The sequence below is a fragment of the Pristiophorus japonicus genome, chromosome 2 (genome assembly GCF_044704955.1).
Source record: "Pristiophorus japonicus isolate sPriJap1 chromosome 2, sPriJap1.hap1, whole genome shotgun sequence".
In the NCBI taxonomy this organism is placed as follows: Eukaryota; Metazoa; Chordata; class Chondrichthyes; family Pristiophoridae; genus Pristiophorus; species Pristiophorus japonicus.
Window position 1 is genome coordinate 228,445,327 of NC_091978.1, and position 121,896 is coordinate 228,567,222.

A 121,896-nucleotide genomic window follows, 5' to 3' on the forward strand; every position below is an offset into this window, starting at 1 on the left:
AGATCTTGTCCGCACTCACTGACTGGGATCCCCCCCCACGCAACTGTTGATGAAAAGGACTTTAAAAACAAGCCTCTCATTAATCCTCCCAGACATGCACAAAATTGTTGAGACAAAGCGCCATAAGCTGACTGAGTACCATGACAGAAATTCGAGGGGGAGATGGAATGAGATAGGGGCAAAGTGTTTGTACTAAACTATGGAAGGGGTCCCAAATGGCTTGCAGGGACAGTAACGGGCAAGGAAGGAAACAGGCTACTGGTAGTACAAATGGACAATGGCAAAACCTGCCGGAGGCATGTAGACCAAGTCAAAAGCAGATTTACCAACAACACTGCGGAACCAGAGGCAGACTACAATGTGGAACTCGCACCACACCTGGTGGACAGACAGAGGGAACAACCTGAGGAAAGGGCAATCCCAACAGACAGCCCAGGCGAGTCAACAGCAATCACACCAATCAAAACAGACAGCCTAGGCAAGATACCAACAACCACACCCAAAGAAAAACAGACACCAAGGCAAACAACTGAACCAGAACTCAGACGCTCCATGCGAGAGCGTAGACCACCTGAGAGACTGAACCTATAAAGACAATAAGACCTTGGGGGAGGGTGATGTCATGTATCTTACATTATTATATATAACTGTATCCTAACATGCTATACATGACTGTAATAAGATATGACCTGTAACCACCAGCATACCTTACCACCAGGGGTGCACTTGCAAGAGACAGGTATATAAGGACAGGTCTCAGGCAAGTGCAGCATTCCAGAGCTGTGAAATAAAGGTGCAGGTCCAGAGTGACCTTGACTTCACTACATGTCTCGTGTGAATCTGTACTGAGGGGACAGGGCTTTACAGTTAATGTCAGGATGAGGCAAAGATTGAAATGGAACTGCATACCAGGACAGCTGAGAGATAGTGTGAGTTGGTGCTGCTGGAGAGAAAGGTTGAGAGTGTGCATGTGGTGGTGCATGGATCTCAGGACATGGTGAGAGCTGTGTTTCGAGGAATACTCAATATCCTGAAGATATCGGTGATCATGGGTGGATCCGAAACATGAAAGGTGGAATTTCAGTTGGAATCCATGTGGAATAAGTTGGAACTATGACAGTTGCTGAGGGAAGAGATGTGGCTATGAAAGTAAGTTTTGGTAGATACCTGATCAAACACGAGAAGTGAAACAGAAAGCAATGAAGATGACAAGGTAAAAGAAGACAATCAGAAAACCCATTGGAGAGAAGAGCAGAACCTCTTTAAGGTGAGAATTCCTGGAAATGAAGTGGCAGTGAATTAAACACTAAGACAGAAGCAAAATACTGTGGATGTTGGAAATCCAAAATAAAAACAGAAAATACTGGAAATATTCAGCAAGTTGGGCAGCATCTGTGGAGAGAGGAACACAATGTGGTTGGCTGATATTTAATTCTGTCACCAGGTAGCTGGCAGGACCCCATCTATCCATCTCTGACAGCCACACTCGCAGAGACTCTGCTGATCTCCAGCGCATCCACCTTTGTAGATGTCAATTGAGAGATGGCTGGTGAGCCGCCTCTGGTTCTCTGCCTCTCCCTGGTGTTCTGTGCTCTCTTCTCCTGCAAGGAGGGAAAGATGAGATATATAAGTGAGAGTAATGGCATGTGTCTACCCGACAGATGGCGAACATTTGTTGAGGCTGACTATGAGGGATAAGCATGACATTGCATAAGGGTGTGTGAGTGCCAGTGGTGGATGGATAGATGGGGATGTGAGTAGGTGCATAGACAGAGGGATGGGTGCACCTACAAAGTAAGTTGGTGTGAGGAGTGATGTGCTAGAGTAGGCTTGAGAAGGCAGAGTGAGGGGGTTAGGGTGACATGCACATCAGGTGAAGATGGCACTGTACTCACCTTTCCTTCCCTTGTTGGGTCATTAAACTGCTTTCTGCATTTATCAGCATGCTCCTGCTGCTGACCTCCTGGGCAACCTCCAACCATACCTTCTTTGTGTCACCTGCAGGCTTCTTCCTCCCATCACTAGGGAAGAATATCTCCCTCTGGACCCTTGAAGCCCCCAACAGCACATCCAATGTGGCGTCATTGAAGCGGGCCGCAGCCTTTACCCATCTGGATTCCATGCCAACAGGTCTGTGGCTCTCCATCCAAACTCCTTCAACTTGGATGTTTGGAGTGTCCCTTTAAATACTGAAGTTGAAATTGCATCAAGCACATCGTTATCACACCCACTGATGCTAATTGGACACTAAACCCAGAAGTAAAATGAAAATGAGGTGGCTCAGTTAAAAAGCCACTGACAGACATGCAGCATTTACCTCCGGGTTCCCCACTCGCTATCAGCTGGTCCCCGCCCCGCCTCTCCCAGCGGGTCTGCGCTTTATAATCCAGCTGTATGTCTCTGTTTATAAAGCCAAGGATACCGTATGGCTTTTTAATACTTGTCCTGCCACCTTCAAAGATTTGTATACATATAACCCCAGGTCTCTCTGTTTCTGCACTACCTTTAAAATTGTACCATTTAGTTTATATTCCTACCAAAATGTCTCACTTCACACTTCTCTGTGTTACATCGATCTGCCACGTGTCTGCCCATTTCACTAGTCTGTCTACATCCTCCTGAAGTCTAATTATCTTATGATCTTACTAAATGGCCAAATGGCCTCCTCCCGCTTAATTCCTTATGTTCTAATGTTCTTAATTAATATCCTCCTCTCTGTTTACTATATTTCTGAATTCTGTGACACCTGAAAACTTTTAAATTATGGCCAGTAAACCAAAGTTCAGGTCATTAATATATATCAAAAAGAGAAAAAATTGTCTGATAAATTTCTTATTTGAAATTATTGAATAATGTGATTTTAGTTTTAGTGATTTGAATTGCCAGATGTATATTGTACTGACATAAACACTAGGAACTTGCAAGGACATCTAAATAATATAATTCAGGATAATATTACTAAAGTTAACTGCAAACGGGTGGACACCAGTACAAAACGCAACCAAAAATTTGGATAGCGTGTGAAAGCAAGCATAATGGATACGTGCCATTTAACTCAGTTACACCCTCCTTATACTCATTAAATCAGGGGCATTACTGAGGGAGTACTGCACTGTCGGAGGGTCAATACTGAGGGAAAGCCGCACTGTTTTGTTTTAGAGTTACTCTGCAGTGCACTGTTCCAGTCCTCAAGAGGTTAATAGTTGTACAAAACACGTCAGATTTACTCAGCCCAATACCAACACACATTCCAGTTTTACGAAGAAACTCTGCCTGGGGTGTTTCTATATAAAACATGAAACCATTAGAACACAGGATTACAATCGGCTGCAGAAATCCAGTGTAAGTTGTAAAAGTAAAAATGGAAAATTTCACAAACAGTCAAAAACTTCTCAGCAATACTACAACCAACAATGAAGAGTTCAATCAAAATAACTCGACCATTGATGAAGTCTTTAATCAGCTTGTGATGAACATTATACGTGTACCACTTTATGTAACACTCCTGTTGATCATGTTTTCCATGGGCTGCGCTATTGACCTGACGAAGCTGTGGGCTCACTTGAAGAGACCTTGGGGGCTAGCTGTGGGCATGGTTTGTCAGTTTGGATTTATGCCACTCATTGCATTTATCCTTGCAGTTTCTTTTAAGTTAAAACCCGCTCCAGCAATTGCTGTACTTGTTATGGGCACATGTCCTGGAGGGATTATTTCAAATGTACTGAGTTACTGGACTGATGGAGATATGGATCTCAGGTGAGTGCTTATGGTTTCCTCTCCACCTTTCACTTATCAAGTTACGCATATTCTTTTCTCCTCTCTGCACATCCTTTTTGCATAATAACAATTTCATTGCCTATAATAAATGGAGAAAATGTTCTCTTTACGTTGTCAGTATCTTACTTTAATTTCTTAACAATTTGAAAATGTCCTGGATTTACTTTAATATCACCTACTTAAAATGCTTTGCATGACACTTTCCCAAGCTTGACCAACACTATCTATGTATGTGGTGACAACATCAAGTTGACAATGAAGTTATCCATTTTTCTATATGTAGACCATCTAAATCCCTCCATTCGGGGATGGGCTGCAAGCATAAAATCAAAGAATCATACAGCACTGAAAGAAACCATTTCGCCTATCGTGTCTGTGCTGGCTCTTTGAAAGATCTACCAATTAGACCGACTCCCCTGCTCTTTCCCAATAGCCCTGCAAATTTATCCTTTAACAGTGCACCTTTTACAAATGAACACATGTCGATCAAAGAGCAGGATTGAATATTATAAGCTGATCAGAAATATGGAGGAATATACTTCAAATGTACCCATTTCTGAATATTTTTTGTTTTAAAGCTTCTAAAGAAAATGTTTTTCTATTTTGCCATTAAAATCTTAAAAGGACAGACTTAGCAAACATTAAATAACATAATCCAAAGTTTTCCTTGTAGTCTCAGCTGCTTTCAGTTCATTGTGTTCATTGCTCACTCAAAGTGAAACTGGATGTCACTTGACAGGATTAACTATTGCTTTTCTATTATTTGCATTTAATTGTATCTTCTATTGTTGGCAACAAAAGAGAGTTGTTCGTAACTCAATAATCATCCTCTCATAGGCAGTCCCTCGAAATCAAGGAAGACTTGCTTCCACTCTAAAAGTTAGTTCTCAGGTGGCTGTACAGTCCAATACGGGAATTACAGTTTCTGTCACAGGTGAAGCAAAGGGTGGATGGGGAGTCTGGTTTTCCACACGCTCCTTCCGCTTGTTTTCTGCATGCTCTCGGTGACGAAACTCGGTGTTCAGCGCCCTCCCGGATGCTCTTCCTCTAATGGTCAGCCACTGGGTTGTGCAACTCCTTCAAAATGGAGCTGAATTAGGTACAGAACAATGAGAACGCTCCTCTGTATGATACTGCTGCATTCAGTGGATCTGCCACCACTTAAGTGTTCTGGCATCATGCCTTCTTAATCCTCAGCCATCCCAGGCAAAAAGAACCTCCATCTTCACCTCATCTGTTGTAGCGTTATGTCAACAGATTCATCCTCCATCCTTGTAAACCTTGGAGCTGAAATTGCCCCTTCCAATAAGGCCTTTGGCCACCTGAAAGTGATGGCCACGAGGTGAAGCAGAATGGCTGCCGAGTCTCCTCAGAGGGGCCACCATTTTGGAAATTACCCTTCCTGAGTTTTGGAGCAGTATTCAGGACCGCTCTGTCCGTTTTCCCGCCAACCCCTTGCCGACTGGTGGCGACTGCTTCACAAAATGCCCCTCGAGAAATTGCCCCTTTCCCAGAATTGCCCCGTGGGAGCAACCCCACCGCAAGGTGGGTGCCACTGACAGCTTTTGCTGTCGGTATGTGGCATAGCGGCCCGGTCGCCCTTAAAGAGGAGGGCACACTGCCGCAGCCATCATGTTATTTTGTTTGTCGTCCAGTTCTTGCTGCATGCGGGCACGGACTGCTTCATTATCTGAGGAGTTGCAAATGGCATTGAACACTGTTGGTGAAGTCTTGATAAGCTGTCTGAGAAAGTCAGCCAATGTATTTCAGTGGTCCACTGCACAGCTCCAGCAGCAACTGAATGTGAAATGGTGAGTATCTCTTTAAGTAGCGCTTGAAATCCACATCAACTCTTTTAGGGAGTACAAAACAAACATTAGATTGAGTGCCCCCCGATCTGGGGGACACTCCAGACACTTATACCTGCCCTCTTTTTTTTTTGACTTTTTTTTTGTTTTGTTTTTTTTTGTGATTTTTTTTGGGCAATAAAATCATAAAGTTTACAAGTGCCCCCTATAAAAGGGGAGGGGAACACTAAAAATCCCAGCAGTTAAAACAAATTAAACTTTAAATCATAAAATCAAATTAAAATTTGGTTGCCGGGCGTGATGATGCACTCCAGTCCCTCCGGCGCCCACCTCTCGCGGAAGGCCACGAGCGTACCGGTGGACACCGCGTGCTCCATCTCCAGGGACACCCTGGCCCGGATGTAGGCGCGGAAGAGAGGCAGGCAGTCAGGCTGAACGACCCCCTCGACCGCCCGCTGCTTGGACCGGCTGATGGCACCCTTGGCCGTGCCCAGGAGCAGTCCTACGAGGAGGCCCTCGGACCTACCCGCTCCCCTCCTCACAGGGTGCCCAAAGATCAGGAGTGTGGGACTGAAGTGCAACCAGAAATTGAGGAGCAGCCCCTTTAAATAATGGAACAGGGGCTGCAACCTCGCACACTCCATAAAAACATGGAACACGGACTCTTCCAGACCGCAGAAATTGCAGGCAGCCTGGGAGCACGTGAACCGGCTTAATAATTTGTTGCACGGGACTGCTCCGTGCACCACCCTCCAGGCCAAGTCCCCGATAAATAGTGGGAGGACTCCCACGTAGAGTGCACTCCATCGGGGACACCCGCCTCCTCCGAACAGCAAGATGGTGCGCCATGGCGTGTCCGGATGGCAGACGAGGATGGCAAAGTTGAGAATGTGCAGGAGCAGCCCGTACAGGAAACCCCTCCGCGCAGAACTGAAAGGCACGGAGGGGATTTCCCCGAGGCGGCTCAAGTTGTGAGGCGCCGGCTCCCAAGGGAGGTTCCGGGGTTTGGCACCGATGAGGAATTCCGTCCGGACGGGGGTTAGTTCGGATGGGATCTCCCCACATGCTTGAGCCTCCTCGACACACCTAACGGAGTCAGGGCCCAGAGCTGTTTTTAGCGATTCGATGGCATCGGCCGCGCGGCGGACGTCGGCCGAATTTAGGCGCCGCACCAGCGTGTCTGGCGCCATCCAGCCCGCTCCTCTACCATCGAGCAGGTCCCTGACCTTGGTCACCTCACCAGCCACAGCCCTCTCGTCCGACTGCCACCTAAAACCTCGGTCGCCGCCACTCCAGCCGGTGGAGAGCTGCGCTTGGTGGAGACTTTGTTCCAGACCCTGGTGAGTTCCTTGTAAAAGACAGGCAGCTCCTGGACGGCGGTCCTGACGCCCGCCAAGCTCACAAACAGGAGCTGCGTGTCGTAGTTGAGGCCGTGCTGCTGGCGGAAGAAATACATCGCCAGTGCACGCCACCTAGGAGGGGGCTCAACGTAAAGGTATCTCTGCAGAGTCTGAAGACGGAAAGTCGCTAGCTGGGTGCTGACGCACACCAACGACTGACCGCCCTCCCTAAGCGGGAGACTCAAGACCGCGGCAGAGACCCAGTGCTTCCTGTTGTTGCAGAAGAAGTCCACCAGCTTCTTCTGTATCCTGGCGACAAACGCAGGGGGAGGGGTCAAAGTGACCAGCCGGTACCACAACATAGCGGCCACCAGCTGGTTTATGACGAGCGCTCGACCCCTGTAGGGCAGCACTCGGAGCAGTCCTGTCCAGCGCCCTAGGCGAGCGGCGACCTTGGCCTCCAGCTCTTGCCAGTTCGCCGTCCAGACTTCCTCGTCGGAGCTAAGGTAAACTCCCAGATAGAGGAGATGGGTCGTGCTCCAGGCAAAAGGCCTGAGCTCCTCCGGCAGGGAATCCACCCGCCACTGACCCACCAGGAGTCCGGAACATTTCTCCCAGTTGATGAAATCCACATCAACTCTTTTTAGGGTAAACAAAATGAAACATTAAATCAAGTGCCCCCCGATCTGGGGGACGCTCCAGACACTTTTAACTGCCCTCTTTTTTGTTTTTTTGGGAGTTTTTTTTGTATTTTTTTGTAGGTTTTTTTTTGTGATTTTTTTTTTGGGGCATTAAAATCATATAATTTACAAGTGCCCCCTATAAAAGGGGAGGGGGACACTAAAACCCGGCATTAAAACAAATTAAACTTTAAAACATAAAATCAAATTAAAATTTGGTTGCCGGGGTTGATGATGCAGTCCAGTCCCTCCGGCGCCCACTTCTCACGGAAGGCCGCGAGCGTACCAGTGGACACCGCGTGCTCCATCTCCAAGGACACCTTGGCGCGGATGTAAGAGCGGAAGAGAGGAAGGCAGTCAGTCTGAACGACCCCCTCGACCGCCCGCTGCCTGGACCGGCTGATGGCCCCCTTGGCTGTGCCCAGGAGCAGTCCTACGAGGAGGCCCTCGAACCTACCCGCTCCCCTCCTCACAGGGTGCCCAAAGATCAGGAGTGTGGGACTGAAGTGCAGCCAGAAATTGAGCAGCAGCCCCTTTAAATAATGAAACAGGGGCTGCAACCTCGCACACTCCATAAAAACATGGAACACGGACTCTTCCAGACCGCAGAAATTGTAAGCGGCCTGGGAGCCCGTGAACCGACTTAAAAATCTACTGCACGAGACTGCTCCGTGCACCACCCTCCAGGCCAAGTCCCCGATAAATAGTGGGAGGACTCCCGCGTAGAGTGCACTCCATCGGGGACACCCGCCTCCTCCGGACGGCAAGATGGTACGCCATGTCGTGTCCGGACGGCAGATGAGGATGGCAAGGTTGAGAGTGTGCAGGAGCAGCCCGTACAGGAAAACCCACCGCGCAGAACTGAAAGGCACGGAGGGGATTTCCCCGAGGCGGCTCAAGTTGTGAGGCGCCGGCTCCCAAGGGAGGTTCCGGGGTTTGGCACCGATGAGGATTTCCGTCCGGACGGGGGTTAGTTCGGATGGGATCTCCCCACGTGCTTGAGCCTCCTCGACACACCTAACGGAGTCAGGGCCCATAGCTGTTTTTAGCGATTCGATGGCATCGGCCGCGCGGCGGACGTCGGCCGAATTTAGGCGCCGCACCAGCGTGTCGGGCGCCATCCAGCCCGCTCCTCCACCATCGAGCAGGTCCCTGACCTTGGTCACCTCACCAGCCACGGCCCTCTCGTCCGACTGCCACCTAAAACCTCGGTCGCCGCCACTCCAGCCGGTGGAGAGCTGCGCTTGGTGGAGACTTTGTTCCAGACCCTGGTGAGTTCCTTGTAAAAGACAGGCAGCTCCTGGACGGCGGTCCTGACGCCCGCCAAGCTCACAAACAGGAGCTGCGTGTCGTAGTTGAGGCCGTGCTGCTGGCGGAAGAAATACGTCGCCAGAGCACGCCACCTAGGAGGGGGCTCGACGTAAAGGTATCTCTGCAGGGTCTGAAGACGGAAAGTCGCGAGCTGGGCGCTGACGCACACCAACTACTGACCGCCCTCCCTAAGCGGGAGACTCAAGACCGCGGCAGAGACCCAGTGCTTCCTGTTGTTGCAGAAGAAGTCCACCAGCTTCTTCTGTATCCTGGCGACAAACGCAGGGGGAGGGGTCAAAGTGACCAGCCGGTACCACAACATAGCGGCCACCAGCTGGTTTATGACGAGCACTCGACCCCTGTAGGGCAGCACTCGGAGCAGTCCTGTCCAGCGCCCTAGGCGAGCGGCGACCTTGGCCTCCAGCTCTTGCCAGTTCGCCAGCCAGGCTTCCTCGTCGGGGCTAAGGTGGACTCCCAGATAGAGGAGATGGGTCGTGCTCCAGGCAAAAGGCCCGAGCTCCTCCGGCAGGGAGTCCACCCGCCACTGACCCACCAGGACTCCGGAACATTTCTCCCAGTTGATGAAATCCACATCAATGCTGTGTTTACTCGCAAACAGCTGGTTGCTGTTAGCAGGGGGCATTCGGACAAATGCTCGCTACCAAATTTCTGTGCAACCTCCTTAATGAGCACTAGCAGGCATTTTAAGTGGCAATCAGTCCGTTAACAAGCCTCCAAGTGGCCGTTCCTAGCACAGGCTTCAACTCTTTAAACATCAGTATTTTCCTATTTTAAATAATAACCATTTTATGCTTTGCAGTGTTTCCATGACTGTCAGCTCCACAATTCTGGCCATTGGTTTCATGCCATTGTGTCTTTCTATTTACTCAACTACTTTGACACAAGACTTCAACAATTCCAGCATCTCGACACAAGCAAGTCACATTGAAGTACCTTATATACAGATAGGTGATCAAAATTATATTTATTTGTTTTTCTTCATAGAATTTTAAGAGGGTGGGAACAAGTTCAGATGCTCTTATTTATTTATTGCATAATAGTTGAGATAAAAACAAGGAGCAGCTGGCTACAGGCGTCTCGGTGGCTGCTGGTGATTGGAGATTCTGTCAGGTTTTCTAAACATCTGGGCTTGTGCTGCTCAGTGTTGGGAAGGTTAAACATCAAGCGGGGTGGGTAAAATGAAATACCAGTATGTGTATCCATAATTTTATTTTGTTTTTAATTCCATTATGAATGTAATTAGTTTTGATTAATTTCTTAACTTCTTCCATTGGATTCAAACAGGGTTTGACCTATGAATGCTTACAATTCATCCTGTGTAAGTCAGCATTAACCAATTGATTTTGTTGTGCCAAATCAGTGCCACTTTCTCTGCTATCAGTAGTTTGGAAAGAAGTTTGACTCCACATGATGTTGGCTAAATGCCTGGGGAAGTCCATGAGATAAACTATTTCATATTTCATTGTTTCATAAAATCTTTGTGATGTGATTAGAAATTTAATACTGCTTGCTTCTGAAGAGCAGCCAGAATTCTTAATGTTTCTGAGAAGTACAGGAAGCTTAGAATAACAGTATGAGGTTTCTCCTCTTTAGCCTTTGCTCTCGGTGCTCTATGATGTCTGTGACTTGGACCCTCAGCCAGATTGGTTAAGTTCAGCATACGCCTTACTTATTCATTAAGTAATATAAATGGAGGGAGTGGGGAAGAAGGTACTCTACGCAATTAAATCCAGATTCTGTGCCTAGATTTCAAGCTGACTCCACTCTATCTACAAGTCAACTCAATCCCACCACAGGACCTCTGTCTTTCATATTGTCTCCTCCCTCTCCTTTGATTACAGCAGGACATGCCTCTCTTCATGTTTGCTGGGCCTATGTGACCTGAATTTCTTCTGTGTCTATTCACGTGCACATTTTGGCTGCTGCTCTGGACTCAAGCCCATTACTTCTGTCTTTGGCTCTTTTCTCCTAACTCCTCCCCTTCCTCTTACCCAGTCATGCCACCTTTCATTTCTCTCCTCTCAGCTATTTTGACCCCCCAAATTCCCACCCCAACCCTTCACTATTCCTTCACTATTCCTTCACTATTCCTCCACTTTCCTACCCTTGTGCCGCCATCCCAGGCTTGAATTTTCTTGGATAAGCCCACAGCTACCATCTGTGTCTCTCTCAGCATTCTCTGAAGGGCCCATTGAAGCACCCGTTGCTAACTTCTTATGAGCAACAAGCCAAACTGCCCTATCCTCCTCTTTCACTGACCTTTCCACCCAGTGCAACCTCTGGGGGCTAATCTCACTAACTTCCTTCCTGTCCTGCTCACCCTTTCCACCGCTGATCTGTGGACTCTGCCAACAGAGAACAATCATTGCCCTTTTCTGCATCTCCATCCAGAATGTCTATTCACTTACGAACAAGGCCATTGCCATCCACAACATTATTGTGAATGGTAGTATTGATAGCATGGTTTTGACAGATACTTGGCTCATGGGTGACACCACTGTTCCCTTACTGAAGGCTTCCTGCCTGGCTATAATTTCCACTACCTGCCAAGCCAAAACTTCTGCATTAGCAGTGAAGCCCTTATCACCAAATCTCTGTAATCTCCTCCGGCTCTAACCTCCCTAACTCTCGGTTTTTCTGATTCTGATTTCTTGTCCATCCCCCTTGTCATGTATGTAACCACAATGTAACACCAATGTATTACTGTATGCACTCAAGCTAGATGCACACCTTGACCACAAGGGGTGAACTTGTGGGAGACACTCCCTACCTGATCACACAGGTATAAAAAGGGAGGTCCCACGCAAGGTCATTGTCTTTGGAGTACTGTGAATAAAGAGTTAAGGTCACAGAGTGACCTTGTCCCCAGAATGTGCCTCGTGTGGTTTCATACTCTGGAGTAAGGACTTTACATTGGCGACGAGAAACGGGAATTCACGACCCACAAGAATGGCCACCGGTAGCACAGAGGAACGGTACTGTGTTGGGGGAAGACTGGGACGATTTTGTCGAGAGGCTTCAGCAAAGCTTCGTTATGAAAGAATGGCTGGGGGATGCAGCGGCCGACAAGCGAAGGGCTCATCTTTTGACCAGCTGCGGACCAAAGACTTACGTGCTCATGAAGGACACTTCCGGTGTCCCTGACGATTACGTGTGCGGGAAGTGTATCCGCCTCCAGCTCCTGACAGACCCCGTTGCGGAGTTGGAGCTGAGGGTGGATTCACTCTGGAGCATCCACGATGCTGAGAATGACGTGAGTATCACGTGTAGCGAGTTGGTCGTACCGCAGGGAAAGGGTCCACAGCCAGATAGGAAATGGAAGACCAACAGAAAGAGCAGTGCAAGGAAGGTAGTGCAGGAGTCCCCTGTGGTCAACCCCCTACAAAACAGATACACTGCTGTGGGTACTGTTGAGGGGGATGACTTATCAGGGGAGGGCAGCAGCAGCCAAGTTCATGGCACCGTGGCTGGCTCTGCTGCACAGGAGGGCAGGAAAAAGAGTGGGAGAGCAATAGTGATTGGGGATTCAATGGTGAGGGGAATAGATAGGCATTTCTGCGGCCGCAACCGAGACTCCAGGATGGTATGTTGCCTCCCTGGTGCAAGGGTCAAGGATGTCTCGGAGCGGGTGCAGGACATTCTAAAAAGGGAGGGAGAACAGCCAGTTGTCGTGGTGCACATTGGTACCAACGACATAGGTAAAAAAAGGGATGAGGTCCTACGAAACGAATTTAAGGAGCTAGGAGCTAAATTAAAAAGTAGGACCTCAAAAGTAGTAATCTCGGGATTGCTACCAGTGCCACGTGATAGTCAGAGTAGGAATCGCAGGATAGCGCAGATGAATACGTGGCTTGAGCAGTGGTGCAACAGGGAGGGATTCAAATTCCTGGGGCATTGGAACCGGTTCTGGGGGAGGTGGGACCAGTACAAACCGGACGGTCTGCACCTGGGCAGGACCGGAACCAATGTCCTAGGGGGAGTGTTTGCTAGTGCTGTTGGGGAGGATTTAAACTGATATGGCAGGGGGATGGGAACCAATGCAGGGAGACAGAGGGAAACAAAAAGGAGGCAAAAGCAAAAGACAGAAAGGAGATGAGGAAAAGTGGAGGGCAGAGAAACCAAGGCAAAGAACAAAAAGGGCCACTGTACAGCAAAATTCTAAAAGGACAAAGGGTGTTAAAAGAACAAGCCTGAAGGCTTTGTGTCTTAATGCAAGGAGTATCCGCAATAAAGTGGATGAATTAACTGTGCAAATAGATGTTAACAAATATGATGTGATTGGGATTACGGAGACGTGGCTCCAGGATGATCAGGGCTGGGAACTCAACATCCAGGGGTATTCAACATTCAGGAAAGATAGAATAAAAAGAAAAGGAGGTGGGGTAGCATTGCTGGTTAAGGAGCAAATTAAGGCAATAGTTCGGAAGGACATTAGCTTGGATGATGTGGAATCTATATGGATAGAGCTGCGGAATACCAAAGGACAAAAAACGTTAGTGGGAGTTGTGTACAGACCTCCAAACAGTAGTAGTGATGTTGGGGAGGGCATCAAACATGAAATTAGGGGTGCATGCAATAAAGGTGCAGCAGTTATAATGGGTGACTTTAATATGCACATAGATTGGGTTAACCAAACTAGAAGCAATACGGTAGAGGAGGATTTCCTGGAGTGCATAAGGGATGGTTTTTTAGACCAATATGTCGAGGAACCAACTAGGGGGGAGGCCATCTTAGACTGGGTGTTGTGTAATGAGAGAGGATTAATTAGCAATCTCGTTGTGCGAGGCCCCTTGGGGAAGAGTAACCATAATATGGTGGAATTCTGCATTAGGATGGAGAATGAAACAGTTAATTCAGAGACCATGGTCCAGAACTTAAAGAAGGGTAACTTTGAAGGTATGAGGCGTGAATTGGCTAGGATAGATTGGCGAATGATACTGAAGGGGTTGACTGTGGATGGGCAATGGCAGACATTTAGAGACCGCATGGATGAACTATAACAATTGTACATTCCTGTCTGTCGTAAAAATAAAAAAGGGAAGGTGGCTCAACCGTGGCTATCAAGGGAAATCAGGGATAGCATTAAAGCCAAGGAAGTGGCATACAAATTGGCCAGAAATAGCAGAGAACCCGGGGATTGGGAGAAATTTAGAACTCAGCAGAGGAGGACAAAGGGTTTGATTAGGGCAGGGAAAATGGAGTACGAGAAGAAGCTTGCAGGGAACATTAAGACGGATTGCAAAAGTTTCTATAGATATGTAAAGAGAAAAAGGTTAGTAAAGACAAACGTAGGTCCCCTGCGGTCAGAATCAGGGGAAGTCATAACGGGGAACAAAGAAATGGCGGACCAATTGAACAAGTACTTTGGTTCAGTATTCACTGAGGAGGACACAAACAACCTTCCGGATATAAAAGGGGTCGGAGGGTCTAGTAAGGAGGAGGAACTGAGGGAAATCCTTATTAGTCGGGAAATTGTGTTGGGGAAATTGATGGGATTGAAGGCCAATAAATCCCCAGGGCCTGATGGACTGCATCCCAGAGTACTTAAGGAGGTGGCCTTGGAAATAGTGGATGCATTGACAGTCATTTTCCAACATTCCATTGACTCTGGATCAGTTCCTATGGAGTGGAGGGTAGCCAATGTAACCCCACTTTTTAAAAAAGGAGGGAGAGAGAAAACAGGGAATTACAGACCGGTCAGCCTGACACCGGTAGTGGGTAAAATGATGGAATCAATTATTAAGGATGTCATCGCAGTGCATTTGGAAAGAGGTAATATGATAGGTCCAAGTCAGCATGGATTTGTGAAAGGGAAATCATGCTTGACAAATCTTCTGGAATTTTTTGAGGATGTTTCCAGTAGAGTGGACAAGGGAGAACCAGTTGATGTGGTATATTTGGACTTTCAGAAGGCTTTCGACAAGGTCCCACACAAGAGATTAATGTGCAAAGTTAAAGCACATGGGATTGGGGGTAGTGTGCTGACATGGATTGAGAACTGGTTGTCAGACAGGAAGCAAAGAGTAGGAGTAAATGGGGACTTTTCAGAATGGCAGGCAGTGACTAGTGGGGTACCGCAAGGTTCTGTGCTGGGGCCCCAGCTGTTTACACTGTACATTAATGATTTAGACGAGGGGATTAAATGTAGTATCTCCAAATTTGCGGATGACACTAAGTTGGGTGGCAGTGTGAGATGCAAGGAGGATTCTATGAGGCTGCAGAGCGACTTGGATAGGTTAGGTGAGTGGGCAAATGCATGGCAGATGAAGTATAATGTGGATAAATGTGAGGTTATCCACTTTGGTGGTAAAAACAGAGAGACAGACTATTATCTGAATGGTGACAGATTAGGAAAAGGGCAGGTGCAAAGAGACCTGGGTGTCATGGTACATCAGTCATTGAAGGTTGGCATGCAGGTACAGCAGGCGGTTAAGAAAGCAAATGGCATGTTGGCCTTCAAAGCGAGGGGATTTGAGTACAAGGGCAGGGAGGTGTTGCTACAATTGTACAGGGCCTTGGTGAGGCCACACCTGGAGTATTGTGTACAGTTTTGGTCTCCTAACCTGAGGAAGGACATTCTTGCTATTGAGGGAGTGCAACGAAGGTTCACCAGACTGATTCCTGGGATGGCGGGACTGACCTATCAAGAAAGACTGGATCAACTGGGCTTGTATTCACTGGAGTTCAGAAGAATGAGAGGGGACCTCATAGAAACGTTTAAAATTCTGACGGGGTTAGACAGGTTAGATGCAGGAAGAATGTTCCCAATGTTGGGGAAGTCCAGAACCAGGGGTCACAGTCTGAGGATAAGGGGGAAGCCATTTAGGACCGAGATAAGGAGGAATTTCTTCACCCAGAGAGTGGTGAACCTGTGGAATTCTCTACCACAGAAAGTTGTTGAGGCCAATTCACTAAATATATTCAAAAAGGAGTTAGATGAAGTCCTTACTACTAGGGGAATCAAGGGGTATGGTGAGAAAGCAGGAATGGGGTACTGAAGTTGCATGTTCAGCCATGAACTCATTGAATGGCGGTGCAGGCTAGAAGGGCCGAATGGCTTACTCCTGCACCTATTTTCTATGTTTCTATGTTTCTATGTTTCTAAAAGCCGGTGGACAAAACCTTTGAAGAACTTAGCAAATTGATTGGGGAGCACCTCAAACCAGCAAGTAGCATACATATGGCCCGACACAGGTTCTATACCCACCGACGTCAAGAAGGACAGAGCATACCAGACTTCGTAACGGACCTCCGGCTTTTGGCCAGACTCTGTAAGTTCACAGACACCTGCAGGGGGGAGATGCTAAGGAACTTCTTTATAGAGGGCATCGGTCATGCGGGAATTTTCCGCAAATTAATTGAGACCAAGGATTTGACCTTGGAAGCGGCGGCGTTGATAGCTCAAACTTTCATGGCGGGGGAGGAAGAGAGGAAAATAATATACGTACGCAATTCTGCCTCTAATACGGCGATGGATCAGGGAGTCAACATCATCAATGCGACTCAGAGCCCCACAGGCAGGCAGGAGCAGTCCGATACTCCCCAGGCAGCAATAGACCCCAGAGTAGGACTTCAACAGAGACAATGGCAGGCTGAGTGGATATTCACGCCATCACAGTGGACAATGCGGCCTGGGATGGAGCCATTGACACCCACTAATAGGGTACTTAAGAGCAGTCAAAGGGACAGTCAGCGCGGAATGCCTGGCCATAGTCCTTTTGTTCCCAACAATGGAAAATTTAACTCATGCTGGAGGTGTGGGGGAAAACACTCAGCTAGATCGTGCAGATTTCAACAGTTTGTCTGCAGGAACTGCAATCTCAGCGGCCACTTAGCTCGAATGTGCAGGAAGCCTGCAACCAGACCAATAAATGAGGCAGGTGGACCAGAAGAGGGTTCTTTGAGGCAGGATGACTTTTGGTGCAAATTGATGGACGCCGAGGTTCAGTGGGTCCAAATGGCGAATATTCACAGTTCATACACTAAAACGCCATCAATGATGATGAGGGTTTTATTAAACGGTATCACTGTACGCATGGAGCTGGACACTGGGGCCAGCCAGTCACTCATGGGCGTTCAGCAATTTGAGAAGCTATGGCCATTTAAAGCCAGTAGACCCAAATTAGCACGTATTGAAGCACAATTACGGACTTACACTAAAGAAATCATTCCGGTGCTGGGCAGTGCAATGTTGGCTGTCACACACAATGGGTTAGCGAATCGGCTGCCGCTCTGGATTGTCCCTGACAATAGTTCCGCACTGTTGGGGAGGAGCTGGTTAGCTGAGATGGACTGGAAATGGGGGGATGTTCATGCAATGTCATCTGTGGAGCGAAGTTCGTGCTCCCAAGTCCTACAACAATTCAATTCACTATTCCAACCTGGCGTCGGGACTTTCAAAGGCACTAAAGTAGTGATACACATCACCCCGGATGCCAGGCCAGTGCACCACAAAGCCAGAGCGGTGCCGTATGTGATGCGGGAAAAGATCGAGAGCGAATTGGACCGGCTGTTGAGAGAGAGCATCATCTCGCCTGTTGAATTTAGCGACTGGACAAGCCCCATTGTTCCCGTCCTAAAAGCGAATGGCTCTGTCAGGATCTGTGGCAACTACAAGGCCACCATTAATCAGGTGTCCCTACAAGATCAATACCCGCTCCCGAGAGCCATGCTGGCAGACGGCAAGCTGTTCACCAAGTTGGACCTCACTTCAGCCTATATGACCCAGGAACTGGCCGACGAATCTAAACTACTGACCACCATCACCACGCACAAGGGACTGTTTGTTTATAACAGATGCCCGTTTGGCATTCGATCAGTGGCCGCGATTTTTCAACGAAACATGGAAAGCCTGCTTAAATCCATTCCTGGAACCATCGTATTCCAGGACAACATCCTCATCACGGGTTGAGACACCGACGAACACCTCCACAACCTGGAGGAGGTGCTACACAGACTAGGCCTGTGACTCAAGAAGTCTAAATGTGTGTTCTTAGCTCCTGAGGTTGAGTTTCTGGACAGGAGGGTTGCTGCAGGTGGGATTTGGCCCACCGAATCCAAAACAGAGGCGATTCAACGAGCACCCAGGTCCTGCAACACATCGGAGTTACATTCATTCCTGGGACTGTTGAACTATTTCGGGAACTTTCTGCCGAACTTGAGCACGTTGTTGGAGCCGCTACATGTGCTCCTGCGTAAGGGTTGCGATTGGTTTTGGGGGAACTGTCAGGAACAAGCTTTTGATCGGGCGCAAAACCTACTTTGTTCAAACAAGCTGTTGACCCTGTACGACCCCTGTAAAAAATTGGTTCTGACATGTGATGCATCGTCCTATGGGGTTGGTTGCGTGTTGCAGCAGGGCAATGCTGAGGGTCAACTACAACCCGTGGCTTATGCCTCCAGGTCGCGTTCTCAAGCTGAACGGGGATATGGGACGGTCGAGAAGAAAGCGCTTGCACGTGTCTATGGTGTAATAAAAATGCATCAGTACCTCTTTGGTAGGAAGTTTGAATTAGAGACGGACCACAAGCCACTAACATCCCTGTTGTCAGACAGCAAGGCTATCAATGCCAACGCATCAGCTCGCATACAGCGATGGGCTCTCACGCTGGCTGCTTATTACTACTCCATCCGGCACCGGCCCGGCACTGAAAATTGCGCTGACGCGCACAGCAGGCTTCCACTGGCCACCACTGAGGGGACAGCAGAGCAAAGCACCGAGATGGTCATGGCTGTCGATGCCTTTGACAGCGCAGGCTCCCCCATCACAGCCCGCCAGATCAGAATCTGGATAAACAGAGATCCCCTCCTATCCCTGATTAAGAAATGTGTCCTGACTGGGAATTGGGCGCCCGCACACGGAGCATGCCCTGAGGAGGTCAGACCGTTCCACAGACGGATGGATGAGCTCTCCATCCAAACCGACTGCCTACTATGGGGCAGCCGGGTAATTATGCCCCAGAAACGCAGGGAGGCATTCATCAGGGAACGCCACAGCGAGCACCCAGGCATTGTGCTTATGAATGCCATTGCCCGGTCACACGTTTGGTGGCCTGGAATTGATTCAGACCTGTAACACTGTGTTTGCAGATGCACGACGTGTGCCCAGTTGGGTAATGCCCCCAGGGAGGCCCCGCTCAGCCCGTGGCCCTGACCCACCAGGCCATGGTCACGCATTCATGTTAACTGCGCAGGCCCGTTCATGGGTAAGATCTTCCTTATTGTGGTAGATGCGTACTCGAAATGAATCGAGTGCATCATTCTGAATTCATGCACGTCATCCACCACCGTGGAAAGCCTACGTGCGATCTTTGCAACCCATGGCTTGCCGGACATCCTGGTTAGTGATAATGGCCCATGTTTCACAAGCTACGAATTCCGAGAGTTTATGTCGGGTAATGGCATCAACCACGCCAGGACTGCGCCGTTCAAGCCGGCCTCCAATGGCCAGGTGGAACATGCGGTCCAAAGCATTAAGCAAGGTATGCTCAGGATTCAAGGACCCTCCCTACAATGCCGCCTATCGCATCTCCTGCTGGCCTATAGATCCTGACCGCACTCGCTCACCGGGGCTCTGCCCGCAGAGCTACTAATGAAACAGACACTCAAAACTCGGTTGTCCCTCATTCACCCAGTCCTGACCGACATAGTTCAGGGCAAGCACAAGTCACAAAACGAGTACCATGACCGTAATGCGAGGGGGCGATGTATAGAAATAAATGATCCTGTATTCATCCTGAATCACGCCATGGGGCCCAAATGGCTTGAGGGCACTGTAATTGACAAAGAGGGGAATAGGGTTATCGTGGTAAAACTCAACAATGGTCAGATATGTCGTAAGCATCTGGACCAAGTAAAAAAAAGGTTCAGCATCGACACGGAGGAACCTGAAGAAGACCATGAGATGGAGCTCACAACACCGCCAGTGAACGAGCAACAAGAGCAATCAGAAGAATGCACAGTCCCTGCGGTCAGCCGGGACAGGCCGGAATCACCACAGGTGACAGACACTCACGTCAGTGTTCAACAACCAGAGCCCCAACTGCGGCGCTCCACGAGGGATTGTAGACCACCTGAAAGACTAAACCCATGATCCCAATAAGACTTTGGGGGCGGGGGGGGGGGTGATGTCATGTATGTAACCACAATGTAATACTACTGTATACTCAACCTAGATGCACACCTTGATCACAAGGGGTGAACTTGTGGGAGACACTCCCTACCTGATCACACAGGTATAAAAAGGGAGGTCCCACGCAGGGTCATCGTCTTTCGAGTCCCGTGAATAAAGAATTAAGGTCACAGAGTGACCTTGTCCCCAGAATGTGCCTCTTATGGTTTCATACTGTAGAGTAAGGAGTTTACATGCCTTTGTCCCAGCATTGACATCTGTGCCTTTAGTCACCTAGACCCGAAGCTCTGGAATACCCTCCCTAAACTTCCCCACCTCCTTCTCTTTATTTAAGACCCTCCTTAAAACCCATCTCTTTGACCAAGTTTGTAGTCAGCTTAGACAGCTGAAGGCACAACAGCCAATGGTGGAGCGAAGGGAGTGGGGGTGGCTGACCCCAATTGTGCAGCATGTAGTTGAGGAAGAGGAGGGGGGCCAAAGATAGATCCTTGGGGGATTCTGGAGGTGATGGTGGGAAGAGAAGCCATTGATGCTCTAGTGAATTATGGCTGCAACAATGCAGTGCTGTATGATTGTGTGAAGGCTTGGAGTGGGCGAGCAGTAAATGTGGAGCAGGTTGGCAGGCTACACCTTGTGCCAGGCATACTTGGGCCATAGGCCTGGTAAAAGTAATGGTTATGTAGTCTTACGTGGCAGATTGCTTAAGATGTGTTCTCTTCCACACCTGTTCCCAGGCCGTGCAGGTACTGTATTGAGCCTGGTTGCCAACCTCCTGCCGGGCATGCTGTACTGCTGCCCTCTATGGAGGATGCCCTGGAGTGTCAAACATCCTCACACCCATCTCATGCAGCATCACCTCCATTTCTCCAGCCACTAAACAGAGAGGTCAGGTGCTTTGCTGTTTAATCACTTGCCCACAGACTCGGTGTCCTACCTCCACCTTTGTTTTGCCTTTTTTTGTTTTGTTCCAGATGCTTCTCCCCAAAAAAACAAATTTGAATTTACACTGGAATTCCCCACTATGCAAAGACTGAAAAAAAAATTTGGCTCCAAAATCCAGCCACTTATTCACATCTATTGTTGAAACATGCAATTTTCTGCTTCATTCCTTTGGAAAATTGCCAGCATTAGGGCGAGTCGAGGCCAGGAACTTGATTTGCACAGATAACTCACGCCAACCTCAAGCAATCCCACAAGACCAGCCCAGCAAGATATCAGCTAGCACTAAGATTCCTGCGAGCTGGCCATGCCACTTTAGGGCTGAAACCCTACAATGTTTGAATCATGTTCGTCCAATCTTTCTTCCCTAAGTTACATACTTGAGATTCTATTTTATATGGAATCCATCAATTTTTATTTTTGTGTGCAGAAAATTTGAAGTCCAGGTGTGCTATTTTCCCCTGGATACTTTAGGCACTAAAGAATCTCCAAGGTGGCTTGAGCTACAATGCCAGATCAGCCAACCTTTAGTGCAAGACACCATCTTGGTAAAGGAGTTTAAGTGCATTAGGAGTGTCCATCTCGAGGATGATTAAGGCTGTGATGAACCATTAGCTCCTAACACTCATTAAGGAGGCTGCACACCATTTTGCTGGCTGGCGCTGCAATTAATGACCTCTCCTAACAGTGATCAGCTGATGGTGAGGATTGTAAGTGTTACTTACAGCCATGCTCAGCTTTCACTGTGTCAAGTCATTACATTTTTTGTGGCACTGGAACCATGTCCTGTGGGTAGCGCTCCTGGCTGTGTCCTCCTTGACGATCAATTTGCGCATCTGCTGCATTAATTGCTTCTCAAAAAGAAAAAGAAAAAAGGCTTGCATTTTTAAAATGGCTTTCATGATCATAGGACATCCCAAAGCCCTTTACAGTTAATGAAGTACTTTTTGAAGTGTAATCGCTGTTGTAATGTAGGAAAAATGTAATATAGGTATAATGTGGCCTCCTTTGCCCCTGTGGGTACTGGACATCCCTCCTCCGCTGTACCTCATCCACTCGGACATCCAGTGCTACATCTGTGAACCTGTGGGCCCTCTCCCCGGGCCCCTGAGCCATTCTGATACATGCCATTATCTGTCAGCCAGCACCCTCCACACCTTCAGTGGAAGTGCATGCGGAGAGGCTACAGATTCGACTTCACAAAAATTGCTCCTAATCAGTGGTTGAGTGCTAAATGTGCAGGCTCCGTTTTAGCACCTCCAGGCACGTTTAAATCATGGTAATCAGCAAGTGTCATAAAGCAGACAATGGGTATGTTGAAGATGCGCTTCAGATGCCTCGACAGATCTGGAGGAGCCCTTCAGTACGCACCAGTGAGTGTCTCCAGAATCATCATGGTCTGCTGCGCCCTGCACAACATAGTGCAACAGCGAGGATTAGCACTGCATGAGGAGCAAGGTTCTGAGCGCACAGCCTCTTCAGAGGAGGAGGAGGAGGAGGAGGCACATCAGCCGGAAGACGAGGCAGAGGAGGAGCAGGAGGAATCTACGGACCAGATCCCACTAGCACCTGAGCACATTGCTGCCTGGGAGTCCAGGGATGGGCTCATCATGGCCAGATTTACTTAACTTTACACATTACACCCATATGGCTGCCACATGCTGTGCCAGGGTGGCACCACCCTACAACATCACCATAAAGCATCCCTAGAATGGCCAAGCCATTCCTTTCATACTGACCATCATTGCTGGAGGTAACATTATGTCTTTTTTATCTGTGACATCACAGTAACGGAAACTTTACAGAAACATTTAATAAAACACCCAAGTGGCTATCCTTGTGAATCTACTTACATAGAAACATAAAAACATAGAAAATAGGTGCAGGAGTAGGCCATTCGGCCCTTTGAGCCTGCACCGCCATTCAATGAGTTCATAGCTGAACATGCAACTTCAGTACCCCATTCCTGCTTTCTCGCCATATCCCTTCATCCCCCGAGTAGTAAGCACTACATCTAATTCCTTTTTGAATATATTTAGTGAATTCGCCTCAGCAACTTTCTGTGGTAGAGAATTCCACAGGTTCACCACTCTCTGGTGAAGTTTCTCCTCATCTCGGTCCTAAATGGCTTACCCCTTATCCTTAGACTGTGACCCCTGGTTCTGGACTTCCCCAACATTGGGAACATTCTTCCTGCATCTAAACTGTCTAAATCGTCAGAATTTTAAACGTTTCTATGAGATCCCCTCTCATTCTTCTGAACTCCAGTGAATACAAGCCCAGTTGATCCAGTCTTTCTTGATATGTCAGTCCCGCCATCCCGGGAATCAGTCTGGTGAACCTTCGCTGCACTCCCTCAATAGCAAGAATGTCCTTCCTCGAGTTAGGAGACCAAAACTGTACACAATACTTGTGTCTCATCTTTCTCTTACGCGTGCTTCTACAAGGTACTATTCCTGTGCCTTCAGTGGAGTTAGAGGAAGGCTGCTTACTTACCTGCTGCGGCTGCACAGATGCTTTTGGCAGATGTCCTCTGGGTTTTGGGGCCTGTGATGGCCCCGCCAAAGTCTGCTCCTCCTGCGACTGTGCAGGGACAGACTTGGCCATCGCTGTCCGAGGACACTGCTCGGGTTGAGGTACGATAATTCCTCTCGGAAAATCTTAGGTGGATAAGTCCTCCTGCTGAGAGCCTTTCTCCCCCTCCGCCTTCACTCTCTGTGAGCAGCTTGTCCTCTTCTTTGCTGCCTCTGCTCAAGGTCACGCTGCAGGCCAAGGGGGACACTGGTGGTGCCGGAGGACTGGAGGATTACTAACGTTGTACCGTTGTTCAAAAAGGGAGAAAGAGATAGACCGAGTAAGTACAGGTCAGTCAGCCTAACCTTGGTGGTGGGAAAATTGTTGGAAAATATTGTCACTTAGAAAGGCATGGATTAAACAAAGATAGCCAGCATGAATTTGTTAAGGGAAGGTCGTGTCTGACTAACTTGATTACATTTTTTGAGGAGGTAACAAAGAGGGTTGATGTAGTCTACATGGAATTTAGCAAGGCTTTTGACATGGCAGACTGGTCAGAAAAGTAAAAGTCCATGGGCTCCAAGGAAAAGTGACAAGTTGGAACCAAAATTGGCTCAGTGGCAGGAAACAAACGGTAATGGTCGACAGATGTTTTGGTGACTGGAAAGCTGTTTCCAGTGGGGTTTTGCAGGACTCAGTACCAGCTCCCTTGCTTTTGTGGTATATATCAATGATTTAAACTTCAATGTGGGGAGCATGATTAAGAAGTTTGCAGATGATACAAAAATTGGCCTTGCGGTTGATAGTGAGGAAGAAAGCTGTGGATTGCAGGACGATATCAATGGACTGGCCAGGTGGGCAGAAAAGTGGTAAATGGAATTCAATCAGAAGTGTGAGGTAATGAATTTGGGGAGGGCTAACAAGGCAAGTGAATAGACAGTAAATGGTAGGATACTGAGACGTGTAGAGGGATAGAGGGGCCTTGGAGTGCATGTTCACAGATCCCTGAAGGTAGCAGGCCAGATAGATAAGGTGGCTAAGAAGGCATATGGAATACTTGCCTTTATAAGTCGAGGCATGGAATACAAGAGCAAGAAGGTTATGCTTGAACTATATAAAACACTGGTTCGGCCGCAGCTGGAGTACTGTGTGCAGTTCTGGTCACCACATTACAGGAAAGATGTGATTGCACTGGAAAGAGTGCAGAGGAGATTTACAAGAATGTTGCCTGGACTGGAGAATTTTGGCTATGAGGAGAGATTGGAGATGCTGGGTCTGTTTTCTTTGGAACAGAGGAGGCTGAGGGGAGACCTGTGAGGTATATAAAATTATGAGGGGGCTGGATAGAGTGGATAGGAAGGAACTGTTTCCCTTGGCAGAGGGGTCAACAAACAGGGGGCATAGATTTAAATTGGGGGGAGGCATAGAGGAGCTACGAGGGGAAATTTCTTTATCCAGATAATGGTGGGGGTCTGGATCTCACTGCCTGAAAGGGTGGTAGAGGCAGAAAGCCTCACCACATTTAAAAAATACTTGGATGTGCACCTAAAGTGCTGTAACCTACAGGGTATGGACCATGAGCTGGAAAGTGAGATTAGGAAGGATAGCTCTGATACAATGGGCCGAAATGGCTTCCTCCGTGCTGTAAATTTCTATGAAGCCAGAGGTCCCACCAGACCCCGGTAGAATTAAAATGACAGCCTAAACTGGATACATCAATAGAGTTCCAAAAATGCTTTAGTATTGCAGAATTAGATTAAAATATAAATACCCAGGTGAGGAGTATGAGACAGATAAGAAAGAACACTGAACAAAGTCCGTTAACAAGGTCCACGACATGGTAATAAGGGAATAAATGTGAAAACAAATTTAAGGAATGCTTTTAGTTAACTAGTTACTTTAAAATGTTATTTTTATTTCTGAAACAGGTTTTACATTGGTTGCTTTGATCATCCCAATATCATTTGGAATTTTGGTGACAAGGAAGTGCCCAAAACAATCAAAAATCATTCTAAAAGTAAGTTAGTATTTTTCTTCTGTTTGTACCATGCAACAATGCTGTATAAAACAATGGTTCTCAAACTTTTTGGGTTGAAGGACCCCTTTTCAAATGGATTAGTAATCACACTCCCCCATCTAAACTTTAGAACTGTATATTATAGTAATATTAACATACTCACTCTTGTAAATTCACTCATGGAATTACAAAATCATAATATACATATACAATATCTGCACCAATGATTTATTTTTATACAATTCAGTTGGACAGCAATTGTAACAAGTACTGTCTTGACCAGTGTTTTTCCACTCAAATGGCACATGTATACCAAGGACATTCCAAAGACATATAGGGCTAGACTTTCCACTCATGATCACCCATCCATCGCCCATATAAGCAGGCTATCGCCCATTTTTGCTCAAAAGTGAAAAGTAGGGCCGAAACATCGCCCATTAATCGGCGGCCCAACTTTCGGCACACATGAATGTGCTGCATCGCCTGGCCTAAGGCTATCGCCCAGATGATCGCCAACCGCAGCTTTCACCATATCACACGCAATTCGCCGAGCTGATCGCTCGGTGAAAAATTCGCTGGAGAAAAGCTGCACTCACCTGACCTTAAGTTGGCAGTGCTCGGCACTATGGACGCCACTTTGAACTGAAAGGCTGCTTCAAGTGCTTATAAGGAGAATCAATCTGTGAGTGATTTTAAGGGCCTTTTTGACTCTTGCCAATCATCTAATCACATTTGTATCTGTTGAGGACAAATTTAGGGCATTTGTAGTGATTTATAGTGATGGGGTCTGTAATTTCTCTACCAGTATTGGTCACTAATCACATGTTGCAGACTGGAGATGGGAGAAGGTATATTGAAGAGCATTATGTGCCCAATCAAAGACATGGCAGACTGCTGCAGAGGAGGACCTTACACCCAACGCATTTACAGGGAAAAGTGATCATACCTGAACTTGTCTGATAACACGTGCCTTAGGAGGCTGCGCTTCCGAAAGGAGGTCATCGGTGAGATATGCCAGCTAATTAAGGGAGATCTGCAGCCTACCAACATCATCCGTTGAGGCACTTTCCTTCTATGAATCAGGCTCCTTTCACGCCTCAGCTGGCGACATTTGCGGTATCTCTCAGCACGTCACACATTGCTGCATTCGACAGGTGACTGAAGCCCTTTACGCATGCAGGATGGACTTTATAAGCTTCCCTGTGACCAGTGAGGCACAGACTGAGAGTGCTTTGGGTTTCTTGCGAATAGCAAACTTCCCCAAGGTGCAGGGAGCAATAGACTGTCCACACATCGTCCTGCGAGCACCTTTACAGGATGTGGAGGTGTTTCGGAACCGAAAGGGATTCCACGCCCTGAATGTGCAGCTCGTTGTCGACCACAACCAAATAATCATGGCAGTAAATGCAAATTTTCCAGGCAGCATCCATGATGTGCACATCGTGCGTGAGAGCACTGCCTCTGACCTGTTTAAGCATCAGCCACAAGGTCATGGTTGGATGCTGGGGGATAAAAGATATGGCCTTGCCAGCTAGCTCATGAACCCCCTGCGTAATCCCCAGATGGAAGCCGAGAACTGCTACAATGAAAGCCCTATAGCTACATGCAATATCGTGGAAAAGACAAAAGCAGCGCCTCCGATGCCTAGATCACTCAGGAGCCAACCTACAATACCCCTCTGAGCAAGTCGCTGAGTTTATTGTGGTCCACTGCATGTTGCATAACCTAGCTATGAAGAGAGGACAACAATTGCCAGGAGAGAGGGGAGGAGGAAGACGAGGAGGAGGATGTCGAAGACCTCGGGGAGGACAATCAGCCTGGCGATGAACCCATGCCCCCATGCACCCTCCCGCAACACTGGAAAAGCCCCGTGGTAGCTACGTAGCTGCAAAACTTTTGCGTCAGCAGCTCAGAAATGAACGCTTTACGTGAACTTACATTGGTGACAGTTATAGTTGCGTTACGTTTCATCATTGCCTTGCCTGGCCTGGCCATGGCCATTGTTTCCAACCATTTTATTCATGCTTTTCCTTACGTTATTAGAAGACACTCCAGGACAATTGTAAAGTTAAATAAAAGAATGTAATAATGACAGAGAAATTTTAAACTTTTTAGAACAAACATACATAACCCCCCACCCCCAGACTTCTTTGCAAAAAAAAACACTCGCATGCGCAGAACGGCCGTTGCAATGGACAACCTTCCGCATCGCTAAGGCCAATTTCACATCGCTAAGGCCCATTCTATATCGCTAAGGCTATTGCCCAAAATAAAAAGCCGAAAGTAGTGATCAAAAAAATTGGCGATCTTCCAGCGATTCTAAAAAATCAATAATCGCTAAGGCCGGAACATTGCCCAATTTTTGGGCGATAGCGATCTGAGTGGAAAGTCTAGCCCATAAACACTTTTCCAAATGTTGGGCTGTAATCATCCAGCACAGGCCTAGTCCTTGCCAGGTACTTCACAAACAACATTCACAAAAATAAACATTTTACAAACAAAGACAAGGGGCTAGAATTTCCATCGGAATCACCAGATTACTGCCCACTTACCGCCCAGTTTCCACCAGTTTTTGCCAAAAAAGGCAAATTACAGCCCTGTACTGCCTGTTTGACGCCCGTTTGAGTCCCGGTTATCATCGGCGGTAATTTCGGCCTACGATTGCCACCAGCATGGCTGCACATCACCCGCCCACGTTTCCCACCCAAAAATCGAAGAAAATTCCCCAGCGCCTCTAATTTCATTTTCACCACCTGCTACCGCCCGCTATCGCTCAGGATCGGTACCGCCCATTTTTTAGATACTTACCCAGCGTTATGGCTCCATTTTGTTCTTTTTTCTCTGTGGGGAGAAAAGGCTCTGTAAAGTTGCCAGCAATAATGTTTTTTTTTGTGATTTTCATTAACTTTGAGTGATTTCTTGAGTAGTTATTAAAGGATTTTGAATATATTGTGGATAATTGTGTGAACATCTGAACATACTTGTGTGCTTTAAAACAAATGGAGCCTGTAGTTTCACTGCCAATATTGCTGACCTTTACAATGATTGCTACTCATAATTCCCCAGAAGTGAGTGAGACACAGTACAAGAATGGTTTAGTTGAATAAATGTTTTAAATAAAAGTTGTAATTTCTATTAAACTTTAATAATGTAATAAGATAAAATAATTCTCAATGAAAATTTTACAAAAAAAGTCATAGGCAGTCCCTCGGAATCGAGGAAGACTTGCTTCCACTCCTGAAGTGAGTTCTTTGGTGGCTGAACTCTGCCACAGGCGGGACAGACAGTGGTTGAAGGAAAGGGTGGGTGGGACTGGTTTGCCGCATGCTCTTTCTGCTGTCTGCACTTGATGTCTGCATGCTCTCGGCGACGAGACTCGAGGTGCTCAGCGCCCTCCCAGATGCACTTTGATCGGTCTTTGGCCAGGGACTCCCAGGTGTCAGTGGGGATGTTGCACTTTATCAGGGAGGCTTTGAGGGTGTCCTTGAAGCATTTCCGCTGCCCACCTTTGGCTCGTTTGCCGTGAAGGAGCTCCGAGTAGAACACTTGCTTTGGGAGTCTCGTGTCTGGCATGCGAACAATGTGGCCTGCCCAGCGGAGCTGATCGAGTGTGGTCAGTGCTTCAATGCTGGGGATGTTAGCCTGGACGAGGATGCTGATGTTGGTGCGCCTGTACTCCCAGGGGATTTGTAGGATCTTGCGGAGACATCGTTGGTGATATTTCTCCAGCAACTTGAGGTGTCTACTGTACATGATCCATGTCTCTGAGCCATACAGGAGGGCAGGTGTTACTATAGCCCTGTAGACCATGAGCTTGGTGGTAGTTTTAAGGACCAGGTCTTCAAACACTCTTTTCCTCAGGCGGCCGAAGGCTGCACTGGCGCACTGGAGGCGGTGTTGTCGATGCCTGCTCTTGTTGATAGAACAAAACAAAACATTATCAACAACAACAACACTCAAACCATCCCTGCACCCCCCCACGATTCTACCTGCGGCCACCTTTCCCAACGCCTTTCCTCCCCAATCCCCCCGACCTTTGGCCCTGCCCCCCTCCTCCTCTCACTATCAATACCCCTGGCCCTGCCCACGTCGGGACCACTACATTGTGCAGCAGAGCACCTCGAGCGTGACTACTGAGGGGGGCTGATAATGGCAGCGCTATGTGTGGGGGCTCTGGAGAAGATGGGGCGCTGAGGACCAAAGTCGGAAGAAAGTACTTCCTCCCGACGATCAGGTGCTATTGGTGGTATTGCACCTTGGGTTGCAGTGCCATATCCCACAACCATCGATTGCTACATAGCATTGGCATTGACGGTGTGGGTATTCTCCCTCACCGCTGTAATCAGCTCCACCATGTCCTCCGATTGACGGGATGCTAAAGCCACGATGTTTGCGGACAACCCAGTGTGATATATTGACAGAGCACAGCACACACAGCTTCTAACATGGCAGACAGCTCTGTCGGAAGCCTCCGGAATATGCCTGGTTCTGTTTATTATTAACTCCGTAGTTGCAGTACACAATACGTCCACATCCATAGTGTGGAGCTACAAACATTACAAGCTTACAGACATTACACTTCTCCCTCCTTAATGAAGAAGTTATTATAACAAAAATCATACATAATTTGCATGTTTATACATAACACAGGATATAGACTTATTTTTTTTCCATATTTACAAATTTAACTTAACCACTTGTTTTCTGTTTCGAAGAGGATACCTGCGCTCTCGAACAGAACCTTCCAAACATGGTGTTGAATCTAAACTCCTTCGAGGCTCATCCTGAGGAACGTTTTCCTCCACGGAATTTCCTTGATTTTTATTTGAACTCATTCTAACTTCAGGCTATTTGTGTTTCTGACTTGGACTCAGACATACATTCTGATTCTTTTTTCGATTTGTTTCCAGTACACTAGATGTAGGATTTGCTACTGGTGTATCAAAACTATCTGATGAGTCAGAAATAATTGAATCATTCCCACCTTCAACTCCTTCCATGTCTATAGGTAAAATATGATCAATATGAACAAACCTAACCTGTCCATTATCAAACATCTTGACCAAATATGTGCGAGGACCACATATATTTACTACTCTTCCTAGTAACCACTTTAACCATTTATGGTGATGGTTCTTCACTCTCACCTTCTGGTTTAATTTCACACTTCTCTCTTTTACTCGTGCTATGCTCTGTGAATATATCACATTTGGCGGCAAGATGAGATTTTTCGGATGATTTAAAGCTGAAATTTTGTTGGTGACGGATTCAGCCAGCCGACAGAGACTTTGGAAGCTTCTGCCTTTGGAAAAAGCTACAAAATCTGAGGTAAAATACAGAACACTGTGTGAACAGCTAGAAATTAAAATGGCAGCACCCGCAGGTGTAGTGGGACATTTGGGTGAATATAGACACGACCAGGAACATTTTAAAGCGTATATGGATCAGTTAGAAATGTATTTCACTGCAAATAACATAATCGAAGTTCCAGACAATGCAGTTCAGAATCAGGCAATATTGGAATGTAAGAGAGCAATTTTCTTATCAGAAGCTGGACCGGTATTGTATGAAACACTGATGAGCCAAAGGATACAATGCTTAAAGAGATTTTAACGAAGCTGGAGCAGCACTATAAACCCTAACTGTTAGAAATTGCTGAAAGCTATCATTTCGGGATACAGAATCAAAAGACTGATGAAAGTATCAGTGATTACACTGTAGCATTAAAAAAGCTATATCTCGACAAATTGCGGGATTTCCCATTGGAGAAAGCCAAGATAGAGCTGCGAGGCTACTCTGGAGAGAAAATTCCTGTGGTACGTCATATCACCGTACCAGTAAAATATAAGGATCAATTTCAGAACTTGCCTCTAGTAGTAGTGAAAGGAGACAAGCCTGCCTTACTAGGAAGAAATTGGGTGAGCTCACGGAAGCGGGATTGGAGTGAGATTTTCCGTGTGGAAACGAAATTTGCATCAACGGATGATGTTATTAAGAAGTATCCGAAGGTGTTGTGTGAAATGGGCAGTCCGATCCAAGGCTTCAAGGTAAGTGTCAGGGTACAGAAGGATGCTAGATCGGTTTATTACAAGCCACATTCTGTACCATATGCACTCAAGGAGAAAGTTGAGCAAGAACTCAAAAGACTAGAGACTGAGAACATTATTTGTAAGATGGATCGATGTAATTGGGCTTCACTCATTGTTGTTTTACCTACGTCCGATGGTAAGGTAAGATTGTGTGGCGATTATAAAGTAATCGTAAACCAGATTCTAGAGGGTAATGTCTCCAATACATTGCCGAATATAGAAGATTTGTTCACAACACTGACAGGTGGTCAGATCTTCTCAAAACTGGATCTTACGAATGCCTACTTACAGCTTGAACTAGATGAGGATTCCAAGTCATGTTTGACTATAAATACTCATCCAGGCCTATTTCAATTTAATAGGCTACTGTTTGGAGTATCTTCCGCCCCTGCCATATTCCAAGGGGTGATGAACCAGATTTTGCAAGGTATTGAAGGGGTAGTATGTTATTTGGATGACCTATTAATTTCAGCACCAAATAGGCAAATTTATAATAACATATTGAATGAAGTCCTCAAATGGCAAGAGAAGCACAGAGTACGAGTGTCTGCTCGTAAGTGTGAGTTATTTAAAAACTCAGTGGAGTACTTAGGGTACAGAGTAGACAAAGATGGTTTACATCCAACATGGGATGCAATCAGAAATGCACCCACTCCCAAGAATATCACTGAACTTCATTCATTTTTGGGTCTTTTGAACTATTATGGGAAGTTCCTACCAAATTTGGCTACAGTATTACATCCACTGAATGAAATCTTGAAAAAGCAGTTCCATTGGAAGTGGTCAAAAGAATGCGATACAGCATTCAAGAAGTGTAAAAGCAAATTGGTAGAGAGCACCATGTTAGTTCACTATGACATATCTAAGGAGATTAAGCAAGCATGTGATGCCTCTCGTAAGGAGTTAGGGCAGTGATCTCTCATGTATCATGTAGTGGGGAGGAGAGACCAATTGCTTTTGCTTCACGCACTCTCAGTGCCAGTGAGAGTAATTATGCGCAAATTGAAAGGGAAGCTTTGGCATTAATTTTTGGGGTCAAGAAGTTCCACAAATACTTGTATGGTCGTAAGTTTATCATCGTTACGGACCATAAGCCCCTAACAGCAATCCTCCATCCAAAGTCCCCAGTTCCAACATTAGCTGCAGCCCGAATGCAGAGATGGGCTTTGATTTTGTCAGCATATACATGTGATATTGACTATAGACGATCAGCTGATCACAGTAATGCTGATGCACTGTCTAGATTGCCTTCCCCATCACAAGTTACACCCAATAGGGAAGAAGTTTTTTTTTTCATACATTGATGAACTGCCAGTCACAGCTGAAGAGATTGGTAGAGCAACCAAACGTGACCCAGTTATGTCAAAGGTGTATGATTATATTACAAATGGATGGCCAAACCATGTAACAGACAAACATATTCATCCATAATTCATTCCTACGAATGAAGAATCAGTCAGTAAAGATTGTATCATGTGGGGTGCAAGAGCAGTTATACCAAATAAATTCAAGTCCAAATTATTAGCAGACCTCCATGACCAGCAGTTCGGAATGTGCTTGATCAATAGTTTTGCACGCAGTTATTTATGGTGGCCAGGTCTTGATAAAGATATAGAGTACATCGTGAGTCAGTGTACGACATGTCAATCGGTAAGCAAGCAACCACCATCAGTAACATTACAGCCATAGAAATGACCTCCCAGGGTGTGGCAAAGGCTACATATTGATTTTGCTGAGTTAAAAGGACAACAATTGTTCATTGTGATTGATAGCCATTCGAAGTGGGTTGAGGTGTTCCCAATGTGGAAAATAACAACAAATAAAACAATAAAACATTGGACATTTTACTAAGATTATTTTTTTCATTTGGCCTCCCTGAAGAAATTGTTTTGGATAATGGACCACAATTTCGTTCAGAAGAATTTGCACAATTCACGAGCAAAAATGGTGTGAAACATACCAAGGTTCCACTATACCACCCTGCCTCGAATGGTGCAGCAGAGCACACTGTACAAATTGTAAAACGTGTCCTTATAAAACAAATGTTAGATCCAAATCCAAAGAAATGACAGTTGTCATTGGATCACAAATTGGCTAATTTTTTGATTACATATTGTAATACTCCTCATACAACTATTGGTAGAACACCAGCAGAGTTGTTTCTCAAACGACCGCCACAAACCAGATTCTCGTTGTTAAAACAAAATTTGGCACAGTCCGTAGAAGAGACACAATTAAGACAGAAAGAGAATCATGAGAGAGTGTGATATATTCACAGAGCACAGCACACACAGCTTCTAACATGGCAGGCAGCTTTGTCGGAAGCCTCCGGAACATATCTGGTTCTGTTTATTATTAACTCTGTAGTTGCAGTACACAATACGTCCATATCCACAGTGTGGCGCTATCAACATTACAAACTTACAGACATTACACCCAGCAATGGCCTGGAAGAGCTCTCGACTCAAGTTGATGCTCATCCTAGACAATCCCACCATGTCCAGGTTCACCTCTGCCTATCTCGCAACATTCCCACCTTGCCGGATTAGTCACCGTGGATTCAGCATGGGAGTCGGTGTGCACCACTGCTTGCCGCTTGGTCCCGCTTCCTCAGCCTAGAATCCAGGAAAGTTGGATTCCGACGAGGAATCGATAGCTGCAGGTAGAAAGAACCCTTCAAATCCCACAATCCCTCCCTTCTCCTCTACCACCACCGTCACAAAGTTTTGAGGAGTGTTGTCCTCCTGTTCCTCAACCACCTGTTGCAACACCATCTCTTCCATCACTGTCTCTTCATTCCTCATTCCCTCCAATGACTCCTCTCTGGGAGGGGCAGGCGGCTGCTCCTGTGCAACTGTAAAAACATAACATTAATGGTTGTTGACAGGGGAGGGGAAGGGAGGGAGGGGAGAGGAGGGAGGAAAGGCCACAGAGGTAACATGAGAGCAATTCACTTTGCATAGGCTTATGTGGAGAACAAACATATATTACTGATAATCATTACATGAAACTATCATAAGCAAATTAGATAGAAACTAAATGACATAACAAAACTTGAGTCCCAAACAGTATGTTGCTTTCCAAGTGGCAGAGCGTGATCAACCAAAAATTCATGTTATAACTAACAACATTTCGTGCCTCCGGCATTACATTACATTCTACATTATATTGATGTAACATTGAATTACATGACTGCAGTACAGCCCAGGGATTATGCAGACTTGCCCTCTGCGCGAACCGGTTCAGCACCAACACACGTGGCGGTGCGATCATATGTTCCTGTCAGGGCTGCAGCGCGTTGTTCAAGGTCCATCAATTCAACAGTCTTCGGCGGACCTCCGCCCATTTTATGGAGCTCCGCATTATTGCCAGCTAATTTTTTCTGCAAAGGTGACAAAAATATGTGTAAACTAATTTCACAGCTACTATTATGGAACACACACATACATACACATATACATATATAGGTAGACAATTAACCATCCCCAGTCCTTTCGTCAACGAGTGCACCATTTCAGTTCTGTTAGCACGCAAGTGTTGCATGATGAACACATGAAAATGCAGACGAACACAATGAGATCGATGATGGGAAATAAAAAATGTCACCAAGCTTTACAACATAATAAAATGTGGCACTACTTAAGAGTAATTAGTCAGTGCATGATGAAAGTTATTACTTACTCTTGCCGACCCAACGATGTCATACCACCGTTTGAGGCACTGGTTCGGCCCCCGCATCACGGGCACGACGAACGACACTGCCTCAGCAATCTCTCGCCATATGCTCTGGTACACGTTTGGTGCAGGTTTTCCTCACCCACCCCGTGTTAATTGCTCTCAGCGAGCCTCCACTTCATGCACCAATGATTCCTGGGCTTCTTCACAGAAACAAATGGCCCTCCTCCTCCCACCTACCTCCCTCTCCACTTCCACATCTTGTTTTTGCATCTTATTTATACTGATTTTAATATTTGAATTATTATTTATTATTTTTTTTAATGTACTATTATTATTATATATTATGTTATATTATCAATTATTACTGAAAATAATCATCCAAAATCATTTTATCAACAGATCTATATAACTCTTCTCTCTCACAATCAATCTCCACCTCTGTACTCTAGTGACCAACCCTCTCTCATTGTTCTCTGAGCATGTGCAGGGTCACCTTTGACCCCGAAATCACAGGAGAATGCCCGCGCATGCGCAGAGAACAAAAAAAGCGCGTTTCTAGGGGGGGCTAATTGCCTTTAGTAAGGCAAGCAGATTGCCGACTTTTAGGCACATCGCCACTGCCCGCTCCGGCCCGCTACCGCTACACACCGCCACCGCCGAGAATCGACCATCGAAAATCGCGGGAGCGCGCAGCAGCTGTATTCCAGCGGTTCAAAAGATGGAACTGCCGGAATACCGCTACAAGTCGGGCGGGAACCATCCCGATGGAAATTCTAGCCCAAGATTTGTTAGCTGCTGCTTAACTGATAATGCACCACCAAGGGGATGGTTTGCAAATAGGAAATTAGCGTTTAACATAGAAAAGATACATATAAAATTAAATGACTAGGTTCCAGTTTATATTACCACATAGCTCCGTGTGCAGAATGAGATTTTATCTTCCTTCTCACGCAGTCCCTCGGAGTTGAGGATGACTTGCTTCCACATTAATATGAGTTCTAAGGTGACTCATGAGTCCAATGCGGGATCTACAGACTCTGTCACAGGTGGGGCAGGTGGTGGTTGAAGGGACGAGTGGGCGGGGTGCTTGGTTTGTCGTACGCTCCTTCCGCTGTTTGTACTTGGCTTCCGCGTGCTCCCGGCGGAGAAATTCAAAGAATTCAGCGCATTCCCGAATGCTTCTCCTCCACTTTGAGTGGTCTTGGGCCAGGGATTCCCAAGAGTCGATGGAGATGTTACATTTTTTCAAGGAGGCTTTGAGGGTGTCCTTGAAGCATTTTCTCTGTCCTCCTGGGCCTTGCTTGCCGTGATGGAGCTCGGAGCTGATTGAGTGTGATCAATGCCTCGATGCTGGGGATGTTTCCCTGAGCGAGCACGCTGACGTTGGTGTGCCTATCCTGCCAATGGATTTGCAGGATTTTGCGGAAGCAGCTTTGGTGGTACTTCTCCAGTGCTTTGAGGTGCCTGCTTTACATGGTCCATGTCTCTGAAGCATATAGGAGGGCGGGTATCTTACATAAGAACATAAGAACTAGGAGGAGGAGTAGGTCATTTGGCCCCTCGAGCCTGCTCCGCCATTTAAGATCATGGCTGATCTGATCATGGACTCAGCTCCACTTCCCTGTCCGCTCCCCATAGCCCTTTATTCCCTTATCGATCAAAAATCTGTCTATCACCGCCTTAAATATATTCAATGCCACAGATCTCTGGGGCAGAGAATTCCATAATTTATAACCCTCTGAGAGAAGAAATTCCTCCTCATATCAGTTTTAAATGGGTGGCCTCTTATTCTTAGACTATGTCCCCAAGTTTTAGTTTCCCCTATGAGTGGAAATATCCTCTCTGCATCCACCTTGTCGAGCCCCCTAATTATCTTATATGTTTCGATAAGATAACCTCTCATTCTTCTGAACTCCAATGAGTATAGGCCCAACCTACTCAACCTATCTTCATACCTTCAACCTATCGCTACTGCTCTGTAGACCATGAGCTTGGTGCCAGGTTTGAGATCTTGGTCTTCAAACTCTCTTTTCCTCAGGCAACCGAAGATTGCGCTGGCACACTGAAGGTGGTGTTGAATTTCGTCATCGAAGTCTGGCCTTGCTGACAGAAGGCTCCTTAGGTATGGAAAGTGGTCCATGCTGTCTATGGTCTCGACATGGATCTTGATAATCAGGGGGTAGTACTGTGTGGCTGGAGCAGTTTGGTAGAGGACCTTTGTCTAATGGATGTTTAGTGTAAGGCCCAGTCTCTCATATGCTTCAGTGAAGGTGTCAACAATGGTTTGAAGTTCGACCTCTGAGTGTGCACAAACATAAGTGTTGTCTGCATACTGTAATTCAATGACAGAGGTTGGAACAACCTTGATTCTGGACTGGAGATGACAGAGATTGAACAAATTGCCATAGATCCTGTAGATTAGCTCCACTCCAGCAGGAAGCTTGTTAAAGGCGAGATGAAGTATTGCAGCGAGAAAGATTGAGAAGAGCTTTGGTGCAATAACACAGCCTTGCTTGACCCTGGTCTATACTTGTATTGGGTCTGTGCTGGATCCGTTGGTAAGGACCACGGCTTGCATTTCATCATGAAGCAGGCAGAGGATGGTGACAAATATGAGGACAGATGAATTTGAGAAGGACGCTCCATGATCCCTCTCGGTTGACAAAGTTGCAGGCCTTTCTGAGGTCAAAAAAGTCCATGTACAGGGGTTGGTGAAAATCATGTCGGTTGTGTCTTTAGTGGACGGAAAGTGCATTTTGCTCTGGGAGGAGCTCTTCAGCCACTGGGAGGAGACACTTGAGGATTCTTGCGATAACGTTCCCTGTGGCAGACAGCAGGGAGATTCCTCTGTAATTACTGCAATCGGACTTGTCTCCTTTCTTGAAGATGGTCACGAATACGGTGTGTCAGAGATCTCCTGGCATGCTCTCCTCCTTCCAGATAAGCGAAATGAGGTCATGGATTCGCACCAAGAATACTTCTCCACCATGCTTTAGTACTTTGGCGGGGATTCCATCTGCTCCTGAGGCCTTGTTGTTTTTCAGCTGTCAGATGGCCTTTTCAACCTTATGCCGGGCTGGGATTGTGCCAAGATAGTGGTGGGTAGCATGCTGTGGGATGGAGTCAAGGACACTCACGTCAAAGCCAGAGTCTTGGTTAAGGAGATCTTTGAAGTGCTCCTTCCAGTGGGCACTGACTGCCTCGCTGTCCTTCATGAGTACCTCCCCGTTCTTAGCTCTCCGTGGGCTAGGTTTTTGAATGCTAGAGTTGTAGGTGGACTTGACTGCACTAAAAAATCCACACAAGTCATGATTGTTGGCTAGTTGCTGGATCTCCTGCATTCTTTCCACCCACCATCTGTTCTTTAGGTCATGAGTTTTTTGTTGTGATGTGATATAACAATAATAAATACACCACAAGAAGTCCATGAAAAGTCAAAGAGTAGTTTATTTACTTGCAAGGGAGATACGGATATCTCATCAGCAATTCACTAAAATCCAATCTCATAAAATTCACTGAAGTGCATAGCAGTTATACAGAACGCAAGTAAGCGTGTACATTCATTGTCCATCTACATGACCTTTTTCGGACAAAGATACAGTCATTAGTCAAATCATACAGTTTGGACAAATTGGGGACTTTACATTTTCTGTTCAGAAGCAACAGCCTAGGCTTCCTACTATTCAACACCTCGCTTAACCACAAGAACTGAATATAGATTTGATGACGGTGTTGCCATGGCCAATTTTAAAACTACTAATGCAGGCTGTTGGCTAAAGCAGGCCCATTTCCTGCTTCAATTCCCCCTTTTGGTCCTTGACTACCCAGCTCAAGGTAACCAACCCATCTAAATTCTACACTGCCTTAGGGCCCCCGCCCCGGTTGCGGTGATCAGCTGCTAGGTTTGGGGGGCCTAGAGCACATGGAGCTATATATGGCTCCCTCATCTAAACTCTCTCTCAATAGCTTAATCTGCTCCTTTACTATAGCTTTAGCTTTCTTTTATTATTTCGTTTCGAGCAAGCAGCGCATGTCATTCCCAACCAGCATAGAGCCAGAACCAGTTGTACTGCGACCACTGTATGTGAGAGAATGCGAATCCAAAGGTGGATGTCCACATTCAAGCCCTAATTCCAGGCCTGTTCACACCAGGGAATTTTATGGAGTTTGGTCTCGATCTCCTTGTCTAGCTTGTTTAATTTCTGTTTCAGGATTGTTTTTCGTGCGTGAATGTACGGCATTCGTGCACGTCCGATGGTTACGGGTGAGCTGGGGGTAAAGCAAAAATTGGGATTAGTGATGTTGCATATTAGTGTGCCATAATTATCCATTGGGTAGTCACCACACAGTATTCACCTCTCCCCCGGTATGCTGAGTGAGTTGGTTCCGACTTCGCCTTGGCAAAACCAACGTCATGCCCAGCGTATTCTGGGCACATTGCTTGCGGCTCTAGCTGAGTTTCCGCCCCTTTTTCCTCTTTTGCTCTTCAGCCTGATAAGAGCCTCGGGCTCCCACACCCCCACAGGGTGGCAGTTTGATTTTATGTTGATAAAGTGCGACAGGTGCCACTGTTCCACCTCTACACATGTTGGCCACCCCGAATATTTAAAAGTCTCTGTCCCCGAGATTTGGGATGTGTCGATGTCGGGACAAAGCAGTGAGTGGATGTCCCACCCCACCGTACTTCCTTCTCTTAAAATGGTCCATGGAATTTCAGACTCATTGGGGGTAATTTTACTTTTGGTGATAGTGTAAAAAGCTGTGATTTTCATTTGACCCAAAGTCAAAATTACTCCCATTGTGTTTAAATTAAAAAATAAAATTGATAGAAAGATACAGCATCGGTAAAGAGAAAAGATAGGATATTATGCGTCTCATGTGTACATTTCATCTGAAATTCTGGGGGATCACTTCACCGGTGCAACTGCGGCGGGACAGATCCAATACCCGACCTAGCCCTTGGCCATAGATGCCATCCCAAATGCCTCACTTGGAACAGACAGGGCTCACTCTCATGGGTTAACACCTTCTCCCACCCCGCAAAGAAGTTCCTGCCCTCACCCCCCAAGTTCCTGACCTCCTTCTTTCTGGCCCAAGTGCCTGATCACCTCTCTTTCTCATATACTTTCTCCTGTCCCAGTCACTCTCTCCTGTCTCAGTCACTCTCTCTCTCTCTCTCTCTCTCTCTTTCTCCTGTCCCAGTCTCTCTCTCTTTTTCTCTCTCTTTCTCCTGTCCCAGTCTCTCTCTCTCTCTCTCTCTCTCCCTCTCTCTCTCTCTCTCTTCCCCCCCCCCCCATTCTCTCTCTCTCTTCCATTCTCTCTCTCTCTCTCTCCTCCCCATTCTCTCTCTCTCTCTCTCTCTCTCGCTCTCTCTCTCCCCCCATTCTCTCTCTCTCTCTCCCCCACTTTCTCAACACTCCAAAAGCACTTCATTGGCTGTAAAGCGCTTTGAGACATTCGGTGGTCATGAAAGGTGCTACACAAATATCCTTCCTTCCTTCTTTCCTTCCTTCCTTCCCCCCGCTCCCTCCCAAATGAGACTGCACACAGGGAGGTTAAAGTAACAGTGACCTCAGTATTTATTAAGACTCTCCAGAATGAGGAACAGGCCTTAGGGGCCGGCTGATATACAGTGCTCCCAAGAGATGCTGGGATCCCTTGGGACTTCAGGGGACGCGCTCCCTGGTGGCAGAACATGGGAGTGCATGCTTTACAGATACACAACTCTTTCTTTCTTTCTCTCCTCTTTCTCTCTTTCTTTCTCTTTCTCCCTTTCTCTCTTTCTCTTTCTCCTGTCCCAGTCTCGCTCTCTCTCTCTCTTTCTCTCTTTCTCTCCCATTCTCTCTCTCTCTCTCTCTCCCACTTTCTCAACACTCCAAAAGCACTTCATTGGCTGTAAAGCGCTTTGAGACATTCGGTGGTCATGAAAGGTGCTATACAAATACAGGTCTTTCTTTCTCTTTCTTTCGTTCTTTCTTTCTCTCTTTCTCTCTTTCTTTCCCTCTTTCTCTCTTTCTTTCCCTCTTAATTTCTCTCTCTTTCTTTCTTTCTCTCTCTTTCTCTATTTTTCTCTCTTTTTTTTCTCTCCTCTTTCTCTCTTTCTTTCTTTCTCTCTTTCTTTCTTTCTATCTTTCTCTCCTTTCTCTCTCTCTTTTTCTTTCTCTCCCCCACTCTCAGAAAGCAGTGAAAATGTTCAAGTAAATAATTACAGCGATATTCTAGGCCAAAGTCCTGGAGGCTCCTTTAGTATAGTCATTAATTTTCGAAAGATAACCCAAAAGTCCTAGTAGAAAGCTCAGACTCGAGCTCGAGGCTCGGTAACATGTTTCAGCCCCACTTCCGGCTTCCTCATATATCGTACAGAGCACGCATGACTGGATCGAACGTGCATTCGCAAAAAGGGGCGGAGTCCACCAAGCACAAGCGCAGAAGGACACAAAAATGTTTGTGCAGATAACCACTTCAATCAATATGGTTCGGCGCATGGATCTTGCCCCGCACTGCCGGTGGAAATTCGGAGCAGCACCGTGTCGCTTGTATGACGGAGTGGAAATCCTGAAGAACTATCTCTTGTTCCGCTTTCAGTGGAGAAAACCGGCCTCTGCAGGAAGATAATCAATCCCGTCTGATCAATTACCTTTCTTTAGTATTGGTTTAGGACCTTTTCACAGGCTTCACTGAGACTCAGGCTAGCTCTGAGCTGGCATGAGCTCCGCTTAGGCCTAAATAGGGTGTAAAGAGCGCAATTCCCCGGAAGCCGAATGTAAAGTCCTTACTCTACAGTATGAAACCACACAAGCACATTCTGGGGACAAGGTCACTCTGTGACCTGAACTCTTTATTCACAGGACTCCAAAGACGATACCCCTGCATGGGACCTCCCTTTTTATACCTGTGTGAACAGGTAAGGAGTGCCTCCCACAAGTTCACCCCTTGTGGTCAAGGTGCGCATCTCGGTTGAGTGCATAGAGTAATACAGTGGTGTTACATTGTGGTTACATACATGACATCACCTCCCGCCCGCCCCCCCAAGTCTTATTGGGATCATAGGTTTAGTTTTTCAGGTGGTCTACGCTCCCTCGTTGAGCACCGCAGTTGGAGCTCTGGTTGTTGGACACTGACGTGAGTGTCTGTCACCTGTGGTGATTCCGGCCTGTCCGGGCTGACCGCAGGGACTGTGCATTCTTCTGATTGCTCTTGTTGCTCGTTCACTGGTGGTGTTGTGAGCTCCATCTCATGGTCTTCTTCAGGCTCCTCCGTGTTGATGCTGAACCTTTTTTTTACTTGGTCCAGATGCTTACGACATATCTGGCCATTGTTGAGTTTTACCACGATGACCCTATTCCCCTCTTTATCAATTACAGTGCCCTCCAAGCCATTTGGACCCCATGGCGTGATTGAGGACGAATACAGGATCTTTTATTTCTATATATCTCTCCCTCGCATTACGGTCATGGTACTCGTTTTGTGACTTGCGCTTGCCCTCAACTATGTCGGTCAGGACTGGGTGAATGAGGGACAATCGAGCTTTGAGTGTCCATTTCATTAGTAGCTCTGCGGGCAGGACCCCCGTGAGCGAGTGCAGTCGGGATCTATAGGCCAGCAGGAGATGCGATAGGCGGCATTGTAGGGAAGGTCCTTGAATCCTGAGCACACTTTGCTTAATGATTTGCACCACACGTTCCGCCTGGCCATTGGAGGCCGGCTTGAACGGTGCAGTCCTGACGTGGTTGATGCCATTACCAGACATAAACTCACGGAATTCGTAGCTTGTGAAACATGGGCCATTATCACTAACCAGGATGTCCGGGAGCAAGCCATGGGTTGCAAAGATCGCACGTAGGCTTTCCATTTCCACGTGCATGAATTCAGAATGATGCACTCGATCCATTTCGAGTACGCATCTACCACAATAAGGAACATCTTACCCATGCGTAGTAAACATGAATGCGTGACCATGGCCTGGTGGGCCAGGGCCACGGGCTGAGAGGGGCCTCCCTGGAGCATTACCCAGCTGGGCACACGTTGTGCACCTGCGAACAGTGTTCCAGGTCTGAATCAATTCCAGGCCACCAAACGTGTGACCGGGTAATGGCCTTCATCAGCACAATGCCTGGGTGTTCACTGTGGAGTTCCCTGATGAATGCCTCCCTGCCCTTCTGGGGCATAACTACCCGGCTGCCCCATAGTAGGCAGTCGGCTTGGATGGAGAGCTCATCCATCCATCTGTGGAACGGTCTGACCGCCTCAGGGCATGCTCCGTGTGCGAGCGCCCAATCCCCAGTCAGGACACATTTCTTAATCAGGGATAGGAGGGGATTTCTGTTTGTCCAGATTTTGATCTGGCAAGCTGTGATGGGGGAGCCTGCGCTGTCAAAGGCATCGACAGCCATGATCATTTCGGCGCTTTGCTCCGCTGCCCCCCCAGTGGTGGTCAGTGGAAGCCTGCTGTGCGCGTCAGCGCAATTTTCAGTGCTGTGCCGGTGTCGGATGGAGTAGTCATAAGCAGCCAGCGTGAGAGCCCATCGCTGTATGCGAGCTGATGCATTGGCATTGATAGCCTTGCTGTCTGGCAACAGGGATGTTAATGGCTTGTGGTCCGTCTCTAATTCAAACTTCCTACCAAAGAGGTACTGATGCGCTTTTTTTTACACCATAGACACATGCAAGCGCTTCCTTCTCGATCATCCCATATCCCCTTTTTCATTGAGAGAGCGACCTGGAGGCATAAGCCACAGGTTGTAGTTGACCCTCAGCATTGCCCTGCTGCAACACGCACCAACCCCATAGCGTGATGCATCATATGGCAGAACCAATTTTTTACAGGGGTCGTACAGGGTCAACAACTTGTTTGAACAAAGTAGGTTTCGCGCCCGATCAAAAGCCCGTTCCTGACAGTCCCCCCAAAATCAATCGCAACCCTTACGCAGGAGCACGTGTAGTGGCTCCAACCATGTGCTCAAATTCGGCAGAAAGATCCCGAAATAGTTCAACGGTCCCAGGAATGAACGCAACTCCGATGTGTTGCAGGCCTGGGTGCTCGTCGAATCGCCTCTGTTTTGGATTCGGTGGGCCGAATCCCATCTGCAGCAACCCTCCTGCCCAGAAACTCAACCTCAGGAGCTAAGAACACACATTTAGACTTCTTGAGTCGCAGGCCTACCCGCTCCAGTCAGCGAAGCACCTCCTCCAGGTTGTGGAGGTGTTCCTCGGTGTCTCGACCCGTGATGAGGATGTCGTCCTGGAATACGATGGTTCCAGGAATGGATTTAAGCAGGCTTTCCATGTTTCGTTGAAAAATCGCGGCCGCTGATCGAATGCCAAACGGGCACCTGTTATAAACAAACAGTCCCTTGTGCGTGGTGATGGTGGTCAGTAGTTTAGATTCGTCGGCCAGTTCCAGAGTCATATAGGCTGAAGTGAGGTCCAACTTGGTGAACAGCTTGCCGCCTGCCAGCGTGGCGAAGAAGTCCTCCGCTCTCGGGAATGGGTATTGATCTTATGGGGACACCCGATTGATGGTGGCCTTGTAGTTGCCACAGATCATGACAGAGCCATCCGCTTTTACGACGGGAACGATGGGGCTCGTCCAGTCGCTGCATTCAACAGGCGAGATGATGCCCTCTCTCAGAAGCCGGTCCAATTCGCTCTCGATCTTTTCCCACATCACAACGGCACCACTCTGGCTTTGTGGTGCACTGGTCTGGCATCCGGGGTGATGTGTATCACTACTTTAGTGCCTTTGAAAGTCCCGACGCCAGGTTGTAATAGTGAATCGAACTGTTGTAGGACTTGTGAGCACGAACTTCGCACCACAGATGACATTGCATGAACATTCCCCCCATTTCCAGTTCATCTCGGCTAACCAGTTCCTCCCCAACTGTACGGGACCATTGCCCGGGACAATCCAGAGTGGCAGCCAATTCACTAATCCATTGTGAGTGACAGCCAACATTGCACTGCCCAGCATTGGAATGATTTCTTTCGTGTAAGTCCGTAATTGTGTCTCAATATGTGCTAATTTGGGTCTACTGGCTTTAAATGGCCATAGCTTTTCAAATTGCTGAACGCCTATGAGTGACTGGCTGGCCCCAGTGTCCAGCTCCATGAGTACAGGGATACCGTTTAATAAAACCCTCATCATCATTGGTGGCATTCTGGTGTATGAACTGTGAATATTCGCAACATGGACCTGCTGAACCTCGGCGTCCATTGATTTGCCCCAAAAGTCATCCTGCCTCAGAGAACCCTCTTCTGGTCCATCCGCCTCATATATTAGTCTGGTTGCAGATTTTCTGTACATTCGAGCTAAGCAGCCACTGAGATTTCAATTCCTGCAGACAAACTGTTCAAATCTGCAAGATCTAGCTGAGTGTTTTCCCCCACGCCTCCAGCAGGAGTTAAAGTTTCCATTGTTGGGAACAAAGGGATTATGGCCAGGCATTCCACGCTGACTGTCCCTTTGACTGCTCTTAAGTACCCTATTAGTGGATGTCAATGGCCCCATCCCGGGCCGCATTGTCCACTGTGATGGTGTGAATGTCCGTTCAGCCTGCCATTGTCTCTGTTAAAGTCCTAATCTGGGTCTATTGATGCCTGGGGGTGGGGGGTGTTGGACTGCCCCTACCTGCCTGCGGGGCTCTGAGTCGCATTGATGATGTTGCCTCCCTGATCCATCGCTGCGCTAGAGGCAGAATTGAGCGCATGTATTATTTTCGTCTCTTCCTCCCCCGCCATGAAAGTTTGAGCTATCAACGCCGCCTTTTCCAAGGTCAAATCATTGGTCTCAATTAATTTGCGGAAAATTCCCGCGTGACCGATGCCCTCGATAAAGAAGTCCCTTAGCATCTCCCCCCTGCAGGCGTCTGTGAATTTACAGAGGCTGGCCAAACGACGGCGGTCCGCTATGAAGTCTGGTATGCTCTGTCCTTCACGACGTCGGTGGGTGTAGATTCTATGGCAGGCCATATGTATGCTACTTGCCTGTTTGAGGTGCTCCCCGATCAATTTGCTAAGTTCTTCAAAGGTTTTGTCCGCCGGCTTTTCGGGTGCTAATAAGTCCTTCATGAGCGTATAAGTCTTTGGTCCGCAGCTGGTCAAAAGATGAGCCCTTCGCTTGTCGGCCGCTGCATCCCCCAGCCATTCTTTCATAACAAAGCTTTGCTAAAGCCTCTCGACAAAATCGTCCCAGTCTTCCCCAACACAGTACCATTCCTCTGTGCTACCGGTGGCCATTCTCGTGGGTCATGAATTCCCGTTTCTCGTCACCAATGTAAAGTCCTTACTCTATAGTCCTTACTCTGTAACCTTAATTCTTTATTCACAGGACTCCAAAGACGATGACCCTGCATGGGACCTCCCTTTTTATACTTGTGTGAACAGGTAAGGAGTGTCTCCCACAAGTTCACCCCTTGTGGTCAAGAAGTGCATCTCGGTTGAGTGTATACAGTAATACAGTGGTGTTACATTGTGGTTACATACATCACACCGAGGAACTCCCCAGACACACCCTATTGATGTGGTGGTGGGGGGAGAAAGATCCACTCATACCCCCTCAGAAAATAATAGGATGAAAAGCATAGGTTGGGATGGCAGCAGAACTGCTGCCAGTATGTTTGCTAGTTTCTGAATGTTAAGAGAAAACTGCCTTTTTTATTTTATTTTCAAAACTGTTCTTGTCTTTTGTTCCCTGCCCTTTCTATCTCTCCCCTATCCCTTTCTTCTTGAAGTCTGTTCCCCCCATACACCTTCCCCTGCTGTGAGTAATTGACTGAAGACTTGTTCCCAGACCTCCACCAATACTCCTCTACTGCCAAGAGGTTTGCAAAAGGCACTCAGTGTGCCTGGCCCCCTTTCTCCACCTATGCGGATAAGTACTTCAGCTCTTCTCAGTGACTCCCCACACACATTAAATCACAGGCGTGAACCTCCATTCCTACTACTCCTTCCCATTCGTCATATGATTGGTGATGCAGCACACTCTGTGCTCCCTTCAGAGAACTCCTACCTTAAATTGTTTCCCGCCTTAAGTAATCAATGGCTGTGTTTCTCCACAGGTTGGAACTGGCGCAGGTGCAACCATATTAATTGTCTTAGCAGTGGCAACTTCACTGCTGTACAAAGGGCCGTGGAATGCAGATTTACCATTGTTAATTATCGGAATCATCAACCCACTGATTGGTTATACGATTGGTTTTGTTTTCGCTGTGATCGTGCAGCAATCATGGAAGAGGTAAATTAACAGACCTACTCTATACCTTTCGGGCCACATGGTCCTCATGCCCCAGACGCACCACGTTAGATCATAGGACTTCTCTTCCCAGTGGTGTTCTTGTATTGTGCAGGTTTCTCTTAATGCATTGTACTATATGAGGCAAATAAATTATTGTTATCTTTATATTTGTTCTCAGGATGTAGATCATGCTGGCTAGACTGCAGTTATTACTCATCCCTAATTGCCCTGATAATGGTGCTTCTGATAATGGTGCTCCCACAATGGTGTCACAATATGTATAAATGATTTGGATGAATGAACTGGTACACTCATAATAAAGGATGAAACTGAGTACTGTGTACAATGAGCAAGTGTGACCTTAGCTCCTTTAATAAGACTCCAGAGTGCAGGTACCTTGTGGGTGGCCTACTTATATACTGTGCTCCCAAGGGATGCTGGGATCCCTTGAGACTCCAACAGGTGGGCCCTCTGGTGGTCAGGTGTCATGCAGGTTACACAGGGTTAAATATATTACATCACTCCCCTATGAAGTCAACAGTACACTTATTTACAAGGTGAGATGATCTGGGGCTTTACGCTCCCTTGTCGATCATCTCAGTACAAATGCGGGTCTGGATGGGTTGGTCAGTTCTTCACTGGGCTGTTGGGCAGCCGGCCTTGTTGGGCTGCGGGGATGATGAGTTCGGCATCGTGGTCAACCATGATGTCAGTTGCCACGTGTGTGTGTGTGTGTGTGTGTGTGTGTGTGTGTGTGTTGGAGGGTCAAAGCTGGTGGTGTCCTCCGGGTTGTTCGTAGCTGTTGGTGAATCGCAATTTGATTTGGTCCAAATGTTTTTGTGCGTTTGTCCATTGGCCAATTTGATCTGAAACACCCTACTCCCTTCTTTGGCTGTGACCATGCCAGCGAGCCATTTGGGGCCATGTCCATAATTGAGCACAAACACAGGATCTTTAATTTCAATATCGCGTGACAAATTTGCGCGGTCATGGTACACACTTTGTTGATGCCGCTTGCCCTCCACGGGACCATGTAGATCAGGGTGGACAAGAGAGAGCCTTGTTTTGAGCACCCTTTTCATGAGCAGCTCGGTTGGGGGAATCCCGGTGAGTGAGTAGGGTCTGATGCAGTAGCTGAGCAGCACTCAGGACAGCCGGGTCTGCAGGGAGCCTTCCGACACACGTTTCAAGCTTTGTTTGATGTTCTGAACTGCCCGTTCTGCCTGGCCGTTGGATGCGGGCTTGAACGGAGCAGATGTGACGTGTTTGATCCCATTGCGGGTCATGAATTCCTTGAACTCAGCACTGGTGAAGCACAGCCCATTGATGCTGACTAGGAATCAGGCAAGCCGTGCGTGGCAAACATGGTTCGTAGGCTTTCAATAGTGGCCATGGATGTGCTTACTGACATTATTGCACATTCAATCTATTTTGAGTAAACGTCCACGACAACCAAAAACATTTTGCCTAGACATGGGCCCGCATAGTCTATGTGGATCCTCGACCACGGTTTGGAGGGCCACAACCACAAACTTAGCGGTGCCTCTCTGGGTGCATTGCTCAGCTGAGAGCAAGTGTTGCATTGGCGCACACATGACTCTAAATCTGAGTTGATGCCGGGCCACCACACATGGGATCTGGCTATGGTTTTCATCATTACAATGCCTGGGTGGGTGCTGTGCAGTTCACATATGAACGTATCTCTGCCTTTCTTGGGCTAGACCACACGATTGCCCCACAATAGACAGTCCGCCTGCAGGAACAACTCGTCTTTGCAACTGTGGAACGGTTTAATCGCCTCCTGCATCTCCACTGGGACATCGGACCAGCTCCCATTGGGGACACAGTTTTTTAACAAAGACAATAAAGGATCCTGGCGGTCCAGGTCCTGATCTGGTGGGCCGTAATGGGGGACTTCTCATTCTCAAATGCCTCCATGACCATGAGCAAGTCCGCTGGCTGTGACATTTCCACTCCGGTGGTGGGCAATGGTAGCCGACTAAGAGCATCTGCGCAGTTCTCTCTGCCCGGTCTCTGGTGGATTACATAGTTGTATTCCGACAGCATGAGCGCCCATCTTTGGATCCGGGCAGAGGCATTGGTATTAATGCCTTTGCTCTCAGAGAACAGTAATATAAGCGGCTTGTGGTCAGTTTCAAGCTCAAACTTGAGGCCAAATAAGTACTGTTGCATTTTTTTCACCCCGTAGACACACGCCAGAGCCTCTTTTTCAATGATGCTGTAGGCCCTTTCGGCCTTGGACAAACTCCTGGATGCAAAAGCGACCAGTTACAAAATCCCCGATTCATTAGCCTGTTGTAACACACTCCCGACCTCGTATGACGACGCATCGCAAGCTAGCACTAATCGTTTACAAGGGTTATACAGGACAAGCAGTTTGTTTGAACACAACAGATTCCTGGCTTTCTTAAAGGCAGCCCCTTGTGAATTCCCCCAGTCGTCTCCCTTGCGCAATAGTGCATGTAGGGGTTCAAGCAGGGTGCTTAACCCAGGTAGGAAATTACCGAAATAGTTAAGGAGTCCCAGGAACGACTGCAGTTCCGTCACGTTTTGTGGTCGCGGCGCGTTCTTGATGGCCTCCGTCTTGGCGTCGGTGGGTCTGATGCCATCCGCTGTGATTCTTCGTCCCAAGAACTCGACCTCCTGTGCCAGGAAAACACATTTTGAGCGTTTCAACCTGAGTCCCACGCGATCCAACCGACTAAGAACCTCTTCCAGATTCTTCAAGTGCTCCATGGTGTTCCGACCTGTAACCAATATGTCATCCTGGAAAACCACTGTGCAAGGAATCGACTCTAGCAGGCTCTCCATGTTCCGCTGGAAGATTGCCGTGGCTGACCGAATCCCGATGGGCACCGGTTGTAGATAAACAGACCTTTGTGCGTGCTGATGCAGATGAGGCCTTGCGAAGACTCCTCCAGCTCCTGTGTCATTTAAGCCGAGGTCAGGTCCAGCTTGGTGAATGTCTTCCCTCCAGCCAGAGTTGCAAATAGGTCGTCTGCCTTGGGTAGCGGGTACTGATCCTGCAGCGGAAAATGGTTAATCGTTACTTTATAGTCCCCGCAAATTCTAACCGTGCCGTCCTCCTTAAGTACCGGGACAATCGGACTGGCCCAGTCGATGAATTCCACTGGTGTGATGATGCCTTCACGTTGCAGCCTGTCAAGCTCAATTTCCACTTTTTCACGCATCATATACGGTACCGCCCGTGCCTTGTGGTGGATGGGTCGCATACCGGGAACCAAATGGATCTGCACTTTCGCCCCCGAGAAACTTCCAATGTCTGGCTCAAACAACGATGGGAACTTGCTCAGAACCTGGGTACATAAGGCATCGTCGATGGACAAAATCGTTTGGATGTCATCCCAGTTCCAGGGGATTTTTCCCAGCCAGCTTCTGCCAAACAACGTGGGGCCATCCCCGGCACAATCCACAGCAGGAGTTCATGTACTGCTCTATCATCGGAGACTGTGACTTCTGCACTGCCAATTACATGGATTAGTTCCTTGGTGTAAGTCCTTAGTTTGGTGTGAATGGGGCTGAGCTTGGGCCATAGATACAGGAATACCGTTCAGTTCAACTTTCAACATTATTGGTGGACATTTCGTAATGAATGTGTGTACCCCATACACTTCTGCCTCCTCTGTACGAGTCTCCAATTCAGCCTGATCCACAGTGGATCGATCTTCCTCTGCAACATGGTGGTTTGCAGGGTTTGCAGCTCGCCTGCACATTCGTTGGCGGTGTCCCATTGTTCTGCAACCATTGCACGCATAGTGCTTAAAGCGGCATTTATGGGGCCGATGATCACCTCCGCAGCGCCAACAAGTTGTTAACTGCCTCGCATTAATGATTGATGGCTGACTCTGGGTCAATTGAGGTCGGACCACAGCAGCCAGCGTGTACGTTCTGCCTTGTACATTTCTGCTCGAGACCGACGTTACTTTATGCACAGTACTGGCCGAAACTTCTTTATTCTGCAAAATCTGCTTGGTGTTGTCGCTGATGGACATAAATGCCTGGGCTTTCGTTATGGCTTTACTCAGATTCGGAGTTTCTACAGTCAACAGTTTGCGAAGGATTGTCTCATGTCCAATTCCCAGTACAAAAAGTCTCTGAGCATTTATTCTAGGAATCCCTCAAACTCACAATGTCCTGCAAGGCGTCTTAGTTCGGCGACATAGCTCGCCACTTCCTGGCCCTCCAATCGTTGACACGTGTAGAACCGATATCTCGCCATCAAAACGCTTTCCTTAGGATTTAGGTGCTCCCGGACTAGCGTACACAGTTCTTCGTAGGATTTCTCTGTTGGTTTTGCCGGGGCTAGGAGATTCTTCATGAGGCCATAGGTTGTTGCCCCACAGACAGTTAGGAGGGTCGCCCTTTGTTTGGTAGTGATCTCATCCCCTTCCAGCTCATTGGCCACGAATTATTGGTCGAGTCTCTCCACGAAGGCCTCCCAATCATCCCCTTCTGAGAACTTCTCCGGGATACCGACTGTTCTTTGCATTTTCGCCCGGTTGTTCGTTACCTCATCGTCAATTGGTACACTCATAATAAAGGATGAAGCTGAGTACTGTGTACAATGAGCAAGTGTGACCTTAGCTACTTTAATAAGACTCCAGAGTGCAGGTACCTCGTGGGTAGCCTGCTTATATACTGTGCTCCCAAGGGATGCTGGGATCTCTTGAGACTCCAACAGGTGGGCCCTCTAGTGGTCAGGTGTCATTCAGGTTACATCGGGTTAAATACATTACAGGAACAAATGTAATATTTCCAAGTTTGCTGATGACACAAAACTAGGTGGGATTGTGAGTTGTGAGGGGGTTTCAAAGACGCTGCAAGGCGATTTAGATAGGTTGAGTGAGTGGGTGAACACGTGGCAGATGCAATATAACGTGGATAAATGTGAAGTTATCCACTTTGGTAGGAAAAACATAAGGACAAAGTATTATTTAAATGGTGATGGCTTGGGAAGTGCCGATGTACAGAGGGACCTGGGTGCTCTTGTACACCAGTCATTGAAAGCAAACATGCAGGTGCAGCAAGTAGTTATAGAAGGCAAATGTTATGTTGGCCCTCATTGCAAGAGGATTTGAGTACAGGAGCAAGGATGTCTTACTATAGTTATACGGGGTCTTGGTGAGACCGCACCTGGAGTATTGTGTGCAGTTTTGGTCTCCTTACCTAAGAAAGGATATACTTGCCATAGAGGGAGTGCAGTGAAGGTTCACCAGACTAATTCCTGGGATGGCAGGACTGTCATATGAGGAGAGATTGGGTCGACTAGGCCTGTATTTACTAGAGTTTAGAAGAATGAGAGGGGATCTCATTGAAACGTATAAAATTCTGACTGGGTTGGATAGACTGGATGTGGGGAGGATGTTTCCCCTGGCTGGGAAGTCTAGAACAAGGGTCACAGTCTCAGGATACGAGGTAGGAAATTTAGGACCGAGAAGAGGAGAAATTTTTTCACTCAGAGGGTGGTGAACCTGTGAAATTCTATACCACAGAAGGCAGTGGAGGCCAAGTCACTGAATATATTTAAGAGGGAGATAGATAGATTTCTAGAAACAAAAGGCATCAAGGGGTATGGGGAAAAAGCAGGAATATGTTGTTGAGATAGAGGATCAGCCATGATCATATTGAATGGCAGTGCAGACTCGAAGGGCCAATTGGCCTCGTACTGCTCCTATTTTCTTTGTTTCTATGTTAGGTAGGATTTTGACCCACCAAAGATGAATGAATGTCAATATATGTCCAAGTAAGGATGGTATTTGCTTTAGAGGGGATGAGATTGCTGCTCCCGTCCTTCTCAATGGTAGAGGTAGCAGTAGAAGTGCTGTCGAAATAACCTTGGTTATTCTTTTGAAGGTGGCAAGACAAGTTGAGAAAATTATTTTAAAAGTATATGGGATCCTTGGCTTTATAAACAGAGGCACAACATACAAAAGCAGGGATCTTTATAAAGTTAGACCACACACTTTTGGAAGGTTTTCCAGTGGCAGAAGGGTTGGTAACCAAAGGGCACAGATTTCAGGTAATAGAAAAAAGAACTACAGGGAGATGAGAATTTTTTTATGCAGCGAGTTGTTATGCTCTGGAATGCACTGCCTGAAAGGGTGGTGGAAACAGATTCAATAATAACTTTCAAAAGGAATTTGGATAAATACTTGAAGGGGAAAAATTTGCAAAGCTATGGGGAAAAGAACATAAGAACATAAGAAGTCGGAACTTGAGTAGGCCATTTGGCCCTTCGAGCCTGCACTACCAGTTAACAAGATCTTCTACCTCAACTCTACCTTCCCGCATTATTCCCATATCCTTTAATTCCCTTAGTTCCCAGACATTTATCGACTTCTGTCTTGAATATACTCAATGACTGAGCATCCACAGCTCTCTGGGGTAGAGAATTCCAAAGATTCACAACCCTTTGAGTGAAGAAATTTCTCCTAATCTCAGTCCTAAATGGCCGATCCCTTATTCTGTGACTGTGACCCCGTGTTCTAGATTCCCCAGCTAGAGGAAACATTCTTCAGCATTAACTCTGTTAACTTCTTAAGAATTTTATAAGTTTCAATTAGATCACCTCTCAGTCTTCTAAACTCTAGGGAATATAGGCCTAGTCTACTCAAGCTCTCGTCATAGTGCAATCCCCTCATCCCAGGAACCAGTTTAGTGAACCTTAATTGCACTCCTTCCAAGGCAAGTATGTATTTTCTTAGGTAAGGAGACAGAGCTGTACACAGTACTCCAGATGAGGCCTCACCAATGCCCTGTATAATTGTAGTTAAAATTATTTTACTCTTGTACTCTAATTAATCCCTTTGTAACAAAAGCTAACATACCATTTGCTTTCCTAATTGCAGTCCTGGCAGAGGACTGGTACTAATTGGATACCTCTTTAAGAGCTGGCACAGGCACAATGGGCCAAATGGCTTCCTTCTATCATGTATCATTCTATGATTCTACGATGAACACTGATTAAGCAAACGTTTTTGACCTGTATGGTGTTAAGCTTCTTGAACATTGTTGCAGTTCCTCTCATCCAGGCAAATGGTGAGTATTTCATCACACTCTTGACTTAAGTTTTGTACACCTAAGAGGTTTTGTGTCATGTCATAGAGTATCCAGCTCTGCTCTGCTCTGGGCACAAAAGCAGCAAGATATAGACAAAGTTAAGTCATATCACAACCAACAGACTGTTGTGTTCATACTCTCTTTGTTTGTTACAGGACACTAGATGGGCATTAGGACCCTGTAGGAGCTATTCATAGTTGCTGTCATCATTTTGTTGGTTTGGGACACCATTTTGGGTTGTTGCTATAAAGGACACAAGTAGTTACATTGGGCCCAAGTTTCGGATGTCCTCCCAGAACGGCGCACTCCGAGAGGCACGCCTATTTTTTAGAATAAAAAAAGCGCCTAAAAGATACCTCGCGATTCTCCGAGTCCAGCAGGCCTGTTTCACAGTAAACGCAGCGCAGCACAAGCAGCTGGGGGCGGAGCTACAGCCCTGGGCAGCTACCTGCGTGCACAGTGGAGTCTGCGCATGTGCGCAGTAGCTTCTGACCCTCCCAGCACGTCCTGTCTCCGGGCGACCCTATCTCTGGCTGAAGGGACGTCACGATGTTCGCCGCCCATACCCCAGGTCAAGTGGCCTGCCTGCCTCACCGTCCCTCACCTCGCCTCATCACCACTGCCCTTACCTCCTCGACAGCGGGGCCTGCCCGACCAGCACCTCCACGGTGATGGGCTCCACCCGACCAGCAGCTCTTTGGTGGCGGGGCCCGCCCGACCAGCTCTTCTTCGACTTCGGGACCCGCCCGAACTCCTCCCCGGTGGTGGGCTCCGCCCGAACACCTCCTCGGTGGTGGGGCTCGCCCGACCAGCACCTCTTCAACGGCAGCCCCGCCCGAACTCCTCCCCAGTGCTCCCGAACAGATAGATGCTGCAGAAGGTGAGTAGAAACTTTTAATTTTTTATTTATTGATTTTTTTATTTTTAATTTTTTCTATTTTTTAATTTTTGATTTTTTTTTTGATTTATTGATGTATTTATCATTTATTATTGATTGTGGCTCTTTATTGGTAAAAGTGAAGTGTTTAATGCTTTGGAAAATCCCCCAACTACCCGCTAACTTCCCTTCCGCCCCCCCCCCCCCCCGCATCTCTGGCTACCTGCCTGCGCCTAATTTTAAAGTGTATGCAAGGTATTTCTCAGTGTACAAAAGTCGACACTTACTCCGTTCTAAGTTAGTGTGGAGTAACTTTTCGCTGCCTAAACTTGCAAAGCAGATGTAAGTGGCTGGTAACGTCCCCTTTTAAAACAAAAAACTGAACTAAAACGAAACAAAACTAACTCACTAGAACTGGAGCAAACTAAATTCTGAGAATTGCGATTTCCAAGATACTCCAAACTAAACTATTTGCTCCAAAAAAATAGGAGCAACTCCAGCCGAGACTTGGGCCCATGACTCCTGTTGCAGTTAGTCTATTTATTTACATACGCAACATAATTTGGCTACGAGGATGAATCATTTTAACCTCCCTACCGCCCTGCCTTTGCTCTCCACACCCGGGGACCCTCCAATTCCATGGCCGAGATGGATAAAAAGCTTTTCTACGTATATCAAGGTGAGTGGGTTAGACGACGACCACGTAACACCAGCTCGCTGCCGGGCAATACTTATCCACTGCCTCGGCATTGAAGGCCAACGCATCTTTGGCCAAATTGAAGACATGGAGTCCTACGACAAAGCGGTAAGCGCCCTAGAGAAATATTTTTTGCCAAAGAAAAGTATCATGATGGAGAGATACAAATTTCATCAAAGGGGGTAAGGGAACGGTGAACCAATCAAACAGTATAACATTTCATTAACTGAAAAAGTCGCTTCGTGTAACTTTGGAGCACTCAGAGGAAATGATCAGGGATCAAATTATTGAGAAAACAACGATCCCCGCATTCGGGAACACTTGCTAATAGAGGTTGACAAATTGACATTGGACAAAGCAACTAATTTGGCCATCCAAATCGAATCAGCGCTTTCTGATTCAAAAGCAATCAGATCCCCTGCTCCCCCTGTGCAGCACACTGCAGCTGCAGCCCATGTGCAAGGCGTTCGTCCAAAGTGGAAATCACATCAGAGACCCAGGGCTAGTAAAAAGCCACCCACTACGGATTGCGGACCTAACATTCACTGCTTTAACTGTGGGGACAAATCACACTCAGCAAAAAGTTCTAACTGCCCTGCCCGTGGGAAAAAATGCTCTGCGTGTGGTAAAATGAACCATTTTTCTAGTGTCTGTCGCTCATCGCAGCATATTTGACAGGTGGATAATCTCAATAGTGATGAACCCAGTATGGTTTACACCGTTATTGACATTTCGCACATCGGTTCAGGCAAATTCAAGGACTGTGATGTAAACATTGACGGCACACCCTGCTGCCTCCTCACTGATCTTGGAGCCAAAGTATCCATGTTGAGCGAGGCTGTGTATGAAACCCACTTCACGCACTGTCAACTGCAGCCCGCAACTTCCACTCTACATGCGTACTCCGACTCCAAAATTGAGGTACTTGGGGTCATATCTGTCCTGATATACTACTAGGACATAACATTGGAGAACCTTTCCTTTCGTGTCGTGAAGGGACGGGGCTTCATGCTTCATGCTTTGACAAGCTTGGGTTCAAAGTTTACAACCCAACCAGCACACCTGTGTACACGGTGGACTTTGACAAGCAGTATCCCTCAATCTTCACAGCGTTTAGATTGACAACAAAATTCTGCCATCATCCCCGCGTTAACCCATCTGTCAAACCGGTTACGCAGTGACTTCGCCATCTTCCATTCACGGTTCGCGACCAAGTATCCGCAGAATTAACGCGACTCGCATCGACTCCTCACCCTGGATCTCGAACTTAATCATTGCTTGGCGTAAAAATGGGGAGATCCGCCTATGCATTGACCTGAAAGAGGTCAACAAGACCATCATCCCCTCTTCCTACCATCGACGAACTGTCTTCAGAATTCCACGGCTCAATAGTTTTTACAAAACTTGACATGAGCCGCAGTTATCTGCAAATACCCCGAGCGGAGGACAGCAAACCGCTCATGGCATTTCCGAAGCATGATGGTCTGTATCAGTATCGAAGCATGCCGTACGGATGGATAATGGAAGAACATGATCAGTGACTTTATGCAGTTATGGCTAGACTTGCTACACATAACATTACACTTAACGCTGATAAGTGTACATTGGCTGCTGGAGAAATAAATATTCTGGGCTACAGAGTCACAGCACAAGGGACAACATTGACGCAATTCAGCGAATGCAGGAGGTTACCAACGTCAAAGAACTTTCAACATTCCTTGGCACTTGCAAATTCTATCTCAAGTTCATCCCGCACTACGCGTGCATTGCCGAAGCACTTCGCAAGTTGCTCGCAAGGACATCCCTTGGGAATGGACAGATTCCCAGGCTCAGGTGTTCACCACGCTTAAGGAGAAAATCACATCCCCTCCTATCCTCGCACACTTTGATCCAAATGTCACTACGTACGTCACCACGGATGCATCAGGCACCGCCATGGGTGCTGTGCTCTTGCAATGGATTGACGGCCTGGAACGTCTAGTCACCTTCGCCTCTCGCACACTCTCGTCTGCAGAATGTAAATACTCTACAGGGGAATGTGAAGCACTCACTTGCATCTACGCATGTGAACACTGGCACTTCTACCTCTGTGGCAGGAAATTTACCCTCCGTATGGATCACCAAGCGCTGACTACGCTACTCGCTACAACTGGATCTGGGCACAGGCCACTACGAATCAGCCGATGGTCAGATTACCTTCATCGGTATAACTTTGATGAACATCATCATCATCATCATAGGCAGTCCCTCGGAGTTCAGGAAGACTTGCTTCCACTCTTAACATGAGTTCTTAGGTGGCTGTACAGTCCAACACGAGAACCACAGTCTCTGTCACAGGTGGGGCAGATAGTCGTTGAGGGAAGAGTTGGGTGGGACTGGTTTACCGCGTGCTCTTTCTGTTGCCTGTGCTTGATTTCTGCAAGCTCTCGCCGATGAGACTCGAGGTGCTCAGCGCCCTCCCGGATGCGCTTCCTCCACTTAGGACAGTCTTTGGCCAAATTCTCCCAGTTGTCAGTGGGGATGTTGCACTTTATCAGGGAGGCTTTCAGGGTGTCCTTGTAACGTTTCCGCTGCCCACCTTTGGCTCGTTTGCCGTGAAGGAGTTCCGAGTAGAACGTTTGCTTTGTGAGTCTCGTATCTGGCATGCGAACTATGTGGCCTTCCCAGTGGAGCTGAGCAAGTGTGCTTTGATGCTGGGGATGTTGGCCTGGTCGTGGACGCTAATGTTGGTGTGTCTGTCCTCCCAGGGGATTTGTAGCATCTTGCAGAGACATCGTTGGTGATATTTCTCCAGCGACTTGAGGTGTCTACTGTACATGGTCCATGTTTCTGAGCCATACAGGAGGGCAGGTATCACTACAGCCCTGTAGACTATGAGCTTGGTGGCAGTTTTGAGGGCCTGGTCTTCAAACACTTTTTTTCCTCAGGCGGCCGAGGCTCGCATGCTCTCGACTCCATTCTGCAGCATGCTACTCACCACCACCTCAGTAAAACCCCAACACTGCACGATGTAGAAAAAACCATAAGACAGCTTAAGAACAACCATGCTTCAGGAGCGGATGGAATCCCTGCTGAGGCACTGAAGTATGGCAGAGAGGCACTATTGGCGTGATTACCTGACCTCATCTCTCTCATCTGGAGGGAGGAGAGCATGCCGGGAGATCTCAGAGATGCAGTGATCGTGACCATCTTTGATGTACAGTACATCACTGGCAGTCACAAGCACGTAGCTGACATGCTCAGCTGCTTGACACCTACTTTGGATTCTGGTGCTCACTTATTCACAGATTAAGGGCTTTAGATTAGGGGCCTGGATTAATAACTAAAAGCTAAATCTAATTAATTAAATACATTAGAGATGGCAGGAGAGGCGAGTGTTTCTGCTGTTGCATGTGGGAGCTGGTTGATCCCATTGAGATCCATCGTGACCACATCTGCAGCAAGTATCTGCAGCTCGAGGAACTTCGGCTCCGTGTTGATGAGCTGGAATCCGAGCTGCAGACACTACTACACATCAGGGAGGGGAGATTTACCTGGACGCTGTGTTCCAGGAGCTAGTAACAACAATTAGAATAATTAATTCAAATTCAATAAATGGTCAAGGACAGAAGGGTGTGATTACGAGTGAGAAAGGTATGGGGACTCAGGATGGAGTGATGGAGGAGCCTCGGCCCTTGCTCTTATCCAACAGGTTTGAGGCTCTTACTCCCTGTGTGGATGAGAGCAGAGACTGCAGGGAGGATGAGCAAACTGACCACAGCACCATGGTACAGGGGGCCATTCAAGTGGGGGGAATAAAAAGAAACGTTGTAGTGCTGGGGGACAGTATCATTAGGGGGATAGATAAGGTTCTCTGCAGCCTTTGGGCTGGAGAGGAATTTGGGATGGGAGGGAGAAGATCCAGTTGTCATGGTCCACGTGGGTACCAACAACATAGATAGGACAAAGAAAGAGGTTCTGTTGAGGGATTATGAGCAATTAGGGGCCAAATTAAAAAGCAGAACCACAAAGGTTATAATCTCTGGATTACTACCTGAGCCATGAGCAAATTTGCATAGGGTAAATAAGATCAGAGAGATGAATGTGTGGATCAAAGATTGATGTGGGAGAAATGGGTTTTGATTCGTGGGACACTGACACCAGTACAGGGGTAGGAGGGAGCTGTTCCGTTTGGACAGACTCCACTTAGAGAATGCTGGGACCAATGTCCAGGCGAATCAAATAACTAGGGTTGTAGAGAGGGCTTTAAACTAATTATTGAGAGGGATGATTCAGGTGAGCGAAAATTTTAAAAGTCAAAGAATAAGGAAAAGGCAATGGAGCAGGGTAGCACTGGGGGAAATGAAAACCAGAGCGTGCCAGGAAGGGACAGAAGGTATAAACATAAAAGTATATCGGAAAGTGGGGTCAAAGCAGGACAAAATGGTAAAAAATTTAAAAGCTCTTTATCTGAATGTACGGAGCATTTGTAACAAAATAGATGAGTTGACGGCACAAATAGATACAAATGGGTGTGATCTGATAGCCATTACAGAGACGTGGTTGCAAGGTGACCAGAACTGGGACTAAATATTCAGGGGGATTTGACAATTCAGAAGGACAGACAGAAAGGAAAAGGAGGTGGGGTAGCACTGTTAATAAAGGATGAGATCAGTGCGTTAGCGAGAAACAATATTGGCTCAGAAGATCAAGATGTTGAATCAGTTTGGGTAGAGATAAGGGGCCCAAGTTTCGGGCCGCGGCTAGAACGGCGCAGCCCCGACCTGGATGCCCGTTTTTCGCGCCACAAAGTGCACCTAAAAAAAACTTCCAGATTCTCCGGCTCCCTGCTGGTCCTCTGGCCCTCGGCACGGCGCAGCACGAGCTGTGGGGGGCGGAGCTCGGTCCCTGCGCTGAAAACAGTGCCGCGACCTCTGCACATGCGCGCTACAGTGGGCACGCATGTGCAGTAGCTCCAGGCGCCCAAAACTGTGTGGGAGGGGCCCGAAGCACGCAGCCCCTAGCCCTGGCCGAATGGCCTCACTGGGGCTGCGTGAATAAGGCTGCCTCCCATGCCCAGCTCCTGCTTCCTCCGGACCCGACTCGACTCCTGCTCCCCCACCCCCGGACCGGACCCGACCCGACTTGACTCCCGCTCCCACCCCCCCCACCGGACCGCCCACCCCCCACCCCCCGACCCGACTTCCGCTTCCCCCGCTCCCGACCTTCCCCCCCATCCCCGACCGACCTCTGCTCCCGACCGATCTCCTCCCCCCCCGACCGATCTCCACCCCCCCCCACTCCCGAGCCGCGCTCCAGACCCCCCCCGGACCCCGGACCTGACCCAACCTACCTGTCAATCCGGTAAGTCTAAGCTCGAAGTCTTGGGCCCGGCTGGGCCCGGCCCGTTCAGCCTCCCTCTCCTTTCTCTCTCTCTCTCTCCCTTCTCTCTCTCTCTCTCTCTCTTCCCCCCTTCTCTCCCCCCTTCCCCTCCCTCCCTTCTCTTCCCCCCTCCCCTCCCTCCCTCCCTTCTCTCACCCCCCCATCCCTCCTCCTACCTCTCCTCCCCTCCTCCCCTCCCTCCTTTCTCAGCCCCCCTCCCCTCCGTCCCTTCTCACCCCCCCTCCCTTCTCACCCCGCTCCCTTCTCACGCCCCTCCCTTCTCACCCCCTCCCTTCTCACCCCCCCTCCCCTCCCTCCCTCCCTTCTAACCCCCTCCCCTCCCTCCCTTCTCACCCCCCCTCCCCTCCCTCCCTTGTCACCCCCCTCCCCCCCACCCCCTCTCCCCCACTACACCCCCTCTCCCCCACTCCACCACCCCTCCTCCCACTCCCCTCCACCCCTCCATCCCCCCTCCCCATCCTCCCCCTGCTGTCAGAAACACAGACACTGACAGACAGAGAGTGAGAGACACACACAGACAGACAGACAGAGAGATAGAGACACTGACAGAGACACACTGGGGGGGTGGGGGGGGGGGGCATCCCAGCACGCTGTTGGAGGGCTCCCGGTGCTGCAGTCGGTAAGTAGAAAATGTTTTATTTATTGATTTTTTTAAAAATAATTTCTTATTAATGTTTTTTGATTGATTTATTGGTTGATTTATTGATGTTTTTATCATTTATTATTGATGATGGCTGTTTATTTGTAAAACTGAAGTGTTTAATGTTTGTAAACTTCCCTTTAAACCCCCCTCCCCCCATTCCGTACGCCTGATTTGTAACCTACGCCTGATTTTCTAACGTGTAGACAAGGTTTTTTCGAGCGTACAAAAATCTTCACTTACTCCATTCTAAGTTAGTTTGGAGTAAGTTTTCACTGCCGAAATTTTGAAAACAGGCGTAAGTGGCCGGACACGCCCCCTTTTGAAAAAAAAATTCTGTTCCAAAGTGAAACTGTTCTAACTGACTAGAACTGGAGCAAACTAAATGCCGAGAATTTGAATTTCTAAGATACTCCGTTCTACACCAGTTGCTCCAAAAAATCAGGAGCAACTGAGGCAGAAACTTGGGCCCAAGGAATAATAAGGGGAAAAAGTTGGTGGTGGGCGTAGTCTTTAGGCACCCTAACAGAAGCTACACTGTTGGACGGATAATAAATCAAGAAATAATGGAGGCTTGTAATAAAGGAATGGCAATAATCATGCGCAATTTTAACCTTTATATTGATTGGACAAAGCAAATTGGCCAGGGTAGCCTTGAGGAAAAATTAATAGAGTGTATCTGGGATAGTTTCCTTGAACAGTATGTTACGGAACCAACCAGGGGGCATAGAAACATAGAAAATAGGTGCAGGAGTAGGCCATTCGGCCCTTCGAGCCTGCACCCCCATTCAATAAGATCATGGCTGATCATTCCCTCAGTACCCCTTTCCTGCTTTCTCTCCATACCCCTTGATCCCCTTAGTCGTAAGGGCCATATCTAACTCCCTCTTGAATATATCCAATGAACAGGCATCAACAACTCTCTGCGGCAGGGAATTCCACAGGCTAACAACTCTGAGTGAAGAAGTTTCTCCTCATCTCAGTCCAAAATGGCCTATCCCTTATCCTAAGACTGTGTCCCCTGGTTCTGGACTTCCTCAACATCGGGAACATTCTACCCGCATCTAACCTGTCCAGTCCTGTCAGAATCTTGTATGTTTCTATGAGATTCCCTCTCATTCTTCTAAACTCCAATGTATAAAGGCCCAGTTGATCCAGTCTCTCCTCATATAGCAGTCCAGCCATCCCTGGAATCAGTCTGGTAAACCTTCGCTGCACTCCCTCAATAGCAAGAATGTCCTTCCTCAGATTAGGAGACCAAAACTGAACACAATATTCCAGGTGAGACCTCACCAAGGCCCTGTACAACTGCAGTAAGACCTCCCTGCTCCTATACTCAAATCCCCTCGCTATGAAGGCCAACATACCATTTGTCTTCTTCACCGCCTGCTGTACCTGTATGCCAACTTTCAATGACTGATGAACCATGACACCCAGGTCTCGTTGCATCTCCCCTTTTCCTAATCTGCCGCCATTCAGATAATATTCTTTCTTTGCATTTTTGCCCCCAAAGTGGATAACCTCACATTTATCCACATTATACTGCATCTGCCATGCATTTGCCCACTCACCTAACCTGTCCAAGTCACCCTGCAGCCTCCTAGCATCCCCCTCACAGCTCACACCGCCACCCAGTTTAGCAGGCTATCTTAGATCTGGTACTGTGTAATGAGACACGATTAATAAATGATCTCGTAGTAAAGGAGCCTCCAGGAATGAGTGACGATAACATGGTTGAATTTCAAATTCATTTGGAGGATGAGAAAGTTGGTTCTCAAACCAGTGTCCTAAGCTTAAATAAAGGCGACTACAAAGGTATGAGGGCAGAGTTGATGAAAGTGGACTGGGAAAAGAGATTAAAGTATGGGATGGTTGGTGAGCAGTGGTAGACATTTAAGGAGATATTTCATAACTCGCAGCAAAAATATATTCCAATGAGAAGAAAAGAATGTAAGAGAAGGGATAATCATCCATGGCTAACTAAGGAAATAAGGGATGGTATCAAATTGAAAACAAAGGTATACAATGTGGCCAAGACTAGTGGGAGGCCAGAGGATTGGGAAACTTTTAAAAGCCAGCATAGAACAACTAAAAAAATGACAGAGAGGGAAGATAGGTTATGAAAGTAAACTAGCACAAAATATAAAAACAGATAGTAAGAGTTTCTACAGGTGCATAAAAAGGAAAAGAGTGACTAACGTAAATGTTCGTCCCCGCGAGGATGAGACCGGGAAATTAATAATGGAGAACAGGGAAATGATAGAAACTTTGAACAAATATTTTGTATCTGTCTTTACGGTTGAAGACACTAAAAACATCTCAATAGTGGATAATCAAGGGGCTATAGGGAGCCAGGTTTGCTGATGATACAATCACTATCACTAATGAAGTAGTACATGGTAAAATAATGGGACTAAAGGTGGACAAGTCTCCTAGACCTGATGGCTTACATCCAAGGGTCTTAAAAGAGTGGCTGCAGAGATAGTGGATGTTTTGGTTGTAATGTACCAAAATTCCCTGGATTCTGGGGCGGTCCCAGCAGATTGGAAAACTGCAAATGTAACACCCCTATTTGAAAAAGGAGGCAGGCAAAAAGCAAGAAACTATAGACCAGTTAGCCTAACATCTGTTGTTGGGAAAATGCTGGAGTCCATTATTAAAGAAGCAGTAGCGGGATATTTGGAAAAGCATAATTCAATCAAGCAGAGTCAGCATGGTTTTATGAAAGGGAAATCATGTTTGACAAATTTGCTGGAGTTCTTTGGGGATGTAACGAGCAGGGTGGATAAGGGGGAACCAGTGGATGTGGTGTATTTGGATTTCCAGAAGGCATTCGATAAGGTGCCACATAAAAAGTTACTGCACATGATAAAAGTTCATTGGGTTGGGGATAATATATTAGCATGGATAGAGGATTGGCTAACTAACAGAAAACCGAGTCGGGATAAATGGGTCATTTTCCGGTTGGCAAACAGTGACTAGTGGGGTGCCGCAAGGTTCGGTGCTGGGTCCTCAACTATTTACAATCTATATTAATGACTTGGATGAAGGGATCAAATGTAATGTAGCCAGGTTTGCTGATGATACAACGATGGGTGGGAAAGCAAATTGTGTAGAGGACACAAAAAATCTGCAAAGGGATATAGACAGGCTAAATGAGTGGGCAAACATTTGGCAGATGGAGTATAATGTGGGAAAATGTGAGGTTATCCACATTTGCAGGAAAAATAAAAAAGCAAATTATTATTTAAATGGAGAAAAATTGCAAAGTGCTGCAGTACAGAGGAACCTGGGGGTCCTTGTGCATAAGAACATAAGAATTAGGAACAGGCGTAGGCCATCTAGCCCCTCGAGCCTGCTCCGCCATTCAACAAGATCATGGCTGATCTGGCCGTGGACTCAGCTCCACTTACCCGCCCACTCCCCATAACCCTTAATTCCCTTATTGGTTAAAAATCTATCAATCTGTGATTTGAAATACATTCAATGAGCTAGCCTCAACTGCTTCCTTGGGCAGAGAATTCCACAGATTCACAACCCTCTGGGAGAAGAAATTCCTTCTCAACTCGGTTTTATATTGGCTCCCCCGTATTTTGAGGCTGTGCCCCCTAGTTCTAATCTCCCCGACCAGTGGGAGAACCTCTCTGCCTCTATCTTGTCTATCCCTTTCATTATTTTAAATGTTTCTATAAGATCACCCCTCATCCTTCTGAACTCCAACGAGTAAAGACCCAGTCTACTCAATCTATCATCATAAGGTAACCCCCTCATCTCCGAAATCAGCCTAGTGCATTGTCTCTGTACCCCCTCCAAAGCTTGTATATTCTTCCTTAAGTAAGGTGACCAAAACTGCACGCAGTACTCCAGGTGCGGCCTCACCAATACCCTGTACAGTTGCAGAAGGACCTCCCTGCTTTTGTACTCCATCCCTCTTGCAATGAAGGCCAACATTCCATTCGCCTTACTGATTACCTGCTGCACCTGCAAACTAACTTTTTGGGATTTATGGACAAGGACCCCCAGGTCCCTCTGCACCGCAGCATGCTGTAATTTCTCCCCATTCAAATAATATTCCCTTTTACTGTTTTTTTTCCCAAGGTGGATGACCTCACATTTTCCGACATTGTATTCCATCTGCCAAACCTTAGCCCATTCGCTTAACCTATCCAAATCTCTTTGCAGCCTCTCTGTGTCCTCTACACAACGCGCTTTCCCACCAATCTTTGTGTCATCTGCAAATTCTGTTACACTACACTCTGTCCCCTCTTCCAGGTCATCTATGTATATTGTAAACAGTTGTGATCCCAGCACCGATCCCTGTGGCACACCACTAACCACCGATTTCCAACCTGAAAAGGACCCATTTATCCCGACTCTCTGCTTTCTGTTAGTTAGCCAATTCTCGATCAATGCTAATACATTTCCTCTGACTCCGCGTACCTTTATCTTCTGCAGTAACCTTTTGTGTGGCATCTTATCGAATGCCTTTTGGAAATCCAAATACACCAAATCCATCGGTACACCTCTATCCACCATGCTCATTATATCCGCAAAGAATTCCAGTAAATTAGTTAAACACGATTTCCCCTTCATGAATCCATGTTGCGTCTGCTTGATTGCACTATTCCTATCTAGATGTCCCGCTATTTCTTCCTTAATGATAGCTTCAAGCATTTTCCCCACTACAGATGTTAAACTAACTGGCCTATAGTTACCTGCCTTTTGTCTGCCCCCTTTTTTAAACAGAACCATTACATTAGCTGCTTTCCAATCCGCTGGTACCTCCCCAGAGTCCAGAGAATTTTGGTAAATTATAACAAATGCATCTGCTATAGCTTCCGCCATCTCTTTTAATACCCTGGGATGCATTTCATCAGGACCAGGGGACTTGTCTATCTTGAGTCCCATTAGCCTGTCCAGCACTACCCCCCGAGTGATAGTGATTGTCTCAAGGTCGTCCCTTCCCACATTCCCGTGACCAGCAATTTTTGGGATGGTTTTTGTGTCTTCCACTGTGAAGACCGAAGCAAAATAATTGTTTAAGGTCTCAGCCATTTCCACATTTCCCATTATTAAATCCCCCTTCTCATCTTCTAAGGGACCAACATTTACTTTAGTCACTCTATTCCGTTTTATATATCGGTAAAAGCTTTTACTATCTGTTTTTATGTTTTGTGCAAGTTTACTTTCGTAATCTATCTTTCCTTTCTTTATTGCTTTCTTAGTCATTCTTTGCTGTCGTTTAAAATTTTCCCAATCTTCTAGTTTCCCACTAACCTTGGCCACCTTATACGCATTGGTTTTTAATTTGATACTCTCTTTTATTTCCTTGGTTATCCATGGCTGGTTATCCCTTCTCTTACTGCCCTTCTTTTTCACTGGAATATATTTTTGTTGAGCACTATGAAAGTGCTCCTTAAAAGTCCTCCACTGTTCCTCAATTGTGCCATCGTTTAGTCTGTGTTTCCAGTCTACTTTAGCCAACTCTGCCCTCATCCCACTGTAGTCCCCTTTGTTTAAGCATAGTACGCTCGTTTGAGACACTACTTCCTCATCCTCAATCTGTATTACAAATTCAACCATACTGTGATCACTCATTCTGAGAGGATCTTTTACTCGGAGATCGTTTACTATTCCTGTCTCATTACACAGGACCAGATCTAAGATAGCTTGCTCTCTTGTAGGTTCTGTAACATACTGTTCTAAGAAACAATCCCGTATGCATTCTATGAATTCCTCCTCCAGGCTACCCTGTGCGATTTGAGTTGACCAATTGATATGTAGGTTAAAATCCCCCATGATTACTGCCGTTCCTTTTTCACATGCCTCCATTATTCCTTTGATTATTGTCCGCCCCACCGTGAAGTTATTATCTGGGAGCCTATAAACTACGCCCACCAGTGACTTTTTCCCCTTACTATCTCTAATCTCCACCCACAATGATTCAACATTTTGTTCATTAGAGCCAATATCGTCTCTCACAACTGCCCTGATATCATCCTTTATAAACAGAGCTACCCCACCTCCTTTCTCTTCTTGTCTATCTTTCCGAATTGTCAGATACCCCTGTAAGTTTAATTCCCAGTCTTTGCCACCCTGCAATCACGTTTCTGTAATGGCCGCCAAATCATACCCATTTGTAATGATTTGTGCCGTCAACTCATTTAGTTTGTTTTGAATGCTGCATGTGTTTAGGTAAAGTGTTTTACCTAAACACACGCAGAGCTCTCTCCTGGGTTCCCATCCCCCTGGCAAGCTAGTTTTTAAACCATGATTTTTAGTTTTGACCCCTCCTGCAGCCCCTTTATATTCATACATATTGTCCCTTCCTATCACCTTGTGGTTTACACTTACCCCAGTGCTACTCTGCTCTGTTGCCTCCTGCATTTTGCATTCTTTCTTGGGGTTCTGTTCATCTGAGCTCTCACCCACTCTAAGCTCAGAGCTCTCTCCTCGGTTCCCATCCCCCTGGCAAGCTAGTTTAAAGCCCTCCCAACCGCACTATCAAACTCAAAAAGTTAGTACAGGTACAGCAAGTAATCAGGAAGGCAAATGGAATGTTGGCCTTTGTTGCAAGGGGGATAGAGTATGTCATGTATCTTACATTATTATATATAACTGTATCCTAACATGCTATACATGATTGTAATAAGATATGACCTGTAACCACCAGCATACCTTACCACCAGGGGTGCACTTGCAAGAGACAGGTATATAAGGACAGGTCTCAGGCAAGTGCAGCATTCCAGAGCTGTGAAATAAAGGTGCAGGTCCAGAGTGACCTTGACTTCACTACATACCGCGTGTGAATCTGTACTGAGGGGACAGGACTTTACAGTGGCGACGAGTTACGGGATTACAGAATCCACAGAATGGCGAACAACGGATCAGATGAAAAGTACAATGCGGGAGACAATTGGGAGGACTTTATAGAAAGGCTCCAGCAAAGCTTTGTAACCAAAGACTGGTTAGGCGACGATAAGGCAGACAAGAGAAGAGCCCATCTTTTGACCAGCTGTGGCTCGAAAACATATGCTTTAATGAAGGATCTGTTGGCACCCGAGAAACCAGCAAGCAAGTTGTTTGAAGAATTGAGCACACTGGTAAGAGACCACCGGAGGCAGTCAGCAGCCTACACATGGCCAGGCACAGGTTCTACAACTACAGACGCTGTGTGGGCCAGAGCATCCCCGACTTCGTGGCGGAACTTCGGAGGTCGGCTAGTTTATGTGAGTTCTCCGATGAACTGAGGAGAGAAATGCTGAGAGACTTTTTCATTGAAGGAATAGGCCACGCAGACATATTCCGAAAGCTCATAGAGACCAAGAACCTGACCTTAGAGGCAGCAGCACTGGTTGCACAGACATTCTTGGTAGGGGAAGAAGAAACGAGGTTACTTTACAATGCAGGTACTACAACTAACGAAATATTGGAACAAGAAGTTCACAGCACTAAACAAGCTGCTACCCCCACACACAGACAAAACTGGGAGAACAGGCTCTCGACAGCAGGCAGAAGCTATCAAGGGCCACAGGAACGGCCGTTCACACCTCATCAACCCACAATGCGAACAATCAACTACAAACTGAGAGAAGCTCAAGAGAGATCAGCCAGACGCAGCTCATTCTTTGGGAACACTTTGAACAATGGAACAGGTCTGTGCTGGAGGTGTGGGGGTGGGCACTTGTCAAGGGCACTCATCGATTTCAGCAGGCTGTTTGCAGAAATTGTGAATATACAAGGCATTTGGCCCGCATGTGCAAAAAAACGGCAGCTCGGCTGGTATACGAATCGGATGGGTCGGAAAGCGGACCAGAAGATGGTGGGGACAGTACCCGGGACACCGATATACAGCGGGTCAACACGATCAATGGCCGCTGCTCCTACAACAGGACGCCTCCTATAATGATGAGGGTCCTACTCAACGGGATATCTGTCAACATGGAGCTGGATACGGGAGCGGGTCAATCTCTCATGGGCGCTCAACAATTTGAACAACTGTGGCCGCATAAAAGAGATAGACCAAAACTCACAAGTGTCGACACCACACTAAGGACCTATACCAAATAAATCGTACCAGTCCTCAGCAGCGCCATGTAGATGAAGGAGGCATGTAGAAGAAGGCAAAAGCAGATTTACCAACACCACTGCGGAACCAGAGCCAGAATACAACGTGGAACTCGCACCACACCTGGTGGACAGACAGAGGGAATAACGAGGAAAGGGCAATCCCAACAGACAGCCCAGGCGAGTCAACAACAATCACACCAATCGAAACAGACAGCCCAGGCGAGATACCAGCAACCACACCCAAAGAAAAACAGACATCAAGGTAAACAACTGAACCACAACTCAGATGCTCCACGTGAGAGCGTAGACCACCTGAGAGACTGAACCTATAAAGACAATAAGACCTTGGGGGAGGGTGATGTCATGTATCTTACATTATTATATATAACTGCATCCTAACATGCTATACATGACTGTAATAAGATATGAACTGTAACCACCTGTATTCTGCCTTCGCATTTTTGCCCCCAAAGTGGATAACCTCACATTTATCCACATTATACTGCATCTGCCATGCATTTGCCCTCTCACCTAACCTGTCCAAATCACCCTGCAGCCTCTTAGCATCCACCTCACAGCTCACATTGCCACCCAGTTTAGTTCATCTGCAAACTTAGAGATATTACACTCAATTCCTTCATCTAAATCATTGATGTATATTGTAAAGAGCTGGGTCCCAGCACTGAGCCCTGCGGCACTCCACTAGTCACTGCCTGCCATTCTAAAAAGGACCCGTTTATCCTGACTCTCTGCTTCCTGTCTGCCAACCAGTTCTCTATCCACGTCAGTATATTACCCCCAATATCATGTGCTTTGATTTTGCACACCAATCTCTTGTGTGGGACCTTGTCAAAAGCCTTTTGAAAGTCCAAATACACCACATCCACTGGTTCTCCCTTATCCATTCTACTAGTTACATCCTCAAAAAATTCCAAAAGATTTGTCAAGTATGATTTCCCCTTCATAAATCCATGCTGACTTGGACCGATCCTGTCACTGCTTTCCAAATGCGCTTCTATTTCATCCTTAATAATTGATTCCAACATTTTCCCCACGACTGACGTCAGGCTAACTGGTCTAACCCACTTTCTCTCTCCCTCCCTTTATAAAAAGTGGTGTTACATTAGCTACCCTCCAGTCCATAGGAACTGATCCAGAGTCGATAGACTGTTGGAAAATGATCACCAATGCATCCACTATTTCTATGGTCACTTCCTTAAGTACTCTGGGATGCAGACAATCAGGCTCCGGGGATTTATCGGCCTTCAATCCCATCAATTTTCCTAACACAATTTCTCGCCTAATAAGGATATTCTTCAGTTCCTCCTTCTCGCTAGACCCTCGGTCCCCTATACTTCCGGAAGGTTATTTGTGACTTCCTTCGTGAAGACAGAACCAAAGTATTTGTTCAATTGGTCTGCCATTTCTTTGTTCCCCATTATAAATTCACCTGAATCTGACTGCAAGGCACCTACATTTGTCTTCACTAATCGTTTTCTCTTCACATATCTATAGAAGCTTTTGCAGTCAGTTTTTATGTTCCTGGCAAGCTTCTTCTCGTACTCTATTTTCCCCCTCTTAATTAAACCCTTTGTTCTTCTCTGCTGAATTCTAAATTTCTCCCAGTCCTCAGGTTTGCTGCTTTTTCTGGCCAATTTATATGCCCCTTCCTTGGATTTAACACTATCCTTAATTTCTCTTGTTAGTCATGGTTGAGCCACTTTCCCCGTTTTATTTTTACTCCAGACAGAGATGTACAATTGTTGAAGTTCATCCATGTGATCTTTAAATGTTTTCCATTGCCTATCCACCGTCAACCCTTTAAGTATCATTTGCCAGTCTATCCTAGCCAATTCACGCCTCAAACCATCGAAGTTACCTTTCCTTAAGTTCAGGACCCTCGTTTCTGAATTAACTGTGTCATTCTCCAGCTTAATAGACTGGATCAACTGGGCTTGTATTCACTGGAGTTCAGAAGAATGAGAGGGGATCTCATAGAAACGTTTAAAATTCTGACGGGTTTAGACAGGATAGATGCAGGAAGAATGTTCCCAATGTTGGGGACGTCCAGAACCAGGGGTCACCGTCTAAGGATAAGGGGTAAGCCATTTAGGACCAAGATGAGGAGAAACTTCTTCACCCAGAGAGTGGTGAACCTGTGGAATTCTCTCCACAGAAAGTTGTTGAGGCCAATTCACTAAATATATCCAAAAAGGAGTTAGATGCAGTCCTTACTACTAGGGGGATAAGGGGTATGGCGAGAAAGCAGGAATGGGTACTGAAGTTGCATGTTCAGCCATGAACTCATTGAGTTCAGAAGGATGAGGGGTGATCTTATAGAAACATTTAAAATAATGAAAGGGATAGACAAGATAGAGGCAGAGAGGCTGTTTCCACTGGTCGGGGAGACTAGTACTAGGGGGCACAGCCTCAAAATACGGGGGAGCCAATTTAAAACCGAGTTGAGAAGGAATTTCTTCTCCCAGAGGGTTGTGAATCTGTGGAATTCTCTGCCCAAGGAAGCAGTTGAGGCTGGCTCATTGAATGTATTCAAGTCACAAATAGATAGATTTTTAACCAATAAGGGAATTAAGGGTTATGGGGAGTGGGCGGGTAAGTGGAGCTGAGTCCACGGCCAGATCAGCCATGATCTTGTTGAGTGGTGGAGCAGGCTTGAGGGGCTACTCCTCTTCCTAATTCTTATGATATTATATTCTTATGAATGGCGGTGCAGGCTCAAATGGTCGAATAGCCTACTCCTGCACCTATTTTCTCTATTTCTATGTAATAAAGAATTCAACCATGTTATGGTCACTCTTCCCCAAGGGGTCTCGCACAACAAGATTGCTAATTAGTTCTTTCTCATTACACATCACCCAGTCTAGTATGGCCAGCTTCCTAGTTGGTTCCTCGACATATTAGTCCAGAAAAGCATCCCTACTGCACTCCAGGAAATCCTCCTCCTCCACATTGCTACCAGTTTGGTTAACCCAATCAATATGTAAATTAAAGTCACCCATGATAACTGCTGTACCTTTATTGCATGCATCCCTAATTTCTTGTTTGATGCTGTCCCCAACCTTAGTACTACTGTTTGGTGGTCTGTATACAACTCCCACTAGCGTTTTCTGCCCTTTGGTATTCCGTAGCTCCACCCATACCGATTCCACTCATCCAAGCTAATATCCTTTCTTACTATTGCATTAATTTCCTCTTTAACCAGCAATGCCACCCTGCCTTCTTTTCCTCTCTGTATATCCTTCCTAAATGTTGAATAGCCCTGGATATTGAGTTCCCAGCCTTGGTCACTCTGGAGCCATGTCTCCGTGATGCCAATTACATCATACCCATTAAATGCTATCTGCGCAGTTAATTCGTCCACCTTATTCTGAATACTCCTCGCATTGAGGCACAGAGCCTTCAGGCTTGTCTTTTTAACACACTTTGCCCCTTTAGAATTTTGCTATTATGTGGCCCTTTTTGCTTTTTGCCTTGGGTTTCTCTGCCCTCCACTTTTACTTTTCTTCTTTGTATCTTTTGCTTCTGCCCCCATTCTACTTCCCTCTGTCTCCCTGCATAGGTTCCCATCCCCCTGCCATATTAGTTTAACTCCTCCCCAACAGCACTAGCAAATACTCCCCCTAGCAAACACTCCCCCTGGTTTCAGTCCTCCCAGGTGCAGACCATCCGGTTTGTACTGGTCACAACTACCCCAGAACCGATTCCTATGTCCCAGGAATTTGCATCCTTCCCCTCTGCACCACTCCTCAAGCCACGTATTCATCTGAGCTATCCTGCGATTCCTACTCTGACTAGCACGTGGCACTGGTAGCAATCCTGAGATTACTACTTTTGAGGTCCTACTCTTTAATTTAGCTTCTAGCTCACTAAATTCGTCTTGTAGGACCTCATCCCATTTTTACCGATATTGTTGGTACCTATATGCACCACGACAACTGGCTGTTCACCCTCCCTTTTCAGAATGCCCTGCACCCGCTCTGAATCATCCTTGACCCTTGCACCAGGGAGGCAACATACCATCCTGGAGTCTCGGTTGCAGCCGCAGAAACGTCTTTCTATTTCCCTTATATTTGAATCCCCTATCACTATAGCTCTCCCATTATTCTTCCTGCCCTCCTGTGCAGCAGTGCAACCCATGGTGCCATGAACCTGGCTGCCTCTGCCCTCCCCTGATGAGTCATCCCCCCCAACAGTACCCAAAGCGGTGTATCTGTTTTGCAGGGGGATGACCGCAGGGGACTCCTGCACTACCTTCCTTGCACTGCTCTGCCTGTTGTTCACCCATTCCCTATCTGGCTGTGTACCCTTTACCTGCGGTAAGACCAACTCACTAAATGTGCTATTCACATCATTCTCAACATCGTGGATGCTCCAGAGTAAATCCACCCGCAGCTCCAGTGCCGCAATGCGGTCCGTCAGGAGCTGCAGGCGGATGCACTTCCCGCACACGTAGTTGTCCCTGACTTCCCACATAGTACAGGAGGAGCATAACACGTGTCCGAGCTTTGGCAACAACAATGCTTAAGGTTACTTACTGATAAAGAAAAGAAAAAGATAAACTACTTACCAATCACTTACCCCCTTGGCTGTGATGTCACCTTTCAATTTCTTTCTACTTCTTTTTTGCCTTCTCTCCCTGCTGCAGCTGCTCCGGCTGGCCTTTTATAGGCCTCTCCGAACTGCCGCCCGAATTCCCGCCTCTCCGAACTCCCCGGACTCCTGGTCTCGCTGGCCTTTCATAGGCCTCTCTGAACTGCCGCCCGAACTCCCGCCTCTCCGAACTCCAACAATTGGCTTCCATTTCCTTTGCATTAGTTATAACTCCAGCCACTGCAGGATTTTTCCTTTGACCCTCATTTACCAGTTTTTCTATGGCTGCATGGTGCTATTCTCAGTTGAATGCTGCTTTAATGTTAAGGTCAGCAACTTTCACTTCTCTTCTGGCACTTAGCTCCTCTTTCATTTTTGGATCAAGGCTGAGATAAGGTCTGGATCTGAATGGTTCTGGCCGAACCTAAAACTGAGTGTTGGTGAACTGATTATTGGTGGTTTGGTGTTGCTTGATGGCACTATTGATAATTTCTTCCATCATTTACTGATTTGGGGGAGGCTAATAGCGCAGTAATTGGCCAGCTAAGGTTTGCCCTATTTTTGTCGATAGGATATACATAAGCAATATTCCACATTTTTTATTTATTTATTTATTTTTTTTAAATTCGTAGCCAATCTTTCCAATTCTTTGTCAAATCACAAACGCCAGAGGTCACCTTGCACACATCAAGGGTCATTCTGCGCCAATGCTCTTAGCCAAAAGGCCGAGAGCCACTGCACCGTTCCTGGAAGTACTGCAATACCAGGTTCGTGCCATGGAGGTGGATGGGTCAGGCACCCCACACACCTCCGTGGAGGTGGATGGGTCAAGCCACCCCACCCACCTCCTATATTCCACATTTGTCAGGTAGATGCCAATGTTATAGATGTAGTGGAATAAGTTGGCTAGCGCAGTTGCTAACTTTGCTGCATAGGTCTTCCACACTACAGTCACAATGTTGTCAGGGCTCATATCCAGTGCACTCAGTTGTTCTTAATATCATGTGGAGTGAACCAAACTAGCTGGAAACTGGTAATGAGAACTTTGGGGAGAGATGGCTAGGATCATCCACTCAATGCTTTTGGCTGAAGACACATGAAAATATTTCAGTCTTGTCTCTTGCCGTCACGAGCTGGGCTCCACCATTGTTAAGGATGGGGGTGTTCATAGAGCCTCTTTCTGTTAGTTGTCTGGTTATTCAGCACCATTCTTGACAATATTATAGAGCTACAAAGTTTTGGTCTAATCTCGGTTGTGATATGACTTAACTTTGTCCATAGCTTGCTGCTTTTGTTCCTAGAATTTCAATTGCATTCTCCAGATTGTGCACCATAACTTTGACTTGTGATTGGTGAGTACAATTATTTATGCCACTTCTCTGGGATTTCTGTCAATCTTCCGTCAATGTTATTGTTATGTATCTGTAAAGCATGCTCTCCCAATGTTCCGCCACCAGGGAGTGCATCCCCTGAAGTCCTAAGGGATCCCAGCATCCCCTGGGAGCACTGTAATAAGCTGGCCCCTAAGGCCTGTTCCCCACTCTGGAGTGTCTTAATAAAGACTGAAGTCACTGTTACTTTAACCTCCCTGTGTGCAGTCTCATCTATGTCAGGAACACAATAACTGGCGACGAGTATACGAATCCAATGCAAAGATGAAGCAAACTGTGGGCATCCTGGAGAAGTTCTCGGAGGGTGAGGACTGGGAAGCCTATGTCAAACGGCTAGACCAGTACTTTGTAGCCAATGAGCTGGATGGAGAAGGAAGCGCTGCAAAAAGGAGGGCGGTCCTCCTCACGGTCTGCGGGGCACCGACCTACAGCCTCATGAAGAATCTTCTGGCTCCAGTGAAACCCACAGATAAGTCGTATGAGGAGCTGTGTACACTGGTTCGGGAGCATCTTAACCCGAGGGAGAGCGTGCTAATGGCGAGGTATCGGTTCTACATGTGCCAGCGATCTGAAGGTCAGGAAGTGGCGAGCTATGTCGCCAAGCTAAGGCGACTTGCAGGACAATGTGAGTTTGATGGCTACCTGGAGCAAATGCTCAGAGACTTTTTTGTACTGGGCATTGGCCACGAGATCATCCTATGAAACTTTTTGACTGTAGAGACACCGACCCTCAGTAAGGCCATTGCGATAGCACAGGCGTTTATGTCCACCAGTGATAACACCAAACAAATCTCTCAGCACACAAGTGCGAGCAATGTTCATAAATTAACTGGAATTGTGTTTGCGAGCAGAAATGTACAGGGCAGAAACCAGGAGTCTGCAACTGCCAGCAGGCCTCAGGTGACCCAGATGACTCAGAGTCTGCAACAAAGGATGAATGCAAGGCAATTCACACCTTGTTGGCATTGTGGAGGCTTCCATTCAGTCTATTCATGCCGCTTCAAAGGGTATGTTTGCAAGGGCTGTGGAACAATGGGGCACATCCAATGAGCTTGCAGACATACTGCAAGCTCTGCAAAACCTGCTAACCACCACGTGGCAGAGGAATATCGGTCCATGCTGGATCAAAGCAATTTCGAGCCTCAGAGAGAGGAGGCAGATGCTGAAGTACACAGGGTGCATACATTTTCGACGAACTGTCGACCTTTAATGCTAAATGTAAAATTGAATGGCTTACCCGTAGCCATGGAACTGGACACGGGCGCTAGCCAATCCATCATGAGTAAAAAGATGTTTGAGAAACTGTGGTGCAACAAGGCACTCAGACCAGCCCTGAGCCCCATCCACAATGAAACTGAGAACGTACACCAAAGAGCTTATCACTGACCTGGGCAGCGCCACGGTCAAGGTCACCTACGAGGGCATGGTGTATGAACTGCCACTCTGGATTGTCCCGGGCGATGGACCCACACTGCTTGGAAGGAGCTGGCTGGGCAAAATCTGCAGGAACTGGGATGACATCCAAGCGCAATCACATGAGTCGATGAGGCCTCATGTACCCAGGTTCTTAACAAATTTCCTTCTCTTTTTGAGCCAGGCATTGGAAACTTTTCCGGGGCGAAGATGCGGATCCACTTGGTCCCAGAGGCATGACCCATTCACCACAAGGCGCGAGCGGTACCTCACATGATGAGGGAGAGAGTGGAAATCGAGCTGGACAGGCTGCAACACAAGGGCATCATCTCCCCAGTGCAATTCAGCGAGTGGGCCAGTCCGATTGTTCCAGTACTCAAAAGTGATGGCACAGTCAGGATTTGCGGCGATTATAAAGTAACTATTAATCGGTTCTCGCTACAGGACCAATACCCGCTACCTAAGACAGACGACCTATTTGCGACGCTGGCAGAAGGCAAGACGTTCACCAAGCTCGACCTGACTTCAACCTACATGACGCAGGAGCTGGAGGAGTCTTCGAAGGGCCTCACCTGCATCAACACGCACAAGGGACTGTTCATCCACAACAGATGCCCGTTTGGAATTCGGTCGGTTGCGGCGATCTTCCAGAGAAACATGGAGAGCCTACTCAAGTCGATACCACACACGGTGGTTTTTCAGGACGACATATTGGTCATGGGTCAGGACACCGTCGAGCACCTACAAAACCTGGAGGAGATTCTCCAGCAACTGGATCGCGTAGGGCTGTGGCTGAAGAGGTCGAAATGCATCTTCATGGCAACAGAAGTGGAGTTCTTGGGGCGAAAGATCGCGGCGGACAGCATTCGGCCCACAGACGCCAAGACAGAGGATATCAAGAACGAACCCAGGCCACAGAACATCACGGAGCTGCGGTCGTTCCGGGACTCCTCAACTATTTTGGTAACTTCCTTCCGGGGTTAAGCACTCTCTTAGAGCCCCTACATGTGTTATTGCGCAAAGGTGAGAACTGGGTATTGAGAAAGCCAGAAACATTTTATGCTCCAACAAGCTGCTTGTATTGTCTAACCCGTGTAAAAGACTTGTGCTCGCATGTGATGCGCCATCGTATGGAGTCGGGTGTGTATTACAACAAGCTAACATTGCAGGGAAGTTGCAACCTGTTGCATTTGCCTCCAGGAGCTTGTGTAAGGCCGAGAGGGCCTACAGCATGATTGAGAAAGAGGCATTAGCGTGTGTGTTCTGGGTAAAGAAAATGCACCAGTACCTGTTTGGCCTCAAATTTGAGCTGGAAACTGATCACAAGCCCCTCATATCCCAGTTCGCTGAAAACAAGGGGATAAATACTAATGCCTCAGCCCACGTACAAAGTTGGGCACTCACGCTATCAGCGTATAACTATACCATCCGCCACAGGCCAGGCACCGAGAACTGTGCGGATGCTCTTAGTCGGCTACCATTACCCACCATGGGGGTTGGAAATGGCGCAGCCTGCAAACTTGTTGATGGTGGCGCAGCCCGCAGATTTGTTGATGGTCATGGAAGCGTTTGAAAATGATAAATCACCTGTCACAGCCCGTCAGATTAGGACTTGGACCAGCCAAGATCCTTTGCTGTCCCTAGTAAAAAACTGTGTACTGCATGGGAGCTGGGCCAGCAACCCCGTTGAAATGCAAGAACTAATCAAGCCGTTCCAGCGGCGAAACACAGAAACATAGAAAATAGGTGCAGGAGTAGGCCAGTCGGCCCTTCGAGCCTGCACCACCATTCAATAAGATCATGGCTGATCATTCCTTCAGTACCCCTTTCCTGCTTTCTCTCCATACCCCTTGATCCCTTTAGCCGTAAGGGCCATATCTAACTCCCTCTTGAATATATCCAATGAACTGGCATCAACAACTCTCTGTGGCAGGGAATTCCAGAGGTTAACAACTCTCTGAGTGAAGAAGTTTCTCCTCATCTAAGTCCTAAATGGCCTGCCCCTTATCTTAAGACTGTGTCCCCTGGTTCTGGACTTCCCCAACATCGGGAACATTTTTCCCACATCTAGCCTGTCCAGTCCAGTCAGAATCTTACATGTTTCTATGAGATCCCCTCTCATCCGTCTAAACTCCAGTGCATAAAGGCCCAGTTGATCCAGTCTCTCCTTATATGTCAGTGCAACCATTCCTGGAATCAGTCTGGTGAACCTTCGCTGCACTCCCTCAATAGCAAGAACATCCTTCCTCAGATTAGGAGACCAAAACTGAACAAAATATTCCAGGTCGGGCCTCACCAAGGCCCTGTACAACTGCGACAAGACTTCCCTGCTCCTATACTCAAATCCCCTAGCTATGAAGGCCATCACACCATTTGCCTTCTTCACTGCCTGCTGTACCTGCATGCCAACTTTCAATGACTGATGAACCATGACACCCAGGTCTCGCTGCACCTCCCTTTTTCCTAATCTGCCGCCATTCAGATAATATTCTGCCTTCGTGTTTTTGCCCCCAAAGTGGATAACCTCACATTTATCCACATTATACTGCATCTGCCACGCATTTGCCCACACGCCTAACCTGTCCAAGTCACCCTGCAGCCTCTTAGTGTCAACCTCACAGCTCACACCGCCACCAAGTTTAGTGTCATCTGCAAACTTGGAGATATTACATTCAATTCCATCATATAAATCATTAATATATATTGTAAAGAGCTGGGGACCCAGCTCTGAGCCCTGCGGCACTCCACTAGTCACTGCCTGCCATTCTGAAAAGGACCCGTTTATCCTGACTCTGTGCTTCCTGTCTGCTAACCAGTTCTCTATCCACGTCAGTACATTACCCCCAATACCATGCTTTGATTTTGCACACCAATCTCCTGTGTGGGACCTTGTCAAAAGCCTTTTGAAAGTCCAAATGCACCGCATCCACTGGTTCTCCCTTGTCCACTCTACTAGTTACATCCTCAAAAAATTCCAGAAGATTTGTCAAGCATGATTCCCCTTTCATAAATCCATGCTGACTTCGACCAATCCTATCACTGCTCTCCAAATGCGCTGCTATTTCATCCTTAATAATTGATTCCAACATTTTCCCCACCACCGATGTCAGGCTAACCGGTCTATAATTACCCGTTTTCTCTCTCCCTCCTTTTTTAAAAAGTGGTGTTACATTAGCAACCCTCCAGTCCATAGGAACTGATCCAGAGTCGATAGACTGTTGGAAAATGATCACCAATGCATCCACTATTTCTCGGGCCACTTCCTGAAGTACTCTGGAATGTAGACTATCAGGCCCCGGGGATTTATCGGCCTTCAATCCCATCAATTTCCCAACACAATTTCCCGCCTAATAAGGATATCCTTCAGTTCCTCCTTCTCACTAGACTCTCGGTCCCCTAGTATATCCGGAAGGTTATTTGCGTCTTCCTTTGTGAAGACAGAACCAAAGTACGTGTTCAATTGGTCTGCCATTTCTTTGTACCCCATTATAAATTCACCCGAATCCGACTGCAAGGGACCTACTTTTGTCTTCACTAATCTTTTTCTCTTCACATATCTATAGAAGCTTTTGCAGTCAGTTTTTATGTTCCTGGCAAGCTTCCTCTCATACACTATTTTTCCCCTCTCAATTAAACCCTTTGTCCTCCTCTGCTGAATTCTAAAATTCTCCCAGTCCTCCGGTTTGCTGCTCTTCCTAGCTAATTTGTCTGCCTCTTCCTTGGAATTAATACTATCCTTAATTTGCTTTGTTAGCCACGGTTGAGCCACCTTCACCGTTTTATTTTTACTCCAGACAGGGATGTACAATTGCTGAAGTTCGTCCATATGATCTTTAAAGATTTGCCATTGCCAATCCACCGTCAACCCCTTTAAGTATCAATTGCCCGTCTAATCTAGCCAATTCGCGCCTCATACCATCAAAGTTACCTTTCCTTAAGTTCAGAACCCTAGTTTCTGAATTAACTTTGTCACTCTCCATCTTAATAAGGAATTCTACCATATTATGGTCACTCTTCCCCAAGCGGCCTCGCACAACAAGATTGCTAATTAGTCCCTTCTCATTACACATCACCCAGTCTAGGATGGCCAGCTCTCTGGTTGGTTCCTCGACATATTGGTCAAGAAAACCATCCCAAAGACACTCCAGGAAATCCTCATCCACCGCATTGCTCCTAGTTAGGTTAGCCCAATCAATATGTAGATTAAGTCGCCCATGATTACTGCTGTACCTTTATTGCACACATCCCTTATTTCTTGTTTGATGCTGTCCCCAACCTCACGACTACTATTTGGTGGCCTGTACACAACTCCCACTAGCGTTTTCTGCCCTTTGGTATTCCGTAGCTCCACCCATACCGATTCCACATCATCCAAGCTAATGTCCTTCCTTACAATTGCATTAATTTCCTCTTCAACCAGCAACGCCACCCCGCTTCCTTTTCCTTTCTGTCTGTCCTTCCTAAATGTTGAATACCCTTGTATGTTGAGTTTCCAGCCATGGTCACCCTGGAGCCATATCTCCGTGAAGCCAATCACATCGTATCCGTTAACTGCTATCTGCACAGTTAATTCATCCACCTTATTCCGAATACTCCTCGCAGTGAGGCACAGAGCCTTCAGGCTTGTCTTTTTAACACACTTTAACCCTTTAGAATTTTGCTGTAAATTGGCCCTTTTTGTTTTTTGCCTTGGGTTTCTCTGCCCTCCACTTTTACTATTCTCCTTTCTAGCTTTTGCTTCCGTCTCCATTTTATTTCCTTCTGTCTCCCTGCATAGGTTCCCATCCCCCTGCCATATTAGTTTACCAAACAGCACTAGCAAACACTCCCCTTCGGGCATTGGTTCCGGTTCTGCCCAGCTGCAAACCGTTTGGTTTGGACTGGTCCCACCTCCCCCAGAACCGGTACCAATGCCCCAGGAATTTGAATCCCTCCCTTCTGCACCACTGCTCAAGCCACCTATTCATCTGAGCTATCCTGCAATTCCTACTCTGACTAGCACGTGGCACTGACATTACTACCTTTGAGGTCCTGCTTTTTAATTTAACTCCTAGCTCCCTAAATTCGTCTTGTAGGACCTCATCCCGTTTTTTACCTGTATTGTTGGTACAGATAAGTACCACGACAACTGGCTGTTCACCCTCCATTCTCAGAATGTCCTGCACCCGCTCCGAGACATCCTTGACCCTTGCACCAGAGAGGCATCATACCATCCTGGAGTCTCGGTTGCAGCCGCAGAAACGCCTATCTATTCCCCTTACAATTGAATCCCCGATCACTACTGCTCTCCCACTCTTTTTCCTGCCCTCCTGTGCAGCAGAGCCATCCACGGTGCCATGGACTTGGCTGCTGCTGCTCTCCCCTACTGAGTCATCCCCCTCAACAGTACCCAAAGCGGTGTATCTGTTTTGTAGGCGGATGACCGCAGGGGACCCCTGCACTACCTTCCTTGCATTGCTCTTCCTGTTGGTCTTCCATTCCCTATCTGGCTGTGTACCCTTCTCCTGCGGTAAGACCAACTCACTAAGCATGCTATTCACGTCATTCTCAGCATCGTGGATGCTCCAGAGTAAATCCACCCGCAGCTCCAGTTTCGTAACGCGGTCCGTCAGGAGCTGCAGGCGGGTGCACCTCCCACACACATAGTCGTCAGGGACACCGGAAGCATCCCTGACTTCCCACATAGTACAGGAGGAGCATAACACGTGTCCGAGCTGTACTGCCATTGACTTAACCCTTAGATATACTTAATCTGGCAACAACAAGGCTAAAGGTTACTTACTGATATAGAAAAGAAAAAAGAAAAACTACTTACCAATCACTTACCCCCTTGGCTGTGACGTCACCTTTCAATTTTCTTTCTACTTCTTTTTTGCCTCTTCTCTCCGCTGAAGCTGCAAAAGCACGCCTTTATAGGCCACCCGACACAACGCACTCCCACCTCTCGACTGGCGCTGCCTCTCGCTGCTGCTGGGCCTTTTATAGGCCTCCCGACACCACGCACCCCCACCTCTCTACTGCCGCTGCCTCTCGCTGCCGCTGGGCCTTTTATAGGCCTCTCCAACGCCACGAACTCCCACCTCTCGAATGCCCACTCCCGCCTCTCGACTGTCCATTCAGGCAGACTGCCTGTTGTGGGGTAACCACATAGTGCTACCCAAAAAGAGCAGGGAGACATTCATCTCAGATCTCCATAGCACACACCTAGGTATAGTAGTGATGAAAGCGATAGCCAGATCGCACGTGTGGTGCCCCGGTATCGACTCTGACTTAGAGTCCTGTGTACGGCAATGCAGCGTGTGTGCTCATTTGAGCAACGCGCCCAGAGAGGCACCACTAAGTTTGTGGTCCTGGCCCTCCAGACCATGGTCAAGGATCCATGTTGACTATGCGGGCCCGTTTCTCAGTAAAATGTTCCTGGTGGTGGTGGATGCTTTTTCAAAATGGATTGAATGTGAAATAATGTCGGGAAGCACTGCCACTGCCACCATTGAAAGCCTGAGGGCCATGTTTGCCAACCACGGCCTGACATACTGGTCAGTGACAGTGGGCCATGTTTCACCAGTGCCGAATTTAAAGAACTCATGATCCGCAATGGGATCAAACATGTCACCTCGGCCCCGTTTAAACCAGCCTCCAATGGGCAGGCAAAGCGGGCAGTACAAACAATCAAACAGAGCCTTAAACGAGTCACAGAAGGCTCACTACAAACCTGCCTGTTCCGAGTACTGCTCAGTTACCACACGAGATCCCACTCGCTCACAGGGGTGCCCCCGGCTGAGCTACTCATGAAAAGGATACTTAAAACGGAAAAGAGTGACTAAAGTAAATGTTGGTCCCTTAGAAGATGAGAAGGGGGATTTAATAATGGGAAATGTGGAAATGGCTGAGACTTTAAACAATTATTTTGCTTCAGTCTTCACAGTGGAAGACACAAAAACCATGCCAAAAATTGCTGGTCACAGGAATATGGGAAGGGAGGACCTTGAAACAATCACTATCACTAGCGGGGTAGTGCTGGACAGGCTAATGGGACTCAAGGTAGACAAGTCCCCTGGACCTGATGAAATGCATTCCAGGGTATTAAAAGAGATGGCGGAAGTTATAGCAGATGCATTCGTTATAATCTACCAAAATTCTCTGGAATCTGGGGAGGTACCAGCGGATTGGAAAGCAGCTAATGTAATGCCTCTGTTTAAAAAAGGGGGCAGACAAAAGGCAGGTAACTATAGGCCGGTTAGTCTAACATCTGTAGTGGTGAAAATGCTTGAAACTATCATTAAGGAAGAAATAGCGGGACATCTAGATAGGAATAGTGCAATCAAGCAGATGCAGCATGGATTCATGAAGGGGAAATCATGTTTAACTAATTTACTGGAATTCTTTGAGGATATAACGAGCATGGTGGATAGAGGTGAATCGATGGATGTGGTGTATTTAGATTTCCAAAAGGCATTCGATAAGGTGCCACACAAAAGGTTACTGCAGAAGATAGAGGTACGCGGAGTCAGAGGAAATGTATTAGCATGGATAGAGAATTGGCTGGCGAACAGAAAGCAGAGAGACTGGATAAATGGGTCCTTTTCGGGTTGGAAATCGGTGGTTAGTGGTGTGCCACAGGGATCGGTGCTGGGACCACAACTGTTTACAATATACATAGATGGCCTGGAAGAGGGGACAAAGTGTAGTGTAACAAAATTTGCAGATGACACAAAGATTAGTGGGAAAGCGGGTTGTGTAGAGGACACAGAAAGGCTGCAAAGAGATTTAGATAGGTTAAGCGAATGGGCTAAGGTTTGGCAGATGGAATACAATGTCGGAAAGTGTGAGGTCATCCACCTTGGGAAAAAAAAACAGTAAAAGGGAATATTATTTGAATGGGGAGAAATTACAACATGCAGAGGGACCTGAGGGTCCTTGTGCATGAATCCCAAAAAGTTAGTTTGCAGGTGCAGCGGGTAATCAGGAAGGCGAATGGAATGTTGGCCTTCATTGCGAGAGGGATGGAGTACAAAAGCAGGGAGGTCCTGCTGCAACTGTATAGGGTATTGGTAAGGCCGCACCTGGAGTACTGCGTGCAGTTTTGGTCACCTTACTTAAGGAAGGATATACTGGCTTTGGAGGGGGTACAGAGACGATTCACTAGGCTGATTTCGGAGATGAGGGGGTTACCTTATGATGATAGATTGAGTAGACTGGGTCTTTACTCGTTAGAGTTCAGAAGGATGAGGGGTGATCTTATAGAAACATTTAAAATAACGAAAGGGATAGACAAGATAGAGGCGGAGAGATTGTTTCCACTGGTCGGGGAGACTAGAACTAGGGGGCACAGCCTCAAAATACGGGGGAGCCAATTTAAAACCGAGTTGAGAAGGAATTTCTTCTCCCAGAGGGTTGTGAATCTGTGGAATTCTCTGCCCAAGGAAGCAGTTGAGGCTAGCTCATTGAATGTATTCAAGTCACAGATAGATAGATTTTTAACCAATAAGGGAATTAAGGGTTAAGGGGAGCGGGCGGGTAATTGGAGCTGAGTCCACGGCCAGATCAGCCATGATCTTATTGAATGGCGGAGCAGGCTCGAGGGGCTAGATGGCCTACTCCTGTTCCTAATTCTTATGTTCTTATGTTCTTAAAACCAGACTCTCGCTGGTTCACCCCAACCTGCATGATCAGGTAGCGAGCAGGCCGCAGCAACAAAATATAAACGATGGTCGCGCCACTGTGTCACGGGAAATTGATCTGAATGACCCTGTGTATGCGCTAAACTATGAACATGGTCCCAAGTGGATCGCGGGCACGGTGATAGCTAAAGAAGGGACTAGGATGTTTGTAGTCAAACTAGACAATGGACAAATTTGCAGAAAGCACCTGGACCAAACGAGGCTGCGGTTCACAGACTGCCCTGAACAACCCACAGCAGACACCACCTTTTTCGAGCCCACAACACACACCCAAAGGATCAACAACACCACCCCGGACCAGGAAATCTAACCCATCACGCCCAACAGCCCAGCAAGGCCAGGTTCACCCAGCAGCCCTGCAGGGCCAACAACACGCCAGCCCGGTGAGGGCACAGCCAACACACCAGAACAGACATTTGTACCGAGGCGGTCCACTAGGGAAAGAAAGGCTCCCGACCGCGTCACCTTGTAAATAGTTTTTACTTTGACTTTGCGGGGGAGTGATGTTGTATATCTGTAAAGCATGCACTCCCATATTCCGCCACCAGGGAGTGCATCCCCTGACGTCCCAAGGGATCCCAGCCTGGGGTGCAGTCTCATCTGTGTTAGGAACAGAATAGTTACGGTGGACAATCAGGAAATGCTTTGCCCAGGTATTTAACATGCAGGTAGCTCTGTGTGGTAGCTTCACCACGTTTGCACCCTACTCTAAGGTATGCTTGGTGCAGCTCCTATTATACCCTGCTACACTCTACTTTGAACCAGAGTTGGTCTCCTGGTGGTATACAATTCTCTGCTGATGATGGACCATACATGGATATCCAGTTTTGGTCTGCGAGATCTTTCCATAGTCTGTCTCACATATTGGTGGTGGTGCCACACTACATGATGGAGGCTGTCCTCATGATGGAGACAAGACTTCACAAGGATTGTGTGGTGGTCACTTCTACCACTGCTATTGTGGACAGATATGTCTGCAACGGGTAGGTTGGTGATGATGAGATCATGTTGGTTAATTCCTGATGTTCTTCCTTCACCACTGCAATGTCTAGAAGCTATATCCTTCATGACTCAGCCAGCCTGGTTGGTGGCAGTACTACCAAGCCACTCTTGATGGTGGACACTTAGAGCATATTCCGTGTCCTTGCTTCTCTCGGAGATTCTTCTAAATGATGTTCACCATGGAGGAGTACTGATTCATCAGTTAGTATGGGTTGTGGGGAGGATGGTAGGTTGTGATCAGAAGCCACTTTCATAAGAACAACATAAGAACATAAGAACATAAGAAATAGGAACAGGAGTAGGCCATATGGCCCCTCGAGCCTGCTCCGCCATTCAATAAGATCATGACTGATCTGATCATGGACTCAGCTCCACTTCCCTGCCCGCTCCCCATAACCCCTTATCCCCTTAGTGTTTAAGAAACTGTCTATGTCTGTCTTAAGTTTATTCAATGTCCCAGCTTCACAGTTCTCTGAGGCAGCGAATTCCACAGATTTACAACCCTCAGAGAAGAAATTTCTCCTCATCTCTGTTTGTTTTAGCTGGGCGGCTCCTTATTCTAAGATCATGCACTCTAGTTCTGGTCTCCTCCATCAGTGGAAACATCCTCTCTGCATCCACCTTGTCAAGCCCCCTCATAATCTTATACGTTTCGATAAGATTACCTCTCATTCTTCTGAACTCCAATGAGTAGAAGCCCAAACTACTCAACCTTTCTTCGTAAGCCAACCCCCTCATCCCCAGAATCAACCTAGTGAACCTTCTCTGAACTGGAAGTATATCCTTTCGTAAATATGGAAACCAAAACTGTACACAGTATTCCAGGTGTGGCCTCACCAATACCTTATATAACTGTAGCAAGACTTCCCTGCTTTTATACTCCATCCCCTTTGCAATAAAGGCCAAGATACTATTGGCTTTCCTGAACAGTTGCTGTACCTGCATACTATCCTTTTGTGTTTCATGCACAAGTATCCCCAGGTCCCGCTGTACTGCGGCACTTTGCAATCTTTCTTAACTTAAATAATAACTTGCTCTTTAATTTTTTTCTGCCAAAGTGCATGACCTCACACTTTCCGACATTATACTCCATCTGCCAAATTTTTGCCTACTCACTTAGCCAGTCTATGTCCTTTTGCAGATTGTTTGTGTCCTCCTCACACATTGCTTTTTCTCCCATCTTTGTATCATCAGCAAACTTGGCTACGTTACACTCAGTCCCCTCTTCCAGGTCGTTAATATAGATTGTAAATAGTTGGGGTCCCAGCACTGATCCCTGTGACATCCCACTAGTTACTGGTTGCCAACCAGAGAATGAACCATTTAGCCCTACTCTCTGTTCTCTGTTAGTTAGCCAATCCTCTATCCAAGCTAATATATTACCCCCAATCACATGAACTTTTATCTTGTGCAGTAACCTTTTATGTGGCACCTTGTCAAATGCCTTCTGGAAGTCCAAATACACCACATCCACTGGTTCTCCTTTATCCACCCTATTCATTACATCCTCAAAGAACTCCAGCAAATTTTTCAAACATGACTTCCCCTTCATAAATCAGTGTTGACTCTGCATGACCGAATTTTGCTTTTCCAAATGTCCTGCTACTGCTTCTTTAATAATGGACTCCAACATTTTCCCAACCACAGATGTTAGCCTAACTGGTCTGTAGTTTCCTGCTTTTTGTCTGCCTCTTTTTTTAAATAGGGGCGTTATATTTGCAGTTTTCCAATCTGCTAGGACCTCCCCAGAATACAGGGAATTTTGGTAAATTACAACCAATGCATCCACAATCCCTGCCGCTACTTCTCTTAAGACCCTAGGATGCAAGCCATCAGGTCCAGAGGATTTATCTGCCTTTAATCCCATTATCTTACTGAGTACCACCTTCTTGGTGATTGTGATTGTGTTACGTTCCTCCCCCTCTATAGCCCCTTGACTATCCACTGTCGGAATATTGTTAGTGTCCTCTACCGTAAAGACTAATACAAAATATTTCCTTGACCTTGTTTGACCTAAAGACATGAGACTTCATAGGGTCTGCAATCAATGTTGAATACTCGCAGGACCGCCCCAGGTCATATATTACTGTGCCCTCACTGCTGGTGGGTCTATTCTGTCAGTGAGACAGGATGTGCCCAGGGATGGTGATGGAATAGTCTGGGATGTTGTCTGATTGACATGATTCTTTGAGTTGACTATGATATGCTGTTGCTTGACCTGCCTTGTGATTTAAGATATTATAAATTCCTCAAAATATTTTACAAGGGATGCTGTTATTTTGGTATCTAGTTTATTTAAGATTAGTGGTTTGTAATTGTGACATTTAGATGAATAGATCAAGTGAGTTAAACAGTTCTTTAATAAATGTGCCGTTTAAACAAGTAACATAATTTAAGAATGCCTGTTTCACATTGAAGGTAGCTTAATTACATTATGCATTAATAACATATGCAATAATTGTTCTAATTTAATTGTTTTATTTTCTCTCACAGGTGCCGAACTATAGCATTAGAAACAGGAGCACAAAGTGGACATCTATGTGCAACAATCTTAATGATATCCTTCAATCAAGAAGATCTCCACTCCATGTTTGCATACCCTTTCATTTATATTTGCTTTCAGATCTTTCATGGATTAATGTTTGTAACAGGTAGGAGCACTTGTGAAATGAAAGACGTAATTGGAAAGTTTTGTACACACTCCACACCTTAGCATGTATTTTCTGATGAGCAGTAATGCTACTACGGACAGGATTCGCCTAGGTGGTGGGGTGGTGCAGGGGGTGGTGCAGTGGCGGGGGGGGGGGGGGGGGGGAAAGAAAATTGAATGAGAAATATAGATGGTTTTAGATTATCTCAACACTTAATTATTGCAGGATACCAAAAAAGTAGATAAGAAAATAAATGAGTAATGGAGGGAATTAAAAAAAAAGACTGCACTGTATTCTGACCATCAGTCAACTTCATCATAGGCAGTCCCGCGAAGCGAGGATGACTTGCTTCCACGCCAAAAAGGGATGAGTTCACAGGTGTTTCAATGAAGGACCTAATATTCCAGATCCTGAACTACATCTTGGAGGGTGGAAGATGCCTGTGCTTGGATTTTTTTAACGTGTGGTGGCCGTTTTAGATTACATGATTTTGAAATTAAAAACCTCTAAGCAATTACCAGGATAGAATTTTAAAACAAATTCTTTCATGAGATGTGGGTGTCGCTGGCAAGGCCAGCATTTATTGCCAGCCCCTAATTGTCCTTGAGAAAGTGGTGGTGAGTCTTCTTAAACCACAGAGGGCAGTTAAGAGTTATCCGTATTGCTGTGCGTCTGGAGTCACATATAAGCCAGACCAGGTAAGGACGGCAGATTTCCTTCCCTAAAGGACATTAGTGAACCAGATGGGTTTTACGACAATCCAGTAGTTTCATGTATATACACATACACGTAAACATATACACATACAAACACATATACATACATTTAAACATATACATAAACATATGCATAGATATATATACATATACACAAATATAAACATATATGCATATGATTATGTATATGTTACAGTGTATGCATACATATGCATATAATTCTAGCTTCACTGTTGAGAACATTATGAACGTAAGCTAGAAAATCTTTTCAAGGCAATCAAATTAAAGTTAAGGCTATCGTAGATTTAGTGGAACAGCTGGTTCTGTTTGTGATTTTTCCTTTTGACTTCAGAAAACATTCAAACTTCCTGATGCAAATTTGAAAATGCTAATAGCTGTAAAATAGAGTTGATATCTGAAAATCATTTGTAGTATATTGTTTTGTTTGTTCATAATATGTGTTTTTTTGTTACAATCAGCATTTCAGCTATACAAAATATTTAAAAAGCCTTTTCCAAAATCTATGGCTTCATCTCAGTCTATATAAGGCAAGAAGAAAGTCAACACCCAAAGCAGGGAGGCCAAGGCACCAGCTGAACACAACGCTTCTAAAATGACTAAGTCAATTTAAGAAGCAAATTTGAACTCTTCCGAAATTGGCAGATCCTATAGAAAAAGATTTCTTCCTTTAATACCTGCTAAGTATCGTCCCATTGCTTTATAATGTCTGATATACTCTGTATTCCCTTTAAATTTTTTCCAACTTTGGTGATATAATGCACCAGGGCTCTTGGCCTTCACATTGCATTGCTTTGCCAATAAAAAAATGAGCATTCAGATATTTGTTTACTTCTGCTCAAGTGCACCAATTGGCAGCTTTAGTGATTTCAGCATCTCAATATTGACAAAGAAGTGATTGAATCAAAAGGACATAAAGTAAACAAGTGTTTCTGTAAAATTGTTGAGAAAGGAATTTGATATGAGCATATTAACTGTTTATACAAAAACATCCCCCACAGTAATTTTGAGCCTTATGTTACAAGGATTACAGTGAAAATAATTTTCCAAGTATCTACTGGTGGCAGAGAAACTATTATGTACCCAGAAATTTGAGGCCAATAATAGCTTTTAAAAATGTTAAAAAGGCTGAGGAGGTTGCAAGATTCTGTCTTGAAATACATTAAAAACTCCCATGCCAAACTTGGTCAATGGCTTATCTGGTAATATTAGGTGCAAAGTGCGTTGCTACTAGTGCATTCTGGCCCTGGGAGTCAGCATACAGTTACATTATAAAGACACTAGGTACCAACGCAGGAACATGGTAGCTCTTATCAGACGATCTCAATGTGGGGGTGAAAATTAACTTTTTAGGTGAAGTCAATGATTAATAAGTCAAAAAAGTACCTCACTATACAGTGGCCAGACCCATGTCAATCCAAATCCTAGCACTAATCCTGCACCTTGCTCTAATTGCTGTACTGCTATACATATCAGTGGTATTCCTGCAATAATTCTGCACCTCACTTTCCATAGGCAGAGTTTAGTACACTTTTTACATCCTTTCCCCATGGTGGTCAGTAAAAGGCTTTGTTGCATAAGTTGCTGCATACACAAAAGGGAATTGAAAGGTCATTGCAGCTTTCCTAATTGTTTGGTTGTCATGTGAGTCCCATCGAGTTCAGCTCCAAACCCTGAAAAGACTGCCCAATACTGAATTGGAGACTGACAGTGAATAGAGCTCAGCCCCACTGGTTGAATGTCCAGATCCTCAGTTCCCACCCCTCTGCTGACTGAATTTCCTTGGCTTCACTTGCCCCTCCTCACTAACAGATTTGCCTCAGAATTCAGAAACAATTTTTGTTGGTCAGACACAAATCCCAACACATGTACAATTACGGTTTATGGGAACTTCGACCAAAAAAAACACACTTACATTTGAATGGCTATGTGGTATCAAACTGAACAGTAGTGATGAACCCACAAAGCCGAATTTAGCTGGGTCTAGCTTGTACATTTGCACGTGGCCTTGTATTATACAAGTCAAATACATTTAACAAATGAGTGTACTCCCAGGATGGCACTATGTCAAGATACCAAACATTAAACAAGTTAAGTTTTCTTCAATATTGAAGATTTTACATCCATCATGTTATTAACAGCCGACTTTAGTTATCTTTTAGTAGTTGTGGTTTGTTTAATAGTATTTTATCATCGACAAGTACACCAACTCCATCCTCTATTATTTTGAATGTAATAATGTTCCATGTACAAAAAATATTTTAAGCAAGTAATTCTGTTAAATCAGAATTTTTTTACATGAGAGTTTTTTTATATACCAAATGTTTATATTCAATATTGTGACATTAGAAGAATTTCATTGGAATAAATGTTTAGAAATTATCCAGGTCAATTATAAACTGCATTTTTATTTCAAAGCTCATTGCTCCATACCTTCTGATACTTCTGATTTTATACTCAAACCTGCCAAAACACTGTACAATCAGTGAATCTGTGAAGAAAATATGTTATAGCCTGTTTAATGTCTCACCAATTGGTATGCTAATCTCTCCTTTAGAGGGTGAGAGAAGTTGTCTTTCTTCTTGCACAGCATTATTTAGGATACTTTTGGGTGAATTGTCCCAAATTCCTGTTATTGTTCCACACCTTTCATTCTTCTGTTTTTGGATATTTTGCAAACATCACAAATAGTGTGCCTCTTACTGTGAAGCTGGAATGTTTCGCTACAGCTGATTTAAACTGCTGGCATTTTGCATTGGTATATCTCTGCCTGATGAGCCATTTTGACATAAAAATTGTAACTTTGCTAAGTCATGTATAATTAACAATAACTCATGATATTTCCAGATGAAGCTCACTAAACCACACAATGTGACTCAATGAATCACAGAGGATTGCTATTATCTGGAACACACTATCTGAAACAGAGGTGGAATCAGATGCCATAGAATCTTTCTAAAGGCACTTGGACATGTATTTGAAGAGAACTGATTTGCAGGGTTACGGGGAAAAAGCTGGGCAGTGAGACTAAATTAGACAGCTCTTTCAAAGTGCCAACACAGGTGTGATGGGCCGAATGGCCCCTTTCTGAGCTGTAACATTCTATGGACGGAATTTTCCGGTGGGATCAGTGGTGGGTCGGGTGGGAAATTAGATTTATTTGATAGCGGGTCGGGACCCCACTGTCATCCCATCGCAATGCACCTTTCCCAATGGCGCATTTGTGATCTCCGATCCGACTTGACCTGCAGAGGCGGGTGACTCAATTAAACCAATTATTGGGTTGTTGACAGACCCTTAATAATCCTTTTAGCCTTTTCTTTTAACTTTAACTGCTCACCCACACTGCTCGGGGAACACATCTGTGAAGCTGAGGCACATTTTGAATGTCCATTGAATCAGCTGATTACACGACAACTTGAAATGTGCTATAAATGCTCCCATCTCACAGCTTTCCAAGCACAGAAGCTGTTGCTTAATCCATTTAGAACACAGATTGTGCATTGTGCAGGCTGCAAGTGTTTAGAGCAAACTCTCCATCCAGTGTCACCTCATTGGAATAACCTCTCTTACCATTGACAGATCATTTCTTTCATTTCTGCTTCACCTGCCATCTATTCCATCAACATGGGTGCCCTTTATACTGTCTTACCTTGGTGCTCAAAATCAGCCCCAATACCAGCAGCACCAACAACAACACCAACCTTCTCCGCAATCAACTGGTGCTGCACAGGAGAGAGGGCATCAGCACCCGACCATATTGCTGCCCAGGAGGCCAGGGATGGCCTCACCATGGCCAAATTTACTTCACGACACTGTACACCCTGGCTGCCACATGATTCGCCAGGTTGTCACCACCTCACACCAACACCATACAGCATCACTACAAGGCTCTCACACCACCATTATGAGAGAGGGGTACCGTTATGTCTCTCCATTCACTGCAACTCACTAAATCACTTCCAAAGGTGCACACAGATCTATCCAAGAACACAAAGTGTTGAAGATAAAAGTTTCAGGGCTGGATTTTTCGCTCTTTTGCACTCCATTTTGCACCCCGATGTGGCAGTAAATGGTGTTTTTGGGCATGAAACAGGGCGTCCAGCATTTAGCGCCTGCCTGGAAGTTTCACAGATTGTTTTGTGGCAGCACAAAAACTTACCGTCCCGCCCTCCATTTTGGCCATCAGCATGACGTAACTTGTCAAGCAAGGCTGCGCTAGCACCTCAGATGGAACTTCTGGCCCTAACGCCTCATTTAATGACCACTCCAGAAAAAGCCAGATGAACTTAGCCCCGATGGAGCAACTGGTGAGCTGCGATGCTCCGCCGGAGCAATCTCTTCCCTTCCCTCGTTGTCTCCACCATGCGCCTCTGGATGGTCAGCTGGAAGTAGAAAACAACGGAGGAGTAGTTAGCAGCAGGGGAGGGGGCACGGTGACATGAGAAAGGTGGAATTGCACATGTTCATTTGAAGGGCCGCCACAACTCCACAATATCTTTCAATGCAGTATGTTGAGTCATTTACATTCCCTCACTACCCGAAGGGGGCTCAGTATCGTCCCTGGCAACTGTCTGAGCTGGAACTCCAATTAGGGCCAAGACCCTTTCCTCCACATCCATGAACGGGATTGGTTGAGGCGGAGACCCCTGCCTGTCTGCATCTGCTCCCATCCATTATGGGAGTATTTGGACTGCAAAGAGAAAAATAGGAAGGGTTTAGACAGGGTTTCTCTGCTGTTGTGGCATATATGCCTACCAGAGTACAATAGGTGATACTGTGTGAATGTAATTGTTGCTTCCGTTCAATTTGTTTGGATGTTGCATGTGCTTCGTCAGTATTTGTTCACAGGTTTGAGGCATCTAACATGGTGGTTGTAAGTGATCTTTCAGAAAGGCATAGCAGCAGTCGGAGTGTCTGGCGAGGGACGATGTAAATGATAGAGCTAATGTGCATGGATCATTAAAAGCCAATAGGTGCTGAAGTAAGCCTTCATCTTTCTTATGCATTGTGAAAACCACCCCACAGACTGTTGAGAGGGACCATATGCACGACAAACTTCACATAGTGTGTGAGATTCATGTTAGAAGTCATGGAGGCATACATAGATGCAAATTGTACTCACATTGACGAACCTCGTAAGGTCGTTGAACTTTTTGTGGCACTATGTGCCAGTCCTGGGCACAGTGTCTGCAGCAGACACCTCCTGTGCAATCTCCCTCCATATTCTCTTAAACACAGGAAGAAGTGGTCTGACTCCCTCAGCAAGATTGAGTGAGGCCCACCTTCTCTCCACTGTGTGGACCAAGGTCTCACTTGCCTCATGGCTGAAGCGCCTGGCATGCTGCCTTCCCTCCTGATCCTCCATCTCAGCAGCAGTGGCTGAAGTGGGTCGGTTTCCAGGAAGCTGCCACGCCCTGCATTAGCATTTGCGACCGGAAAAGAAAAAGAAATTCAATGCGCATGCGCAAAATGGCCGCCTCCTTTAACATCGAATGTTTCAGCTCGGGTGCACAAAGTCAGTCATGCAACGTCGGACTTAACGCCAATGCTCCTCCAGATGACATTTTTGCCGAAACTTCCAAACGAAGACACAAGCTATTTTCAGGCACGAACTTTTACCTGCCGCCGCGATTAACGCCCCGAAATCCAGCCCTCTATGTTTGACAGCACATTAACAGAAACCTTACATGAACCTTGCATAATCATCATCATAGGTAGTCCCTCGCAATCGAGGAAGACTTGCTTCCACTCTAAAGATGAGTCCTTAGGTGACTGAACAGTCCAATACGGGAATTACAGTCTCTGTCACAAGTGGGACAGACAGTCATTGAAGGAAAAGGTGGGTGGGACTGGTTTGCCGCACGCTCTTTCTGCAGCCTGCGCTTGGTTTCTGCATGCTCTCAGCGATGAGACTCGAGGTGCTCAGCACCCTCCTGGATGCACTTCCTCCACTTAGGGCAGTCTTTGGCCAGGGACTCCTGGATGCACTTCCTCCACTTAAGGCAGTCTTTGGCCAGAGACTTCCAGGTGTCGGTGGGGATGTTGCATTTTATCAAGGAGGCTTTGAAGATGTCCTTGAAACATTTACTCTGCCCACCTTGGGCTCGCTTGCCGTGTAAGAATTCCGAGAAGAGCGCTTGCTTTGAGAGTCTTGTGTCAGGCATGCGAACAATGTGGCCCGCCCAACGGAGCTGATCGAGTGTGGTCAGTGCTTCAATGCTGGGGATGTTGGCCTGGTTAAGGACGTTAACGTTGGTGTGTCTGTCCTCCCAGGGGATTTGCAGGATCTTGCAGAGCCATCGTTGGTGGTATTTCTCCAGTGATTTGAGTTGTCTTCTGTATATGGTCCACGTCTCTGAGCCATACAGAAAGGCGGGTATCACAACAGCCCTGTAGACCATGAGCTTGGTGGCAGATTTGAGGGCCTGATCTTCGAACTCTTTTTTCCTCAGGCGACTGAAGGCTGCGCTGGCGCACTAGAGGCGGTGTTGAATCTCGTCGTCAATGTCTACCCTTGTTGGTAATAGGCTCCCGAGGTATGGAAAGTGGTCCACACCACAAAATGGATCTCTGGCCTTCCCAAAGCCTGCCCTCAGCCAAGCCTCGGATCACCTACCATCTCACCGAAGGGCTACTCAGCGCCAAGCATACGGCCAACAACTCGCCATAGGCAATTGGCTCATAACTTGCATACAGCACCCAAGTGGCTACCCTTGCATGTTGCTGGTTGATATGATTGCACTAGGATGAGCGTGAGTGTGAGAGGTGACTTGTGAAATGGGGATGTGATAATGTATATAGAGAGAGAGGGATAGTTGGAGGTGCAAGAAAAGTTGGTGTGAATAACGATGTGCAGGAGTAGGATAGGGAAGGCAAAATGATAAGAAACACAGGAGGACGAAGGTGAGTGTGGCTTTGTACTAATGACATCATTGAAAGGTTTACGACATTGCACCCTGGTCCTCCTGACAACATCCCTGCTTGTGACTTCCTCTGCAATGTGCAACCAGGCTGCATTGATCTCCTGAGGAGGTATCTTCCACCCATGGGAAGGGAACAGAACCTCCCTGCATGCTGTGACTCTCTCCATAAGCATCTGTAGGGAGTCATGGGAGAACCTGGGTACAGCCCTGAATTCTGTGCAGTCATTGTCAGTGTTTGCAGCACCTCAATGCTGTAGAACACTGACAACACAACTGTCAAATTAAAGTTGGCCTTGGTCCCTTTAAGGAAATTGTCTGATGACGCATCATGAATGACATCACCTGACTCGCTTCCTCCTAATTGGACCGGGAAACCCGCTGGGCGGACTTAACGAGCCCCATCAACATAAATTCATTTTCGGCAGCAGGGTGGAGCCAGCAGTGGGGATGCGGCCCGCCACCAACAACAGATGCCCCAGACCTGCCGAAGTGACCAATATAAGAATCCATAGAAGGAAGGGCAAAACTCAGATGCTGGAACGGTATATAGCAAAACATGACTGGATAAGAGAGAAAGGCAGACAGACGTGGGAGCTGCAGAGGAGAGAGTGTGATACTGAGATCTTGTGGCATCTTGTGGCATGTACATTTAATGGGAGGTGCAAGCATAGCCTAACCAATCCTGAAGCTCCCAGGATGCAGCCATATCTTCTTACTCATTTATTCTGGTTTGAATAGAGTGCTGGATATGAAAAGAAAGAGGTATTTATTACAGCAAAGTGACAGATAACAAAATCCCTGACAGCAAGTGTAAACTTTACAATGTCATGCCGTCGGTGGCGGAGCCTTTTTCATATTATCTGACCAGGAATCTAAATAGGCAGAAAGTCATGTGCAACACCACCAAAATCTCTGAAATACAGCGCGCGCAAACAAGGCTCCTAACCAGGAACACGACATTTGAGCATTATTTCTAATAGTGAATGGTGGCTGTTGTCCAGATACAAGCTCCCTTTATTAGCCTCCCCTTAGCTCCTCTTAGTCTCTCATCTCACCCCTTCTCTAATTCCCTTCACTCCCTCTTTTTTTCCTTTTCTTTTCTGTACCCTTCCAAGCCATCTAATTCTATGCTGCAGCTGACCTTTGTCTCTTCTCACCATCCTCGGCTGATGTCTGTCCCTGACAAGCTCGTAGCTTTGCTCAACTCCAGCCTTGGTATTGTCTGCTGCCCCCACTGCTGCCCCCACTGCTGCCCCCACTACTGCCCCCATTACTGCCCCCATTACTGCCCCCATTACTGCCCCCACTGCTGCCCCCACTACTGCCCCCAATGCTGCACCCACTACTGCCCCCATTGCTGCCCCCACTGCTGCCCCCACTACTGCCCCCAATGCTGCCCCCACTACTGCCCCCACTGCTGCCCCCACTACTGCCCCCATTACTGCCCCACTACTGCCCCCACTACTGCACCCACTACTGCCCCCACTACTGCCCCCAATGCTGCCCGCACTACTGCCCCCAATGCTGCCCCCACTACTGCCCCCAATGCTGCCCCCACTACTGCCCCCAATGCTACCCCCAATGCTGCCCCCACTACTGCCCCCAATGCTGCCTCCACTACTGCCCCCAATGCTGCCCCACTACTGCCCCCACTGCTGCCCCCACTACTGCCCCCACTGCTGCCCCCACTGCTGCCCCCACTGCTGCCCCCACTATTGCCCCCACTATTGCCCCCAATGCTGTCCCCACTACTGCCCCCACTACTACCCCCAATGCTGCCCCACTACTGCCCCAAATGCTGCCCCCACTACTGCCCCCAATGCTGCCCCCACTACTGCCCCCAATGCTGCCCCCACTACTGCCCCCACTGCTGCCCCCACTACTGCCCCCACTGCTGCCCCCACTACTGCCCCCACTGCTGCCCCCACTACTACACCCACTGCTGCCCCACTGCTGCACCCACTGTTGCCCCCATTACTGTATCCACTGCTGCTCCCACTACTGCACCCACTGCGGCACATATTGTTACACCCATTGTGCCACCCATTACTGTCTCTTCCAGTGTAACAAGCCCAACCGCCTCATCTTCTGAGCTCAGTGACCATGCTGCCCTAGCTCCTTTCCCAAACATTATGAATTGATGACCTGCTCTATATTGCCCTCCAGAATATTTGCTTCTTTTCAAATAAGGCGATCTCTTCATGGATGATTCAAATTACATCCTGGCACGGGCAGAAATCCAGCTTATAGGTAGTGCCTCTTTCCTTTTTAATAAAGCCTTCCCACCAGGTTATGTGTTTCATATGTAGCATGGTTCTCATTATTAAGTCCCATCTTAGCCTTTCTCCCTACTCTTTGGGCACCTTTTCCTCATTAGAGCATCTTACCTTCTCAGTTTTCATTTAAACGTATGAATATAAGAATTAGGAGCAGGAGTAACCCATACGGCCCCTCAAGCCTGCTCCGCCATTCAATAAGGTCATGGCTGATCTGATCTTGGCATCAACTCCACTTTACTGCCCACTCTCCATAGCCCTTGATTCTCCTAGTCCAAAAATCTATCTATCTCAGCCTTGAATATTCAGCATCCACAGCCCTTTGGATTAGAGAATTCCAAAGATTCACAACCCTCTGAGTGAAGAAATTTCTCCTCATCTCAGCCTTAAGTGGCCATTCCCTTATCCTGACACTATGTCCCCTAGTTCTAGACTCTCCAGTAAGGGAAAACAACCTCTCAGCATTAACCTTGTCAATCCTTCTCAGAATCTTATGTTTCAATGAGATTACCTCATTCTTCTAAACTCCAGAGAGTATAGGCCCATTCTACACAATCTCTCCTCGTAGGATAACCCTCTCAGCCCAGGAATCAATTTAGTGAATTATCGTTGCACTGCCTCTAAGGCAAGTATATCCTTCCTCAGATAAGGAGACCAAGGGCTAGGAATTGCCTCTCGCCTGATTGGGGGCGGTAACCTTTCGGGGCCGGAACTACCTGTGCCTGGCCCGGAGGTCCCGCCTCCGATGCGGAATTGGTCTATACGGCCCCCAAAGGAAGCGGAGCGCTCTCTCCGGTGCTCCGCTTCCTTTGAAAGGTGCTCCCGGGGTGGTAGCACCGCGCTGAGTGCAGTGGTGTGCGAAGCAGGCCAGCACTCGCAGTGCTAACGCACTACAGTGCCCTTCCCCATTAAAAGGAAGAACCGCTGCCGACTCTGCAGGCCCTTTGCCATCCACTATTGGGCCACCTGGGATGCGATCGACCAGGCGAGCAGTCCAGCGCCCAAAACAGAGTGCCGGGCTGCACGATGGCACCCGGTCGACGCGAGGGCCGCCATTGTTGGGCCAATCCAAGAGTCGGCCGACAAATAAAGATGGTGACCTGGGGCGTTAAAAGCCTTCCCTTTAAGGGGCGGTCCAGCGCCGGATGTCTGCCAGCCTTATGGCTCACAGGGCAACTTCACCCATGGGGTGGTGAGGGGTCGCACACATGGCGATAACGTTATTACTGGTTGTGCGCTGGCCCGGGGTACTAATCGTGGGACACGGCGTGGCTGGACATCGTCCCCAAATCACCAGGGCAATTTCCCAGGAAGTGGTAGCGCCACCCTCCCCTGGGCAAGAATGCCATTGTGCCCTGTTTGTGTCCCCTGGCGGCGCTAACAGGGCTATAAAAAGGGACAATTTAGGCCCCAAAACCACGCACAGAGCCCTGTAGAAAGACCAACATGCCATTTGCCTTCCTAATTGCTTGCTATACCTGCATACTAACTCTTTGTAATTCCTTTATGAGGACACCTAAATCTGTCGGAACACCAACATTTAATAGTTTCTCACCATTTAAAATATATTCTGTTTTACTATTCTTCCTACCAAAGTGAATAAACTCATATTTCACCACATTATACTCCACATGCCATCTTATTGCCCACTCACTTAACCTATCTATATCCCTTTGCAGGCTCTTTGTGTCCTCCTCACAGCTTACTTTCCCACCTAGCTTTGTAATGGCAGCAAACTTGGATACATTACACTCGGTCCCTTCACCTAAGTCATTAATAAAGCTGGTAAATAGCTGAGGCCCCAGCACTGATCTTGCGGCACCCCTCTAGTTACAGCCTGCCAACTAGAAAATGACCCGTTTATCTCGACTCTGTTTTCTGTCTGTTAACCAATCCTCTATCCATGCTAATATATTATCCCCAACCATGACCTTTTATCTTTCACAGCAATTTTTTATGTGGCACCCTATCGAATGCCTTTTGGAAATCCAAGTAGACAACCGCCACTGGTTCCCCTTTATCTATCCTGTTAGTTACATCCTCAAAAAACTCAAATAAATCTGTTAACCACAAATTCACTTTCATAAAACCATGTTGACTCTGACACTATAAACAAAGGCAGTTTAGTGAGCCAGCCATATTTCAGAGTCTAGCCTGTATGCGCGGCTGGTTTTTAGGCAACAAGGCATATATTCTGCAGCCATGCTGAGGTCTACAACATGGCCCATTCTCTACCAGAGTAATAATTGAGCACAGCATTGGGAGTCTGAAATTATGCTTCAAATGGCTGCACTGGTCAAGAGGAACCTTTTAGTACTTTGCTTCAGGGCTCTCCAGGATAATTGTGGTATGCATACCCAAGTCCTGGTATAATTCCCACGGCTTCAGCCAACAGTGGGAACCTGCTAGAAATTTGGGAGATCTGTCATATTTTCTACCAGGATAAGGTAACCAACAGTGCAGAATTAGAAATAAAATTATTGTAATAGATTATGCCAAAACTAGTCGCTGTGTTGTTTACAGTGTATTCAAATCACAGATGAAGGGATCATGGAGCTACGAGGGTAACAGGCATTTACATGAATGATGCGTTGATGCTGCTATCACCTACAGGGCTATGGACCAAGAGCTGGAAAGTGGGATTATGCTGGATAATTCATTTTCAGCCGGCACAGACATAATGGACCAAATGGTACAAGAACATAAGAACATAAGAATTAGGAACAGGAGTAGGCCATCTAGCCCCTCGAGCCTGCTCCGCCATTCAACAAGATCATGGCTGATCTGGCCGTGGACTCAGCTCCACTTACCTGCCCGCTCCCCATAACCCTTAATTGCCTTATTAGTTAAAAATCTATCTATCTGTGACTTGAATACATTCAATGAGCTAGCCTCAACTGCTTCCTTGGGCAGAGAATTCCACAGATTCACAACCCTCTGGGAGAAGAAATTCCTTCTCAACTCGGTTTTAAATTGGCTCCCCTGTATTTTGAGGCTGTGCCCCCTAGTTCTAGTCTCCCCGACCTTGGGAAACAACCTCTCTGCCTCTATCTTGTCTATCCCTTTCATTATTTTAAATGTTTCTATAAGATCACTCCTCATCCTTCTGAACTTCAACGAGTAAAGACCCAGTCTACTCAATCTATCATCATAAGGTAACCCCCTCATCTCCGGAATCAACCTGGTGAATCGTCTCGGTACCCCCTCGATAGCCAGTATATCCTTCCTTAAGTAAGGCGACCAAAACTGCACATGGTACTCCAGGTGCGGCCTCACCAATACCCTATACAGTTGCAGAAGGACGTCCCTGCTTTTGTACTCCATCCCTCTCGCAATGAAGGCCAACATTCCATTCGCCTTCCTGATTACCTGCTGCACCTGCAAACTAACTTTTTGGGATTCATGCACAAGGACCCCCAGGTCCCTCTGCACCGCAGCATGTTGTAATTTCTCCCCATTCAAATAGTATTCCCTTTTTTTGTTTTTTTTCCCAAGGTGGATGACCTCACACTTTCCGACATTGTATTCCATCTGCCAAACCTTAGCCCATTCGCTTAAACTATCTAAATCTCTTTGCAGCCTCTCTGTGTCCTCTACACAACCCGCTTTCCCACTAATCTTCGTGTCATCTGCAAATTTTGTTACACTACACTCTGCCCCCTCTTCCAGGTCATCTATGTATATTGTAAACAGTTGTGGTCCCAGCGCCGATCCCTGTGGCACATCACTAACCACCGATTTCCAACCCGAAAAGGACCCATTTATCCCGACTCTCTGCTTTCTGTTCGCCAGCCAATTCTCTATCCATGCTAATACATTTCCTCTGACTCCGCGTACCTCTATCTTTTGCAGTAACCTTTTGTGTGGCACCTTATCGAATGCCTTTTGAAAATCTAAATACACCACATCCATCGGTACACCTCTATCCACCATGTCGTTATATCCTCAAAGAATTCCAGTAAATTAGTTAAACATGATTTCCCCTTCATGAATCCATGTTGCGTCTGCTTGATTGCACTATTCCTATCTAGATGTCCCGCTATTTCTTCCTTAATGATAGTTTCAAGCATTTTCCCCACTACAGATGTTAAACTAACCGGCCTATAGTTACCTGCCTTTTGTGTGCCCTCTTTTTTAAACAGAACCGTTACATTTGCTGCTTTCCAATCCGCTGATACCTCCCAGAGTCCAGAGAATTTTGGTAGATTATAACGAATGCATCTGCTATAACTTCCGCCATCTCTTTTAATACCCTGGGATGCATTTCATCAGGACCAGGGGACTTGTCTACCTTGAGTCCCATTAGCCTGTCCAGCACTACCCCCCTAGTGATAGTGATTGTCTCCAGGTCCTCCCTTCCCACATTCCCGTGACCAGCAATTTCTGGCATGGTTTCTGTGTCTTCCACTGTGAAGACCGAGGCAAAATTATTGTTTAAGGTCTCAGCCATTTTCACATTTCCCATTATTAAATCCCCCTTCTCATCTTCTAAGGGACCAACATTTACTTTAGTCACGCTTTTCCGTTTTATATATCTGTAAAAGCTTTTACTATCCGTTTTTATGTTTTGCGCAAGTTTACCTTCGTAATCTATCTTTCCTTTCTTTATTGCTTTCTTAGTCATTCTTTGCTGTCGTTTAAAATTTTCCCAATCTTCTAGTTTCCCACTAACCTTGGCCACCTTATATGCATTGGTTTTTATTTTGACACTCTCCTTAATTTCCCTGGTTATCCACGGCTGGTTATCCCTTCGCTTACCGCCCTTCTTTTTTATTCGAATATATTTTTGTTGAGCACTATAAAAGAGCTCCTTAAAAGTCCTCCACTGTTCCTCAATTGTGCCACCGTTTAGTCTGTGTTTCCAGTCTACTTTAGCCAACTCTGCCCTCATCCCACTGTAGTCCCCTTTGTTTAAGCATAGTATGCTCATTTGAGACACTACTTCCTCACCCTCAATCTGTATTACAAATTCAACCATACTGTGATCACTCATTCCGAGAGGATCTTTTACTAGGAGATCGTCTATTATTCCTGTCTCATTACACAGGACCAGATCTAAGATAGCTTGCTCCCTTGTAGGTTCTGTAACATACTGTTCTAAGAAACAATCCCGTATGCATTCTATGAATTCCTCCTCCAGGCTACCCCGTGCGATTTGATTTGACCAATCGACATGTAGGTTAAAATCCCCCATGATTACTGCCGTTCCTTTTTCACATGCCTCCATTATTTCCTTGATTATTGCCCGCCCCATCGTGAAGTTATTATTTGGGGGCCTATAAACTACGCCCACCAGTGACTTTTTCCCCTTACTATCTCTAATCTCTACCCACAATGATTCAACATTTTGTTCATTAGAGCCAATATTGTCTCTCACAACTGCCCTGATATCATCCTTTATTAACAGAGCTACCCCACCTCCTTTCCCTTCTTGTCTATCTTTCTGAATCGTCAGATACCCCTGTATGTTTAATTCCCAGGCTTGGCCACCCTGCAACCACGTTTCTGTAATGGCCACCAAATCATACCCATTTGTAATGATTTGTGCCGTCAACTCATTTACTTTATTTCGAATGCTGCGTGCGTTTAGGTAGAGTGTTTTAATACTAGTTTTTAAACCATGATTTTTGGTTTTGACCCCTCCTTCAGCCCCTTTACATTCAGTGGCCCTTTTTGTTTTTTGCCTTGGGTTTCTCTGCCCTCCACTTTTACTCATCTCCTTTCTGCCTTTTGTTTTTGTTTCCCTCTGTCTCCCTGCATTGGTTCCCATCCCCCTGCCATATTAGTTTAACTCCTCCCCAACAGCACTAGCAAACACTCCCCCTGGACATTGGTTCCGGTCCTGCCTAGGTGCAGACCGTCCGGTTTCTACTGGTCCCACCTCCCCCAGAACCGGTTCCAATGCCCCAGGAATTTGAATCCCTCCCTGCTGCACCAATGCTCAAGCCACGTATTCATCTGAGCTATCCTGCGATTCCTACTCTGACTAGCACGTGGCACTGGTAGCAATCCTGAGATTACTACTTTTGAGGTCCTACGTTTTTAATTTAGCTCCTAGCTCCTTAAATTCATCTCGTAGGACCTCATCCCTTTTTTTTACCTATATCATTGGTACCAATGTGCACCACGACAACTGGCTGTTCACCCTCCCTTTTCAGAATGTCCTGCACCCGCTCCGAGACATCCTTGACCCTTGCACCAGGGAGGCAACATACCATCCTGGAGTCTCGGTTGCGACCGCAGAAATGCCTATCTATTCCCCTTACAATCGAATCCCCTATCACTATTGCTCTTTTTCCTGCCCTCCTGTGCAGCAGAGCCAGCCACGGTGCCATGAACTTGGCTACTGCTGCCCTCCCCTGATGAGTCATCCCCCTCAAAAGTACTCAAAACGGTGTATCTGTTTTGCAGGAGGATGACCGCAGGGGACCCCTGCACTACCTTCCTTGCACTGCTCTTCCTGCTGGTCTTCCATTCCCTATCTGGCTGTGGACCCTTCACCTGCCCTATGACCAACTCACTAAACGTGCTATTCACGTCATTCTCAGCATCGTGGATGCTCCAGAGTGAATCCACCCTCAGCTCCAACTCCGCAACGCGGTCTGTCAGGAGCTGGAGGCAGATACACTTCCCGCACATGTAGTCGTCAGGGACACTGGAGTCGTCCCTGAGTTCCCACATGGTACAGGAGGAGCATAACACGTGACCGAGCTCTCCTGCCATGACTTAACTCTTAGATAGGCAACAACAATGCTAAAGTTTACTCACTGTTATAGAAGAGAAAAAAGAAAAACTACTCACCAATCACCAGCCAATCACTTACCCCCTTGGCTGTGACGTCACCTTTCTGTTTCTTTCTACTTCTTTTTTGCCTTCTCCCTGTAGCTGCACAAGTACGCCTTTTATAGGCCTCACCAACGGACCTCCTCGACGCTGGGCCCCGGACTCCCTGCTGTACCTTTTATAGGCCTCCTCAACAGACCTCCTCGATGCTGCTCCTGACTGCCGCCGACGCTGGCCCCCGGACTCCCTGCTGTGCCTTTTATAGGCCGCTCCACGCACCTCCGACGCTGCTCCCGACTGCCGCCGACGCTGGGCCCCGGACTCCCTGCTGTGCCTTTTATAGGCCTCACCAACGGACCTGCTCGACGCTGCTCCCGACTGCCGCCGACGCTCCTTCTGTGTCATAAATTTCTATGATTCTATGGTTGAACGTTGATGAAATGGAATTCCTTCCTATTCGTCAGTGGCGTCAATGATGGGGCTGTTACGTTAATGTGCATTCTGTCAATGTTATTTTGCACTCTGGGAAAGTCAGCCATCCTGTAGAAGCCAACAGTCTTCTTATGCTGTGATTTGAAGTCCATTGGCATCTTAATGCAATTAAATGATCTCTCAATTATTGCATCTGTAACACTGTAAACATCTTTGTTGTCAGCTGTGGCTCAGTCTCACTCCCAACTCTGAGTTAGAAGGCTGTGGGTTCAAATCCCACTCCAGAGACTTGAGCACAAAAATCTAGGCTGACACTGCAGTGCAGTCCTACATTGTCAGAGGTGCCGTCTTTCTGATGAAACATTAAATTGAGGCCCCATCTGCTCCCAAAAGTGGCTATAAAAGACCCTACAGCACCATTTAGAAGAAGAGCAGGAGAATTATTCCTGGTGTCCTGGCCAATATTTATCCCTCAATCGATATCACTAAAAAACAGATTATCTGGTCATTATCACATTGCTGTTTGTGGGAGCTAACTGTGCACAAATTGGTTGCTACGTTTCTTATGTTACAACAGTGACTACACTTCAAAAAGTACTTCCGTGAATGTAAAGTGCTTTGGGATGTCCTGAGGTTGTGAAAGGTGCTGTATAAGTGCAAGTATTTCTTTTTTCTTGTTCTGCAGCTCTCATCATCATCATAGGCAGTTTCTCGGAATTGAGGAAGACTTGCTTCCACTCTTAGCATGAGTTCTTAGGTGACTGTACAGTCCAATACGAGAACCACAGTCTCTGTCTCTGTGGGACAGACAGTGGTTGAAGGAAAAGGTGGGTGGGGAGCCTGGTTTGCCGCACGCTCCTTCCGCTGCCTGCGTTTGATTTCTGCATGCTCTCAGTGACAAAACTCAAGGATCTCAGCGCCCTCCCGGATGCACTTTCTCCACTTAGGCCGATCTTTGGCCAGGGACTCCCAGGTGTCAGTGGGGATGTCGCACTTTATCAGGGAGGCTTTGTAATGTTTCCGTTGCCCACCTTTGGCTCGTTTGCCATGGACGAGTTCCAAGTAGAGCACTTGCTTTGGGAGTCTCGTATCTGGCATGCGAACTATGTGGCCTGCCCAGTGGAGCTGATCAAGTGTGGTCAGTGCTTCAATCATGGATGTTGGCCAGGACAAGGATGGTAACATTGGTGCTTCTGTCATCCCAGGGGATTTGTAGGATCTTGTGGAGACATCGTTGGTGGTATTTCTCCAGTGACTTGAAATGTCTACTGTACATGGTCCATGTCTCTGAACCATACAGGAGGGCGGGTATTACTATGGCCCTGTAGACCATGAGCTTGATGACAGTTTTGAGGGCCTGCTCTTCAAACACTCTTTTCATCAGGCAGTCGAAGGCTGCACTGGCGCTCTGGAGGCGGTGTTGGATCTCATCGTCAATGCCTGCTCTTGTTGATAGGAGGCTCCCGAGACAAGGGAAATGGTCCAGGTTGTCCAGGGCTGTGCCGAGGATCTTGATGACTGGGGGACAGTGCTGTGTGATGAGGATAGGTTGGTGGAGGACCTTTGTCTTACTAATGTTTAGCATAAGGCCCATGCTTTCGTACACCTCAGTAAATACGTCGACTATGTCCTGGAGGCATGTCCATGGAGCTCTAGAGGCATTGCTAATATCTGCACTTGCAGCCTGAAAGGATCCAGATGCATAGAAATTAAAGGCAACTTTAAAATAGGTCTCAGATCCACATTGAGAGTTTACACATCTCCTGAATGATTTCCTTTTGGAATCTCAAGCTCCAGAGGCATTGTTCATCTATGAAACTTTCAAAACAAATGTCTTCTCTGTATGTCTGGAGTTGGGGGAGGGGAGGTACAGATGTGTGGCATGCAATGCCTCCCGTGCATGTTGTAATCTTACCCTCTTTCCCTTCAATTCTGCTCTTCCATGTCCTCTGTGGCAGCCTGGAATAATGGGATTCTGGGGAAAGTCATCATTGATTGGTTTTCTGGCAGTTGTGGTTGGGAAGATGGAAAATAGATGGGTTGAGGTCAGGAGAAATGATGATTTATCCTTTAAAGCTGATATACTAACACCATATTCACTATTAGTGGATTCACTAATAGAGAAATGAAGAGCAAGTGTAATCACTAGGGTCACTCACAAACAATAGCACACTTTCTGACCTCAGGATAAGCATTCACTGTATCCAGGCAACAAAAGAGTGCCTGTTTTATACAGGTGAACACTCTGTTTGGCACCTAAAACAGTGGTGGGGTATGTGGGGTTTACAGTTAATGGTATTATAAGGATGCAGGGAGCTCATTTTCATCCCTGCATCCTTGGGTGGGCAAATGTTTCTCTGGTTGGCAGAGCAGAGAGCAAAAAACTGCAGTGGTTCATCCTGGGGTGCTTCTTTGTCACTGCCTGATCCTGCATTGATTTGCAGTCCTTCCCATCCCACTTCCACTTCTTCCCTGGCTGGACAAGAGCAGAAAGTTCAAGGCCCCAGTGTCGCCATTCAGCATTCTCATGTCTGATGCGATATGGTTGTTCCCTATGCTCAGCCCCAACCTTAGAAGAGCATCCCTATTGTTTCAGATTGACATATTCCATTTTCAATGCCAGCCATCCTGTGGCATCAGTTAATGCTGAATTAGGTGTGGATTGTACAGTTGTAATAGGAACTGGATTGAGTTGGCCTAAATTTGCGTAGGTGATTTTATGAAATCACCCTCCCAGCAGGGAGTCTCGCTTACTGAGAATTGTCTTTTTGTAAAATATCCCCCATATATATCTATGTAGAAGGAGAGTGAGGGAGCTAATGGCTAAACGACTACCAATGCTTTCAGCTTATCATTCTGGGTTAGATTTCAACCCAGGTGCCACAGATGGAAAAGTCAGCACTTAATTGACTTCACCACCCAGTCACCCATTGGTATCCTCAAAAGTTGACCTAGAATCCACTGAAAGAATAGGATCATGCTTTGAGACTCCAGGCACTGATGTTCCAAGTTCACATATGAATATTAGCCACTGGGATGAGGTAGATGTGGGATGGATCATTGAACCCTCTTCTGCATTAAGAAACAGCTGATTCACAATGGGGACTATTACTGCTATTGTCCAGTTTGTTCTAAGAGTTTATTTTTCCATGAAGGCTAAATGCATAAGTAGGACAAAAATAATATAAGCTTTTTTCTTGTTAGGATTGTTCCACAGGCAAAGCTTTAAAGCTGGTATTTTATATCACTGTTAGTTTCAAGCTGTGGCTGCACTCAGACTGAAAGAGCGAAGGTTATTGTGATGTCACAAGGAAGTTTTGAGATCAGAGCTGATGTTGTGACATCATAAAAAGTGTTACTAACTACAGTGCATTAGCAAAGGGGATTCAATGGTCCATACTGCCACACCTGCAGTATGAAGGGCAACAAGAAAAACAAAAGACAGGAATAAATACAGGAGCTAACTAGAGTTCTTGTTGCTTTAAAAAGCATTGCCAGTGTTGTGAGTATAAAATAATACTGAAAGAAACCACATGTACAATTTCATTAAGATACGAATTATTACATCTGCAGCATAATTGACTTACCCATTAATGTCATTCTTCTCAAATCAACCTTTTTACACTAAGCTCTTTAGTCTCTGCAGATTGGCATTGGCTTTTCCAATTTACAATATGTAGATAGCACAGTGGCACAGTGCATTGACAGTCCTGCATGATGGCACTGAGTGGTAGGATATAAGTTTGTGCCGGTGATTTCCCATGTTATGAGTTCCTATTCTCAGCTGCGCTGCTGAGTGAGAAGCCAAACAAATGTGAGGTCTTTCCATATGAAATGAAAGAAATACTGGTTGTGGGGGGTAGGAGAAGAGAAAGTCATCTTAGTTCAGGAGTGGCATAAGACTGTATATAAGATAGACTAAACTGATTACATTTACAACTTTGCACCAGGGTCTTTAACATTCTCTGAACAGAAAAGGTTGCCATAGCAGGAGCAGATGGTGCCAGTGCCATGATTTTAAAGATTTGCCATAGCACCATTTTATTAATCCTACTTTCATTACTCTAGCAACTGCCCTGTTCAACAGAAATGTGCCAAAAAAAAAACAAATATACACAAGTAACTTCAGTTGCAATAAATTTGGTTGACTAAATCAAAATAAGACTGTTATTTTAACAGTTTCTCATGCAATCACAATACATTTTGGAGTCTTGTCCACAATATCAACGGTTCCCTGCCAATTTAATTGAATCAACAGCTGCTGAGATCAAAGTGAATTTTCGCTATTTGAATCTGTTGTGCATTTGATAGTTACAGAGAAGGATAAAAGATTTGGCAGAACAATCAAGTAACTGTTTCGTTTGACTAATGCTGAGCACGTACCCTTGTAAAGTTCCAGGAATCCTAACTGACTAGTTCAGAGTGTTCATAGAATCATAGAATCATAGAAATTTACAGCACGGAAGGAGGCCATTTCAGCCCATTATGTCTGCGCGATTAATGGAAGAAATCATGGGCTACCTTCTGAATACAAAGACAGGAATTACCAATATCCAATAGAGCTGTAGTTTTAAGGGGAGGGATCACCTTTTTTTAGGAAAAGGGTAAGCAGTGGGATAGCACTTTTTAATAAGTCTTAGCCAGATTGTAATTATCCTGGATATTGTAAGGGCCTGGAAGGGGGGAGGGTCTCACCTCGGTAATGTACCTCTTCACCAAAAGAGTGTACTTGAGTTGTGTTTCGTGAGTTATTGATACAGAAGACTATGAGAGACTATTCAAAAATATATTGAGATTTATTTAAAGATATGCAATTTACAGTTGGTGAGTCAGTCAATCGCAACATTAACAGTTCTAAAAAAGGTGAAAATACAATCTTATTTCCAGTAGAGAATCTTACTTTAAAATCTAAACTTCGTTACATTATTATAATTATTAAAATTGTTTAAGCAAGATAGCCATGTATTTATCAAGATGGCAGTTATCTTCAATCCCTGAGAAGTAGATGCCTTTTGCCTTGCTCTGTAGTCGAGATACGCTTTTGCCCATTAAAGCTAGTCTAACTCTCTCATTTGATCTTTCAATATTTATACCCTTTTTTCCCTGTTTCATAAGATCTCAAGTTTATCATCATTAATTATTTTCTTGTTGAGCCTTGCATTCCTAGCTCCTGCATCAATATTATTGTGAATTTACCATTTATGTTCAAAGTGTAGATGTTATTTGTGTGTGCTTTGGACACTTGAGTGTTTGTTTCATGATGTGTTATCCAGTAACTTCCCAAGCATTTAGATTTGTTTATGTGAGCTACTTGACGTTTTGCTAATTCAACTGAACTAACTGGTGTATTTGCATGTATTCATTCAAAAGCAAAATACTGTGGATGCTGGAATCTGGAATAAAAACAGAAAATGCTGGAAATCTCAGCAGGTCAGGCAGTATCTGTGGAGAGGAAGCAGAGTTAACGTTTCGGGTCAATGAACCTTCGACAGAACTTGCGTGTTTGTAATGTATTCATTGTTCGATTTGGCATCTGCAGTCAAGAGAGTAGCTGCCATTTGTTTATAACAATCCAGATTAGGCCATTCAAACTGACTGCTTATTTCAACAATTGTCCTGTTTCAAGAAGTTAATAATGTAACTTATCAAGGGTCAGTCCTTGAAGGCCAGAATTCCTTCATAGCTAGGATTTTTAAATCCAGCTCGTCTTATTTTTAAAGAGGTTATGTGGTAGAATTTTTAAATAAGTTATAAGGTAGTGTCTTATTTTTAAAGAAGTTAGAAAGTAGAATTTCTTCGCAGGGGGACCTCACCTAGTGGAAGTTGCACATTGGAAATTCAGGGAGTGCAAAAATAATCAGTCAGAAAATTATGCACGTCCCCTCCTGAATAATCAGAATCTGTTGCTGGTGAGCAAACCTCCTCCCCACTGACGGCACAAAGTTAGAAAACTGCTCCTTTAAAGTCATCACGATGCACTGTGTGAAACAGCTCTGATATAACAATACCCTGTATAAAGTCACCAGCACAGTTTGGTTTAACATGTTTTCAACTGTAAATAAGGTACCAGCTTGTAAAATGTTATAATGTTAATGTTGTAAGGATGGCGCAGTGATGCAGCCCAATGGAGTAACATCAGATTTTTTAATACCAGCAATAGGACGTAGGCTCAACCCCTTCTGCTGCAACATTTTCATTCATAAAGACACTGCTGTGGGAAGGCATACCTCCCACAGATTGTAATAATTTATAGTTGTTGGCTTATGGAGTCAGTGCAAAGTGAGTCTGCATTAGACTATCATAGATGCTTTGTATAAAATCAGATAAGAGAAACCTTTGCAGCAATGTTCCCTTTAATTTTTTTTGGGTGCACGGCCCCATTAAGGGCTGCGCAGCCCATTCAAAATAACACGCATGCGCGTTTTTTTTCTATTTAAAAGACGGTGAGCCGTTATGTGGGAGCTGCAGAGCGCTTCGCTGCTGCGCAGCGAGGGAACATTGCTTTGTAGTAAAGATAATGACCACCTGAATGTGAAGGTGTTATAATTTTTTTTACTGAAACAGAAAAAAACTGATCACAAATGACATTTTGAAGCGTCTGCACATTTTGGAGTGGACCTGGGAGGAGAAGATGCCAAATAGTAGTGTGGCAGTTTTTATTGCTGCAAGGATGGTGCTGATGAGGAAAGGAGATGGGAAGAAATTTATTGGATTTGACTTCAACAAACTTTTTGTAAAAGGCACTCATGTTTGAATACAACAACTTAATGGGCCATAATTTGCTGTGGCAGGGCATTTAATGGCAGTTAGTTAGCCTGGCCCTTGCACATTTAAGTTTTTTTAAATTTTGCGTGGCAAGTTGCTGAAACTGTGAGTTGATAACGTCATAGCGAGGGAAACAGGGCATCTGGGACTTGAGTGAACTGTGTAAAATAAAAACAGAAAATGCCAGAAACACTCAGAAGGCCAGGCAGCATAAGACAAAGCAGGAATAGGCGATTTGACCCCTCGAGCCTGCTCTGCCATTCATTGAGATAGTGCCTTATCTTCGACCTCAACTCCACTTGCCTGCACTATCCCCATATCCCTTGATTCCCTTAATAACCAAAATCTATCAATCTTTGACTTAAATATACTCAACAACTGAGGCTCCACAGCCCTCTGGGGTAGAGATTTCCAAAGATTCACCACCTTCTGAGTGAAGAAGTTTCTCCTCATCTCAGTCCTAAATGGCCGACCCCCTTATTCTAAGACTGTGGTGCCTGATTCTAGACTCCCCAGCCAGAGGAAACAAACTCCGTGCATCTACCCTGTCAAGCCCTGTAATCATTTTGTATGTTTCAATGAGATCACCTTTCATTCTTCTAAACTCTAGAGAATATAGGCCTAGTCTACTCAATCTCTCCTCATAGGACAATCCCCCCCATCCCAGGAATCGGTCTGGTGAACCTTTATTGCACTCCCTCTATGGCAAGTATATCCTTCCTTAGGTAAGGAGACCAAAACTGTACACAATACTCCAAGTGTGGTCTCACCAGGGCACTATATATTTGCAGTAAAACATCTTGGGGCCGAAATTACCCCATACCTTAAGGCCTGTTACCACCGCAAATCAGTGGCCACGCTGCAGAGTAGAGTAGCCAGCGACTTTTGGTGGCATGGCTGCTGATAGTCCAATTGCCCTCCTGAGTTTTTCTGGCTGTGCCCTGATTCCTCCCTTACTGATCTGCTGCTGCTGATCTGCCTTAAGCGTGTCATCACCGTCATGGTCTAACCCCCCGACCGCGACATTTCCCTCGGAAAATCTTCGGCCCACCCAGCAGAGCCAAAAACAAGCTTTTTCCGGGTGGTCCAGTGAAGCTGTGGCCTTCTGCAGCGGCGGTGTGGCTTCCCTTAAAGGGGAGGGCTCACTGTCCCTGTGCCATGTTATTTTTGGTGGCCAACTATCATGTCAGCTGGACAATTATGCCCCCGGGTTTGGCTGGTGTGCCAACAAGCAACCTTGTACTCCCTCCTGGGTGCCGGGCCGCTGGCCCGACTTAAACCCTCCCTGGTGGAGCCGAAATTATGAAATCGCAAAGGCTCTTCCCTTTAAGTGAAGGGGAAAGCTGTGGTGACACGGCGCTGTGATGATGTCATCGCGGCGGTGACTCCGCAATGCACCCAACTTCTGCCCCTCAGTTGCTGTCACCGCAGTGTCTTTGCCCCTCAGGTGTAGTCACCTCCCCCATTAAGACCGACTTCCGGATCAAAACAAAAAAAAACCAAAGCCGAATGTCGCTTAAGAAGCGACTGAATTGCAGCTATGGCAAAAACAACCCATTTCGGTTGGAGGGCAATTTTTACACTCTTTACTCTTATGCTCAAATCATCTTGTAATAAAGACCAACATAACATTTTCTTTCTTAATTGCTTGCTGTACCTGCATGTTAACTTTCAGTGATTCGTGTACAAGGACACCCAGGTCCCTCTGAACACCAACATTTCCCAATCTCTCACCATTTTAAAAATACTTTGCTTTTCTATTTTTCCTACTAAAGTAGATAACTTCACATTTCTCCACATTATATTCCATTTGCCATGTTCTTGTCCACTCACTTAACCTGTCTATATCCCCTTGAAGCTTCTTTGCATCCTCCTCACAACTTACATTCCCACCTAGCTTTGTTTCATCAGCAAACTTGGATATATTAGATTTGGTCCCCTCATCCAAATCATTGATATAGATTGTGAATAGCTGAGGCCCAAGGACTGACCCCATTAGTTACAGCCTGCCAACCCAAAAAAGTCTGTGGACTTTTCAGGTCAATGACCTTTCATCAGAACATCTCCTTTCCTCAGCAACTGTTTATCTCCTTAATCAATCAGATCGAAGGATTGAGAAATAAACAGCGCAAGGACAGAGAAGTAAGGTGAATTAGAGTGGGTGAATTCAATGTCAAATCAGGTACAGAAAGAGAAATAAAGAGAGGGAAAGAAAGACTGAATTGGGAGAGAGAGAGAAAAAAAAAGAGACAGAAAGGAAAAGTAAAAGAAAATAGAATTTTACATTTTTAAAATCTCCAATAACAATTAAAGCCTATGGGAATGAGACTCCACAATTATAATAATTAATTTTCAGTGCCAGAGAGGTTAGCTGGCAGTGATTAACACTTACCATGTCATTAAAAGGAGGACGCAGTTATTTGTACTATGGTCGCATTGTCTCTGATTGGCTCTCCATTATCACATGACCTGATTGCTGATTGGTCCCCTTGGAGGATAAGCCACACTTTGACGTTTCTCTGGAATGTGTAACTGGAACCACCCAGCCCAAATTTTGACTGACTTTGCGAAGTGTAATTCGATCCATTCTGAATTCAGAAGCCAGAGAAGATAGATCTCCACCAACCCAGCAAAAGCCGCACAAGTTCCAGCCGAAGGCCCTTACCCCAGTGCAAGTGCATGACCTTACTACCCCACCTCCCCAGATGTGGCATTGTGTGTGGGTCATGGATTGTTATCAGGTTTATTGGGCATGAAATGAATCATGACAGTGTCATGACTTCTAGATTTCAACCATTGTAGATGCAAACCATTGTTAGTGAGGCATGAGTCCGGGGTCGGCGAGAGGCCTATAAAAGGCCGCGAGAGGCGTCGGGAGTTCGTTAGTGAGTCCGGGGTCGGCGAGAGGCCTATAAAAGGCCGCGAGAGGCATCGGGAGTTCGTTAGTGAGGCGTGAGTCCGGGGTCGGCGAGAGGCCTATAAAAGGCCGCGAGAGGCATCGGGAGTTCGTTAGTGAGGCGTGAGTCCGGGGTCGGCGAGAGGCCTATAAAAGGCCGCGAGAGGCGTCGGGAGTTCGTTAGTGAGGCGTGAGTCCGGGGTCGGCGAGAGGCCTATAAAAGGCCGCGAGAGGCGTCGGGAGTTCGTTAGTGAGGCGTGAGTCCGGGGTCGGCGAGAGGCCTATAAAAGGCCGCGAGAGGCGTCGGGAGTTCGTTAGTGAGGCGTGAGTCCGGGGTCGGCGAGAGGCCTATAAAAGGCCGCGGTGGCGTCGGGAGTTCGTTAGTGAGGCGTGACTTGTGCAGCTACAAGTAGAAGGCAAAAAAGAAGTAGAAAGAAACAGAAAGGTGACGTCACAGCCTAGGGGGTAAGTGATTGCTGGTGATTGGTGAGTAGTTTTTCTTTTTCTTTTTTATATCAGTCAGTAACTTTTAGCATTGTTGTTGCCAAGTTAAGTGTATCTAAGGGATAAGTCATGGCAGGAGAGCTCGGTCGGGTGTTATGCTCCTCCTGTACCATGTGGGAACTCAGGGACACTTCCGGTGTCCCTGACGACTACGTGTGTGGGAAGTGTAACCGCCTCGAGCTCCTGACGGTCCGCGTTGTGGAATTGGAGCTGAGGGTGGATTCACTCTGGAGCATCCACGATGCTGAGAATGACATGAGTATCACGTGTAGTGAGTTGGTCTTACCGCAGGAGAAGGGTCCTCAGCCAGATAGCGAATGGAAGACCAGCAGGAAGAGTAGTGCAAGGAAGGTAGTGCAGGGGTCCCCTGTGGTCATCCCCCTGCAAAACAGATACACCGCTTTGAGTACTGTTGGGGGGATGCCTCTTCAGGGGAGGGCAACAGCAGCCAAGTTCATGGCATCGTGGCTGGCTCTGCTGCACAGGAGGGCAGGAAAAAGAGTGGGAGAGCGATAGTGATAGGGGATTCAATGGTGAGGGGAATAGATAGGCGTTTCTGCGGCCGCAACCGAGACTCCAGGATGGTATGTTGCCTCCCTGGTGCAAGGGTCAAGGATGTCTCAGAGCGGGTGGGAGAACAGCCAGTTGTCGTGGTGCACATTGGTACCAACGACATAGGTAAAAAAAGGGATGAGGTCCTACGAAACGAATTTAAGGAGCTAGGAGCTAAATTAAAAAGTAGGACCTCAAAAGTAGTAATCTCGGGATTGCTACCATTGCCACGTGCTAGTCAGAGTAGGAATCGCAGGATAGCGCAGATGAATACGTGGCTTGAGCAGTGGTGCAGCAGGGAGGGATTCAAATTCCTGGGGCATTGGAACCGGTTCTGGGGGAGGTAGGACCAGTACAAACCAGACGGTCTGCACCTGGGCAGGACCGGAACCAATGTCCTAGGGGGAGTGTTTGCTAGTGCTGTTGGGGAGGAGTTAAACTAATATGGCAGGGGGATGGGAACCAATGCAGGGAGACAGAGGGAGACAAAAAGGAGGCAAAAGCAAAAGACAGAAAGGAGATGAGGAAAAGTGGAGGGCAGAGAAACCCAAGGCAAAGAACAGAAAGGGCCACTGTACAGCAAAATTCTAAAAGGACAAAGGGTATTAAAAAAACAAGCCTGAAGGCTTTGTGTCTTAATGCAAGGAGTATCCAAAATAAGGTGGATGAATTAACTGTGCAAATAGATGTTAACAAATATGATGTGATTGGGATTATGGAGACGTGGCTCCAGGATGATCAGGGCTGGGAACTCAACATCCAGGGGTATTCAACATTCAGGAAGGATAGAATAAAAGGAAAAGGAGGTGGGGTAGCATTGCTGGTTAAAGAGGAGATTAATGCAATAGTTAGGAAAGACATTAGCTTGGATGATGTGGAATCTATATGGGTAGAACACCAAAGGGCAAAAAACGTTAGTGGGAGTTGTGTACAGACCTCCAAACAGTAGTAGTGATGTTGGGGAGGGCATCAAACAGGAAATTAGGGGTGCATGCAATAAAGGTGCAGCAGTTATAATGGGTGACTTTAATATGCACATAGATTGGGCTAGCCAAACTGGAAGCAATACAGTGGAAGAGGATTTCCTGGAGTGCATAAGGGATGGTTTTCTAGACCAATATGTCGAGGAACCAACTAGCGGGGAGGCCATCTTAGACTGGGTGTTGTGTAATGAGAGAGGATTAATTAGCAATCTCATTGTGCAAGGCCCCTTGGGGAATGGTGGAATTCTGCATTGGGATAGAGAATGAAACAGTTAATTCAGAGACCATGGTCCAGAACTTAAAGAAGGATAACTTTGAAGGTATGAGGCGTGAATTGGCTAGGATAGATTGGCGAATGATACTTAAGGGGTTGACTGTGGATGGGCAATGGCAGACATTTAGAGACCGCATGGATGAATTACAACAATTGTACATTCCTGTTTGGCGTAAAAATAAAAAAGGGAAGGTGGCTCAACCGTGGCTATCTAGGGAAATCAGGGATAGTATTAAAGCCAAGGAAGTGGCATACAAATTGGCCAGAAATAGCAGCGAACCCGGGGTCTGGGAGAAATTTAGAACTCAGCAGAGGAGGACAAAGGGTTTGACTAGGGCAGGGAAAATGGAGTACGAGAAGAAGCTTGCAGGGAACATTAAGGCGGATTGCAAAAGTTTCTATAGGTATGTAAAGAGAAAAAGGTTAGTAAAGACAAACGTAGGTCCCCTGCAGTCAGAATCAGGGGAAGTCATAACGGGGAACAAAGAAATGGCAGACCAATTGAACAAGTACTTTGGTTCAGTATTCACTAAGGAGGACACAAACAACCTTCCAGATATAAAAGGGGTCAGAGGGTCTAGTAAGGAGGAGGAACTGAGGGAAATCTTTATTAGTCGGGAAATTGTGTTGGGGAAATTGATGGGATTGAAGGCCGATAAATCCCCAGGGCCTGATGGACTGCATCCCAGAGTACTTAAGGAGGTGGCCTTGGAAATAGCGGATGCATTGACAGTCATTTTCCAACATTCCATTGACTCTGGATCAGTTCCTATCGAGTGGAGGGTAGCCAATATAACCCCACTTTTTAAAAAAGGAGAGAGAAAACAGCCTGACCTCAGTAGTGGGTAAAATGATGGAATCAATTATTAAGGATGTCATAGCAGCGCATTTGGAAAATGGTGACTTGATAGGTCCAAGTCAGCATGGATTTGTGAAAGGGAAATCATGCTTGACAAATCTTCTGGAATTTTTTGAAGATGTTTCCAGTAAAGTGGACAAAGGAGAACCAGTTGATGTGGTGTATTTGGACTTTCAGAAGGCTTTCGACAAAGTCCCACACAAGAGATTAATGTGCAAAGTTAAAGCACATGGGATTGGGGGTAGTGTGCTGACGTGGATTGAGAACTGGTTGTCAGACAGGAAGCAAAGAGTAGGAGTAAATGGGTACTTTTCAGAATGGCAGGCAGTGACTAGTGGGGTACCGCAAGGTTCTGTGCTGGGGCCCCAGCTGTTTACATTGTACATTAATGATTTAGACGAGGGGATTAAATGTAGTATCTCCAAATTTGCGGATGACACTAAGTTGGGTGGCAGTGTGAGCTGCGAGGAGGATGCTATGAGGCTGCAGAGTGACTTGGATAGGTTAGGTGAGTGGGAAAATGAATGGCAGATGAAGTATAATGTGGATAAATGTGAGGTTATCCACTTTGGTGGTAAAAACAGAGAGACAGACTATTATCTGAATGGTGACAGATTAGGAAAAGGGAAGGTGCAACGAGACCTGGGTGTCATGGTACATCAGTCATTGAAGGTTGGCATGCAGATACAGCAGGCGGTTAAGAAAGCAAATGGCATGTTGGCCTTCATAGCGAGGAGATTTGAGTACAGGGGCAGGGAGGTGTTGCTACAGTTGTACAGGGCCTTGGTGAGGCCACACCTGGAGTATTGTGTACAGTTTTTGTCTCCTAACTTGAGGAAGGACATTCTTGCTATTGAGGGAGTGCAGCGAAGATTCACCAGACTGATTCCCGGGATGGTGGGACTGACCTATCAAGAAAGACTGGATCAACTGGGCTTGTATTCACTGGAGTTCAGAAGACTGAGAGGGGACCTCATAAAAATGTTTAAAATTCTGACGGGTTTAGACAGGTTAGATGCAGGAAGAATGTTCCCAATGTTGGGGAAGTCCAGAACCAGGGGTCACAGTCTAAGGATAAGGGGTAAGCCATTTAGGACCGAAATGAGGAGAAACTTCTTCATCCAGAGAGTGGTGAACCTGTGGAATTCTCTACCACAGAAAGTAGTTGAGGCCAATTCACTAAATATATTCAAAAGGGAGTTAGATGAAGTCCTTACTACTCGGGGGATCAAGGGGTATGGCGAGAAAGCAGGAAGGGGGTACTGAAGTTTCATGTTCAGCCATGAACTCATTGAATGGCGGTGCAGGCTAGAAGGGCTGAATGGCCTGCTCCTGCATTATTTTCTATGTTTCTATGTTTCTAACTAAACTTACCTCAGAAAGTTAAATCTTGTCCATTTGAGACGGACGGTGTCGGAGGCAGAGACCAGAGGACGCAGGCGCAGAAGGACAGAAAAAGGACAGTACAAATGGTCAATCTGTTAAAAGAATACTTAGACTGAAATGGACAAAATTTAACTTTCTGTGGCAAGTTTAGTTTGTATCTAGAGTGCAAGTATAGGAAATTCTCACTATTCAATGCATTTCAATAGTGAGATGGTCAGTGAGATGCCGTTTTTGCGAAGTTAATCTCAGACAGTAACTTTTTGATGTCTGAGTTTAACCACGCATCTGCCCTTGCCTGAAGTTGCTGTAATATTTGCACATAAATAACAGCACAAGCCATTAGCCTCACCATTATTTTGACAGAAAATTATGGATCATTCTGTATAATTAAGCTTGTAGAAGATTAAGTTGTAAATAGAAATTTACAGCATAGCTGGAGGCCATTTCGGCTCATCGTGTCCACGCAGGCCACC

General features: G+C 46.5%; 1 pseudogene; it reads left to right on the top strand.

Annotated features, from left to right (window-relative positions):
- Positions 1-3,311: 3,311 nt before the first annotated feature.
- On the top strand, positions 3,312-113,958 carry LOC139229926 (ileal sodium/bile acid cotransporter-like; annotated as a pseudogene).
- Positions 113,959-121,896: the final 7,938 nt, after the last annotated feature.